The sequence below is a fragment of the Petromyzon marinus genome, unplaced genomic scaffold (assembly GCF_048934315.1).
Source record: "Petromyzon marinus isolate PM22_M1 ecotype Great Lakes invasive population unplaced genomic scaffold, UKy_Petmar_22M1.pri1.0 PM_G_Scaffold_2, whole genome shotgun sequence".
Classification (NCBI taxonomy): domain Eukaryota; kingdom Metazoa; phylum Chordata; class Hyperoartia; order Petromyzontiformes; family Petromyzontidae; genus Petromyzon; species Petromyzon marinus.
The window spans coordinates 6,022,611-6,165,799 of NW_027422761.1; the positions used below are offsets into that span (position 1 = coordinate 6,022,611).

At 48.2% G+C, this 143,189-nt stretch overlaps 3 protein-coding genes across 3 annotated transcripts; 1 reads left to right on the top strand and 2 right to left on the bottom strand.

Moving 5' to 3' along the window:
- Window positions 1-27,918: 27,918 nt before the first annotated feature.
- LOC142912373 (uncharacterized) lies at window positions 27,919-33,943 on the bottom strand. The gene is made up of 5 exons (XM_076060537.1): window positions 33,901-33,943; window positions 29,509-30,462; window positions 28,684-28,828; window positions 28,184-28,409; window positions 27,919-28,072 (listed from the first exon to the last, which is right to left on the bottom strand). The coding sequence occupies exons 2-5, from the start codon at window positions 30,439-30,441 to the stop codon at window positions 27,919-27,921; spliced, it is 1,458 nt and encodes a 485-aa protein (XP_075916652.1). The 5' UTR covers window positions 30,442-30,462; window positions 33,901-33,943.
- Window positions 32,548-47,136, bottom strand: LOC142912374 (3'-5' RNA helicase YTHDC2-like). The gene is made up of 8 exons (XM_076060538.1): window positions 47,048-47,136; window positions 41,522-41,671; window positions 40,597-40,799; window positions 40,223-40,389; window positions 38,242-38,347; window positions 37,117-37,273; window positions 36,366-36,601; window positions 32,548-32,562 (listed from the first exon to the last, which is right to left on the bottom strand). The coding sequence occupies exons 2-8, from the start codon at window positions 41,655-41,657 to the stop codon at window positions 32,548-32,550; spliced, it is 1,020 nt and encodes a 339-aa protein (XP_075916653.1). The 5' UTR covers window positions 41,658-41,671; window positions 47,048-47,136.
- Window positions 47,137-47,905: 769 nt separating this feature from the next.
- Window positions 47,906-95,475, top strand: LOC142912375 (TPR and ankyrin repeat-containing protein 1-like). The gene is made up of 21 exons (XM_076060539.1): window positions 47,906-48,145; window positions 64,040-64,188; window positions 66,468-66,582; window positions 67,697-67,853; window positions 68,659-68,783; window positions 69,254-69,355; window positions 72,084-72,219; window positions 72,883-75,515; window positions 77,510-77,756; window positions 78,448-78,647; window positions 79,867-80,004; window positions 80,270-80,431; window positions 82,882-83,044; window positions 83,617-83,705; window positions 84,469-84,572; window positions 85,631-85,760; window positions 86,645-86,712; window positions 87,817-89,668; window positions 91,072-92,221; window positions 94,433-94,522; window positions 94,949-95,475. Exons 1-21 carry the CDS (start codon window positions 48,101-48,103, stop codon window positions 95,080-95,082), a joined length of 7,989 nt encoding a protein of 2,662 aa, XP_075916654.1. The 5' UTR covers window positions 47,906-48,100; the 3' UTR covers window positions 95,083-95,475.
- Window positions 95,476-143,189: the final 47,714 nt, after the last annotated feature.

The window sequence follows — 143,189 nt, forward strand, 5'->3', positions numbered from 1 at the left end:
TGTAAGTGTCTTTATGTAAGAGTCTGTATGTAAGTGTCTGTATGTAAGTGTCTAAGTGTGTGTATGTAAGGGTCTGTATGTAAGTGTCTGCATGTAAGTATCTGTATGTAAGTGTCTGTACGTAAGTGTTTGTATGTAAGTGTCTGTATGTAAGTGTCTCAGTGTCTGTTTGTGTCAGTATGTAAGTGTCTGTATGTAAGTGTCTGTATGTAAGTGTCTGTATGTAAGTGTGTGTATGTACGTGTCTGTATGTAAGTGTCTGTATGTAAGTGTCTCACTATCTGTATGTAAATGTCTTTATGTAAGTGTCTGTATGTAAGTGTCTGTATGTAAGTGTCTGTATGTAAGTCTCAGTGTCTGTATGTCAGTGTGTGTTTGTAAGTGTCTGTATGTAAGTATCTGTATGTAAGTGTCTGTATTTAAGTGTCTCAGTGTCTGTAAGTAAGTGTCTAAGTGTCTGTATGTAAGTGTCTGTATGTAAGCTTCTGTATGTAAGTGTCTGTAAGTAATGTCTCTATGTAAGTGTCTCAGTGTCTATATGTAAGTGTCTGTATGTAAGTGTCTCAATGTAAGTGTCTGTATGTAAGTGTCTGTATGTCAGTGTCACAGTGTCTGTATGTAAGTGTCTGTATGTAAGTGTCTCAGTGTCTGTATGTAAGTGTCTGTATGTAAGCATCTGTATGTGTCTATGTAAGTGTCTCAGTGTCTGTATGTAAGTGTCTGTATGTAAGTGTCTGTATGTAAGTGTCTCAGTGTCTGTATGTAAGTGTCTGTATGTAAGTGTCTCAGTGTCTGTATGTAAGTGTATGTAAGCGTCTGTATGTAAGTGTCTATGTAAGTGTCTCAGTGTCTGTATGTAAGTGTCTGTATGTAAGTGTCTGTATGTAAGTGTCTCAGTGTCTGTATGTAAGTGTCTGTATGTAATTGTCTGTATGTAAGTGTCTTTATGTAAGAGTCTGTATGTAAGTGTCTGTATGTAAGTGTCTAAGTGTCTGTATGTAAGTGTCTCTATGTAAGAGTCTGTATGTAAGTGTCTGTATGTAAGTGTCTAAGTGTCTGTATGTAAGGGTCTGTATGTAAGTGTCTATATGTAAGTGTCTGTATGTAAGTGTCTGTATGTAAGTGTCTGTATGTAAGTGTTTGTATGTAAGTGTCTGTATGTAAGTGTCTCAGTGTCTGTTTGTAAGTGTCAGCATGTAAGTGTCTGTATGTAAGTGTCTATGTAAGTGTCTGTATGTAAGTGCCTGTATGTAAGTGTCTGTATGTAAGTGTCTGTATGTAAGTGTCTGTATGTAAGTGACTGTATGTAAGTGTGTGTATGTAAGTGTCTGTATGTAAGTGTCTGTATGTAAGTGTGTCAGTATCTGTATGTAAGTGTCTGTATGTAAGTGTCTGTATGTAAGTGTCTCTATGTAAGTCTCAGTGTCTGTATGTCAGTGTGTGTTTGTAAGTGTCTGTATGTAAGTGTCTGTATGTAAGTGTCTGTATTTAAGTGTCTCAGTGTCTGTAAGTAAGTGTCTAAGTAAGTGTCTGTATGTAAGTGTCTGTATGTAAGTGTCTGTATATAAGTGTCTGTATGTAAGTGTCTGTATGTAAGTGTCTAAGTGTGTGTATGTAAGGGTCTGTATGTAAGTGTCTGTATGTAAGTGTCTGTATGTAAGTGTCTGAATGTAAGTGTCTGTATGTAAGTATCTGTATGTAAGTGTCTGTATGTAAGTGTCTGTATGTACGTGTCTTAGTGTCTGTATGTAAGTGTCTGTATGTAAGTGTCTGTATGTAATTGTCTGTATGTAAGTGTCTCAGATCGGTATGTGTCTGTATGTAAGTGTCTGTATGTAAGTGTCTGTATGTAAGTGGCTGTATGTACGTGTCCGTATGTAAGTGTCTTTATGTAAGAGTCTGTATGTAAGTGTCTGTATGTGTCTGTATGTAAGTGTCTGTATGTAAGTGTCTGTATGTTAAGTGTCTGTATGTAAGTATCTCAGTGTCTGTATGTAAGTTTCTGTATGTAAGTGTCTGTATGTAAGTGTCTCAGTGTCTGTATGTAAGTGTCTGTGTGTAAGCTTCTGTATGTAAGTGTCTGTAAGTAATGTCTCTATGTAAGTGTCTCAGTGTCTGTATGTAAGTGTCTGTATGTAAGTGTCTCAATGTAAGTGTCTGTATGTAAGTGTCTGTATGTCAGTGTCACAGTGTCTGTATGTAAGTGTCTGTATGTAAGTGTCTCAGTGTCTGTATGTAAGTGTCTGTATGTAAGCATCTGTATGTGTCTATGTAAGTGTCTCAGTGTCTGTATATAAGTGTCTGTATGTAAGTGTCTGTATGTAAGTGTCTCAGTTTCTGTATGTAAGTGTATGTAAGTGTCTGTATGTAAGTGTCTCAGTGTCTGTATGTAAGTGTATGTAAGCGTCTGTATGTAAGTGTCTATGTAAGTGTCTCAGTGTCTGTATGTAAGTGTCTGTATGTAAGTGTCTGTATGTAAGTGTCTGTATGTAAGTGTCTCAGTGTCTGTATGTAAGTGTCTGTATGTAAGTGTCTGTATGTAAGTGTCTCAGATCTGTATGTGTCTGTATGTAAGTGTCTGTATGTAAGTGTCTGTATGTAAGTGGCTGTATGTACGTGTCCGTATGTAAGTGTCTTTATGTAAGAGTCTGTATGTAAGTGTCTGTATGTGTCTGTATGGAAGTGTCTGTATGTAAGTGTCTGTATGTTAAGTGTCTGTATGTAAGTATCTCAGTGTCTGTATGTAAGTTTCTGTATGTAAGTGTCTGTATGTAAGTGTCTCAGTGTCTGTATGTAAGTGTCTGTATGTAAGCTTCTGTATGTAAGTGTCTGTAAGTAATGTCTCTATGTAAGTGTCTCAGTGTCTGTATGTAAGTTTCTGTATGTAAGTGTCTCAATGTAAGTGTCTGTATGTAAGTGTCTGTATGTCAGTGTCACAGTGTCTGTATGTAAGTGTCTGTATGTAAGTGTCTCAGTGTCTGTATGTAAGTGTCTGTATGTAAGCATCTGTATGTGTCTATGTAAGTGTCTCAGTGTCTGTATATAAGTGTCTGTATGTAAGTGTCTGTATGTAAGTGTCTCAGTGTCTGTATGTAAGTGTATGTAAGTGTCTGTATGTAAGTGTCTGTATGTAAGTGTATGTAAGCGTCTGTATGTAAGTGTCTATGTAAGTGTCTCAGTGTCTGTATGTAAGTGTTTGTATGTAAGTGTCTGTATGTAAGTGTCTCAGTGTCTGTATGTAAGTGTCTGTATGTAATTGTCTGTATGTAAGTGTCTTTATGTAAGAGTCTGTATGTAAGTGTCTGTATGTAAGTGTCTAAGTGTCTGTATGTAAGTGTCTCTATGTAAGAGTCTGTATGTAAGTGTCTGTATGTAAGTGTCTAAGTGTCTGTATGTAAGGGTCTGTATGTAAGTGTCTATATGTAAGTGCCTGTATGTAAGTGTCTGTATGTAAGTGTCTGTATGTAAGTGTCTGTATGTAAGTGTGTGTATGTAAGTGTCTTATGTAAGTGTCTGTATGTAAGTGTCTCACTATCTGTATGTAAATGTCTTTATGTAAATGTCTGTATGTAAGTGTCTGTATGTAAGTGTCTGTATGTAAGTCTCAGTGTCTGTATGTCAGTGTGTGTTTGTAAGTGTCTGTATGTAAGTATCTGTATGTAAGTGTCTGTATTTAAGTGTCTCAGTGTCTGTAAGTAAGTGTCTAAGTAAGTGTCTGTATGTAAGTGCCTGTATGTAAGTGTCTGTATGTAAGTGTCTCAGTGTCTGTATGTAAGTGTCTGTATGTAAGTGTCTCAGTGTCTGTATGTAAGTGTCTGTATGTAAGCTTCTGTATGTAAGTGTCTGTAAGTAATGTCTCTATGTAAGTGTCTCAGTGTCTGTATGTAAGTGTCTGTATGTAAGTGTCTCAATGTAAGTGTATGTATGTAAGTGTCTGTATGTCAGTGTCTCAGTGTCTGTATGTAAGTTTCTGTATGTAAGTGTCTCAATGTAAGTGTCTGTATGTAAGTGTCTGTATGTCAGTGTCACAGTGTCTGTATGTAAGTGTCTGTATGTAAGTGTCTCAGTGTCTGTATGTAAGTGTCTGTATGTAAGCATCTGTATGTGTCTATGTAAGTGTCTCAGTGTCTGTATATAAGTGTCTGTATGTAAGTGTCTGTATGTAAGTGTCTCAGTGTCTGTATGTAAGTGTATGTAAGTGTCTGTATGTAAGTGTCTGTATGTAAGTGTATGTAAGAGTCTGTATGTAAGTGTCTATGTAAGTGTCTCAGTGTCTGTATGTAAGTGTTTGTATGTAAGTGTCTGTATGTAAGTGTCTCAGTGTCTGTATGTAAGTGTCTGTATGTAATTGTCTGTATGTAAGTGTCTTTATGTAAGAGTCTGTATGTAAGTGTCTGTATGTAAGTGTCTAAGTGTCTGTATGTAAGTGTCTCTATGTAAGAGTCTGTATGTAAGTGTCTGTATGTAAGTGTCTAAGTGTCTGTATGTAAGGGTCTGTATGTAAGTGTCTATATGTAAGTGCCTGTATGTAAGTGTCTGTATGTAAGTGTCTGTATGTAAGTGTCTGTATGTAAGTGTGTGTATGTAAGTGTCTTATGTAAGTGTCTGTATGTAAGTGTCTCACTATCTGTATGTAAATGTCTTTATGTAAATGTCTGTATGTAAGTGTCTGTATGTAAGTGTCTGTATGTAAGTCTCAGTGTCTGTATGTCAGTGTGTGTTTGTAAGTGTCTGTATGTAAGTATCTGTATGTAAGTGTCTGTATTTAAGTGTCTCAGTGTCTGTAAGTAAGTGTCTAAGTAAGTGTCTGTATGTAAGTGCCTGTATGTAAGTGTCTGTATGTAAGTGTCTCAGTGTCTGTATGTAAGTGTCTGTATGTAAGTGTCTCAGTGTCTGTATGTAAGTGTCTGTATGTAAGCTTCTGTATGTAAGTGTCTGTAAGTAATGTCTCTATGTAAGTGTCTCAGTGTCTGTATGTAAGTGTCTGTATGTAAGTGTCTCAATGTAAGTGTATGTATGTAAGTGTCTGTATGTCAGTGTCACAGTGTCTGTATGTAAGTGTCTGTATGTAAGTGTCACAGTGTCTGTATGTAAGTGTCTGTATGTAAGCATCTGTATGTGTCTATGTAAGTGTCTCAGTGTCTGTATGTAAGTGTCTGTATGTAAGTGTCTGTATGTAAGTGTCTCAGTGTCTGTATGTAAGTGTATGTAAGTGTCTGTATGTAAGTGTCTCAGTGTCTCTATGTAAGTGTATGTAAGCATCTGTATGTAAGTGTCTATGTAAGTGTCTCAGTGTCTGTATGTAAGTGTCTGTATGTAAGTGTCTGTATGTAAGTGTCTCAGTGTCTGTATGTAAGTGTCTGTATGTAATTGTCTGTATGTAAGTGTCTTTATGTAAGAGTCTGTATGTAAGTGTCTGTATGTAAGTGTCTAAGTGTCTGTATGAGGAGGCGAGGAATGGTGGTCGTGGTTACTTATGCCCCCACCGAAGATGAACATCCGTGGAGGGATGCAGGCAAAGCCGATGAGTCAGATGCCTTCTATGACCTCCTGTCACAGGTGCTGGCTAAAGTGGCCCCTCGGGATAGAGTCATCATGTTGGGTGACTTCAATGCCCGAGTTGGTCATGATACTGGCACCTGGTCTGGAGTGATTGGAGGGCATGGGCCAGATCAGCTCAATAACAACGGTAGGAGGCTGCTAGATTTTTGTGCAGCCCATGGGCTTGTAATTACCAACACGCTATTCCGGCATCGGCGCATCAACACAACATCATGGATGCATGCCGGGTCCAAGCAAGAACATCTGCTGGACTACATAGTGACGGACCAGCGAATGCGAGCTCATGTCCTTGACACCAGGACCTACCGTGGAGCTGATCTGCCCTCTGACCATCGACTAGTCATCTGTAAGATACGCCTGCCATTCTTCCACTCCGGTGGTGGGTGTACACCCAGGACCCCATTCCAACCTAAAGTGGCCTGGTCTCAGTTATCTTATGAAAGTTGCAAGCGAGAATTTCATCATCGCTTGCGGCTGGGATTGGCATCGTCCCCGACTCCTCCTGATGTCGAGGGTAAATGGGCGAGGTTTAGGACTGTGACTCATGCAGCTGCAATGGCTGCTTTGGGTACGCGGTCCAGACCTCCCCAGACACCCTGGATGACAGAGGAGTTGTTCAGGATGGTTGAGAAAAAGCGACAGGCCCACTGTCATCGGCTACAGAATCCCACGTCAGAGAATGAGGAGGCTTACCGCAGCCTTCGCTCGGAGGTTCGGAGAGCTGTGAGGCGCTGCAAGGATGGGTGGTGGTCGCGGGTTGCTGAGGAGATGGAGTCTGCCTCAGTGGCCCGTGATCACAAATCTCTATTTAACTCCATCAAAAAAGTAACCTGCAGCGCCACACCTATTACCATCATTAGGGGAAAAAACGGTGATCCAATTTCCGACCCCCAGGAACAGGTTCGCAGATTTGCTGAGCATTTCTGTGAGGTCCTGGGGGAGGGAAAATCCCTCAGCCAGGAAAACATCGTGGCACAAAGTGAGGATGACCCTGCTGAGGCTGCGGTGCCTCAAATATTGGATGAAGTCACCCCCTGTGAGTGGCTGGCTGAGGTGCCATCTGCTGAGGAAGTATTGAAGGCGATCCGGAGTCTGAGACCAGGAAAGGCAGTGGGCAGAGATGATCTCCCAAGCGATATGCTGAGGGAGGGTGGCGTTTGTGCACAGACTGCCCTATATGACATCATAACAACAGTCTGGACCACTGGACGGGTTCCGCAGGATTGGAAGGATGCCCTGGTGGTCCCCCTTTTTAAGAAGGGGGACCGCACAGACTGTAACAACTACAGGGGCATCTCACTCCTCAGTGTGCCGGGAAAGGTCCTGGCAAGGATTATTCAGCATCGCCTTGCCAGGCACGCTGAGGAGAGGCTTGCGGAGCCCCAATGCGGTTTCAGGAAAGGGCGGTCCTGCACAGATGCCATATTTTCTGTCCGTCTGCTACAGCAGAGGTGTAGGGAATTCCAACAAGACCTACATCTCTGCTTTATTGACCTGGTCAAGGCCTATGATACCATCAGTAGGCCTGGGCTCTGGGTCGTTCTTCGTGCTTTTGGAGTACCTGACCCTCTGCTCACGATCATTAAGGACCTTCATGATGGTGAGCGGGCCCGGGTAAAACTACGTGGCCGGGAGTCAGAGCCATTCCCTGTACACCTTGGGGTGCGACAGCGATGTCCTCTGGCTCCCACATTATTTAACATCTATTTTGACCACGTGGTTCGTGAAGCCTTCAATAGCTGTACCGGGGGAATCTCCATTTGGTACAGATATAATGGGAGGCTAATCGATGCCCGGGTGCGGTCAAGGGATGGCTCCCTATTGCTCAACCACGTTATGTATGCTGATGACTTGGTAATAGCTGCTCAGTCAGAGGAGGAGTTGGAGACGCTGCTGCTGAGACTGGAGCGTGCCACTAAGAGGTGGGGCCTTACCATCAGCCCCACCAAAACTAAGCACCTGCCTGGGTATTTTGTACCATCGGACACTCCACCCCCACAACTCCCAATCAGTGATGGGGCAGTTGTGGAGAGAGTGGAGAGTTTCCCATACCTGGGCAGTGTGCTTATGACTGGCTCCAGTTTAACAGCAGAGGTCTCACTCCGAATCAGTCGAGCGGCAATATCTTTTCATCGGTTGCGTAACGCTGTGTGGAAGCTACCTGGTCTGTCGCTCCGCACTAAGCTTCAGGTCTTCTCGGCCACGGTCATTCCCTCCCTTCTCTACGCTTGCGAAACGTGGACCCCCCTAATGGAACATCTTCGCCGGTTGGAAACATTTAGGCTGGCCTGCCTACGATCCATCCTGGGTTTAACCAGACTGGATTGTGTGAGGAGCTCACAAATCCTTGAAAGATCTGGGCAGGGTCCCATCGGTGAGCTCCTCCGGCAGGCAAGGCTGCGATGGCTGGGTCATGTAGCCCGCATGCCCAGCCACCGCATGCCGAAACAGCTTTTGTTTGGCCGGATTGAGGGGGCTAAGCGGGCGCGGCACGGGCTAGAGAGAGATGGAGTGATGTGGTACAGGAGGACGTGGAGCTGAGTGGACTTGCCGATGACTGGTACCAGCGGTGTCAAGATCGGCCTCTGTGGAGGAGGCTCGTGAAGGATGCTACTGGGCAGTTGGAGGCAGTCGCCCTCCAACAACAACGGAGGGCGGAGGAGCGACGCTCACAACAGCGAGCGGAGCGCCGGGTGGCTAAAGCACAGCAGGTTGGCACAGTAGGGGGCACAGGTGGTGCATCAGCCAGTCATCTCAGTCAGTCGACCCGTGGCACCTGGGTCTGCCCCGTGACCACCTGCCAGCGGGCGTTCGACACTTCACGTGGCCTCAGGGTGCACATAGCCTTGCACAAGCGTCGTGGTGACGTCACCGCCACTTAGTGGCGAAGGGCGGTTGTTGTTGTTGTTGTTGTTTGTAAGTGTCTGTATGTAAGTGTCTGTATGTAAGTGTCTGTATTTAAGTGTCTCAGTGTCTGTAAGTAAGTGTCTAAGTAAGTGTCTATGTAAGTGTCTCAGTGTCTGTATGTAAGTGTCTGTATGTAAGTGTCTTAGTGTCTGTATGTAAGTGTCTTAATGTAAGAGTCTGTATGTAAGTGTCTGTATGTAAGTGTCTAAGTGTTTGTATGTAAGTGTCTGTATGTAAGTGTTTGTATGTAAGTGTCTGTATGTAAGTGTCTCAGTGTCTGTTTGTAAGTGTCTGTATGTAAGTGTCTGTATGTAAGTGTCTTAGTGTCTGTATGTAAGTGTCTGTATGTAATTGTCTGTATGTAAGTGTATGTATGTAAGTGTCTGTATGTAAGTGTCTTCGTGTCTGTATGTAAGTGTCTGTATGTAAGTGTCTGTATGTAAGTGTCTTAATGTAAGAGTCTGTATGTAAGTGTCTGTATGTAAGTGTCTCAGTGTCTGTATGTATGTGTCTGTATGTAAGTGTCTGTATGTAAGTGTCTCAGTGTCTGTATGTAAGTGTCTGTATGTAAGTGTCTGTATGTAAGTGTCTCAGTGTCTGTATGTAAGTGTCTTATGTTAGTGTCTCAGTGTCTGTATGTAAGTGTCTGTATGTAAGTGTCTGTATGTAAGTGTCTGTATGTAAATGTCTCAGTGTCTGTATGTAAGTGTATGTAAGCGTCTGTATATAAGTGTCTATGTAAGTGTCTCAGTGTCTGTATGTAAGTGTCTTCGTGTCTGTATGTAAGTGTCTGTATGTAAGTGTCTGTATGTAAGTGTCTCAGCGTCTATATGTGTCTGTATGTAAGTGTCTGTATGTAAGTGTCTCAGTGTCTGTATGTAAGTGTCTGTATGTAAGCGTCTGTATGTAAGTGTCTATGTAAGTGTCTCAGCGTCTTTATGTAAGTGTCTGTATGTAAGTGTCTCAGTGTCTGTATGTAAGTGTCTCAGTGTCTGTATGTAAGTGTCTGTATGTAAGTGTCTCAGTGTCTGTATTTAAGTGTCTGTATGTAAGTTTCTGTATGTAAGTGTCTGTATGTAAGTGTCTCAGTGTCTGTATGGAAGTGTCTGTATGTAAGTGTCTCAGTGTCTGTATGTAAGTGTCTGTTTGTAAGTGTCTGTATGTAAGTGTCTGTATGTAAGTGTCTGTATGTAAGTGTATGTATGTAAGTGTCTCAGTGTCTCTATGTAAGTGTCTGTATGTAAGTGTCTGTATGTAAGTGTCTTAGTGTCTGTATGTAAGTGTCTGTATGTAATTGTCTGTATGTAAGTGTCTTTATGTAAGAGTCTTATGTAAGTGTCTGTATGTAAGTGTCTAAGTGTCTGTATGTCAGTGTCTGTATGTAAGTGTCTAAGTGTCTGTATGTAAGGGTCTGTATGTAAGTGACTGTATGTAAGTGTCTGTATGTAAGTGTCTGTATGTAAGTGTCTTAGTGTCTGTATGTAAGTGTCTGTATGTAATTGTCTGTATGTAAGTGTCTTTATGTAAGAGTCTGTACGTAAGTATCTGTATGTAAGTGTCTAAGTGTCTGTATGTAAGTGTCTTTATGTAAGAGTCTGTATGTAAGTGTCTGTATGTAAGTGTCTAAGTGTGTGTATGTAAGGGTCTGTATGTAAGTGTCTGTATGTAAGTGTCTGTATGTAAGTGTCTGTATGTAAGTGTTTGTATGTAAGTGTCTATGTAAGTGTCTCAGTGTCTTTATGTAAGTGTCTGTATGTAAGTGTCTCAGTGTCTGTATGTAAGTGTCTCAGTGTCTGTATGTAAGTGTCTGTATGTAAGTGTCTCAGTGTCTGTATGTAAGTGTCTGTATGTAAGTTTCTGTATGTAAGTGTCTGTATGTAAGTGTCTGTATGTAATTGTCTGTATGTAAGTGTCTTTATGTAAGAGTCTGTATGTAAGTATCTGTATGTAAGTGTCTAAGTGTCTGTATGTAAGTGTCTTTATGTAAGAGTCTGTATGTAAGTGTCTGTATGTAAGTGTCTAAGTGTGTGTATGTAAGGGTCTGTATGTAAGTGTCTGTATGTAAGTGTCTGTATGTAAATGTCTCAGTGTCTGTATGTAAGTGTATGTAAGCGTCTGTATATAAGTGTCTATGTAAGTGTCTCAGTGTCTGTATGTAAGTGTCTGATTGTAAGTGTCTGTATGTAAGTGTCTTAGTGTCTGTATGTAAGTGTCTGTATGTAATTGTCTGTATGTAAGTGTCTGTATGTAAGTGTCTGTATGTAAGTGTCTTCGTGTCTGTATGTAAGTGTCTGTATGTAAGTGTCTGTATGTAAGTGTCTCAGTGTCTGTATGTAAGTGTCTGTATGTAAGTGTCTGTATGTAAGTGTCTCAGTGTCTGTATGTAAGTGTCTGTATGTAAGTGTCTGTATGTAAGTGTCTGAATGTAAGTGTCTCAGTGTCTGTATGTAAGTGTCTTATGTTAGTGTCTCAGTGTCTGTGTGTAAGTGTCTGTATGTAAGTGTCTGTATGTAAGTGTCTGTATGTAAATGTCTCAGTGTCTGTATGTAAGTGTATGTAAGCATCTGTATATAAGTGTCTATGAAAGTGTCTCAGTGTCTGTATGTAAGTGTCTGTATGTAAGTGTCTTAGTGTCTGTATGTAAGTGTCTGTATGTAATTGTCTGTATGTAAGTGTCTGTATGTAAGTGTCTGTATGTAAGTGTCTTCGTGTCTGTATGTAAGTGTCTGTATGTAAGTGTCTGTATGTAAGTGTCTCAGCGTCTATATGTGTCTGTATGTAAGTGTCTGTATGTAAGTGTCTCAGTGTCTGTATGTAAGTGTCTGTATGTAAGCGTCTGTATGTAAGTGTCTATGTAAGTGTCTCAGTGTCTTTATGTAAGTGTCTGTATGTAAGTGTCTCAGTGTCTGTATGTAAGTGTCTCAGTGTCTGTATGTAAGTGTCTGTATGTAAGTGTCTCAGTGTCTGTATGTAAGTGTCTGTATGTAAGTTTCTGTATGTAAGTGTCTGTATGTAAGTGTCTCAGTGTCTGTATGGAAGTGTCTGTATGTAAGTGTTTCAGTGTCTGTATGTAAGTGTCTGTTTGTAAGTGTCTGTATGTAAGTGTCTGTATGTAAGTGTATGTATGTAAGTGTCTCAGTGTCTCTATGTAAGTGTCTGTATGTAAGTGTCTGTATGTAAGTGTCTTAGTGTCTGTATGTAAGTGTCTGTATGTAATTGTCTGTATGTAAGTGTCTTTATGTAAGAGTCTTATGTAAGTGTCTGTATGTAAGTGTCTAGGTGTCTGTATGTCAGTGTCTGTATGTAAGTGTCTAAGTGTCTGTATGTAAGGGTCTGTATGTAAGTGACTGTATGTAAGTGTCTGTATGTAAGTGTCTGTATGTAAGTGTCTTAGTGTCTGTATGTAAGTGTCTGTATGTAATTGTCTGTATGTAAGTGTCTTTATGTAAGAGTCTGTATGTAAGTATCTGTATGTAAGTGTCTAAGTGTCTGTATGTAAGTGTCTTTATGTAAGAGTCTGTATGTAAGTGTCTGTATGTAAGTGTCTAAGTGTGTGTATGTAAGGGTCTGTATGTAAGTGTCTGTATGTAAGTGTCTGTATGTAAGTGTCTGTATGTAAGTGTTTGTATGTAAGTGTCTATGTAAGTGTCTCAGTGTCTTTATGTAAGTGTCTGTATGTAAGTGTCTCAGTGTCTGTATGTAAGTGTCTCAGTGTCTGTATGTAAGTGTCTGTATGTAAGTGTCTCATTGTCTGTATGTAAGTGTCTGTATGTAAGTTTCTGTATGTAAGTGTCTGTATGTAAGTGTCTGTATGTAATTGTCTGTATGTAAGTGTCTTTATGTAAGAGTCTGTATGTAAGTATCTGTATGTAAGTGTCTAAGTGTCTGTATGTAAGTGTCTTTATGTAAGAGTCTGTATGTAAGTGTCTGTATGTAAGTGTCTAAGTGTGTGTATGTAAGGGTCTGTATGTAAGTGTCTGTATGTAAGTGTCTGTATGTAAATGTCTCAGTGTCTGTATGTAAGTGTATGTAAGCGTCTGTATATAAGTGTCTATGTAAGTGTCTCAGTGTCTGTATGTAAGTGTCTGTATGTAAGTGTCTGTATGTAAGTGTCTTAGTGTCTGTATGTAAGTGTCTGTATGTAATTGTCTGTATGTAAGTGTCTGTATGTAAGTGTCTGTATGTAAGTGTCTTCGTGTCTGTATGTAAGTGTCTGTATGTAAGTGTCTGTATGTAAGTGTCTCAGTGTCTGTATGTAAGTGTCTGTATGTAAGTGTCTGTATGTAAGTGTCTCAGTGTCTGTATGTAAGTGTCTGTATGTAAGTGTCTGTATGTAAACCCCAATTGGCGGAGCCAGGAGATTGAATACCTACCCTCGGGGCTACTCCAGAAACAACGAAAAGCCACTACGGTTGGCCACGTGGAATGTTCGAACGCTCACTGCAGAGGAGAGGCTGCCACTCCTCTGTCGGGAGCTGGACCGGTACCGCCTGGATCTATGCGGCATTCAGGAGGTCCGGTGGACCGGCTCTGGCTCCTGCCACCATGAGGGGTGGACAGTCCTCTACTCGGGGCAGCAGACTGCCAAACAACAGGGTGTGGGTCTTCTTTTGAACAAAAGAATGAAGGGGGCGTGGGAGCGTGGCGGTGAGGTGTGGGAAGCTGTAAGCCCCAGGCTACTTTGGGCTCGCCTTCCCATCAACCGGAGGCGAGGAATGGTGGTCGTGGTTACTTATGCCCCCACCGAAGATGAACATCCGTGGAGGGATGCAGGCAAAGCCGATGAGTCAGATGCCTTCTATGACCTCCTGTCACAGGTGCTGGCTAAAGTGGCCCCTCGGGATAGAGTCATCATGTTGGGTGACTTCAATGCCCGAGTTGGTCATGATACTGGCACCTGGTCTGGAGTGATTGGAGGGCATGGGCCAGATCAGCTCAATAACAACGGTAGGAGGCTGCTAGATTTTTGTGCAGCCCATGGGCTTGTAATTACCAACACGCTGTTCCGGCATCGGCGCATCCACACAACATCATGGATGCATGCCGGGTCCAAGCAAGAACATCTGCTGGACTACATAGTGACGGACCAGCGAATGCGAGCCCATGTCCTTGACACCAGGACCTACCGTGGAGCTGATCTGCCCTCTGACCATCGACTAGTCATCTGTAAGATGCGCCTGCCATTCTTCCACTCCGGTGGTGGGTGTACACCCAGGACCCCATTCCAACCTAAAGTGGCCTGGTCTCAGTTATCTGATGAAAGTTGCAAGCGAGAATTTCATCATCGCTTGCGGCTGGGATTGGCATCGTCCCCGACTCCTCTTGATGTCGAGGGTAAATGGGCAAGGTTTAGGACTGTGACTCATGCAGCTGCAATGGCTGCTTTGGGTACGCGGTCCAGACCTCCCCAGACACCCTGGATGACAGAGGAGTTGTTCACGATGGTTGAGAAAAAGCGACAGGCCCACTGTCATCGGCTACAGAATCCCACGTCAGAGAATGAGGAGGCTTACCGCAGCCTTCGCTCGGAGGTTCGGAGAGCCGTGAGGCGCTGCAAGGATGGGTGGTGGTCGCGGGTTGCTGAGGAGATGGAGTCTGCCTCAGTGGCCCGTGATCACAAATCTCTATTTAACTCCATCAAAAAAGTAACCTGCAGCGCCACACCTATTACCATCATTAGGGGAAAAAACGGTGATCCAATTTCCGACCCCCAGGAACAGGTTCGCAGATTTGCTGAGCATTTCTGTGAGGTCCTGGGTGAGGGAAAATCCCTCAGCCAGGAAAACATCGTGGCACAAAGCGAGGATGACCCTGCTGAGGCTGCGGTGCCTCAAATATTGGATGAAGTCACCCCCTGTGAGTGGCTGGCTGAGGTGCCATCTGCTGAGGAAGTATTGAAGGCGATCCGGAGTCTGAGACCAGGAAAGGCAGCGGGCAGAGATGATCTCCCAAGCGAAATGCTGAGGGAGGGTGGCGTTTGTGCACAGACTGCCCTATATGACATCATAACAACAGTCTGGACCACGGGACGGGTTCCGCAGGATTGGAAGGATGCCCTGGTGGTCCGCCTTTTTAAGAAGGGGGACCGCACAGACTGTAACAACTACAGGGGCATCTCACTCCTCAGTGTGCCGGGAAAGGTCCTGGCAAGGATTATTCAGCATCGCCTTGCCAGGCACGCTGAGGAGAGGCTTGCGGAGCCCCAATGTGGTTTCAGGAAAGGGCGGTCCTGCACAGATGCCATATTTTCTGTCCGTCTGCTACAGCAGAGGTGTAGGGAATTCCAACAAGACCTACATCTCTGCTTTATTGACCTGGTCAAGGCCTATGATACCATCAGTAGGCCTGGGCTCTGGGTCGTTCTTCGTGCTTTTGGAGTACCTGACCCTCTGCTCACGATCATTAAGGACCTTCATGATGGTGAGCGGGCCCGGGTAAAACTACGTGGCCGGGAGTCAGAGCCATTCCCTGTACACCTTGGGGTGCGACAGGGATGTCCTCTGGCTCCCACATTATTTAACATCTATTTTGACCACGTAGTTCGTGAAGCCTTCAATAGCTGTACCGGGGGAATCTCCATATGGTACAGATATAATGGGAGGCTAATCGATGCCCGGGTGCGGTCAAGGGATGGCTCCCTATTGCTCAACCACGTTATGTATGCTGATGACTTGGTAATAGCTGCTCAGTCAGAGGAGGAGTTGGAGACGCTGCTGCTGAGACTGGAGCGTGCCACTAAGAGGTGGGGCCTTACCATCAGCCCCACCAAAACTAAGCACCTGCCTGGGTATTTTGTACCATCGGACACTCCACCCCCACAACTCCCAATCGGTGATGGGGCAGTTGTGGAGAGAGTGGAGAGTTTCCCATACCTGGGCAGTGTGCTTATGACTGGCTCCAGTTTAACAGCAGAGGTCTCACTCCGAATCAGTCGAGCGGCAATATCTTTTCATCGGTTGCGTAACGCTGTGTGGAAGCTACCTGGTCTGTCGCTCCGCACTAAGCTTCAGGTCTTCTCGGCCACGGTCATTCCCTCCCTTCTCTACGCTTGCGAAACGTGGACCCCCCTAATGGAACATCTTCGCCGGTTAGAAACATTTAGGCTGGCCTGCCTACGATCCATCCTGGGTTTAACCAGACTGGATTGTGTGAGGAGCTCACAAATCCTTGAAAGATCTGGGCAGGGTCCCATCGGTGAGCTCCTTCGGCAGGCAAGGCTGCGATGGCTGGGTCATGTAGCCCGCATGCCCAGCCACCGCATGCCGAAACAGCTTTTGTTTGGCCGGATTGAGGGGGCTGGGCGGGCGCGGCACGGGCTAGAGAAGAGATGGAGTGATGTGGTACAGGAGGACGTGGAGCTGAGTGGACTTGCCGATGACTGGTACCAGCGGTGTCAAGATCGGCCTCTGTGGAGGAGGCTCGTGAAGGATGCTACTGGGCAGTTGGAGGCAGTCGCCCTCCAACAACAACGGAGGGCGGAGGAGCGACGCTCACAACAGCGAGCGGAGCGCCGGGTGGCTAAAGCACAGCAGGTTGGCACAGTAGGGGGCACAGGTGGTGCATCAGCCAGTCATCTCAGTCAGTCGACCCGTGGCACCTGGGTCTGCCCCGTGACCTCCTGCCAGCGGGCGTTCGACACTTCACGTGGCCTCAGGGTGCACATAGCCTGGCACAAGCGTCGTGGTGACGTCACCGCCACTTAGTGGCGAATGGCGGTTGTTGTTGTTGTATGTAAGTGTCTGTATGTAAGTGTCTCAGTGTCTGTATGTAAGTGTCTTATGTTAGTGTCTCAGTGTCTGTATGTAAGTGTCTGTATGTAAGTGTCTGTATGTAAGTGTCTGTATGTAAGTGTCTGTATGTAAATGTCTCAGTGTCTGTATGTAAGTGTATGTAAGCGTCTGTATATAAGTGTCTATGTAAGTGTCTCAGTGTCTGTATGTAAGTGTCTGTATGTAAGTGTCTGTATGTAAGTGTCTTAGTGTCTGTATGTAAGTGTCTGTATGTAATTGTCTGTATGTAAGTGTCTGTATGTAAGTGTCTGTATGTAAGTGTCTTCGTGTCTGTATGTAAGTGTCTGTATGTAAGTGTCTGTATGTAAGTGTCTCAGCGTCTATATGTGTCTGTATGTAAGTGTCTGTATGTAAGTGTCTCAGTGTCTGTATGTAAGTGTCTGTATGTAAGCGTCTGTATGTAAGTGTCTATGTAAGTGTCTCAGTGTCTTTATGTAAGTGTCTGTATGTAAGTGTCTCAGTGTCTGTATGTAAGTGTCTCAGTGTCTGTATGTAAGTGTCTGTATGTAAGTGTCTCAGTGTCTGTATGTAAGTGTCTGTATGTAAGTGTCTCAGTGTCTGTATGGAAGTGTCTGTATGTAAGTGTCTCAGTGTCTGTATGTAAGTGTCTGTTTGTAAGTGTCTGTATGTAAGTGTCTGTATGTAAGTGTATGTATGTAAGTGTCTCAGTGTCTCTATGTAAGTGTCTGTATGTAAGTGTCTGTATGTAAGTGTCTTAGTGTCTGTATGTAAGTGTCTGTATGTAATTGTCTGTATGTAAGTGTCTTTATGTAAGAGTCTTATGTAAGTGTCTGTATGTAAGTGTCTAAGTGTCTGTATGTCAGTGTCTGTATGTAAGTGTCTAAGTGTCTGTATGTAAGGGTCTGTATGTAAGTGACTGTATGTAAGTGTCTGTATGTAAGTGTCTGTATGTAAGTGTCTTAGTGTCTGTATGTAAGTGTCTGTATGTAATTGTCTGTATGTAAGTGTCTTTATGTAAGAGTCTATATGTAAGTATCTGTATGTAAGTGTCTAAGTGTCTGTATGTAAGTGTCTTTATGTAAGAGTCTGTATGTAAGTGTCTGTATGTAAGTGTCTAAGTGTCTGTATGTAAGTGTCTGTATGTAAGTGTCTGTATGTAAGTGTCTGTATGTAAGTGTTTGTATGTAAGTGTCTATGTAAGTGTCTCAGTGTCTTTATGTAAGTGTCTGTATGTAAGTGTCTCAGTGTCTGTAAGTGTCTCAGTGTCTGTATGTAAGTGTCTGTATGTAAGTGTCTTAGTGTCTGTATGTAAGTGTCTGTATGTAATTGTCTGTATGTAAGTGTCTTTATGTAAGAGTCTGTATGTAAGTATCTGTATGTAAGTGTCTAAGTGTCTGTATGTAAGTGTCTTTATGTAAGAGTCTGTATGTAAGTGTCTGTATGTAAGTGTCTAAGTGTGTGTATGTAAGGGTCTGTATGTAAGTGTCTGTATGTAAGTGTCTGTATGTAAATGTCTCAGTGTCTGTATGTAAGTGTATGTAAGCGTCTGTATATAAGTGTCTATGTAAGTGTCTCAGTGTCTGTATGTGTCTGTATGTAAGTGTCTGTATGTAAGTGTCTTAGTGTCTGTATGTAAGTGTCTGTATGTAAGTGTATGTATGTAAGTGTCTGTATGTAAGTGTCTTCGTGTGTGTAGGTAAGTGTCTGTATGTAAGTGTCTGTATGTAAGTGTCTCAGTGTCTGTATGTAAGTGTCTGTATGTAAGTGTCTGTATGTAAGTGTATCAGTGTCTGTATGTAAGTGTCTGTATGTAAGTGTCTGTATGTAAGTGTCTGTATGTAAGTGTCTCAGTGTCTGTATGTAAGTGTCTTATGTTAGTGTCTCAGTGTCTGTATGTAAGTGTCTGTATGTAAGTGTCTGTATATAAGTGTCTGTATGTAAATGTCTCAGTGTCTGTATGTAAGTGTATGTAAGCGTCTGTATATAAGTGTCTATGTAAGTGTCTCAGTGTCTGTATGTAAGTGTCTTCGTGTCTGTATGTAAGTGTCTGTATGTAAGTGTCTGTATGTAAGTGTCTCAGCGTCTATATGTGTCTGTATGTAAGTGTCTGTATGTAAGTGTCTCAGTGTCTGTATGTAAGTGTCTGTATGTAAGCGTCTGTATGTAAGTGTCTATGTAAGTGTCTCAGTGTCCTTATGTAAGTGTCTGTATGTAAGTGTCTCAGTGTCTGTATGTAAGTGTCTCAGTGTCTGTATGTAAGTGCCTGTATGTAAGTGTCTCAGTGTCTGTATGTAAGTGTCTGTATGTAAGTTTCTGTATGTAAGTGTCTGTATGTAAGTGTCTCAGTGTCTGTATGGAAGTGTCTGTATGTAAGTGTCTCAGTGTCTGTATGTAAGTGTCTGTTTGTAAGTGTATGTATGTAAGTGTCTGTATGTAAGTGTATGTATGTAAGTGTCTCAGTGTCTCTATGTAAGTGTCTGTATGTAAGTGTCTGTATGTAAGTGTCTTAGTGTCTGTATGTAAGTGTCTGTATGTAATTGTCTGTATGTAAGTGTCTTTATGTAAGAGTCTTATGTAAGTGTCTGTATGTAAGTGTCTTAGTGTCTGTATGTAAGTGTCTGTATGTAATTGTCTGTATGTAAGTGTCTTTATGTAAGAGTCTGTATGTAAGTATCTGTATGTAAGTGTCTAAGTGTCTGTATGTAAGTGTCTTTATGTAAGAGTCTGTATGTAAGTGTCTGTATGTAAGTGTCTAAGTGTGTGTATGTAAGGGTCTGTATGTAAGTGTCTGTATGTAAGTGTCTGTATGTAAATGTCTCAGTGTCTGTATGTAAGTGTATGTAAGCGTCTGTATATAAGTGTCTATGTAAGTGTCTCAGTGTCTGTATGTGTCTGTATGTAAGTGTCTGTATGTAAGTGTCTTAGTGTCTGTATGTAAGTGTCTGTATGTAAGTGTATGTATGTAAGTGTCTGTATGTAAGTGTCTTCGTGTGTGTAGGTAAGTGTCTGTATGTAAGTGTCTGTATGTAAGTGTCTCAGTGTCTGTATGTAAGTGTCTGTATGTAAGTGTCTGTATGTAAGTGTATCAGTGTCTGTATGTAAGTGTCTGTATGTAAGTGTCTGTATGTAAGTGTCTGTATGTAAGTGTCTCAGTGTCTGTATGTAAGTGTCTTATGTTAGTGTCTCAGTGTCTGTATGTAAGTGTCTGTATGTAAGTGTCTGTATATAAGTGTCTGTATGTAAATGTCTCAGTGTCTGTATGTAAGTGTATGTAAGCGTCTGTATATAAGTGTCTATGTAAGTGTCTCAGTGTCTGTATGTAAGTGTCTTCGTGTCTGTATGTAAGTGTCTGTATGTAAGTGTCTGTATGTAAGTGTCTCAGCGTCTATATGTGTCTGTATGTAAGTGTCTGTATGTAAGTGTCTCAGTGTCTGTATGTAAGTGTCTGTATGTAAGCGTCTGTATGTAAGTGTCTATGTAAGTGTCTCAGTGTCCTTATGTAAGTGTCTGTATGTAAGTGTCTCAGTGTCTGTATGTAAGTGTCTCAGTGTCTGTATGTAAGTGCCTGTATGTAAGTGTCTCAGTGTCTGTATGTAAGTGTCTGTATGTAAGTTTCTGTATGTAAGTGTCTGTATGTAAGTGTCTCAGTGTCTGTATGGAAGTGTCTGTATGTAAGTGTCTCAGTGTCTGTATGTAAGTGTCTGTTTGTAAGTGTATGTATGTAAGTGTCTGTATGTAAGTGTATGTATGTAAGTGTCTCAGTGTCTCTATGTAAGTGTCTGTATGTAAGTGTCTGTATGTAAGTGTCTTAGTGTCTGTATGTAAGTGTCTGTATGTAATTGTCTGTATGTAAGTGTCTTTATGTAAGAGTCTTATGTAAGTGTCTGTATGTAAGTGTCTAAGTGTCTGTATGTCAGTGTCTGTATGTAAGTGTCTAAGTGTCTGTATGTAAGGGTCTGTATGTAAGTGACTGTATGTAAGTGTCTGTATGTAAGTGTCTGTATGTAAGTGTCTTAGTGTCTGTATGTAAGTGTCTTATGTAATTGTCTGTATGTAAGTGTCTTTATGTAAGAGTCTGTATGTAAGTATCTGTATGTAAGTGTCTAAGTGTCTGTATGTAAGTGTCTTTATGTAAGAGTCTGTATGTAAGTGGCTGTATGTAAGTGTCTAAGTGTGTGTATGTAAGGGTCTGTATGTAAGTATCTGTATGTAAGTGTCTGTATGTAAGTGTCTGTATGTAAGTGTTTGTATGTAAGTGTCTATGTAAGTGTCTCAGTGTCTTTATGTAAGTGTCTGTATGTAAGTGTCTCAGTGTCTGTATGTAAGTGTCTCAGTGTCTGTATGTAAGTGTCTGTATGTAAGTGTCTCAGTGTTTGTATGTAAGTGTCTGTATGTAAGTTTCTGTATGTAAGTGTCTGTATGTAAGTGTCTGTATGTAATTGTCTGTATGTAAGTGTCTTTATGTAAGAGTCTGTATGTAAGTATCTGTATGTAAGTGTCTAAGTGTCTGTATGTAAGTGTCTTTATGTAAGAGTCTGTATGTAAGTGTCTGTATGTAAGTGTCTAAGTGTGTGTATGTAAGGGTCTGTATGTAAGTGTCTGTATGTAAGTGTCTGTATGTAAATGTCTCAGTGTCTGTATGTAAGTGTATGTAAGCGTCTGTATATAAGTGTCAATGTAAGTGTCTCAGTGTCTGTATGTAAGTGTCTGTATGTAAGTGTCTTATGTAAGTGTCTTAGTGTCTGTATGTAAGTGTCTGTATGTAATTGTCTGTATGTAAGTGTCTGTATGTAAGTGTCTGTATGTAAGTGTCTTCGTGTCTGTATGTAAGTGTCTGTATGTAAGTGTCTGTATGTAAGTGTCTCAGTGTCTGTATGTAAGTGTCTGTATGTAAGTGTCTGTATGTAAGTGTCTCAGTGTCTGTATGTAAGTGTCTGTATGTAAGTGTCTGTATGTAAGTGTCTCAGTGTCTGTATGTAAGTGTCTTATGTTAGTGTCTCAGTGTCTGTATGTAAGTGTCTGTATGTAAGTGTCTGTATGTAAGTGTCTGTATGTAAATGTCTCAGTGTCTGTATGTAAGTGTATGTAAGCGTCTGTATATAAGTGTCTATGTAAGTGTCTCAGTGTCTGTATGTAAGTGTCTGTATGTAAGTGTCTGTATGTAAGTGTCTTAGTGTCTGTATGTAAGTGTCTCTATGTAATTGTCTGTATGTAAGTGTCTGTATGTAAGTGTCTGTATGTAAGTGTCTTCGTGTCTGTATGTAAGTGTCTGTATGTAAGTGTCTGTATGTAAGTGTCTCAGCGTCTATATGTGTCTGTATGTAAGTGTCTGTATGTAAGTGTCTCAGTGTCTGTATGTAAGTGTCTGTATGTAAGCGTCTGTATGTAAGTGTCTATGTAAGTGTCTCAGTGTCTTTATGTAAGTGTCTGTATGTAAGTGTCTCAGTGTCTGTATGTAAGTGTCTCAGTGTCTGTATGTAAGTGTCTGTATGTAAGTGTCTCAGTGTCTGTATGTAAGTGTCTGTATGTAAGTTTCTGTATGTAAGTGTCTGTATGTAAGTGTCTCAGTGTCTGTATGGAAGTGTCTGTATGTAAGTGTCTCAGTGTCTGTATGTAAGTGTCTGTTTGTAAGTGTCTGTATGTAAGTGTCTGTATGTAAGTGTATGTATGTAAGTGTCTCAGTGTCTCTATGTAAGTGTCTGTATGTAAGTGTCTGTATGTAAGTGTCTTAGTGTCTGTATGTAAGTGTCTGTATGTAATTGTCTGTATGTAAGTGTCTTTATGTAAGAGTCTTATGTAAGTGTCTGTATGTAAGTGTCTAAGTGTCTGTATGTCAGTGTCTGTATGTAAGTGTCTAAGTGTCTGTATGTAAGGGTCTGTATGTAAGTGACTGTATGTAAGTGTCTGTATGTAAGTGTCTGTATGTAAGTGTCTTAGTGTCTGTATGTAAGTGTCTGTATGTAATTGTCTGTATGTAAGTGTCTTTATGTAAGAGTCTGTATGTAAGTATCTGTATGTAAGTGTCTAAGTGTCTGTATGCAAGTGTCTTTATGTAAGAGTCTGTATGTAAGTGTCTGTATGTAAGTGTCTAAGTGTGTGTATGTAAGGGTCTGTATGTAAGTGTCTGTATGTAAGTGTCTGTATGTAAGTGTCTGTATGTAAGTGTTTGTATGTAAGTGTCTATGTAAGTGTCTCAGCGTCTTTATGTAAGTGTCTGTATGTAAGTGTCTCAGTGTCTGTATGTAAGTGTCTCAGTGTCTGTATGTAAGTGTCTGTATGTAAGTGTCTCAGTGTCTGTATGTAAGTTTCTGTATGTAAGTGTCTGTATGTAAGTGTCTCAGTGTCTGTATGGAAGTGTCTATATGTAAGTGTCTCAGTGTCTGTATGTAAGTGTCTGTTTGTAAGTGTCTGTTTGTAAGTGTCTGTATGTAAGTGTCTGTATGTAAGTGTATGTATGTAAGTGTCTCAGTGTCTGTATGTAAGTGTATGTAAGCGTCTGTATGTAAGTGTCTATGTAAGTGTCTCAGTGTCTTTACGTAAGTGTCTGTATGTAAGTGTCTCAGTGTCTGTATGTAAGTGTCTCAGTGTCTGTATGTAAGTGTCTGTATGTAAGTGTCTCAGTGTCTGTATGTAAGTGTCTGTATGTAAGTTTCTGTATGTAAGTGTCTGTATGTAAGTGTCTCAGTGTCTGTATGGAAGTGTCTGTATGTAAGTGTCTCAGTGTCTGTATGTAAGTGTCTGTTTGTAAGTGTCTGTATGTAAGTGTCTGTATGATAGTGTATGTATGTAAGTGTCTCAGTGTCTGTATGTAAGTGTATGTAAGCATCTGTATGTAAGTGTCTATGTAAGTGTCTCAGTGTCTCTATGTAAGTGTCTGTATGTAAGTGTCTGTATGTAAGTGTCTTAGTGTCTGTATGTAAGTGTCTGTATGTAATTGTCTGCATGTAAGTGTCTTTATGTAAGAGTCTTATGTAAGTGTCTGTATGTAAGTGTCTAAGTGTCTGTATGTAAGTGTCTTTATGTAAGAGTCTGTATGTCAGTGTCTGTATGTAAGTGTCTAAGTGTCTGTATGTAAGGGTCTGTATGTAAGTGTCTGTATGTAAGTGTCTGTATGTAAGTGTCTGTATGTAAGTGTCTTAGTGTCTGTATGTAAGTGTCTGTATGTAATTGTCTGTATGTAAGTGTCTTTATGTAAGAGTCTGTATTTAAGTGTCTGTATGTAAGTGTCTGTATGTAAGTGTCTCAGTGTCTGTATGTAAGTGTCTGTATGTAAGTGTCTGTATGTAAGTGTCTGTATGTAAGTGTCTCAGTGTCTGAATGTAAGTGTCTGTATGTAAGTGTCTCAGTGTCTGTATGTAAGTGTTTGTATGTAAGTGTCTGTATGTAAGTGTCTGTATGTAAGTGTCTTAGTGTCTGTATGTAAGTGTCTGTATGTAAGTGTCTGTATGTAAGTGTCTGTATGTAAGTGTCTTCGTGTCTGTATGTAAGTGTCTGTATGTAAGTGTCTGTATGTAAGTGTCTCAGCGTCTATATGTGTCTGTATGTAAGTGTCTGTATGTAAGTGTCTCAGTGTCTGTATGTAAGTGTCTGTATGTAAGCATCTGTATGTAAGTGTCTATGTAAGTGTCTCAGTGTCTTTATGTAAGTGTCTGTATGTAAGTGTCTCAGTGTCTGTATGTAAGTGTCTCAGTGTCTGTATGTAAGTGTCTGTATGTAAGTGTCTCAGTGTCTGTATGTAAGTGTCTGTATGTAAGTTTCTGTATGTAAGTGTCTGTATGTAAGTGTCTCAGTGTCTGTATGGAAGTGTCTGTATGTAAGTTTCTGTATGTAAGTGTCTGTATGTAAGTGTCTCAGTGTCTGTATGGAAGTGTCTGTATGTAAGTGTCTCAGTGTCTGTATGTAAGTGTATGTAAGCGTCTGTATGTAAGTGTCTATGTAAGTGTCTCAGTGTCTGTATGTAAGTGTCTGTATGTAAGTGTCTGTATGTAAGTGTCTTAGTGTCTGTATGTAAGTGTCTGTATGTAATTGTCTGTATGTAAGTGTCTTTATGTAAGAGTCTTATGTAAGTCTGTATGTAAGTGTCTAAGTGTCTGTATGTAAGTGTCTTTATGTAAGAGTCTGTATGTCAGTGTTTGTATGTAAGTGTCTAAGTGTCTGTATGTAAGGGTCTGTATGTAAGTGTCTCTATGTAAGTGTCTGTATGTAAGTGTGTGTATGTAAGTGTTTGTATGTAAGTGTCTGTATGTAAGTGTCTCAGTGTCTGTTTGTGTCAGTATGTAAGTGTCTGTATGTAAGTGTCTATGTAAGTGTCTGTATGTAAGTGCCTGTATGTAAGTGTGTGTATGTAAGTGTGTGTATGTAAGTGTCTGTATGTAAGTGTCTGTATGTAAGTGTCTCAGTATCTGTATGTAAATGTCTTTATGTAAGTGTCTGTATGTAAGTGTCTCAGTATCTGTATGTAAATGTCTTTATGTAAGTGTCTGTATGTAAGTGTCTCAGTGTCTGTATGTAAATGTCTGTATGTAAGTGTCTCAGTGTCTGTATGTAAGTGTCTGTATGTAAGCTTCTGTATGTAAGTGTTTGTATTTACGTGTCTCAGTGTCTGTAAGTAAATGTCTAAGTGTCTGTATGTAAGTGTCTGTATGTAAGTGTCTGTATGTTAAGTGTTTGTATGTAAATGTCTGTATGTGAATATCTCAGTATCTGTATGTAAGTGTCTGTATGTAAGTGTCTGTATGTAAGTGTCTCAGTGTCTGTATGTAAGTGTCTGTATGTAAGTGTCTGTAGGAGCCATCCCTTGACCGCACCCGGGCATCGATCAGCCTCCCATTATATCTGTACCATATGGAGATTCCCCCAGTACAGCTATTGAAGGCTTCACGAACTACGTGGTCAAAATAGATGTTATATAATGTGGGAGCCAGAGGACATCCCTGTCGCACCCCAAGGTGTACAGGGAATGGCTCTGACTCCCGGCCACGTAGTTTTACCCGGGCCCGCTCACCATCATGAAGGTCCTTAATGATCGTGAGCAGACGGTCAGGTACTCCAAAAGCACGAAGAACAACCCAGAGCCCAGGCCTACTGATGGTATCATAGGCCTTGACCAGGTCAATAAAGCAGAGATGTAGGTCTTGTTGGAATTCCCTACACCTCTGCTGTAGCAGACGGACAGAAAATATGGCATCTGTGCAGGACCGCCCTTTCCTGAAACCGCATTGGGGCTCCACAAGCCTCTCCTCAGCATGCCTGGCAAGGCGATGCTGAATAATCCTTGCCAGGACCTTTCCCGGCACACTGAGGAGTGAGATGCCCCTGTAGTTGTTACAGTCTGTGCGGTCCCCCTTCTTAAAGAGGGGGACGACCAGGGCATCCTTCCAATCCTGTAGAACCCGTCCAGCGGCCCAGACCGTTGTTATGATGTCATATAGGGCAGTCTGTGCACAAACGCCACCCTCCCTCAGCATTTCGCTTGGGAGATCATCTCTGCCCGCTGCCTTTCCTGGTCTCAGACTTCGGATCGCCTTCAGTACTTCCTCAACAGATGGCACCTCAGCCAGCCACTCACGGGGGGTGACTTCTTCCAATATTTGAGGCACCACAGCCTCAGCAGGGTCATCCTCACTTTGTGCCACGATGTTTTCCTGGCTGAGGGATTTTCCCTTCCCCAGGACCTCACAGAAATGCTCAGCAAATCTGCAAACCTGTTCCTGGGGGTCGGAGATTGGATCACCGTTTTTTCCCCTAATGATGGCAATAGGTGTGGCGCTGCAGGTTACTTTTTTTATGGAGTTAAATAGAGATTTGTGATCACGGGCCACTGAGGCAGACTCCATCTCCTCAGCAACCCGCGACCACCACCCATCCTTGCAGCGCCTCACGGCTCTCCGAACCTCCGAGCGAAGGCTGCGGTAAGCCTCCTCATTCTCTGACGTGGGATTCTGTAGCCGATGACAGTGGGCCTGTCACTTTTTCTCAACCATCCTGAACACCTCCTCTGTCAGCCAGGGTCTCTGTGGAGGTCTGGACCGCGTACCCAAAGCAGCCATTGCAGCTGCATGAGTCACAGTCCTAAACCTCGCCCATTTACCCTCGACATCAGGAGGAGTCGGGGACGATGCCAATCCCAGCCGCAAGCGATGATGAAATTCTCGCTTGCAACTTTCATCAGATAACTGAGACCAGGCCACTTTAGGTCGGAATGGGGTCCTGGGTGTACACCCACCACCGGAGTGGAAGAATGGCAGGCGCATCTTACAGATGACTAGTCGATGGTCAGAGGGCAGATCAGCTCCACGGTAGGTCCTGGTGTCAAGGACATAGGCTCGCATCCGCTGGTCCGTCACTATGTAGTCCAGCAGATGTTCTTGCTTGGACCCGGCATGCATCCATGATGTTGTGTGGATGCGCCGATGCCGGAACAGCGTGTTGGTAATTACAAGCCCATGGGCTGCACAAAAATCTATCAGCCTCTTACCGTTGTTATTGAGCTGATCTGGCCCATGCCCTCCAATCACTTCAGACCAGGTGCTAGCATCATGACCAACTCGGGCATTGAAGTCACCCAACAAGATGACTCTATCCCGAGGGGCCACTTTAGCCAGTATCTTTGACAGGAGGTCATAGAAGCCATCTGACTCATCGGCCTTGCCTGCATCCTTCCAGATGTTCGTCTTCAGTGGGGGCATACATAACCACGACCACCACTCCTTGCCTCTGGTTGATGGGAAGGCGAGCCCAAAGTAGCCTGGGGATTACAGCATCCCACACCTGACCGCCACACTCCCACGCCCCCTTCATTCTTTTGTTCAGAAGAAGAGCCACTCCCTGTTGTTTGGCAGTCTCCTGCCCCGAGTAAAGGACTGTCCACCCCTCATGGTGGCAGGAGCCAGAGCCGGTCCCCTGGACCTCCTGAATACCATAGAGATGCAGGCGGTACCGGTCCAGCTCCCAACAAAAGAATGGAAGCCTCTCCTCCGCAATGAGCGTTCGAACATTCCACGTGGCCATCCGTAGAGGCTTTTTGTTGTTTCTGAAGAAGCCCCGAGGATAAAGATTCAATCTCCTCGCTCCGCCAAATGGGGTTTGGCCAGGAGACGTCATAGACGCCCGTACCCCTGGTGCCTCCGGCACAAACTTAATAAATGCATTACCTCGTATTTTAGTGGTATTTAATTGAAAGTGGAGGGGTTACCAGTCCCTCGCACCGGTCCAAAGCCCCCTTTTGGCCATTGTGGTGGTAACAAATGCCATGAAGGGAAAGGCCAATCTAAATTGGCCCTCCCCCCACGGCACTGCCCACCACAATTTTGCCGTCCGGCACCTCAAGGAGGTAGGGGGTTGTTTTTGCCGGACAATACACACACGGACATACATACACATACACATACATCCACACACGTGTACATACATACACATACATAAACAAAGACCCTCCATATAGCCTCAACAGACTGTAGGGGCAAGTGCTGTTAGCGAGCACCTATGAAGAGACCGGAACGGCACACGAGGGGGTTGGTGGCAAGCACAACGCCCGACCACCTTTGTCTGCTCAGTGGCGATGTTTACACACCACACCAGGTACTCAATTGAGGCTGAGTACACCTAGGGGAGGCCCAGGACCATTTCAGATAATCTTCACCGGTGTTGGCCACGAGCGGGAATTGAACCCGGGTCGCCGGGTTCGTAGCGCTAACCACTACTTTACCACTACCCATCTTGGTGTGGGGGTCACCTGAGTCTCGATGTTGTGCCCTTTGAGTGCCGAGCGGATGAAGTGCAGCACGCAGTCCACCAGCCCCTCGCACTGCCGCATGCTCAGCCGCCTGTCCGGGTCTGCCAAGCTCAACTCCCTGCAACGTCACCGCCGTGACGTGAACCCTGACGTCCCCGTCACGTCAACCACGACATTCCCGTCGCGTCCACCGCAACGTCCCCGTCACGTCTGTCTCGGCGCGCCTTACCGCAGGCACGCCAAGGCGTTGCAGAACGCCGCGGAAGGCGAGGCGGGCGAGCTGAGTGAGGAGGGTGAGACGGGCGAGCTAGGTGAGGACGGTGAGGAGGGTTTGTCTCCAACGTTGCTCCTCCAGCCGCTCTCTGGCACCAGCACGAGCTCCACCAGCGCCGGGAGGCAGAGCTCCACCAGCGCAGCCCTCAGAGGCTCGTGGCACGACAGGTTCCACAGCGTGCCTGGGGTGGCGAGGGTGGGTGGGTGGTGAGTGTGAGTGGTGAGTGTGGGTGGTGAGCATGGCGAGAGTGGTGAGCCTGGTGAGAGTGGTGAGCCTGGTGAGAGTAGTGAGCGTGGTGAGAGTGGTGAGCGTGACGAGCGTGGCGAGCATGGGTGGTGAGTGTGGGTGGTGAGTGTGGGTGGTGAGCGTGGGTGGTGAGTGTGGGTGGCGAGAGTGGGTGGTGAGTGGTGAGTGTGGGTGGCGAGAGTGGGTGGTGAGTGTGGGTGGGTTGCTACCGGTGATCTTCTCCAGGGTGTGAGGGTTGTGAGTGCGTCCCAGCAGGCTGGCGAAGGCCGCGATGCCTCCATTGTTGCAGAGGGCCAATGCGCCAACATGGTTGGAGCTGAGGACTTGCAACACCTCACATGCATATGCACGCACCTGTGGGGGCACGGGGAGATGAGGAGATGCACAAACAACAACCGCCATACGCCACCAAGTGGCGGTGATGTCACCACGACGCTTGTGCCAGGCTATGTGCACCTTGAGGCCACGTGAAGTGTCGAACGCCCGCTGGCAGAAGGTCAAGGGACAGACCCAGGTGCCACGGGTCGACTGAGATGACTGGCTGATGCACCGCCTGTGCCCCCTCCTGTGCCAACCTGCTGTGCTTTAGCCACCCGGCGCTCCGCTCGTTGTTCTGAGCGTCGCTCCTCCGCCCTCCGTTGTTGTTGGAGGGCGACTGCCTCCAACTGCCCAGTAGCGTCCTTCACGAGCCTCCTCCACAGAGGCCGATTTTTACACCGCTGGTACCAGTCATCGGGAAGTCGACTCAGCTCCACATCCTCTTGTACCACGTCACTCCATCTCTTCTCTAGCCCGTGCCGCGCACAGACAAAGATACCCCGTATAGCCTTAACAGACTGTAGGGGCAAGTGCTGTTAGCGAGCGCCTTTAAAGGCCGGCACAGCACACGAGGGGGTGGGTGGCCAGCACCATGCCCGGCCGCCTTTGTCTCCCTAGCGGCGATGTTTACACATCCCTCCAGGTACTCATTTGAGGCTGAGTCGACCTACACACACACAGACACATATCCTTGTGCGCCCCACCCGTGGTCTCACCTGGTCGTCGTCCTCACGGTCAGTGAGCAGCGTGAGGAGTGAGCGCGGCGTCCCAGCCGCCCTCACCACTGCCACCGCCCACTCCTCGGGTTGCTCGCAACCACCACTGCCACCACGGCCACCACCCCCACCAACACCACCACCACCGCCACCACCACCAACACCACCACCCCCACCACCACCAACACCACCACCGCCACCAACACCACCACCGACAACACCACCACCACCAACACCACCGCCACCAACACCACCACCAATAACACCACCACCAACACCACCACCGCCACCACCCCCACCAACACCACCAACACCACCAACACCACCGCCACCACCGCCACCAACACCACCACCCCCACCACCACCAACACCACCAACACCACAGCCAGCGGCGGTGGTGTTGGTGGTGGTGCAGCAGCAGCAGCAGCGTCTGAGAGCGCCCAGGAAGCCGAGCCACCAGCGGCACAGCGGGGAGCTAAGCGGCAGTGCGGCAGTAGCAGCAGGGACAGCAGCAGGAGCAGCAGCAGGGACAGCAGGGGCAGCGGCGGCAGGGGCAGCAGGGGCAGCGGCGGCAGGGGCAGCAGCAGCAGGGACAGCAGCAGCAGGGGCAGCAACAGCAGGGGCAGCAGCAGCAGGGACAGCAGCAGGGACAGCAGGGACAGCAGCAGCAGGGACAGCAACAGCAGGGACAGCGGGGGCAGCAGGGGCAGCAGCAGCAGGGACAGCAGCAGGGGCAGCAGGGACAGCAGGGACAGCAGCAGCAGGGGCAGCAGCAGCAGGGACAGCAGGGGCAGCAACAGGGGCAGCAGGGACAGCGGGGGCAGCAGGGACAGCAGGGGCAGCAGCAGCAGGGACAGCAGGGGCAGCAACAGCAGCAGGGACAGCAGAAGGGTCAGGGCGCAGAGCGTGAGACAGGAAGGCCGCGTTGGCCATGGTGGTGACAAAGTCCTCGTCCTGGGGGGGAGGGAGGGGGAGTGGGGGAGTGGTGAGTGTACTAGTGGTGAGTGTACTAGTGGTGAGTGGTGAGTGTACTAGTGGTGAGTAGTGGTGAGTGTACTAGTGGTGAGTGTACTAGTGGTGAGTGGTGAGTGTACTAGTGGTGAGTAGTGGTGAGTGGTGAGTGTACTAGTGGTCAGTGTACTAGTGGTGAGTGGTGGGTGTACTAGTGGTGAGTAGTGGTGAGTGGTGAGTGTACTAGTGGTGAGTGTACTAGTGGTGAGTGTGCTAGTGGTGAGTGGTGAGTGTACTAGTGGTGAGTGTACTAGTGGTGAGTGTACTAGTGGTAAGTGTACTAGTGGTGAGTAGTGGTGAGTGGTGAGAGTACTAGTGGTGAGTGTACTAGTGGTGAGTAGTGGTGAGTGGTGAGTGTACTAGTGGTGAGTGTACTAGTGGTGAGTGGTGAGTAGTGGTGAGTGGTGGGTGTACTAGTGGTGAGTGTACTAGTGGTGAGTAATGGTGAGTGGTGAGTGTACTAGTGGTGAGTAGTGGTGAGTGTACTAGTGGTGAGTGGTGAGTAGTGGTGAGTGTTGAGTAGTGGTGAGTGTACTAGTGGTGAGTGTACTAGTGGTGAGTAGTGGTGAGTGTACTAGTGGTGAGTAGTGGTGAGTGGTGAGTAGTGGTGAGTGGTGAGTAGTGGTGAGTGTACTAGTGGTGAGTGTACTAGTGGTGAGTGTACTAGTGGTGAGTAGTGGTGAATGTATTAGTGGTGAGTGTACTAGTGGTGAGTGGTGAGTAGTGGTGAGTAGTGGTGAGTGTACTAGTGGTGAGTGGTGAGTAGTGGTGAGTGTTGAGTGTACTAGTGGTGAGTGTACTAGTGGTGGGTAGTGGTGAGTGGAGAGTAGTGGTGAGTGTACTAGTGGTGAGTGTACTAGTGGTGAGTGGTGAGTAGTGGTGAGTGTACTAGTGGTGAGTAGTGGTGAGTGTACTAGTGGTGAGTGGTGAGTGTACTAGTGGTGAGTAGTGGTGAGTGTACTAGTGGTGAGTGGTGAGTGTACTAGTGGTGAGTGTACTAGTGGTGAGTGTACTAGTGGTGAGTGTACTAGTGGTGAGTAGTGGTGAGTGGTGAGTAGTGGTGAGTGGTGAGTGTACTAGTGGTGAGTGGTGAGTGTACTAGTGGTGAGTAGTGGTGAGTGTACTAGTGGTGAGTAGTGGTGAGTGTACTAGTGGTGAGTGTACTAGTGGTGAGTGTACTAGTGGTAAGTAGTGGTGAGTGTTGAGTGTAAACTCACCAGGCGATGCTGAACCCCCCAAACCCGGATCCAACTCCACACGACGAACCGGTTCCAAACACAAGTCGACAAGGTATTGATTCAGACTCTAAGTCGATTTCTCATGCAATTCAATGAGCAATCGAATTCTAATACAACTCTTCAATCCGATTCCCCGTGCAAGTCAATAGGAGTCGATTCTTAATGCGTTTAAAAAGGAGTCGACTCCTCACGAAACAATGTTGAGAATCAATTTATACGGTGGCGTCACGGAGGTAAAATAAAACAAAATAAACAATTAAATCACGACGTTTCGGAGGCAACACAAGTCTCCTTCTTCAGGTGGAACAGACACAGCGGTGTACTAGTGGTGAGTGGTGAGTAGTGGTGAGTAGTGGTGAGTAGTGGTGAGTGGTGAGTGTACTAGTGGTGAGTGTACTAGTGGTGAGTGTACTAGTGGTGAGTAGTGGTGAGTAGTGGTGAGTGGTGAGTAGTGGTGAGTGGTGAGTGTACTAGTGGTGAGTGTACTAGTGGTGAGTAGTGGTGAGTGGTGGGTGTACTAGTGGTGAGTGTACTAGTGGTGAGTGTACTAGTGGTGAGTGTACTAGTGGTAAGTAGTGGTGAGTGTTGAGTGTAAACTCACCAGGCGATGCTGAACCCCCCAAACCCGGATCCAACTCCACACGACGAACCGGTTCCAAACACAAGTCGACAAGGTATTGATTCAGACTCTAAGTCGATTTCTCATGCAATTCAATGAGCAATCGAATTCTAATACAACTCTTCAATCCGATTCCCCGTGCAAGTCAATAGGAGTCGATTCTTAATGCGTTCAAAAAGGAGTCGACTCCTCACGAAACAATGTTGAGAATCAATTTATACGGTGGCGTCACGGAGGTAAAATAAAACAAAATAAAATAAACAATTAAATCACGACGTTTCGGAGGCAACACAAGTCTCCTTCTTCAGGTGGAACAGACACAGCGGTGTACTAGTGGTGAGTGGTGAGTAGTGGTGAGTAGTGGTGAGTAGTGGTGAGTGGTGAGTGTACTAGTGGTGAGTGTACTAGTGGTGAGTGTACTAGTGGTGAGTAGTGGTGAGTAGTGGTGAGTGGTGAGTAGTGGTGAGTGGTGAGTGTACTAGTGGTGAGTAGTGGTGAGTGGTGGGTGTACTAGTGGTGAGTGTACTAGTGGTGAGTGTACTAGTGGTGAGTAGTGGTGAGTGTACTAGTGGTGAGTGTACTAGTGGTGAGTGGTGAGTAGTGGTGAGTGGTGAGTGTACTAGTGGTGAGTGTACTAGTGGTGAGTAGTGGTGAGTGGTGAGTAGTGGTGAGTGGTGAGTGTACTAGTGGTGAGTGTACTAGTGGTGAGTAGTGGTGAGTGGTGAGTAGTGGTGAGTGTACTAGTGGTGAGTGTACTAGTGGTGAGTAGTGGTGAGTGGTGAGTAGTGGTGAGTGGTGAGTGTACTAGTGGTGAGTGTACTAGTGGTGAGTGTACTAGTGGTGAGTAGTGGTGAGTAGTGAGTGTACTAGTGGTGAGTGGTGAGTGTACTAGTGGTGAGTGTACTAGTGGTGAGTAGTGGTGAGTGGTAGGTGTACTAGTGGTGAGTGTACTAGTGGTGAGTGTACTAGTGGTGAGTAGTGGTGAGTGTACTAGTGGTGGGTGTACTAGTGGTGAGTGTACTAGTGGTGAGTGTACTAGTGGTGAGTGTTGAGTAGTGGTGAGTAGTGGTGAGTGTACTAGTGGTGAGTGTACTAGTGGTGAGTGGTGAGTGTACTAGTGGTGAGTAGTGGTGAGTAGTGGTGAGTGTACTAGTGGCGAGTGGTGAGTAGTGGTGAGTGGTGAGTAGTGGTGAGTGTACTAGTGGTGAGTGTACTAGTGGTGAGTGGTGAGTGTACTAGTGGTGAGTGTACTAGTGGTGAGTAGTGGTGAGTGTACTAGTGGTGAGTGGTGGTGAGTAGTGGTGAGTGTGCTAGTGGTGAGTGTTGAGTAGTGGTGAGTGTACTAGTGGTGAGTGGTAAGTGTGCTAGGGGTGAGTGTACTAGTGGTGAGTGGTGAGTGTACTAGTGGTGAGTGTACTAGTGGTGAGTAGTGGTGAGTGGTGAGTGTACTAGTGGTGAGTGTACTAGTGGTGAGTGTACTAGTGGTGAGTGGTGAGTAGTGGTGAGTGTTGAGTGTAAACTCACCAGGCGATGCTGAACCCCCCAGACCCGGATCCAACTCCACACGACGAACCGGTTCCAAACACAAGTCGACAAGGTATTGATTCAGACGCTAAGTCGATTGCTCATGCAATTCAATGAGCAATCGATTTCTAATACAACTCTACAATCCGATTCCCCGTGCAAGTCAATGGGAGTCGATTCTTAATGCGATTAAAAAGGAGTCGACTCCTCACGAAAGAATGAGAATCAATTTGTACGGTGGAGTCACGGAGGTAAAATAAAATAAAACAAAAGAAAACAATTAAATCACGACGTTTCGGAGGCAACACAAGTCTCCTTCTTCAGGTGGAACAGACACAGCGGAACATCAGTGTCAAGTGGACAGCTCAGTGACACAGAATTAGTAAAGTTGGACTACATGTTTATTTCTCGAAAGCATTTTGGCTGTAGACCAGTGTAACAAGTCAAAAATGTAACTGGAGGCTTTATTTCTTCCAGCACAGGACGCATGATATGGTAGCTGCAGTAAGCCACCCACCGCCGACACACACACACCCACGTGTATTTGTGGATGCACTAAGCCGACACACACACACACCTGTACTTGTGGATGCACTAAGCCAACACACACACACCCACCTGTACTTGTGGATGCACTAAGTCCGACACACACACACACACCTGTACTTGTGAATGCACTAAGTCCGACACACACACACACACCTGTACTTGTGGATGCACTAAGCCGACACACACACACACCTGTACTTGTGGATGCACTAAGCCAACACACACACACCCACCTGTACTTGTGGATGCACTAAGTCCGACACACACACACACCTGTACTTGTGGATGCGTGAAGTCCGACACACACACACCGACCCATCTGTACTGGTGGATGCACTAAGTCCGACACACACACACACCGACCCACCTGTACTTGTGGATGCACTAAGTCCGACACACACACACACCTGTACTTGTGGATGCACTAAGTCTGTGACACACACACCTGTACTTGTGGATGCACAACACGGACGACAGTTTATAAAACAACAACACACAACAATAACTATAACATTCACAGTGTTAATAATAATAACAACAACACGGACGACAGTTTATAAAACAACACACAACAATAACGACAACATTCACAGTGTTAATAATAATAACAACAACACGGACGACAGTTTATAAAACAACAACAACACACAACAATAACGACAACATTCACAGTGTTAATAATAATAACAACAACACGGACGACAGTTTATAAAACAACAACACACAACAATAACGACAACATTCACAGTGTTAATAATAATAACAACACGGACGACAGTTTATAAAACAACAACACACAACAATAACGACAACATTCACAGTGTTAATAATAATAACAACAACACGGACGACAGTTTATAAAACAACAACAACATACTACAATAACGATAACATTCACAGTGTTAATAATAATAACAACAACACGGACGACAGTTTATAAAACAACAACACACAACAATAACGACAACATTCACAGTGTTAATAATAATAACAACACGGACGACAGTTTATAAAACAACAACACACAACAATAACGACAACATTCACAGTGTTAATAATAATAACGACACGGACGACAGTTTATAAAACAACAACAACACACAACAATAACGACAACATTCACAGTGTTAATAATAATAACGACACGGACGACAGTTTATACAACAACAACAACACACAACAATAACGACAACATTCACAGTGTTAATAATAATAATAACGACACGGACGACAGTTTATAAAACAACAACAACACACAACAATAACGACAACATTCACAGTGTTAATAATAACAACACGGCTACTGTGGCGATGCGATTGCACAATCATGATGAAGAAGAAGAGCGACGGAAGAGCCCAGTTGACATTGGCTGATTGGATTCCTCCAATATGAACAAACACATTCTCCTGCGGAGGGAGCCGGTAGGAACGTTGGGTTGCTTGGTCAACGACCAGGGTCAACGGCGGCTCCGTGGTGTATTCCGCAAATATGCCCGACTGTGAGGGCGGGCACAAGCCGGCGTGAGTAGGTTAAACGTTGAGTTTTATAAGGGCACCACGGGGTGACCAGCCCCTGCCCCCCCGGCCCCACCCCTCCCACCCCCACCCCCAGCCCCACCCTCCCCACCCAGCCCCTCCCCACCCTCCCCTCCCCACCCAGCCCCACCCTCCCCTCCCCACCCAGCCCCACCCTCCCCACCCTCCCCACCCTCCCCACCCTCCCCACCCAGCCCCTTCCTCCCCACCCAGCCCCTCCCCACCCTCCCCTCCCTACCCAGCCCCTCCCTCCCTACCCAGCCCCTCCCCACCCTCCCCTCTCCACCCAGCCCCACCTCTCCCATTTTTGGATGCACGACGGACGGACACAACAACAATAATCCCCGTGTGGGCTGGTGGTGTAACCAGGAGGTTCCTACCACTATCAATATTCTCCTGATTCCGATACAGTTGGAGATCGCCGCCTCAACACAATGGGAGGCTCTCTCAAGCAATGCGGGGGGCGGGTGGGTGGTGGGGGGGGGTGGTTTTTGCCGGCTGTACGTACGTTGATCTTTCTCCTTCTGGCGTCTCTCCATCTCCTTAGACTTGTAACCAGTGGTGGGCAGGATGTCCTCCAGAAAGAACCGCTTCACCTCGAAAAGCCTCCCAGGCACTGGCCCACGGACGAGAGGCAACACGGCGTGCACACCGCCACGTCCAACATCGCCGTTGCGTTTGGCCCGCCGCCGCCACCGCCGCCGCCGACGCACGGTTAGATCGAGTGAATATAAATGTTGTGTCGTTAAACCTGCCACCACCCGACGCAGCAGCCGGTTAGCGAGGTTTGTCAAGTAAACAAAACGTGGCCAACGAGTTGCTAATTCGGCACACACCGGTGTGCTGGAGGAGTAAACCCACAACATTTACCGTTCGGTAATTACAACCGGCAAATGTCGCACTCCAATGGTAAATGTTGTGGGTTTACTCCTCCAACACAACGGTGCGCCGTGCTAGTAACGATATTTTGTTTTACGTGACAAAATCTTACAAATTGGCCGTCGGGTTTAACAACACATTTACATTGACGCGATCAAACCCAAAAAAACCTCTAATACATTATCGATAATATTGGTCGCGAAAGCCTACCGCTACGTGTTCAACCGACGGATGGATTTAGCCGTCTCTCACGTCTGACGACGGGGCAGCCGCCGAAGTACTCTGAAAAGAGTGAGACGTTGAGGGGGGCGCTCATCAGCACGACGCGGAGGTTGCACTGCCGCTCCAGAATGTCGCGCAGCTTGATGAGCAGGATGTCGCAGAAGCGGTCGCGTTCATGGATCTCGTCCTAGTGGATACATCACCGCCAACGCTGCCATCATCATCATCATCGTCAATGTAACCACCACCACCACCGCCATCATCACCATTGCCAATTTCGCCACCACCAGTTAACAAAAATCTATCATGACCAACTGACAAGACAAAGATCCCCCGTATAGCCTTAACAGACTCGTTGGGGCAAGTGCTGTAAGCGAGTAGCTCCTATGAAGGCAGGCACGGTACACAAGGGGGTGGGTGGCAAGCACCACTCTTTAAGAACCACCACCAATACCACCACCAGAACCAACACCAGCACTACCACCATCATCATCACCACCCGTAATCACCACCACCACCACAATTATCACTACCATCATCACCACCCTTAACCATCACCACCACCAGCAGAACCATCAATAACCACCACCCTTAGCAGCAGCAACAACACTACCAGCATCACCACCATCATCACCTTTAACCAACCAGTAGCAACAGCATCAGCACCAGCTTCATAACAATAATTAAACTTCACCATGTACATACAGTCCGTTGTCAATCCAATGATTGAGACACTAAAACCGAACAAAAACTCAGAAACCGGAACTGGCCACATCTTGGGTTAGACCGAATAAAATAAAATAAATTAAAATCACGACGTTTCGAGCGAGCGCACACACAAGGGTCCGTCAGCAGGTGGGACAACCACATCTACAGGCCTCGATAGCCTCTTGTGACAGCAGCAGCAGCCCTTTTGCCCACTTCAGCAATTCTTTCTTGCTGTGGTTGTTCCACCTGCTGACTGACGCTTGCGTGTGCGCGCGCCCGAAACGCCGTGATTTAATTCATTTCATTTTCTACCTACCACGGTGACTTTACCGAGAGAACCCAGGGGCGTGGACCCCTGCAGTCACGAAAACTTCAAATCTAGATTAGACTGAAAAGAAAACTTTTGAGCACCGGTGTGTGGTGGATCGACTGTAGCTCGGCACGTACCACGATGATGTGCGTCACGACGGTAGACGTGGCGCTGTCTCCGGCCATGAGGGTCCTCAGCAGCACGTCGTTGGTGCAGAACGTGAGGAGCGTCTTTGGCGAGACCCTGCGCGCAACGCCGCGTGCGGAACGCGACGGTATGAGGGATACTCTTTGGTTCTATTGGGTAAAGTCACCACGTAGCAGGTTAAAAATAAAATAACAAAAATCACGACGTTTCGGCCACAACACAAGCGGCCTTCATCAGGTGAAGGGACGAGACTGTCTGGAGGACAGCGCTGGAGTGAGAGAAGCCACGCTGAGATCACGACCTTTAATGAGGGATACTCTTTGGTTCTATTGGGTAAAGTCACCACGTAGGTAAAAAATAAAATAACAAAAATCACGACGTTTCGGCCACAACACAAGCGGCCTTCATCAGGTGAAGGGACGAGACTGTCTGGTAGGACAGCGCTGGAGTGAAAAAAGCCACGCTCAGATCACGACCTTTAAGCTGTGTGAGAAGAAAAACACTAAGCGCCTTGACAAAGGAATTATCATATAATTTAGCATTGAAATGGCTCATTGAAATAGCTAAGTTAAAGTATACACATCTGCAGAGGCACCCCTTGACAAAGGAATTAGCATAGAATTTAGCATTGAAATGGCTCATTGAAATAGCTAAGTTAAAGTGTACACATCCGCAGAGGCACCCCTTGACAAAGGAATTAGCATAGAATTTAGCATTGAAATGGCTCATTGAAATAGCTAAGTTAAAGTATACACATCCGCAGAGGTACCCCTTGACAAAGGAATTAGCATATAATTTAGCATTGAAATGGCTCATTGAAATAGCTAAGTTAAAGTATACACATCCGCAGAGGCACCCCTTGACAAAGGAATTAGCATAGAATTTAGCATTGAAATGGCTCATTGAAATAGCTAAGTTAAAGTATACACATCCGCAGAGGCACCCCTTGACAAAGGAATTAGCATAGAATTTAGCATTGAAATGGCTCATTGAAATAGCTAAGTTAAAGTATACACATCCGCAGAGGCACCCCTTGACAAAGGAATTAGCATAGAATTTAGCATTGAAATAGCTGAGTGATAAGCTGAGGTATAAGGGATCTCAAATACATACATGGTGTTTTCCTGTTAACCTAACATCTAGGTTGTCAGTCAATATTACGATTCGTAAATTTAACGTAGGTATGCAAGTTGAACTTCTTTCGCACCACCGTACGTAGCCAACCGTGCTCAATGGTCCAACGTGTGTGAAGTCCTCCCCCCACCAGCCGACACAGCCAAACCAATTAAATTACCACATGGTGGTAAAAGTGTTTCACTGTGCGCCCAACAAGATTGTTTCAGCTCACCACCGACAGTTGAGTTGAAGAACAATTCCATCAACACAAATTCAGCAATCGTATACAATGCCTATAAAGCGATATGCTAAATTTCCTTGTGACAATTGTTCTGCACCCCCACCCATACCCATGGCAAATTGTTGTTTGGCTTGCATCGTGCAGAGGAAGGATTTCACGACAGCTGTTTTTGTCAAGATAATTTCTTCGTTGCCTAACCAAAAATAAATGTGCCGTAAATATTGTTGCACCGGCTCGGTTTTCGTAGAGTTGTGTCACTGCAGAGCTCAGACAGGACGGAGAAACGCAAACCGAACACAACCCTAAAAATCACACAACTCAACGAAAGGACACGGCGCAGGGCAGGGAGAAACACGACAGGACACAGCGGTAAAAGTACACAATAACAAACGTATGTGTGCATGTGCGCGTGTGTACGTTGAACGTCTTTCACACCGTACGCAGCCGACCGCGCTAATCGTGGGGGCGCGACTAGCACAGTTGGAATGAAACGACGAGAAAAATTACAATAGCACACGGCCCAGAGGGAAAACACAACAACAACAACAAAAACAACAGAACACACACACACGCGCACGCGCGCACAACGGAAGCGCCAACACGCGTACACGCACTTGCTCTCCAACCGGATCTGGTAGCCGACGGTCTGGCCGACGCCCTCCCCTCGCTCCTCCGCCACCCTCTCGGCCGCGGCGACGGCAGAGATTCGGCGCGGCTGCGCGCAAATCACGCGGCACGGCGACCCCAGGCGGCTGCCCTCGTCCAGGATGTACTGAGGGATCTGCCGGGGGGGTGGGGGACGACACGGGCGGCGGCGCGCGCCGAGTGTTAAGCGGTGATCGGAGGCAGTCCTCAAGATCGCAATTCGGGGGTAAAAAATAAAATAATAATCCACGTTCACCCCGCTCGTCGTGGTGGTGGTCCTGGGGAAATGAGCCCGACATGCTGAATGAAGGAGCGCCGAGTTCTAGGACTGTGCTGCGAGCACCTGCGTGGTTTTGCCGGAGCCGGTCTCGCCCAGCACCAGCAGGATGTTGGACTTGGCGATGGTGCCCAGCAACTGCTCCCGGAACGCGGCCACGGGGAGGGTCTGGCGGAACGCCTCCAGCTCCGATCGCCCCCGCGGTGGCGGGACCTGAGCGATCCCGTCGTTGAGCCGTCCGCTCGGCCTGCTCGCCTCGCGTCTCGCCCCTGTGAGTGACACGCGTCGAATTGCATCAGCGTCACGGGTGCCACGGTGGCTAGATGTTGACTCCCTCGCCTGGTGTACAGGAGGTCGTGGGTTCGATCCCAACCCCGACATATGCTGCTGTATATTTGGAGTCTGTGTCTCTCTCCCTCATCATCATCATGGTGGCTAGATGTTAACTCCCTCGCCTGGTATACAGGATGTCGTGGGTTCGATCCCAACCCCGACATCTGCTGTATATTTGGAGTCTGTGTCTCTCTCCCTCGTCATCATCATGGTGGCTAGATGTTAACTCCCTCACCTGGTATACAGGAGGTCGTGGGTTCGATCCCAACCCCGATATCTGCTGCTGTATATTTGGAGTCTGTGTCTCTCTCCCTCATCATCATCATGGTGGCTAGGAGATGTTAACTCCCTCGCCTGGTATACAGGAGGTCGTGGGTTCGATCCCAACCACGACATCTGCTGCTGTATATTTGGAGTTTGCGGTGTCTCTCTCGAATCGACGTGCGTTGAGCGTATTTGGCTGCTGCGAACGTCCACGTGATAAGCCACTTCATTCGAGCAATCATTTTGTGGCCAGGTCGCTGCTGATAAATGGCTACGCAGCTCAGCGCAGCCTTACCCGGTAAAATAATGCCTGAATAGATTAGTTGATAGAGGGCACCAATGGAGCACCACGGAAAAAAAAAACGTCGCCGGCAACTCCAAAGCGGGAACGAACCTGGGTCAGAGCCAGTGTCGGGGAAGCGCTGCAGAAGCACACGGGCGGCGTGGCGCGCCCGTTGCGACAGCGCAAATGACATCTCGGCGCCCGCCACCTCCGCTGTCTCCTTCTTGCGCACGGTGAGGCGCTGCATCGGCCCCCCCCTTGCTACCGAAACGCAGCGAGGAACGTGGGGGGCAGCGTTAATTTACCGGTGGGTGGGCGGGTTAGGTGGGTGGGTGGGTGGGTGTGTGGGCGTGTGGGTGTGTGGGTGGGTGGGTGGGTGGGCGAGCGGGTAGACGGATAGGTGTGCATGCAGGCGCACGGGTAGGCGTGTAGGTGGGCAAGTATATGAGTGGGTTTGCGAGTGCGTGACGAGGCAGGCAGGCAGGTAGGTAGGCATGTAGGTGGACATGCATGTGGGCAGGCAGGTGCACAGGTAGATATGGGGACCGGTACTGTAGCGGTTAGCACGCTGCTGCGCTACGAACCCGATTCCCGCTGACGGCCAACACCAGTGACAATTATCTGAACCGATCATATGCCTCTCCTAGGTCGACTCAGCCTCAAATGATTACCGAATGTAGTATGTAAACATCGCCACTCGGGAGACGAAGGCGATCAGGCGTGGTGCCGGCCACCCACCCGTGCCGGCCCTCATAGGTGCTCGCTAACGGCACCTCCTCCAACAGCCTGTTAAGACTACACGGGGGATCTTTGTCTTGTATAGGTTGGGTGGGTAGGTGAGCGGGTACGTAGGTTAGTGCATGCGAATCACAAGCTTAGTCCGTGCTCGCCAGTTGCCTGGGTGAAAGGTTGGGCTCCGTTTTGCCCTAACGCCTGGCCAGCTGGCTTCAAAAAAACGTAACCAATGAATGAGCCGATTTTCATCGCTCCCAACTCGGCAGTGGGATGGTCTCAGGCACGTTTTCTCCTCTTGGCTGGGCCGCTGTCCCGATTAGCACGGGTGGCTACGTGCAGTGCAAAAGAGGTTCTACTAGACGTGCCCACACACTTACATTCTCTGACACTGCCCTTGGCCGTGCCTTAGAACGCCAACGCCCCGCACAATCCCGCTCGCCTCTCTCTTGACAATGTGTCTCTTACCTTTTCGTACGTTCTCTAATCAATGTGCTTTCTCTATGCCGAAAACAAACTTCTTTGAAGCTGATTTTGCGTTGAAGTTCGTTGCCCTTCCCCCACGCCTCTGGTCAGCACGGTTTGGCTACGTACGGTGCGAAAGACGCTCAACATACACACGCTCCTGTCCCTGTCTCTTAGAGTTTAATTCAGAATTTGTTCCATTACAAAGACCCCCTCCCCGTGTAGCCTGTAACAGACTGTCGGGGCAAGTGCTGTTAGGGAAGCACCTATGAAGGCCGGCACAGCAAACAAGGGGGGTGGGTGGCCAACACCACGCCCGGCCACCCTTTGTCTCCTTCGTGGCAATGTTTCCGCATCGCACCAGGTACTCATTTGAGGCTGAGTCGACCTAGGGGAGGCCCGGGAGCAGTTCAGACAATCGTCACTGGTGTTGGCCGTGAGTGGGAATCGAACCCGGGTCGCCAGGTTTGTAGCTCGGCGCACTAACCGCTACACTAACCGCTCCCCACAGGCACTCCTTGGCATACGCGAAAAGCACGCCTATCTCAAAATCGTGTATGTCAAAAGCAATGTTCCCATAAGGGGCCGTCCATAAATGACGTCACACGAGTTTGGCCGATTTTTGACCCCCCCCCCCTGCCCCCCTCGTCACACAGCGTCACAAAGTCAGACGCCCCTGAAATATGACGTCACAAAGTTCTGCCCCCCACACCCCCCAAACCATATTTCCATTTTTAAAATGAAACACGCTTCAAATCGCTTTACACTATTGTCATTGTAGTGCGTATTTAATGTGGCGCTGCACTCTGATGTTGTAGGAGAAAACATTTGTAGAATTATAAAATATTAAAAGTAATTCTATTAAAAAAATACTTGAAACTTTGCAGTAGAACGAAGCAAAATGGAGAGTACAATAATATCAATTACATATTCATTCCACAGAATGAAAAGCCCTGGTAGAATCATTAAAATCAAAATGTTTAATAACAATCATTCAAAATGTTTTTTACTAAATGTATGCATCACCATTCTCCCACGGAGAAGCGAAATGCTCCTTCATGGAATAAATAAAAGGTGACCTTAGTAAATTTAAAACATCAAATAGTTAATAATGAAAATTATTCAAAATTAGTGCCGTTATAACAATTCTATTTAATTAAGTAGATATTTAAATTTTGATTTAAAGCTTTCGTGACTGCAGTAATTCATATTCTTAGCTCTTTCGGTAAAGTCACGTTGAAGGGAAACAATAAAATAACAATATATATAAAACAATAAAAATTCTCACGACGTTTCGACCATAACGCCTGATGACGACCGTTTGTGTTATGGTCGAAACGTCGTGAGAATTTTTATTGTTTTATATATTTTTATTATTTTATTGTTTCCCTTCAACGTGACTTTACCGAAAGAGCTAAGAATATAGATATTTAAAGTTGCGCATTTTGATGTGACGTCACATTTCTCAACCCCTCCTCCCCCCCTACGTCACACATCGTCACAAACGTCTGACGCCCTCCATAGGTGCGTGACGTCATTTATGGGCGGCCCCTAAGTGATAATGATACAGGATTCGTCTTCTTTGCTTCTCTCGGTAAAGTCACCACCACCACGTGAGAGAATGAGAATAAAATAATAAAATCACGCGATACAATTCCCACGACGTTTCACGAGATGAAGGGGGTTAGGGGATTTCACCGAGACTCGCAGAGATAGTCGCCTAAGTTATCCTTGCCCATATCAATACAACGGCACACAATATACAATAGAGGGCTTCAACAAAAATGTTAACACATTACGGGGCTGTCGCTTTTAATAGAAAAAAAAGAACGAATTTTGATTTAAAGCTTCCGTGACTGCAGGGATTCATATTCTTGGTTCTTTTGGTAAAGTCACCACCACGTTAGAAGGGAAACAATGAAATAATAAAAATATAACACAATAACAATAAAATCATCTGATGATGATTGCTTGTGTTGCGGTCGAAACGTCGTGAGAATTTTATTGTTTTATATTTTGTATTATTTTATTGGTTCCCTTCTACGTGCAGGTGACTTTACAAAAAGAACCAAGAATAATAATTTTATTGTTTTACAATAATTTTATTGTTTTATATTTTGTATTATGTTATTGGTTCCCTTCTACGTGCAGGTGACTTTACAAAAAGAACCAAGAATAATAATTGTATTGTTTTACAATAATTTTATTGTTTTATATTTTTTATTATTTTATTGTTTCCCTTCTACGTGGTGGTGACTTTACCGAAAGAACCAAGAATAATAATTTTGTTTTACAATAATTTTATTGTTTTATTATTTTTATTATTTTATTGTTTCCCTTCTACGTGGTGGTGACTTTACCGAAAGAACCAAGAATAATAATTTTATTGTTTTACAATAATTTTATTGTTTTATATTTTTATTATTTTATTGTTTCCCTTCTACGTGGTGGTGACTTTACCGAAAGAACCAAGAATAATAACTTTATTGTTTTACAATAATTTTATTGTTTTATATTTTTATTATTTTATTGTTTCCCTTCTACGTGCAGGTGACTTTACCGAATTACCAACAATATGAATCCCTGCAGTCACGAAAGCTTTAAATAAAAAATATATCAATATTCATTAATTATTTCCAAGCAAACTACATTCGTGTGTTTTTCTTAAATGCATTCCGTTTAAACTTGTAACAAATATTTTTTTACGTACTGACAAATTAAAGGTTTTAATTCCACTGTGCGGTGCAATTATTAAACATTCTAACAATAACGTGCCCAACATTGTGTATACATATATTTAAAATGTGATTCACAGCAAAAAAAAATTAAGTATGCTTTTTAATGAAATACTATCAACCCAAATAAATGAACGGTTAACACACTTGCAACATGATAACAAACGTGATGTTAATATCTTCACAAAGTCAAAAAGATTATCTCTCCTCCCCACTTGTCCGCCTTCGTTGGTCAGCGCGTGCCTCTGGAATCCTTCCCCAGAGCCACGTTTCTCGTTGAAAATTCTCACGAGTGTCAACATTTTCTTGTTACTTTACGTTAAAATGTAAACTCTTAATATGCTTAAATTTTGATTTAAAGCTTTCGTGACTGCAGTAATTCATATTCTTTTTATTGTTATATATTTTATTATTTTATTGTTTCCCTTCAACGTGGTGACTTTACCGAAAGAACTAAGAATATATCTTAATATGCTTCCCGTAAAATAAAATTAAGCAACACAGTTGAGGAATACAAAAGCGGTGAACACAAGCAAACCGGACACATGCACAATCACAACGAGACGAGCAAGGGCAAATAAGTGTTGTTGTTATTCTTGCCACGTGTGTGTGTACACGTGTGTGTACACGTGTGTGTGTACACGTGTGTGTGTACACGTGTGTGTGTACACTGTGTGTACACTGTGTGTGTGTACACGTGTGTGTATACACGTGTGTGTACACATGTGTGTGTGTACACTGTGTGTGTGTACACGTGTGTGTGTGTACACTGTGTGTGTACACGTGTGTGTGTACACTGTGTGTGTACACTGTGTGTGTGTACACGTGTGTGTACACGTGTGTGTGTACACGTGTGTGTGTGTGTACACTGTGTGTGTGTACACTGTGTGTGTACACGTGTGTGTGTGTGTACACCTGTGTGTGTGTGTACACTGTGTGTGTGTGTACACATGTGTGTGTGTACACGTGTGTGTACACGTGTGTGTGTGTGTACACTGTGTGTGTGTACACTGTGTGTGTACACGTGTGTACACTGTGTGTGTGTAGACGTGTGTGTACACGTGTGTGTGTACACGTGTGTGTGTGTACACGTGTGTGTGTACACGTGTGTGTGTGTACTGTGTGTGTGTACACGTGTGTGTGTACACGTGTGTGTGTGTACACGTGTGTGTGTACACGTGTGTGTGTGTACACGTGTGTGTACACTGTGTGTGTACACTGTGTGTATACACGTGTGTGTGTGTGTACACGTGTGTGTGTACACGTGTGTGTGTACTGTGTGTGTGTACACGTGTGTGTGTACACTGTGTGTGTGTGTACACTGTGTGTGTATACACGTGTTTATCTTTAGAATGTGAAAGGGGGTCACTAACACCACTTGCCCCCTACAGCCTGCTAAGGCTACACGGGGGATCTTTGTCTTTGTGTTCACGTGGCGTGTTGTTTCACGATGTCCACGCGAACGACGTTAAACACCACCACCACCACGAGTTCGATCGATCGATCATTCGATCGATTGAAGGGAAGAAATCGGCGAAAGGCCCCCAGACTTGCAGGCCCCGAAGCCGGCTTTTTTTTTAGTTTCGATCGCTTTTTAAAACGAGGGGTTAATCGATTAATCTCGGTCGGTACATTTTGTATTTTGTTTGTTTTAAATGTTTAAAAGTGCGGGTGGATTAAGATGGAAGTTTAAAAAAAAACTCACTCAGTCGCAAACTCCCTCAGCCGCAAACTCCCAAGGCCAGCCGAGATCTTACAAAGTGAAGTGGAACCAAAATCGTGACGCTGACGGGCGAAACCAAATTGGTGTCAAGCTGAGGGGGGGAGGGCGAAACCAAATTGGTGTCAAGCTGAGGGGTGTGGGCGAAACCAAATTGGTGTCAAGCTGAGGGGTGTGGGCGAAACCAAATTGGTTACAAGCTGGGGGGGAGGGCGAAACCAAATTGGTTACAAGTTGAGGGGTGTGGGCGAAACCAAATTGGTTACAAGCTGGGGGGGTGGGCGAAACCAAATTGGTTACAAGCTGGGGGGGTGGGCGAAACCAACTTGGTGACAAGTTGAGGGGTGTGGGCGAAACCAAATTGGTTACTAGCTGGGGGGGTGGGCGAAACCAAATTGGTTACTAGCTGAGGGGGTGTGCGAAACCAAATTGGTTACTAGCTGAGGGGGTGGACGAAACCAAATTGGTTACAAGCTGAGGGGGGGTGGGCGAAACCAAATTGGTTACAAGCTGAGGGGGTGGGCGAAACCAAATTGATTACAAGCTAAGGGGGTGGGCGAAACCAAATTGGTTACTAGCTAAGGGGGTGGGCGAAACCAAATTGGTTACTAGCTAAGGGGTGGGCGAAACCAAATTGGTTTCAAGCCGGGGGGGTGGGCGAAACCAAATTGGTTACAAGCTGGGGGGGAGGGCGAAACCAAATTGGTTATAAGCTGGGGGGGGTTTGTGGACGACTGTAACAGGGGGGCAGGTACAGTACTCTTGCGCGTGTTAAAGTACAGTGCGTATTAACAGGAGTCTACGGGGGGAGGGGCAGCGCTTATCAGTTCTACGGAATTCTAGCCTCGCTGTCACGTGGTCGCCTTATCCGCGCTACGTTTTCTAAACGTGCCCTGCTAAGGCCTCGCACGTGGTCGCAAACGAGCGTGGGGGTCGCGTCACCCCGGGCCCGGCGGCGCGAAACGTCGGACCTCCCCCTCCTATCAGCCCGCCGGCACCGCCACGCGAGGGAATAGTTTTTCGCGTGTAACCTCGCCAATGGCTGGCATCGGCGGAACCCGTCAGCAGGCAACGATGAGCCAGGTAGGAGGGCGCACACGGGGAGAGAGGAGAGGGGGTGGTGGTGGTGCACCACGTGGTTCACACGGTGGTGTGGTGTGTGGGTGATGTTGTTGTGTGGGTGATGTAGTGTAGGTGATGTTGTGTGTAGGTGATGTTGTTGTGTAGGTGATGTTGTTGTGTAGGTGATGTAGTGTAGGTGATGTTGTGTGTAGGTGATGTTGTTGTGTAGGTGATGTTGTTGTGTAGGTGATGTAGTGTAGGTGATGTAGTGTGTAGGTGATGTAGTGTGTAGGTGATGTAGTGTAGGTGATGTGTGTAGGTGATGTTGTTGTGTAGGTGATGTAGTGTAGGTGATGTAGTGTAGGTGATGTTGTGTGTAGGTGATGTTGTTGTGTAGGTGATGTTGTTGTGTAGGTGATGTAGTGTAGGTGATGTTGTGTGTAGGTGATGTTGTGTGTAGGTGATGTAGTGTGTAGGTGATGTAGTGTGCAGGTGATGTATTGTGTAGGTGATGTATTGTGCAGGTGATGTAGTGTGTAGGTGATGTAGTGTGTAGTTGATGTGTGTAGGTAATGTGTGTAGGTGATGTAGTGTGCAGGTGATGTGTGTAGGTGATGTGTGTAGGTGATGTAGTGTGCAGGTGATGTGTGCTGATGATGTTGTGTGCAGGTGATGTGTTGATGTTGTGTGCAGGTGATGTGTGTAGGTGATGTGTTGATGTTGTGTGCAGGTGTTGTGTGCAGGTGATGTGTGTAGGTGATGTAGTGTGTAGGTGATGTAGTGTGTAGGTGATGTGCTGATGTTGTTTGGTGTAGTGATGTAGTGTGTAGGTGATGTAGTGTGTAGGTGATGTTGTGTGCAGGTGATGTAGTGTGTAGGTGATGTTGTGTGCAGGTGATGTAGTGTGTAGGTGATGTAGTGTGCAGGTGATGTAGTGTGCAGGTGATGTAGTGTGTAGGTGATGTAGTGTGCAGGTGATGTTGTGTGCAGGTGATGTGTGTAGGTGATGTAGTGTGTAGGTGATGTAGTGTGCAGGTGATGTTGTGTGCAGGTGATGTAGTGTGTAGGTGATGTAGTGTGTAGGTGATGTATTGTGTAGGTGATGTAGTGTGTAGGTGATGTAGTGTGTAGGTGTAGTGTGTAGGTGATGTAGTGTGCAGGTGATGTTGTTGTGTGTAGGTGATGTAGTGTGTAGGTGATGTAGTGTGTAGGTGATGTTGTGTGTAGGTGATGTTGTGTGTAGGTGATGTTGTGTGTAGGCGATGTAGTGTGTAGGTGATGTAGTGTAGGTGATGTAGTGTGTAGGTGATGTAGTGTGTAGGTGATGTAGTGTGTAGGTGATGTAGTGTGTAGGTGATGTTGTGTGTAGGTGATGTTGTGTGTAGGTGATGTAGTGTGTAGGTGATGTAGTGTGTAGGTGATGTAGTGTGTAGGTGATGTTGTGTGTAGGTGATGTTGTGTGTAGGTGATGTTGTGTGTAGGCGATGTAGTGTGTAGGTGATGTAGTGTAGGTGATGTAGTGTGTAGGTGATGTAGTGTGTAGGTGATGTAGTGTGTAGGTGATGTAGTGTGTAGGTGATGTTGTGTGTAGGTGATGTAGTGTGTAGGTGATGTTGTTGTGTAGGTGATGTTGTGTGTAGGTGATGTTGTGTGTAGGTGATGTGTGTAGGTGATGTAGTGTGCAGGTGATGTGTGTAGGTGATGTAGTGTGTAGGTGATGTAGTGTGTAGGTGATGTTGTTATGTAGGTGATGTTGTGTGTAGGTGATGCACTGTGTAGGCGATGTAGTGTGTAGGTGATGTAGTGTGTAGGTGATGTAGTGTGTAGGTGATGTTGTGTGCAGGTGATGTGTGTAGGTGATGTAGTGTGTAGGTGATGTAGTGTGTAGGTGATGTTGTGTGTAGGTGATGTGTGTAGGTGATGTAGTGTGTAGGTGATGTAGTGTGCAGGTGATGTTGTTGTGTGTAGGTGATGTAGTGTGTAGGTGATGTAGTGTGTAGGTGATGTTGTTGTGTAGGTGATGTTGTGTGTAGGTGATGTAGTGTGTAGGCGATGTAGTGTGTAGGTGATGTAGTGTGTAGGTGATGTAGTGTGTAGGTGATGTTGTGTGTAGGTGATGTAGTGTGTAGGTGATGTTGTGTGCAGGTGATGTGTGTAGGTGATGTAGTGTGTAGGTGATGTAGTGTGTAGGTGATGTTGTGTGTAGGTGATGTAGTGTGTAGGTGATGTGTGTAGGTGATGTAGTGCAGGTGATGTGTGCTGATGATGTTGTGTGCAGGTGATGTGTTGATGTTGTGTGCAGGTGATGTGTGTAGGTGATGTGTGTAGGTGATGTGTTGATGTTGTGTGCAGGTGTTGTGTGCAGGTGATGTGTGTAGGTGATGTAGTGTGTAGGTGATGTAGTGTGTAGGTGATGTGCTGATGTTGTTGTGTGTAGTGATGTAGTGTGTAGGTGATGTAGTGTGTAGGTGATGTTGTGTGCAGGTGATGTAGTGTGTAGGTGATGTTGTGTGCAGGTGATGTAGTGTAGGTGATGTAGTGTGCAGGTGATGTAGTGTGCAGGTGATGTGTGTAGGTGATGTAGTGTGTAGGTGATGTAGTGTGTAGGTGATGTTGTTATGTAGGTGATGTTGTGTGTAGGTGATGTACTGTGTAGGCGATGTAGTGTGTAGGTGATGTAGTGTGTAGGTGATGTAGTGTGTAGGTGATGTTGTGTGCAGGTGATGTGTGTAGGTGATGTAGTGTGTAGGTGATGTAGTGTGTAGGTGATGTTGTGTGTAGGTGATGTGTGTAGGTGATGTAGTGTGTAGGTGATGTAGTGTGCAGGTGATGTTGTTGTGTGTAGGTGATGTAGTGTGTAGGTGATGTAGTGTGTAGGTGATGTTGTTGTGTAGGTGATGTTGTGTGTAGGTGATGTAGTGTGTAGGCGATGTAGTGTGTAGGTGATGTAGTGTGTAGGTGATGTAGTGTGTAGGTGATGTTGTGTGTAGGTGATGTAGTGTGTAGGTGATGTTGTGTGCAGGTGATGTGTGTAGGTGATGTAGTGTGTAGGTGATGTAGTGTGTAGGTGATGTTGTGTGTAGGTGATGTAGTGTGTAGGTGATGTGTGTAGGTGATGTAGTGCAGGTGATGTGTGCTGATGATGTTGTGTGCAGGTGATGTGTTGATGTTGTGTGCAGGTGATGTGTGTAGGTGATGTGTATAGGTGATGTGTTGATGTTGTGTGCAGGTGTTGTGTGCAGGTGATGTGTGTAGGTGATGTAGTGTGTAGGTGATGTAGTGTGTAGGTGATGTGCTGATGTTGTTGTGTGTAGTGATGTAGTGTGTAGGTGATGTAGTGTGTAGGTGATGTTGTGTGCAGGTGATGTAGTGTGTAGGTGATGTTGTGTGCAGGTGATGTAGTGTGTAGGTGATGTAGTGTGCAGGTGATGTAGTGTGCAGGTGATGTAGTGTGTAGGTGATGTAGTGTGCAGGTGATGTGTGCAGGTGATGTTGTGTGTAGGTGATGTAGTGTGTAGGTGATGTAGTGTGCAGGTGATGTTGTGTGCAGGTGATGTAGTGTGTAGGTGATGTAGTGTGTAGGTGATGTATTGTGTAGGTGATGTAGTGTGCAGGTGATGTAGTGTGTAGGTGATGTGTGTAGGTGATGTAGTGTGTAGGTGATGTAGTGTGTAGGTGATGTAGTGTGCAGGTGATGATGTGTGTAGGTGATGTAGTGTGTAGGTGATGTAGTGTAGGTGATGTTGTGTGTAGGTGATGTAGTGTGTAGGTGATGTGTGTAGGTGATGTTGTGTGTAGGTGATGTAGTGTGTAGGTGATGTTGTGTGCAGGTGATGTTGTGTGCAGGTGATGTAGTGTAGGTGATGTTGTGTGTAGGTGATGTTGTGTGTAGGTGATGTAGTGTGTAGGTGATGTAGTGTGTAGGTGATGTAGTGTGTAGGTGATGTAGTGTGCAGGTGATGTTGTGTGCAGGTGATGTAGTGTGCAGGTGATGTAGTGTGCAGGTGATTTGTGTAGGTGATGTGTGTAGGTGATGTGTGTAGTTGATGTGTGTAGGTGATGTAGTGTGCTGGTGTTGTTGTGTGCAGGTGATGTGTGCAGGTGATGTGTTGATGTTGTGTGCAGGTGATGTGCTGATGTGTGTAGGTGATGTGCTGATGTTGTTGTGTGCAAGTGATGTGCTGATGTTGTGTTGGGTGATGTGTGTAGGTGATGTGTTCAGGTGATGTTGTGTTGGGTGATGTGTGCAGGTGATGTGTGCAGGTGATGTAGTGTTTGGTGATGTGTGTAGGTGATGTACTGATGTGTGCAGGTGATGTGTGCAGGTGATGTGCTGATGTTGTGTGCAGGTGATGTGTGTAGGTGATGTACTGATGTGTGCGGATGATGTGTGTAGGTGATGTTGTGTGTAGGTGATGTAGTGTGTAGGTGATGTAGTGTGCAGGTGATGTATTGTGTAGGTGATGTATTGTGCAGGTGATGTAGTGTGTAGGTGATGTAGTGTGTAGTTGATGTGTGTAGGTAATGTGTGTAGGTGATGTAGTGTGCAGGTGATGTGTGTAGGTGATGTGTGTAGGTGATGTAGTGTGCAGGTGATGTGTGCTGATGATGTTGTGTGCAGGTGATGTGTTGATGTTGTGTGCAGGTGATGTGTGTAGGTGATGTGTTGATGTTGTGTGCAGGTGTTGTGTGCAGGTGATGTGTGTAGGTGATGTAGTGTGTAGGTGATGTAGTGTGTAGGTGATGTGCTGATGTTGTTTGGTGTAGTGATGTAGTGTGTAGGTGATGTAGTGTGTAGGTGATGTTGTGTGCAGGTGATGTAGTGTGTAGGTGATGTTGTGTGCAGGTGATGTAGTGTGTAGGTGATGTAGTGTGCAGGTGATGTAGTGTGCAGGTGATGTAGTGTGTAGGTGATGTAGTGTGCAGGTGATGTTGTGTGCAGGTGATGTGTGTAGGTGATGTAGTGTGTAGGTGATGTAGTGTGCAGGTGATGTTGTGTGCAGGTGATGTAGTGTGTAGGTGATGTAGTGTGTAGGTGATGTATTGTGTAGGTGATGTAGTGTGTAGGTGATGTAGTGTGTAGGTGTAGTGTGTAGGTGATGTAGTGTGCAGGTGATGTTGTTGTGTGTAGGTGATGTAGTGTGTAGGTGATGTAGTGTGTAGGTGATGTTGTGTGTAGGTGATGTTGTGTGTAGGTGATGTTGTGTGTAGGCGATGTAGTGTGTAGGTGATGTAGTGTAGGTGATGTAGTGTGTAGGTGATGTAGTGTGTAGGTGATGTAGTGTGTAGGTGATGTAGTGTGTAGGTGATGTTGTGTGTAGGTGATGTTGTGTGTAGGTGATGTAGTGTGTAGGTGATGTAGTGTGTAGGTGATGTAGTGTGTAGGTGATGTTGTGTGTAGGTGATGTTGTGTGTAGGTGATGTTGTGTGTAGGCGATGTAGTGTGTAGGTGATGTAGTGTAGGTGATGTAGTGTGTAGGTGATGTAGTGTGTAGGTGATGTAGTGTGTAGGTGATGTAGTGTGTAGGTGATGTTGTGTGTAGGTGATGTAGTGTGTAGGTGATGTTGTTGTGTAGGTGATGTTGTGTGTAGGTGATGTTGTGTGTAGGTGATGTGTGTAGGTGATGTAGTGTGCAGGTGATGTGTGTAGGTGATGTAGTGTGTAGGTGATGTAGTGTGTAGGTGATGTTGTTATGTAGGTGATGTTGTGTGTAGGTGATGCACTGTGTAGGCGATGTAGTGTGTAGGTGATGTAGTGTGTAGGTGATGTAGTGTGTAGGTGATGTTGTGTGCAGGTGATGTGTGTAGGTGATGTAGTGTGTAGGTGATGTAGTGTGTAGGTGATGTTGTGTGTAGGTGATGTGTGTAGGTGATGTAGTGTGTAGGTGATGTAGTGTGCAGGTGATGTTGTTGTGTGTAGGTGATGTAGTGTGTAGGTGATGTAGTGTGTAGGTGATGTTGTTGTGTAGGTGATGTTGTGTGTAGGTGATGTAGTGTGTAGGCGATGTAGTGTGTAGGTGATGTAGTGTGTAGGTGATGTAGTGTGTAGGTGATGTTGTGTGTAGGTGATGTAGTGTGTAGGTGATGTTGTGTGCAGGTGATGTGTGTAGGTGATGTAGTGTGTAGGTGATGTAGTGTGTAGGTGATGTTGTGTGTAGGTGATGTAGTGTGTAGGTGATGTGTGTAGGTGATGTAGTGCAGGTGATGTGTGCTGATGATGTTGTGTGCAGGTGATGTGTTGATGTTGTGTGCAGGTGATGTGTGTAGGTGATGTGTGTAGGTGATGTGTTGATGTTGTGTGCAGGTGTTGTGTGCAGGTGATGTGTGTAGGTGATGTAGTGTGTAGGTGATGTAGTGTGTAGGTGATGTGCTGATGTTGTTGTGTGTAGTGATGTAGTGTGTAGGTGATGTAGTGTGTAGGTGATGTTGTGTGCAGGTGATGTAGTGTGTAGGTGATGTTGTGTGCAGGTGATGTAGTGTAGGTGATGTAGTGTGCAGGTGATGTAGTGTGCAGGTGATGTGTGTAGGTGATGTAGTGTGTAGGTGATGTAGTGTGTAGGTGATGTTGTTATGTAGGTGATGTTGTGTGTAGGTGATGTACTGTGTAGGCGATGTAGTGTGTAGGTGATGTAGTGTGTAGGTGATGTAGTGTGTAGGTGATGTTGTGTGCAGGTGATGTGTGTAGGTGATGTAGTGTGTAGGTGATGTAGTGTGTAGGTGATGTTGTGTGTAGGTGATGTGTGTAGGTGATGTAGTGTGTAGGTGATGTAGTGTGCAGGTGATGTTGTTGTGTGTAGGTGATGTAGTGTGTAGGTGATGTAGTGTGTAGGTGATGTTGTTGTGTAGGTGATGTTGTGTGTAGGTGATGTAGTGTGTAGGCGATGTAGTGTGTAGGTGATGTAGTGTGTAGGTGATGTAGTGTGTAGGTGATGTTGTGTGTAGGTGATGTAGTGTGTAGGTGATGTTGTGTGCAGGTGATGTGTGTAGGTGATGTAGTGTGTAGGTGATGTAGTGTGTAGGTGATGTTGTGTGTAGGTGATGTAGTGTGTAGGTGATGTGTGTAGGTGATGTAGTGCAGGTGATGTGTGCTGATGATGTTGTGTGCAGGTGATGTGTTGATGTTGTGTGCAGGTGATGTGTGTAGGTGATGTGTATAGGTGATGTGTTGATGTTGTGTGCAGGTGTTGTGTGCAGGTGATGTGTGTAGGTGATGTAGTGTGTAGGTGATGTAGTGTGTAGGTGATGTGCTGATGTTGTTGTGTGTAGTGATGTAGTGTGTAGGTGATGTAGTGTGTAGGTGATGTTGTGTGCAGGTGATGTAGTGTGTAGGTGATGTTGTGTGCAGGTGATGTAGTGTGTAGGTGATGTAGTGTGCAGGTGATGTAGTGTGCAGGTGATGTAGTGTGTAGGTGATGTAGTGTGCAGGTGATGTGTGCAGGTGATGTTGTGTGTAGGTGATGTAGTGTGTAGGTGATGTAGTGTGCAGGTGATGTTGTGTGCAGGTGATGTAGTGTGTAGGTGATGTAGTGTGTAGGTGATGTATTGTGTAGGTGATGTAGTGTGCAGGTGATGTAGTGTGTAGGTGATGTGTGTAGGTGATGTAGTGTGTAGGTGATGTAGTGTGTAGGTGATGTAGTGTGCAGGTGATGATGTGTGTAGGTGATGTAGTGTGTAGGTGATGTAGTGTAGGTGATGTTGTGTGTAGGTGATGTAGTGTGTAGGTGATGTGTGTAGGTGATGTTGTGTGTAGGTGATGTAGTGTGTAGGTGATGTTGTGTGCAGGTGATGTTGTGTGCAGGTGATGTAGTGTAGGTGATGTTGTGTGTAGGTGATGTTGTGTGTAGGTGATGTAGTGTGTAGGTGATGTAGTGTGTAGGTGATGTAGTGTGTAGGTGATGTAGTGTGCAGGTGATGTTGTGTGCAGGTGATGTAGTGTGCAGGTGATGTAGTGTGCAGGTGATTTGTGTAGGTGATGTGTGTAGGTGATGTGTGTAGGTGATGTGTGTAGGTGATGTCGTGTGCTGGTGTTGTTGTGTGCAGGTGATGTGTGCAGGTGATGTGTTGATGTTGTGTGCAGGTGATGTGCTGATGTGTGTAGGTGATGTGCTGATGTTGTTGTGTGCAAGTGATGTGCTGATGTTGTGTTGGGTGATGTGTGTAGGTGATGTGTTCAGGTGATGTTGTGTTGGGTGATGTGTGCAGGTGATGTGTGCAGGTGATGTAGTGTTTGGTGATGTGTGTAGGTGATGTACTGATGTGTGCAGGTGATGTGTGCAGGTGATGTGCTGATGTTGTGTGCAGGTGATGTGTGTAGGTGATGTACTGATGTGTGCGGATGATGTGTGTAGGTGATGTGTTGATGTTGTGTGCAGGTGATGTGTGTAGGTGATGTGCTGATGTTGTGTGCAGGTGATGTGTGTAGGTGATGTACTGATGTAGTGTTGGGTGATGTGTGTAGGTGATGTACTGATGTTGTGTGCAGGTGATGTGTGTAGGTGATGTGTTGATGTTGTGTGCAGGTGATGTGTGTAGGTGATGTACTGATGTAGTGTTGGGTGATGTGTGCAGGTGATGTACTGATGTTGTGTGCAGGTGATGTGTGTAGGTGATGTGTTGATGTTGTGTTGGGTGATGTGTGTAGGTGATGTGCTTATGTTGTGTGCAGGTGATGTGTTGATGTTGTGTGCAGGTGATGTGTGTAGGTGATGTACTGATGTAGTGTTGGGTGATGTGTGCAGGTGATGTACTGATGTTGTGTGCAGGTGATGTGTGTAGGTGATGTGTTGATGTTGTGTTGGGTGATGTGTGTAGGTGATGTGCTGATGTTGTGTGCAGGTGATGTGTTGATGTTGTGTGCAGGTGATGTACTGATGTGTGCAGGTGATGTGTGCAGGTGATGTACTGATGTGTGCAGGTGATGTGTGTAGGTGATGTGTTGATGTTGTGTGCAGGTGATGTGCGGATGTAGTGTTGGGTGATGTGTGCAGGTGATGTACTGATGTTGTGTGCAGGTGATGTGTGTAGGTGATGTGTTGATGTTGTGTTGGGTGATGTTTGTCGGTGATGTGCTGATGTTGTGTGCAGGTGATGTGTGTAGGTGATGTAGTGTGTAGGTGATGTAGTGTGTAGGTGATGTTGTGTGTAGGTGATGTGTGTAGGTGATGTAGTGTGTAGGTGATGTAGTGTGCAGGTGATGTTGTTGTGTGTAGGTGATGTAGTGTGTAGGTGATGTAGTGTGTAGGTGATGTTGTTGTGTAGGTGATGTTGTGTGTAGGTGATGTAGTGTGTAGGCGATGTAGTGTGTAGGTGATGTAGTGTGTAGGTGATGTAGTGTGTAGGTGATGTTGTGTGTAGGTGATGTAGTGTGTAGGTGATGTTGTGTGCAGGTGATGTGTGTAGGTGATGTAGTGTGTAGGTGATGTAGTGTGTAGGTGATGTAGTGTGTAGGTGATGTAGTGTGTAGGTGATGTTGTGTGCAGGTGATGTGTGTAGGTGATGTAGTGTGTAGGTGATGTAGTGTGTAGGTGATGTTGTGTGTAGGTGATGTGTGTAGGTGATGTAGTGTGTAGGTGATGTAGTGTGCAGGTGATGTTGTTGTGTGTAGGTGATGTAGTGTGTAGGTGATGTAGTGTGTAGGTGATGTTGTTGTGTAGGTGATGTTATGTGTAGGTGATGTAGTGTGTAGGCGATGTAGTGTGTAGGTGATGTAGTGTGTAGGTGATGTAGTGTGTAGGTGATGTTGTGTGTAGGTGATGTAGTGTGTAGGTGATGTTGTGTGCAGGTGATGTGTGTAGGTGATGTAGTGTGTAGGTGATGTAGTGTGTAGGTGATGTTGTGTGTAGGTGATGTAGTGTGTAGGTGATGTGTGTAGGTGATGTAGTGCAGGTGATGTGTGCTGATGATGTTGTGTGCAGGTGATGTGTTGATGTTGTGTGCAGGTGATGTGTGTAGGTGATGTGTATAGGTGATGTGTTGATGTTGTGTGCAGGTGTTGTGTGCAGGTGATGTGTGTAGGTGATGTAGTGTGTAGGTGATGTAGTGTGTAGGTGATGTGCTGATGTTGTTGTGTGTAGTGATGTAGTGTGTAGGTGATGTAGTGTGTAGGTGATGTTGTGTGCAGGTGATGTAGTGTGTAGGTGATGTTGTGTGCAGGTGATGTAGTGTGTAGGTGATGTAGTGTGCAGGTGATGTAGTGTGCAGGTGATGTAGTGTGTAGGTGATGTAGTGTGCAGGTGATGTGTGCAGGTGATGTTGTGTGTAGGTGATGTAGTGTGTAGGTGATGTAGTGTGCAGGTGATGTTGTGTGCAGGTGATGTAGTGTGTAGGTGATGTAGTGTGTAGGTGATGTATTGTGTAGGTGATGTAGTGTGCAGGTGATGTAGTGTGTAGGTGATGTGTGTAGGTGATGTAGTGTGTAGGTGATGTAGTGTGTAGGTGATGTAGTGTGCAGGTGATGATGTGTGTAGGTGATGTAGTGTGTAGGTGATGTAGTGTAGGTGATGTTGTGTGTAGGTGATGTAGTGTGTAGGTGATGTGTGTAGGTGATGTTGTGTGTAGGTGATGTAGTGTGTAGGTGATGTTGTGTGCAGGTGATGTTGTGTGCAGGTGATGTAGTGTAGGTGATGTTGTGTGTAGGTGATGTTGTGTGTAGGTGATGTAGTGTGTAGGTGATGTAGTGTGTAGGTGATGTAGTGTGTAGGTGATGTAGTGTGCAGGTGATGTTGTGTGCAGGTGATGTAGTGTGCAGGTGATGTAGTGTGCAGGTGATTTGTGTAGGTGATGTGTGTAGGTGATGTGTGTAGTTGATGTGTGTAGGTGATGTAGTGTGCTGGTGTTGTTGTGTGCAGGTGATGTGTGCAGGTGATGTGTTGATGTTGTGTGCAGGTGATGTGCTGATGTGTGTAGGTGATGTGCTGATGTTGTTGTGTGCAAGTGATGTGCTGATGTTGTGTTGGGTGATGTGTGTAGGTGATGTGTTCAGGTGATGTTGTGTTGGGTGATGTGTGCAGGTGATGTGTGCAGGTGATGTAGTGTTTGGTGATGTGTGTAGGTGATGTACTGATGTGTGCAGGTGATGTGTGCAGGTGATGTGCTGATGTTGTGTGCAGGTGATGTGTGTAGGTGATGTACTGATGTGTGCGGATGATGTGTGTAGGTGATGTTGTGTGTAGGTGATGTAGTGTGTAGGTGATGTAGTGTGCAGGTGATGTATTGTGTAGGTGATGTATTGTGCAGGTGATGTAGTGTGTAGGTGATGTAGTGTGTAGTTGATGTGTGTAGGTAATGTGTGTAGGTGATGTAGTGTGCAGGTGATGTGTGTAGGTGATGTGTGTAGGTGATGTAGTGTGCAGGTGATGTGTGCTGATGATGTTGTGTGCAGGTGATGTGTTGATGTTGTGTGCAGGTGATGTGTGTAGGTGATGTGTTGATGTTGTGTGCAGGTGTTGTGTGCAGGTGATGTGTGTAGGTGATGTAGTGTGTAGGTGATGTAGTGTGTAGGTGATGTGCTGATGTTGTTTGGTGTAGTGATGTAGTGTGTAGGTGATGTAGTGTGTAGGTGATGTTGTGTGCAGGTGATGTAGTGTGTAGGTGATGTTGTGTGCAGGTGATGTAGTGTGTAGGTGATGTAGTGTGCAGGTGATGTAGTGTGCAGGTGATGTAGTGTGTAGGTGATGTAGTGTGCAGGTGATGTTGTGTGCAGGTGATGTGTGTAGGTGATGTAGTGTGTAGGTGATGTAGTGTGCAGGTGATGTTGTGTGCAGGTGATGTAGTGTGTAGGTGATGTAGTGTGTAGGTGATGTATTGTGTAGGTGATGTAGTGTGTAGGTGATGTAGTGTGTAGGTGTAGTGTGTAGGTGATGTAGTGTGCAGGTGATGTTGTTGTGTGTAGGTGATGTAGTGTGTAGGTGATGTAGTGTGTAGGTGATGTTGTGTGTAGGTGATGTTGTGTGTAGGTGATGTTGTGTGTAGGCGATGTAGTGTGTAGGTGATGTAGTGTAGGTGATGTAGTGTGTAGGTGATGTAGTGTGTAGGTGATGTAGTGTGTAGGTGATGTAGTGTGTAGGTGATGTTGTGTGTAGGTGATGTTGTGTGTAGGTGATGTAGTGTGTAGGTGATGTAGTGTGTAGGTGATGTAGTGTGTAGGTGATGTTGTGTGTAGGTGATGTTGTGTGTAGGTGATGTTGTGTGTAGGCGATGTAGTGTGTAGGTGATGTAGTGTAGGTGATGTAGTGTGTAGGTGATGTAGTGTGTAGGTGATGTAGTGTGTAGGTGATGTAGTGTGTAGGTGATGTTGTGTGTAGGTGATGTAGTGTGTAGGTGATGTTGTTGTGTAGGTGATGTTGTGTGTAGGTGATGTTGTGTGTAGGTGATGTGTGTAGGTGATGTAGTGTGCAGGTGATGTGTGTAGGTGATGTAGTGTGTAGGTGATGTAGTGTGTAGGTGATGTTGTTATGTAGGTGATGTTGTGTGTAGGTGATGCACTGTGTAGGCGATGTAGTGTGTAGGTGATGTAGTGTGTAGGTGATGTAGTGTGTAGGTGATGTTGTGTGCAGGTGATGTGTGTAGGTGATGTAGTGTGTAGGTGATGTAGTGTGTAGGTGATGTTGTGTGTAGGTGATGTGTGTAGGTGATGTAGTGTGTAGGTGATGTAGTGTGCAGGTGATGTTGTTGTGTGTAGGTGATGTAGTGTGTAGGTGATGTAGTGTGTAGGTGATGTTGTTGTGTAGGTGATGTTGTGTGTAGGTGATGTAGTGTGTAGGCGATGTAGTGTGTAGGTGATGTAGTGTGTAGGTGATGTAGTGTGTAGGTGATGTTGTGTGTAGGTGATGTAGTGTGTAGGTGATGTTGTGTGCAGGTGATGTGTGTAGGTGATGTAGTGTGTAGGTGATGTAGTGTGTAGGTGATGTTGTGTGTAGGTGATGTAGTGTGTAGGTGATGTGTGTAGGTGATGTAGTGCAGGTGATGTGTGCTGATGATGTTGTGTGCAGGTGATGTGTTGATGTTGTGTGCAGGTGATGTGTGTAGGTGATGTGTGTAGGTGATGTGTTGATGTTGTGTGCAGGTGTTGTGTGCAGGTGATGTGTGTAGGTGATGTAGTGTGTAGGTGATGTAGTGTGTAGGTGATGTGCTGATGTTGTTGTGTGTAGTGATGTAGTGTGTAGGTGATGTAGTGTGTAGGTGATGTTGTGTGCAGGTGATGTAGTGTGTAGGTGATGTTGTGTGCAGGTGATGTAGTGTAGGTGATGTAGTGTGCAGGTGATGTAGTGTGCAGGTGATGTGTGTAGGTGATGTAGTGTGTAGGTGATGTAGTGTGTAGGTGATGTTGTTATGTAGGTGATGTTGTGTGTAGGTGATGTACTGTGTAGGCGATGTAGTGTGTAGGTGATGTAGTGTGTAGGTGATGTAGTGTGTAGGTGATGTTGTGTGCAGGTGATGTGTGTAGGTGATGTAGTGTGTAGGTGATGTAGTGTGTAGGTGATGTTGTGTGTAGGTGATGTGTGTAGGTGATGTAGTGTGTAGGTGATGTAGTGTGCAGGTGATGTTGTTGTGTGTAGGTGATGTAGTGTGTAGGTGATGTAGTGTGTAGGTGATGTTGTTGTGTAGGTGATGTTGTGTGTAGGTGATGTAGTGTGTAGGCGATGTAGTGTGTAGGTGATGTAGTGTGTAGGTGATGTAGTGTGTAGGTGATGTTGTGTGTAGGTGATGTAGTGTGTAGGTGATGTTGTGTGCAGGTGATGTGTGTAGGTGATGTAGTGTGTAGGTGATGTAGTGTGTAGGTGATGTTGTGTGTAGGTGATGTAGTGTGTAGGTGATGTGTGTAGGTGATGTAGTGCAGGTGATGTGTGCTGATGATGTTGTGTGCAGGTGATGTGTTGATGTTGTGTGCAGGTGATGTGTGTAGGTGATGTGTATAGGTGATGTGTTGATGTTGTGTGCAGGTGTTGTGTGCAGGTGATGTGTGTAGGTGATGTAGTGTGTAGGTGATGTAGTGTGTAGGTGATGTGCTGATGTTGTTGTGTGTAGTGATGTAGTGTGTAGGTGATGTAGTGTGTAGGTGATGTTGTGTGCAGGTGATGTAGTGTGTAGGTGATGTTGTGTGCAGGTGATGTAGTGTGTAGGTGATGTAGTGTGCAGGTGATGTAGTGTGCAGGTGATGTAGTGTGTAGGTGATGTAGTGTGCAGGTGATGTGTGCAGGTGATGTTGTGTGTAGGTGATGTAGTGTGTAGGTGATGTAGTGTGCAGGTGATGTTGTGTGCAGGTGATGTAGTGTGTAGGTGATGTAGTGTGTAGGTGATGTATTGTGTAGGTGATGTAGTGTGCAGGTGATGTAGTGTGTAGGTGATGTGTGTAGGTGATGTAGTGTGTAGGTGATGTAGTGTGTAGGTGATGTAGTGTGCAGGTGATGATGTGTGTAGGTGATGTAGTGTGTAGGTGATGTAGTGTAGGTGATGTTGTGTGTAGGTGATGTAGTGTGTAGGTGATGTGTGTAGGTGATGTTGTGTGTAGGTGATGTAGTGTGTAGGTGATGTTGTGTGCAGGTGATGTTGTGTGCAGGTGATGTAGTGTAGGTGATGTTGTGTGTAGGTGATGTTGTGTGTAGGTGATGTAGTGTGTAGGTGATGTAGTGTGTAGGTGATGTAGTGTGTAGGTGATGTAGTGTGCAGGTGATGTTGTGTGCAGGTGATGTAGTGTGCAGGTGATGTAGTGTGCAGGTGATTTGTGTAGGTGATGTGTGTAGGTGATGTGTGTAGGTGATGTGTGTAGGTGATGTAGTGTGCTGGTGTTGTTGTGTGCAGGTGATGTGTGCAGGTGATGTGTTGATGTTGTGTGCAGGTGATGTGCTGATGTGTGTAGGTGATGTGCTGATGTTGTTGTGTGCAAGTGATGTGCTGATGTTGTGTTGGGTGATGTGTGTAGGTGATGTGTTCAGGTGATGTTGTGTTGGGTGATGTGTGCAGGTGATGTGTGCAGGTGATGTAGTGTTTGGTGATGTGTGTAGGTGATGTACTGATGTGTGCAGGTGATGTGTGCAGGTGATGTGCTGATGTTGTGTGCAGGTGATGTGTGTAGGTGATGTACTGATGTGTGCGGATGATGTGTGTAGGTGATGTGTTGATGTTGTGTGCAGGTGATGTGTGTAGGTGATGTGCTGATGTTGTGTGCAGGTGATGTGTGTAGGTGATGTACTGATGTAGTGTTGGGTGATGTGTGTAGGTGATGTACTGATGTTGTGTGCAGGTGATGTGTGTAGGTGATGTGTTGATGTTGTGTGCAGGTGATGTGTGTAGGTGATGTACTGATGTAGTGTTGGGTGATGTGTGCAGGTGATGTACTGATGTTGTGTGCAGGTGATGTGTGTAGGTGATGTGTTGATGTTGTGTTGGGTGATGTGTGTAGGTGATGTGCTTATGTTGTGTGCAGGTGATGTGTTGATGTTGTGTGCAGGTGATGTGTGTAGGTGATGTACTGATGTAGTGTTGGGTGATGTGTGCAGGTGATGTACTGATGTTGTGTGCAGGTGATGTGTGTAGGTGATGTGTTGATGTTGTGTTGGGTGATGTGTGTAGGTGATGTGCTGATGTTGTGTGCAGGTGATGTGTTGATGTTGTGTGCAGGTGATGTACTGATGTGTGCAGGTGATGTGTGCAGGTGATGTACTGATGTGTGCAGGTGATGTGTGTAGGTGATGTGTTGATGTTGTGTGCAGGTGATGTGCGGATGTAGTGTTGGGTGATGTGTGCAGGTGATGTACTGATGTTGTGTGCAGGTGATGTGTGTAGGTGATGTGTTGATGTTGTGTTGGGTGATGTTTGTCGGTGATGTGCTGATGTTGTGTGCAGGTGATGTGTTGATGTAGTGTTGGGTGATGTGTGCAGGTGATGTGTTGATGTTGTGTTGGGTGATGTGTGCAGGCTGAATTTGTAGAAGAAGTGGATGCGCTCTCCATCGTAATGAATCGGATGGGGAAGGATTTATTTCACATGGGCTACTACCTTGAAGCCCTCAAAATCTACGAGGAGGCTCTGTCCCTGCAACTCTGCCACTCCGCCTCTGTCGGCAGGTATCGTCAAATGCAGACGCATATCGTGACATCTAACGGGCAGGTTCCAAATGGAATTTGTGACATCTCAGCTTGGTCACACGCGTACGTCGTCACGGGATTGCCCCGGCGTTGACAATAATAATAATCAACGTGGTTAAATTTCGATTTGAAGCTTTCGTGACTGCAAGGATTCATCTTCTTTGGTTCTTTCGGTAAAGTCACCACCACCACCACGTAGAATGAGAATAAAATAATAAATTGATAAAATAAAATAACACAATAATAATATTCTCACTACAGCGCTGTCCTACCAGACACAGTCTCGTCCCCTTCGCCTGATGAAGGCCGCTTGTGTTGTGGCCGAAACGTCGTGTTAGAATATTATTATTGTGTTATTTTATTTTATCAATTTATTATTTCATTCTCATTCTACGTGGTGACGGTGGTGACTTTACCGAAAGAACCAAAGAAGAATAATCAATGTGGTGGCGCTGATCGGCTGGAGGTCACAACGTGAGATTGTTACAGGGTCAAGGAACGCGGTCGCGAGGTAGCAGCTGCTGTGCGTTGTGCGATGGAGACTCGGCGCTTGTTGCGCAACCATCCCGAGTCGGGATTTTATTTGAACTTTGATTTGCTGACTCCTCACCCCCCCCTTCCCTCAACCGCCTGGGATAAGAAGGCTCAACTAATCGAGTCTCTCACCTTTCTGAAGAGATGCCGCGACTCTAAGCTGTCTCTCTCCCCCTCCTCTGTTCCGACCATGGATGAACTCGTCCGTCTGAACGGGGCCCGTAGCTATCCGTGGTGCTAAAGTTGAGGGCGCTTTGTTTCCTCTCACACAGCTTAAAAGTCGTGATCTGAACGTGGCTCTTTCACTCCAGCGCTGTCCTACCAGACAGTCTCATCCCTTCACCTGATGAAGGCCGCTTGTGTTGTGGCCGAAACGTCGTGAGAATTTTATTGTGTTATTTTATTTTATCAATTTATTATTTTATTCTCATTCTACGTGACTTTACCGAAAGAACCAAAGAAGACGCCTGCTTCACGTTTCAGGGCAAGTGCTCCTTTGATCGCTATCAAAGGGGTAACTTATCCCAGCCCCTCCCTTAACCTGTGTATATATAATCCAGGTCGTCTCTAAACTGTGCTCCCGACACAGATATTCTGCGTTGACTTTTACACCCGAAGACGGAAGCTCGTGTTGCCTCCGAAACGTCCGTGATTTAATTGTTTTGTCTTATTTCGTTTTATCTACGCGACTTTACCGAATGAAACCAAAAGAGTTATGAATCCTTGCAGTCACGAAAGCTTCAAATCTAGAATTTGATTTGAAGCTTTCCGTGACTGCAAGGATTCGTGCTCTTTGTTTTTTTGCGGTAAAGTCCCACGTTAGGTAAAAAAATAAAATAATGAAAACGACTAAAAATGAAATCGCGACGTTTCGGAGGCAACACAAGCTTCCGTCTTGTTTATGAATACCACGAAACATTTTAATAGTAATTGTTTTAACAGAAAGTAGTCACTTTTGACTGTTTATTTACCATGCATTAGGCTAGGCCTAGACTTGTACCGATCATTCTTGGCTGAGACCAAAAACAATCAAAGTGTAATTGCATTAAATAAAGTACCCACAGTAAATAACTCGTGAAATTAACTTAAAGTGAAGAGAACTACCAATAGAGACAGGCACCGAGGGTAGACAAAGGAATACAGAGATACAGGAGAGACAGCAAGACAAAATACAAAGGCAAAGATCCCCCGTGTAGCCTTAGCAGACTGTAGTGGCAAGTGCTGTTAGCGAGCACCTACGAAGCCGGCACCGCACAAGAGGGGGTGGGTGGCCAGCACCACGCCCGACCGCCTTTGTCTCCCCAGTGGCGATGTTTACTACACACCACACCAGGTACTCATTTGAGGCTGAGTCGACCTAGGAGAGGCCCAGGACCGGTTCAGATAATCGTCACTGGTGGTGGCCGTGACTGGGAATCGAACCCGGGTAACTGAGTTCATGGCACAGTGCCACCAACCACTACACATAGAGACAGGCATCAGCTGGGTCCGAGATGTAATAACGGGTGATAATGCTTCCCCTTGTAGGCCAGGCCTATGCCAGGAGGTGTTTGTGCTTTCGTGGGATGAACTGTTGCATTGGCAGTAAATGCCCTTTAAAAAAAAAAACTAGAGACCTTTGCTGTAAATCATGACATTCATTCATTAATCGCTGCGAGTGGATTTCAGTGAAACAAACCCCGAGTCGTGGCATTAAGCGACAGCTGACGTGTGACTCCTGGCAGAGTTGTTTCCCTGCTCTTCTGCAACATGGCCATGACTTACGTCAAGTTGGGGAGATTCGAAGATGCTGTGACCATGTCGTGCAAGTCCATCGACGCTGACCGGCAATGGTGCAAGGTATTCATTGCAGGCGGCAAGCCACACCTTTGCACGAGTCATCATCATAGTCAACAACGCGAATTGTCGTCTGTGTAAATATGTACGCTGGTCAGATGCTACGTTAATTCATATTTGGTATAATCCTTTTGGCATTGCCAACTGCTTTTCAAATGCATTTGGAAGTTGTGCCATCATGTGCCCCCCCCCAACGGAATTTGTTTTACAGCCCCCAGGGAGAGATAGGCCCACTCAACAGCAATGTGGGATGTCACGCAGACGGGGAGTTGAGGGAAACACAGCCACACACACACACACAGAGAGAGAGAGACGGGAGGGACACACAGAGACAGACAAAAATCTAGACACGTATCAAATATTTCCTAGATAACCTGCATATGCTGTTGGTGCACGTGCTCCGACCAAGCACCTTCTCTAAGGCTGGCACAGCCCCGGCGAAGGCGATCGTGTTACGTGTGGAGTAAGCGTCTCAGCGGTTTAGCGCGTTGCTCTTAACGACCCCACCACCTGTGTTCAACGTCCACCCACAGTTAAAACTGTCGTGAGAGATATCCACACTTGTCCTGGGCCCTTGCCCCGGTGTACAGGGTAGTCCCCGACTCACGACGGAGATGCGTTACGACGACCCCCCCATCGTAAGTCGAAAAATGGCCTAGCCCTACCCAAGAGTCTCAAGAAATGGTGATAATTTAGCATAACAGAGCAATTTACAGTACCGTACTGTATAAACTATATAGTGTATGTATTTATTAATTACTATACTGTGTTGCACAGTAAAATTAAAAGTAAAAAACAAGGTAAATTCTTTGCCTACCCACATGAACTGCAATTTCATAGAAAGTTTTTTTCAGGAAACAATCCCACACTCATTGCCAACACCAGTGACCATTATCCGAACCGTTCCTGGGCTTCCGCCGAGTTCGATTCGACCTCAAATGAGTACCTGGTGCATTGTGTAAATAATCGCAACTTAGGGAGACACGGGCAGCCCAGCATGGTGCTGGCCACCCACCCCCTCGTGTGCCACGCTGGTCTTCATAGGTGGTTTGCAAAACAGCACTTTCCCCAAAAGTCTGTTGAGGCTCCAAGGGGGGATCTTTGTCTTTGTGTGCAGGGTTACTATCAGCTGGGCACGGCGCTCGCTGGGCTGGGCGAGGCAAAGGAAGCAGTCGCTGCGCTGCAACATGGCCTGGCTGTCCTGCTTGTCTCCTCTGGCCACACCGTCAACCTCACCGTTGAATTCCTCATGGAAATGTTCAAGGCCATGAACCGTTAGTATGCCTTGGGATCATTAGGCGCAATGTCATACGGTTTGTGGGCACACTTACCGCAACACAGGCACGTGTGGTTTTAGATACAGAGGTCACCTCCTAGATGATGTGGATTTGTGTAGCGTGCATCTAAATGTGATTTGATCTCTTAGGCACGTGTGGTTTTATATACAGAGGTCACCTTCTAGATAATGTGGATCTGTGTAGCGTGCATCTAAATGTGATTTGATCTCTTAGGCACGTGTGGTTTTAGACACAGAGAGGTCACCTCCTAGATAATGTGGATCTGTGTAGCGTGCATCTAAATGTGATTTGATCTCTTAGGCACGTGTGGTTTTAGATACAGAGGTCACCTCCTAAATAATGTGGATCTCTGTAGCGTGCATCTAAATGTGATTTGATCTCTTAGGCACGTGTGGTTTTAGACACAGAGGTCACCTCCTAGATAATGTGGATCTGTGTAGCGTGCATCTAAATGTGATTTCATCTCAAGGTTCTGTAAGTGGACGGTGCGCGTTGTTATTTTGTACACATTGGGAACGCACACACACGAACACCGCATTCCTCACTCGAAGCTGACACACACATGGACGTATGATCAACACGCACACGAACGCCACTTTTCTCACCAGCAGCTGATGCACGTTTACACACGCGCACACACGCGCACACACAAATGGTAAGTTTTTTTCACGTAAATGTTCCCTTCGTTTTTACACCCTACGGTGTGACATTGCTACGTTTTTGTCTTTTACGTATGCTCCCACGCTTGACTTGGTGGCCTTTCTGTCTGTGTTGGCCGCAGGCAAGACCGACAACAAGAGCCTGTTCGTAGGGGTTCTCCGCATGCTTCAAGAAGAACCGCTGCTGCACACGGAGAAAGTGTGGCAACAGCTGCTGCGCGAGATGGCAGAGCAGGGCCTCTGGAAGGCACGTGCGGCCGACCGCGAGTCGCGCACGCCAGTCGTGTCTGATGCCCCTACGGGCGCGGCGGCATCTCCCGCTCGGCCTCGTGGGATCGTGTCACGCGTCTGCTGAGAGCAAGGCGACGTTTGCGGGCACCCTGGAGCATCGTACGGCACAACGACGGGGGTTTTACGGCGCTCCGTTCTGCCGTCAGCTTGGCGCGTGTGAATTGGCACGCGCAGCGTTCGCGCCGTCTTGGACGCGCGCGAATGCTCAACGAGCGGCGTTTTAATGTTGCGCGATCCGTTCGATGCACGCGCAGTTCCCGTAGTGATCGTGCCCTGTTCGAATTAACGGCGGTGTTTTCCAACGACTCGTGCTGGTTTTAACCTGGCTGACGTTAATGCTTGGGGGGGGGGGGGGGATAGCCCTCATGTCGTGGAACGTGTGTGGGTGATGTTGGTTTTTATTTGTGTCCGGTGTGCAAATAACAGGAGATGTACATAGTGGCGTGTACGCCCGATGACCTCCGACCCCTAAATTCTGTGGTGGGAGTGGAGCCGGCGTCATTAGTGAGTCTCTACTCCCTCTTTCAGGTGGGTCGATGAGTTTGCGATGTGGCCGTAGAATGTTTCTGGTCATACCCCTGTCATTACCTCCCGTAGCCACCAGTCCCTTCACACTCATAACTGATACCCCTGTCATTATCTCCTGTAGCCACCAGTCCCTTCACACTCATAACTGATACCCCTGTCATTATCTCCTGTAGCCACCAGTCCTTTCACACTCACAACTGATACCACTGTCGTTACCTCCTGTAGCCACCAGTCCCTTCACACTCACAACTGATACCCCTGTCGTTACCTCCCGTAGCCACCAGTCCCTTCACACTCACAACGGATACCCCTGTCATTACCTCCCGTAGCCACCAGTCCCTTCACACTCACAGCTGACTCCCCCTGTCGTTACCTCCCGTAGCCACCAGTCCCTTCACACTCACAACTGATACCCCTGTCGTTACCTCCCGTAGCCACCAGTCCCTTCACACTCACAACTGATACCCCTGTCATTATCTCCCGTAGCCACCAGTCCCTTCACACTCATAACTGATACCCCTGTCATTATCTCCTGTAGCCACCAGTCCCTTCACACTCACAACTGATACCACTGTCGTTACCTCCTGTAGCCACCAGTCCCTTCACACTCACAACTGATACCCCTGTCGTTACCTCCCGTAGCCACCAGTCCCTTCACACTCACAACGGATACCCCTGTCATTACCTCCCGTAGCCACCAGTCCCTTCACACTCACAGCTGACTCCCCCTGTCGTTACCTCCCGTAGCCACCAGTCCCTTCACACTCACAACTGATACCCCTGTCGTTACCTCCCGTAGCCACCAGTCCCTTCACACTCATAACTGATACCCCTGTCATTATCTCCTGTAGCCACCAGTCCCTTCACACTCACAACTGATACTACTGTCGTTACCTCCCGTAGCCACCAGTCCCTTCACACTCACAACTGATACCCCTGTCATTACCTCCCGTAGCCACCAGTCCCTTCACACTCATAACTGATACCCCTGTCATTATCTCCTGTAGCCACCAGTCCCTTCACACTCACAACTGATACCACTGTCCTTACCTCCTGTAGCCACCAGTCCCTTCACACTCACAACTGATACCCCTGCCATTACCTCCCGTAGCCACCAGTCCCTTCACACTCACAACTGATACCCCTGTCATTACCTCCCGTAGCCACCAGTCCCTTCACACTCACAACTGATACCCCTGTCATTACCTCCTGTAGCCACCAGTCCCTTCACACTCACAACTGATACCCCTGTCATTACCTCCCGTAGCCACCAGTCCCTTCACACTCACAACTGATACCCCTGTCATTACCTCCTGTAGCCACCAGTCCCTTCACACTCATAACTGATACCCTTGTCATTACCTTCCGTGGCCACTAGTGCATTCGCACTGTAGGCTGACTCAACCTGTCGGTGATTGTTCATAAGGTCATGCAAAATAGTCAAAACCTTTTTTACCCTGAGCTGCATTGCCATGTAGTCGTATGTCCTCGTCAAAGTTAAGTTTAATACCATGATCAAGAATATTCATATGCGGTGGCTGTCATTATCAACGTTTCGACTCCAATCACCAGGATGTATTCTAAATTAATGTTCAGATACTGAGTGTGGCCAGTTCCCTGTCTTGGGCACAGTTCAAACAGCAGGGTATGGCCTCTCTGGTGATGCCTGTGCTCGAGGAAGGAGTTTCCCAGGTTCACGTGAACTTGTTATCATTCCAAGCCACCAAGCCTGTTCGATTTCCAACTACTGTGCTAATTTATTTTTTTCTGCATCTGTTTTTTTTAACTCTTGGAACTCAAAGATAACACACAAATGTCTACAAGGGACAGACAAGATCGCATTTTTTAAATTCTTTTTTGGAAAAGTCAAATATACAGCAGCCTCTAACGCGTGATTATTCTCTAATCGACGTTGTTCCCTCTCCCTGTCTCTCGGTGCATTCCAACGGATGTCTCGCCGTGATTTTTTGCGTAATTTCCAGCTTTTATTTTCCGGTGTTTTCCCAGCGGCTCTCTGCGTTTCTCATCCGTGTCTTATTAGGCGGTGATTGTGATCTAAGCAACCTGCCGGGTGGCTCAGTGGCAGAGCAAACGGCTCCCAGTTAGAGGGCTGTGAGTTCTAATCCTGGTTGGGAGTTCACTTCACCCATCATCATCATCACTCCTCAACCGTTTGATAACAAAGCAATCATCATCAGCTGTGAAAACCACAGCAAGAAAATTTGAAAAAAAAAATTCTTGCTGTGGTTTTCACACCTGATGATGATTGCTTCTTGTGTTGCAGTCGAAACGTCGTGAGAATTTTATTTCGATTTAAAGCTTTCGTGACTGCAATGATTCATCTTCTTTGGTTCTTTCGGTAAAGTCACGTATTTTATTGTTTCCCTTCTACGTGGTGGTGACTTTACCGAAAGAACCAAGAATATGAATCTCTCTCTGCAGTCACGAAAGCTTTAAATCAAAACTTTAAAATGAGCAACCACTTTGTGAGGATGTCAGCGGCAGTTGGCGTGTGGATCGACTCGCCCTCCCACCGTAGAAACGCAGAGTTTACACCGCTGGCTAGGGCCGTGAAACAGCAGATGAGCACCGCTTCAACTAATTTGGGGTAGGCAAATCACTTTTGACTTAACCTAAGCGAGAACGGTTTCAAGGGAGGAGACCCGTGGTGAACTGGCGTGTGGAGGGCCCTCCTGTGTACTTTTTGACCAGTGTCATCTTGCCACAGCTGCTGGCCCCGGGTCAAGAGAAGTGGATCGCCGTTATGGTCACGTGGCTCCTCAGCCACGGCGCGAAGCCCGCCTCCATCGGCGCCAACCCCTTGCACGCCGCGATGATCCTCATCCTTCACAAGGGCATTGATGGTAAGTAGCAAGAAGTGCGCGGTGATTCTTCGAGGTGCGCAAGTGGGAAACGCGTAAGAGTGTGTGTTAACCCAGGGGTGCTATTGTATTGCACGTATGTTTAATTAATTTTGCGCCGTTATGTGTGGTGGGTTCTGGAGACACTTTGGATAGGCAACTTCTTTATTACAGTACATAGTTCATAGTTAGTTCATAGTTCATTTATTTGGTATAGCCCTGTGAGCCATTCGGCTCTTGAATCGGGTGCAACCGCAACAAACAAAAAACATGAACAAGAAAACATCTTAAAGTGACTTTGTGTTGACTGTGCAAACAGAAAATTCAGGAACAAAAATATCAAAATATTCCTGAAATAGCACCGTACACCAACGCTGTGTGCAAAAATCCCAGTGGGATGCAAGTCAAATAACAACAACAACAACCACAAGACAACTAAGATTAAGGCCATCAGTCTAACTCCGCCACGTGGCGGTGAGCGGCCGTCTACGGGCAAACTGGCCGGCACGTCGGTTCGCCACCCGGGCCACGTCGCGGGCTCGGCGCCTGCTTAGCTCGCGAGAACCGACAGGGTCGGGAGGCGCGCCTCCGGGCGATTGGCGCAGAGAGCCGCGTTTCTCTGGAGCTGCTTATCGCTTTGCGCCGTGTTTTTTTATCTGTCGCCAGACGAAGAGGGGCTGCGCGTCCTGAAGCTGCTCTTGGAGAAAGCCCCGAACGTCAACGCGAGGGACGCGGGCGGCAACTCCCTGCTGCACCTCGTCTTCTCTTCGCCGCCCTCGAAGCGCCACGACGAGATACTGCGCCTGCTCGCCGCGTGCCGCGTCGACGGCGCGTGCCGCAACAAGGCGGGGAGGCGCGCGTTCTGGGGCGTCGGGCCGAAAGACCCCCGCGTGCGGACGTGGAACAGCCTCGCCCGCGAGCAGAAAGGCGGCGGCGGCGGCGGCGGCGGGAGCGGACGCGACGGCGGGAGACGCAGGCGCCCGCCGGAGCGCAGGAGGGCGGCCGGGCCCGAGGCGCTCGCCTCCGATCCCGTGGGCGAAACGGTCGAGGAGGCGGGGGAGGACGACGACGGCGACGACGGCGACATGGAAAAAGTGGACGCCGCGAAGGAGGATGCGGTCAGTTTGGCCCGAGACGCCTTGGCCCGAGAAATCGAAGGGCTCATCGAGGAGTACGACCCCGCGGAGACGCGGGCGGCGAGATCCGCGGAGCCGGCGTCTCCCGCGCCGACGGCCGCCGAGCCGCCCCCGAGCGTCGCCGAACGCCAAGCCGGCGGCGGCGGCGGCGGCGGCCCTCCGGACGCGCCCGACGAAGCGGACGGTTTGTCCGACGGCGAAGACGCCCGCGACGAGGACGGTGTCGGGGACGGCGACGACGACGGTGACGACGGCACGGCGGGCCCTGACTTTGAATCGCTGACCTGGGAAATCGAGTGCACTCGCGACGCCCTCAGAACCCTCAACGACAAGAGCCTCCCGCGCGCCGCGAGGAGGAATATCGTGAGGGTGATTTACTCGCTGGGCAACGGTGACTGGCACCTTCACCGCATCAAGAAAGTGAAAGGCGTCGCCGAGTCCAGCGAGATCAGGCTGTTTGAGGCCAGGGTAGACAGGGCCGCCAGGCTGCTTTGGGAATTGGCGATCGACTTTTCGCCACGTTGCAGTGCCAAGCCCGAGAAAATCACCGGCTCCGAAGAGTCTGCTTCGGGAGGAGAGACGACTGGAGAAGTCTACAGCGAGATCATCCGCATTTGGGACATTGTCCTTGATCACAAGCAACTCGACCACAGAATAAAGAGGATCATTTCCTCCTGCGACCGTGGGACGTCCTGCTCGCTCCGCCGCAAGCTGAAGGGCATCGAGCGAGCATCGTTCCCCTCGCAGCAGAACGTGCGGCGGAGGTACCCGCTGCTCTTCGTCAAGGCGGGCGGCTCCGCCGGTGCCCGGCCCGTGTCGGCGGAAGCCCGGGATTACTTTCCTCCGGCGAGCACGACGGAGAACGAGTACAACATCGAGAAGTTCCACACCTTCGGCACGACCGTGGCGCTCAACGTCCTGCGCTGCCCCGAGCAGACGATCGAATACCCGTTCCGCGTGGGAGAGCTGGAGCACGCGGTCATCAACCTGAACCCCATGCCCTCAGAAGCCATCATCCTCGTTGGCCGCTCGGGCACCGGCAAGACCACGTGCCTGATGTACCGGCTGTGGAACACGTTCGACAGGTATTGGCAGACGACCGCGCTCCGGGGAGAGCCGTGGATCCCGAAGGCCGCGCTTCCGCCGCCTCCGTTGCCGGACGACGCGGGAGTCGGGGAGGACGTTGCGTTTGACTGCCCCGTGAAGAACGGCTGTGTGGGTGATACCGGCCGAAAGGGAACGCGCGAGCCGGAACGAGAAGCTTGCCTCCATGCTTCAGAGCTTTTCGACGTCGACCGAGGAAATGATTTCTTGGAACCTGCGGCCGAGCTCGGTGCCGCACGGCTCGCAAGTCACCAGCCCGAGGGAGGCGCCGCTCCAATTTGTGAACATCTTCATCAGCTGTTTGTCACCAAGAACCACGTGCTGTCTCGAGAGGCGCAAAGGAACTTTGTGGAACTGTCCAAATCTACCGCCGGCACCCGGCACTACTCGCCCGTTGACATCAGCGGCGTGTACAGGCTCCAGGACGTCAAAGACGAGAACTTTCCGCTCTTCTTGAACTCGCGACAACTCCTCCTGCTGCTCGACGCGTCGCTCGCGAACCCATTCTTTGCCAGGAACGGAGACGGGAGCTTAAAGGAAGCCGTCCGCGGGTGGTCCATGGACGACGACATTTTGGGCCTCGGCGACACAGAAGACGCGATGGAAGAGGATCCTGACGACGAGGAAGACCACCGGGCGGACATCGGCAAACTTCACGAATCCAAAAAAGAGGACCCCAGGAAGTTCGTGACGTACGAAGTGTTCACGAGCGACATCTGGCCCGCCATGGTGAAGGGGAAGAGCCCGTATAACCCTGCCACGGTGTGGATGGAGATCAAGTCTTTCGTAAAGGGCTCCGTGGAGGCCCTCCAGAGCCCCAACGGGGTCCTCGGTTTGGAGCACTACGAGGAGCTGGGCCGGAAGCGGGCGCCAAACTTCACCGGGGACCGTGGCGAGGTGCATCGGCTGTTCCGCGCCTACCAGCACGTCAAGTCCCAGAGGTGCTTCTTTGACGAGGAGGACCTGGTGTTCCACATCTACTCTCGCCTCTGCCGGCTCGAGGTCACGCCTTGGTCAATACATGAGCTCTACGGGGACGAGATCCAGGACTTCACGCAGGTGCAAAATCAACCGTGCCGGTGCACGCGTTAAGTCGTCGGAATCGGAACGTTTATTTGCATTGGAGGAATCCGATGAGCTATGAAGCTAAATTTTGATTTAAAGCTTTCGTGACTGCAGGGATTCATATTCTTGGTTCTTTCGATAAAGTCACCACGTTGAAGGGAAACGATAAAATAATAAAAATAAAACCATCACAACGTTTCGACTGCAACACAAGCAATCATCATCAGGTGTGAAAACCACAGCAAGAAAATTTGAAAAAAGTGGCGTTTTTTTCTTAACGTCAGCACCACGCAGAGCGATTTGACAAGTTTGTTCAGATGGACGAGTCCATCTATGTTTGGAAAAGAGGAGGGGGGAGACGAAAATAATGGATGCGGTCTGAAAGCCACCGTAAGCGTGAACAATCAATTAAGACCCGAAATGAAAGGACTTTACCGAAAGAACCAAGAATATGAACTATAAAGCTCTTTTTTTTACAGATCTCCAGATCTCAGGGCACATTTGGAGATGTGTTCCTGATTTTTGGATGCATCTGAAAAATTATGAAAATTGGTACCTAGATAAGAATTTCGGACGAGATCAGAATTTACATCATTAGACCTCCTTTGCCAGTACCAAAATAAAATAATAGGGTTTTCCCCTTTTTTTTCTGGCAACAAAACTGAAACCTTTTTACAAGGATTAATGTTACTGCATTAACCACAATACCTGCAGTCAAAATGCAAACAAAAAACACACACTATGATAATATATGTGGCATTGTCCTTGAAACTGATTGGTCCACACCAAGGGACGAGCTTGATGATTCGCTACTGCCTTAGTGCTGCGTGGTTAGCGAATCATCAAATAACACGTTATTTAAATGCGTGCCTACAAAGAGCAGCGTACTTCAATAGGGATTGCCATTGGTAGGGCTATTTTAATAAACAATGAATAATAAAGAGGAAGGACAAGTTCAAAGGCCTCGCATAATGCACATGCATAATGTACGTTGCCTCAGTAATCCCCCCCCCCCCCCCCCGTCAATTGTGCAAGAGCCCAGCTGCATGGTCAACACATCTATGCCTCTATATAAGGAACGGAACAGTAAGACTTTTCCACATATCTGGCTGTTGCCTGATGAAGCTAATTGTAATTACTGGCGAAACGTCACGGTACTCAGACTGTAAATGTTGTGGCTTGGCTCTCCAACGCACAACCGGTGTGCTGTACTAGTACACAACACTATACACTACACTACTATACACTACACTATACACTACACTATACACTACTATACACTACACTATACACTACATTATACACTACACTACTATACATGACACTACACACTAGTGCTGTACTAGTGATGAATTGGCCACGTTCTGTTTACGTGACAATCCTTACTAGTTGGCTGTTTTGACGACACATTTATATATTTACGCGATTTAACCCAAAAACCTCTATTACGGATGATATTGGTTGCGAAAGCCTACGTGACGTGTTAAACTGCATTGCGCACGTGTGGATTCTTGTATTTCACCACGGTGACCCACAGAGCATTAACCGGGTCCATAACTAAATAGCAAGGTTAGGGAGGTGTACAGCACGCCATTGGTGAAAATAACCAGGAGCGACGGGCCAAAGTGTGAAGCAACACTTGGGAATCAAAAAGAGCAGAACAAACGTCTCCCACAAAATAAAAACGCTGAGATAGACCCTGGGCCGGGACATCCGGCTAGGACGTCGGGGGACTGACGGGCGAGACTAACGGCGGAGTAGAGGTTCCAAGGAAGGAGAAAGCGGTGTAGACAGACGACGCGATTCGGAGAAGCGACGGCGAAGAGCCGCCGACACCGCCGGGAGGCGTTTGCCCAGCAGCGGGAGGACGTTGACGGTGGAGAGACGACGGCAAAGTAGGTGCCGACTGACCGAGCGCCGTCACCTGCGACCGCCGCCCCCCCTTTGCCCCCTCCACCCACCACCACTCCACCGTGTCCCGTGCGCAGGCCGAGCTGGCGTTGCTCATGCGCTGCTGCGCCGACCCCAACGCCATGTTCCTCACGGGGGACACGGCCCAGAGCATCGTGCGCGGCGTGGCGTTCCGTTTCAGCGAGCTGCGTTCGCTCTTCCACTTCGCCAGCCTCCCGCCAAGCGGCGGCGGCGGCGGCGGCGGCGCGGCGCGTCGCTCGCGCATCGACGTGCGCAAGCCCAAGCGTCTGTACGAGCTCTGCCAGAACTACCGCTCGCACTCGGGTGAGCGCCCGCGAACACGTACAGGCCTGCGCCTGGGCGGGGGGGGGGGGGGGGCAGGCGGGTGGCACGCCGAGCCGCCGTCGCTGCCACCGAGGTCCGGGTCTGCGGATGTCCCCGGCGCGAGGTACGCGCCCTTGGGGGGGGCATCCGCCCGTGTTCGGTGACTCTCCTTGGCTCCGTGTGGCAGAGTCGGCTTGAGCGAGCTGGTTGGACTCGGGCTCTGAACCGGCATCTAATGAATCCGCTGTGGTTATTGGGGAAGGGCCCTTTTTTGCCGTACACCGCCGCCCTTCCGTGAATGCAGCCGGGAGCAAAACTAGTCGGGCTCATTGAACGGTGAAGCCTGCAGCAGATAGTTTAACATGGAGGCTTTTCGCAACCATTATTAGATTGCGTAAATGTGAAAATGCGTCATTAAACCCACCACCACCCAACACAGCAAATTGGTAAGGTTTGTCACGTAATCAAAACGTGCCAATTAGTTACTGCTGCTGAGTATCGCCGGTTCTCGTAATGCTATTAAAAACGCGACAACCTCGGCGCAAAGTCAAGCCGCGCCTTCTTCTCAGGTCGGGACCACGAGTTTAAACACTTGGTCCGTTAACACGCGGCCTCCGCACGATCCCCCCCCCCCACGTAACCACCGCCGGTCCTTCCTCTCCCACGTGCCCCCTGCGTCCCTTCGCGCCAGGCATCCTGGCGTTCGCCTCCAGCGTCGTGGACCTGCTCCAGCACTTCTTCCCCGAGTCGCTGGACTGGCTGCCACGGGACCAGGGGCTGTTCGCGGGGCCGCTGCCCGTCCTGCTCGACTCGTGCAGCTCCGAGGACCTGGCCATCCTGCTGCGAGGCCACCAGCGCCGCGCCCAGCCCATAGAGTTCGGGGCGCACCAGGTTTGTTTGCCATTGGGCGGCGGAGGTCGGCTTTGTTTTTTTTGTCATCTGTAATCCGTGTACAACCTGGTGGAAACCGGTATGAAACCGGTATAAAGCGGTCTGAACCGGTTTTCGGCACGTGTAGATATCTGCAGCAGTAAACGTAACCTTTTAAACTCGGGAACGAAGGGAGCTGCCTGCCGCGGTGGGTGTCATAGGCAGCACGCTGGACTTGCAATCCAGCGGTCGTTGATTCCGGGGCACAGCAGCTGCAACAATGGAGCAGGTTTTTCAAATCCCTCCCCTCCCCCACTATCCACTCTGCAATACACACGGGCACACCGCAGTCGACTGGCAGGTTACGCGTGGTGGGATCAAGTGAGGGTACACCTCCTCCTTCCAAGACGTTAGCTTAGGAGACAATGCCAGATACCCTCTATTGGAAGCCCTTCTTCCGGAAGTGGCATGAGCAATAAATCAATTGCAGGGCTTGCCCCTCTATCTCTTTTCGACCCAGTAACTAGGACAAATGTAACCGAGGGGTGATCTAGGCCGCCGTGAGGTTTGTACGTCCGCGTGTGCGCCAATCGGTGCATTCGTTACTTAAAAGTTCCACTGGAATCGGTTGCCGTTTCCTAAACTTTCATAACCGGTAATCGTTGCTCAAGCCGGTTATCGGATCAGTTACCAGTTAGCAACAGCGGTTTGTACGTGTCTTAGCTTTCCACTCGCGTACGAAGCGCATGGCACCCTCGTTTGAGAAATGGGCCCGAACGATTTGTTACCGAGATACCTCTGGATGTAACGTACGTTGAACTTCTTTCGCCTCCGTACGTAACCAACCGTGCAAGTGTTCAGATGTAGCCTCGCAGTTCCAAGCCGAGCCCGTACTCGAGCGTAAGGAGTGCTCGGTGCAGGTTAGGGCTCGTCTACACGTAGCGCATTGTTATCGCCTGCTTGTGAGTGTGCACGTATGCCCCCTTACACGCGAGTCATTACACAGGTAAACACGCATGGTGTAGTGGATATCAGCCGGAAACCTGGGTTCCATTACTGGTCGATTCAGCCTTAAAGGACCATCTTGTGCAGCGTGTAAACTTCAGCGCTTGGGAAACAAAGGCGGCCGGGCGTGGTGCTGGCCACCACCACCACCCCCTCGTGCTCAGCAGAGCCACTCGCCCCAATAGTCTTGCGTGGTGCCGCTACAGGGGGTACCTTTGCCTCTTGCGCGCGACAGGTGATCCTGGTTTGTAATGAGAAAGCCAAGGAGCAGCTCCCAGAGGAGCTGAGCCTGGGCCTGGTGCTCACCGTCTACGAGGCCAAGGGGCTGGAGTTTGACGACGTTCTCCTCTACAACTTCTTCTCCGACTCGGAGGCGAGCTTCCCCCCCCCCCCCACGGCCTCCGCTTGGTGCCCGTTGCACGTGTCCCCGATATTGCCACCTTTCCCTCCTTGTCAGGGGACTCCTCGGTGCGGCCATCATGCCCTGGCGGCACGTCTTCGCCCTCCTTCTGGTCACGCCGGCTCAACTCTTTCCGCTCGTCTCGTTCTCTCGCTCGTGCGTCTGGCGTGCGCGCGTCCCCGCCGACCCTCCTCGCTCCGGCCGCGTTCTTTACGCCCGCGGGGGGGGCCGTGCGCAGGCAACCAAGGAGTGGCGGGTGGTGAACTCGTACGAGGCGCCTGCCCGCAGCGACGACGCCGGCACCGTGCCCTCGCCGCGGCCGCTGGAGGAGACGTTGCTGGAGGAGGAGGTGCTGCTGCCCGGCTCCCGCCCTCTCAACTTTGACCCCATTGCCCACAAGGTCGGCTCCTCGCTAACGGTCGCTCGCTTGTCTGGCCAGCTATCGCTGCACAACACAAAGCAAGCGGACGATACCTCTCCTTCGTTGATATTTTAAAGATGTTTTTTTTACATAATTAAAAATAAGAAAAGGTTTTAACCCTTTCTGGGAAATTAAACAGGAGGTTTAAAAATAGAAACATTTTGCAAGGCATCAAGTCTGCATTAACCACCACACACAGTACTTGTGGCAAATCATGCCAGGCAAGGCCCACTGAGCTACACAGCTCTTTTTCAGAAGCGGCCTGGCCACAAATCATAGCTCAGTGAATTAGCTTATGATGTGGATTTCATTTTTCCTCAGCCAAATACTCCAAATGCATGTTTCTAAATGTGGAAACGGAGAGAAATCCACGTGCCCACGGGGGAGAAACAGGCAAACTCCAAATACACAGGTGCCAGGCTTGGGGATGGAACCAGTGACCTTCTCTGTACCACGCGAGATAGTTAACATCTCGCCACTGTGGCACCCGCACATCCCTGTCCTCCACGTGAAAGCACTTCTCACATTCCCCGTCACGCAACGCTTCTCAGATCGCGCATTCCCAGAGTGCCTTGCGGTAGACAGGAAGTTTTTAAAAGCGACTTTATTTTTCACACGGCGGCAACAGATCTGGTTGAACGGGACGCGTCGTCCGGTTATTGACGTCGTTGCCGCCGCACACAAAGCCGGCTCCACCGACACCGCTGACCGTGCCGAGCGTTCGCCCCCCCACAGGGCCTCTCCACCTGACGTTCACAAACCCGAGTCGACTTCGGAGCAGCGCTTGAACCCCGTGCGCACATTCGGCCGTCTCGTCACTCCGCTGCTGGATGAGGGCCTCCCCATTGGCCAGGCGGGCTGTGGTGGGGGGGGGGGTGATTTGACCATACTTCACCACGCCGGTCAACGTCAGTTGACGAAGTCGGGGAGCTTAGACGTGTGAGCATGGAAGCGCAGTATAACAATTTGATGTTGCTACACCTCTCCCACTGCTGCTCATCACGGAGCTCTGCGGCCTCCAGCACGTGTTATGCATGGCGGTCACGCGTGGAAGCACTAGCCAGGCCCAAATACCAGCTTAGCTTCTTAGAACTGATGAGCATATTGAGCAAATATTCCAGGCGATTACTCAGTGGCGATTACACGTGGCAGTAATCATCGCCCGCGACTGGCAGACTCATGCCTGTTGGCGGGTCAAGTGCCGAGTCACCTTGTGAATTGGCGCTTGACCTCATCTGAGATTAGATGTAAGATTTTTTATTTAAAGCTTTCGTGACTGCAGGGATTCATATTATTGGTTCTTTCGGTAAAGTCACCACGTAGAAGGGAAACAATAAAAAAAATAAAACAATAAATTTCTCACGACGTTTCGACTGCAACACAAGCAATCACCATCAGGTGTGAAAACCACAGCAAGAAAATTTGAAACAAGTGGCGGTTATTTTTAACGTTAGCACCACTTTTTTTCAAATTTTCTCGCTGTGGTTTTCACACCTGATGATGATTGCTTGTGCTGCAGTCGAAACGTCATGAGAATTTTATTTTAATTATTTTTTTATAATTTTATTGTTTCCCTTCTACGTGGTGGTGACTTTACCGAAAGAACCAAGAATATAGATAGATGTAAGGTGTACAGCACTCTGGGACGACCCAGCGTACAGGAGGGAGGTGGCACTCTGTCAAACGCAAACCGTTGCCGTCATCGACATTGTTCGATGAAAAGGCATTTGAAGAATCCCCCGGGGTGAAAATTGGCGCGGGGGTTTCATTTTTTTGTACCCTCGTGAAAATTGGCAAGCTGGAACGGTTTGTGTCAAAACCATCGCTGATCTCGTCACCGAGCGCAAACCATCGCCGCAAACTCCGCCCCACTCTTGCAGCGGCCTTTGGCTGGCCCGTTGAACAAAGACGGCCGCCGCATCGCGCGCCTTCAGGGTGCGCTTTCACAGCTCTCTGAAACGCCCCTCCTTCTTCAGGACCGCTTCTCGCGTTGTTCAGTTTCGTTGTTCTTCATCCCACGCGCCTCCTACGAAGGTCGGTTGGCTACGTACGGCGTGAAAGACGTTCGACACTACGCGCCGGGCGCCTCCGCACGCTCGGCACGTCTCTCGCACACACACACACACACAGACACACAGACACACACACACACACAGACACACACACAGACACACAGACACACACACACAGACACACACACACAGACACACAGACACACACACACAGACACACAGACACACACAGACACACGCACAGACACACACACAGACACACACACACACAGACACACATACACAGACACGCACACACACGCTGCGGAGGGCGGCGGCTACACCGAGCGGCAGGGTTTCCACTTGCCAAGGGGGTTTTACCGAGGCCACGCGGCGACGCCGGCGCGCCGGCTCACCGCGCCGTATCCATTCCCCCAGGTGCTTGTCGGCGAGCTCAAGCGCCTGTACACGGCGGTGACGCGCGCCCGGGTCAACCTGTGGGTGTTCGATGACCACGAGGAGAAGCGCACGCCCATGTTCCGCTACCTCGTCGGGAGGAACCTCGTCACGCTCGTCCGTGCCACCCCGGGCGAAGAGGAGGGTGGGTGGCGGAGTCGCGTCGCCGCTTCGGCGATAACGCTCCGCCGGCTCCCGAGCCGATCGGCCGTCCAACTTGCGCTCGCACGATCCTGCTTGTCCCAAGAGCCTCCATTCAGCCACTGACTAGCACTCGTCTCACTCCACGGCACTCTCCATTCTCCTGCCTCTCCCCTCTCATCTCACCATACTCACCTCCATGTCCTCTCCTGCCTCTCCCCTCTCATCTCACCATACTCACCTCCATGTCCTCTCCTGCCTCTCATCTTACCATACTCACCTCCATGTCCTCTCCTGCCTCTCCCCTCTCATCTCACCATACTCACCTCCATGTCCTCTCTTGCCTCTCCCTCTCATCTCACCATACTCACCTCCATGTCCTCTCCTGCCTCTCCCTCTCATCTCACCATACTCACCTCCATGTCCTCTCCCGCCTCTCCCCTCTCATCTCACCCCACCGCCCTCCACGCTCTCTCCTGCCTCTCTCCTCTCATTGTAAGATTTAGCTCGCTTAACAGCACTTTCCCCAACAGTCTGTTAAGGCTATACGGGAGACCTTTGTCTTATGCCCTGCAGGCCTGGATGATGGTGTCTTTGTGCGCTCTTCCACGCCGGAGGAGTGGAACGCTCAGGGAGATTTCTTTTTCAAGCATCGTCGCTGGAAGGTGAGTGCCAAGACAGCTCGGTCTGGACACCTGGGCCTCAGCGTGGCAGTCCAGCCGTCGCTTGCCAATGCTTGTTATTGAATTCACGGTTACCAATTTCACTAAACTGAGCTTTTTTATTTGACCAGGCAAGGCCCACTGAGTTGTAGAGCTCTTTTTCGGAAGCAACCTGGCCACAAATCAAAGCTCAATGCGCTGGCTAATCTAGCAGCCAAATCCTGTTAACGCACATTGATCAACGTGGAGGGAAAAATCGGAGTGCCCGGAGAAAACTCCATGCGTCCACGAATAGAGAGAGAGAGATAGAGGGAGGGAGACATGCAAACTCCAGGCATCAGGGTCGCGATTGAACCCACAACCTCCTGTATCCCAGGCGAGGTATTTAACATCTTGTAACCCAAGGCCTTTGGCAGAGGTGGCCCACTCAGAACATAGCAGAGCTAAAACATTTCCACGGCGACCCTTTTGCCAGTTTTGAGATGATAAAAAACAAGGTTTTACCCTTGCTGGCATTATACCGGAGGCGTTCATATTTTGCAACGCAAAATAAGACGCGAGGAATCGCACGCACACACACACACGCACGCGCACGTGTGATGACGCAGGCAAACAAACAGAAGCGCTTGCTTCCACGCAAGGAAGTTTCCTCCAGGATAAGGAAACGGCGGCGCGATGGCAACCGGCCTCTCGTGCGCCGTGCCGGAGCTTCGTAGCGCGCTCGCAACCAGCGCTCGCCCCGACAGATTTTTGTCTTTGTGTCCAGGTGGCAGCCAAGTGCTACCGCAAGGGTGGGGTTGCGGCGAAGGAGAAGCTGGCGCTGGCTCACGACGCGGCGCTGCGCACGCAGAGCAGCGGATGGAGCCCCGGGTACGGCCGCACCTGCGCCGCTCCCTCGCGGAGGGCCAGGCGGGGGGTCGGCGCTCGGTAGCGAGGAAGCCGGCGTCGGCGGCGCCTGGGGGGGAAGAGCGCCCGGGGAAGCCGGTTCCGTGCCACCCGCGAGTCGGTTCCACGCTTCCCAATCCTCCAAATGTTTTTTGTTACGAAAGGCGCAAAGAAGTGTGCAGAGGTGCATGGGGGTGGGGGGTGGGGGAATTACACTGAGAGACTAAAAGGTAAAACGCATGGATCAGAGAAGAGACAGAAATCAGAGACGTCAAGTTGACCGGAAAAGAGTAAATTGTCCCGGGTAGAACGCAACGCCGGTGAAGGGCGACCGCCGTGGGAGACGGAGCCACGATTACCGGCTTTTTGTGCTAGAAGCTGATTTAATTGCTGAATTGTTAGACAATGAGGAATGGCGGCGGCTCGGGGAGGCCTTCATTTAACGGTTGATAGAACACAGCCGGCGATGATATTTAGTTTTGTTTAAACAATGGGACGCACATTAACACTGTAACTCTAACTCACGAGCCTTTGTCACTGCCCATGACTTTAAAGCAGGGCGTGGGCAAATTTTTTGACTCGCGGGCCACGATGGTTTCTAAAATTTGGCAGAGGGGCCGGGCCAGGAACAGATGGATGGAGTGTCTGTGTGAACTGAATAAAAATTACGTGTTAAAAATCATTACGTGAAAGGATTTGGCCTTTAACAGGTAGCAAAGCATTTATTTGCAAGGCAGTTTAGCAAATTGCACGAACATAGGGCCTATACACCACACTCCCGGTCAAAGTGCGCCATCTAATGGGGAAACTGGGGGCATTACAGGAGAAAGGTAAAATTTAATTTAATAATAATATTTGGACAAGTTCGGCGGGCCAGATTAAAAAGCCCAACGGGCCGTATAGGGCCCGGGGGCCGTACTTTTCCCACGTCTGCTTTAAAGGATACCGAGCCAGGCTTGAGCACCACAGAACGTCGCCGCTTCTCGGTATGCAACGACGCTCCCCCTCTGCTGCTGTTGCTGCTGCCCGCGTGTTGCGAGCAGCAAGGCCCAGGACTACCTTGCCCTGGCCAAAACGTACCTCGAGTGTGGCCTGCCCCACATGGCGCTCAAGTGCCTGCAGAACGCAAAGAGCTACCCCCTCTGCGGCAGGCTGTGCGAGCGTCTCGGCAAGGTGAGCCTCCGGCATCATCACCACCACCACCCCCCCCCCCCCTTACCATCTTTCATCCCACGCCTGTAAACGTTATTCATCATATTCTTGGTTCTTTTGGTAAAGTCACCACGTAGAAGGGAAACAATAAAATGATAAAAATATAAAACAATAAAATTCTCACGACGTTTCGACTGCAACGCAAGCAATCGTCATCAGGTGTGAAAACCACAGCAAGAAAATTTTGAAAAAAATTATTGCTGTGGTTTTCACACCTGATGATGATTGCTTGTGTTGCAGTCGAAACGTCGTGAGAATTTTATTGTTTTATATTTTTACTATTTTATTTTTTCCCTTCTACGTGGTGACTTTACCGAAAGAACCAAGAATATGAATCCCTGCAGTCATGAAAGCTTTAAATCAAAAGTTATTCATCATCTTAAGTACGTCGCCCGTTATTATAAGCCACGACATTGGATCCTGCCCCATTATTGATATCGCGACAATTGCCAAGCGACGCAGGAGGCACGTCCTGAAGGACGGCGTGGCTTTGTGTCACGTGCTCACCGAGTGTTGCCTATCCCGAGCTGCCTGGCACGAGTTGGAGCCTCGTTAATGATACAGGGCTAGGGGCCAAGTGGCCGCGTGGCTCAAAGAGTTCCCAAACACTGCGATGGCCACCCCTGAGAAGAACCGGATTCGAATCCGGGCTGCAGCCACCTGTGAATAATGCGGGTTCTCAAGTGTTAGCGAGCCGATGGGTCGCCCAGTGACCGCACGATGACGTCGCGATGCGAGGACAGCAGCAGCAGCAGCAGCGCTGTCGGACTGCCTCGTGTTGACCCGGCGTTGACCTCGTGTTGACCTCGTGTTGACCTCGCGTGCTGCACGTGGTGTGCGAGTAGGTGCGAGAGGCAGTCGGGTGGTACATGAAGAGCTCGTGCTACGACGAGGCCGCGAGGCTCATTGAACGGTTTGTACTCCGCCCGTGCCCCGGGTTGCATTTCAATCGCGTGACTTTCATCCGCTCAACCAGGTTGCCCTCTTCGCATGTTAAAGTCGTACGACAACCCACCGTCGTCGTCGTCCTTCTTGTGTCGCTGCGCAATCTGGTACGCTTCGATTTTGGCGCTGCATCAGTTGTTGTAACGGTTAGACAGTTCGTGAAGTTTCTGAGAGATTGTTTGGCGTGTTTTTACAGCTGGATGATTGAGAAACCACGGTTTGCGCATTATCGCCAAACAATCAGCGTCGTTATTTTTCACTCTTCTCTAAAAACTCACGAATATCCCCTTGCTTACCCTCAACTCCCCTTCCCCATCCATTCCCCATCTTTTACACGATCTCTCTTCCCAACTTCCCTACCCATTCATCACACTCATTCATCATCAACTACTGATTGTCACTTTCATCATCGTTTATTGCACTCATCATATTCACGGGCTACTCATCGCACCGTTCGATTTCCAACACGTAGGCTTTCACGACCAATATCGTTCATAATACAGGGGTTTTTTGGGGTTAAATCGCGTAAATATAAATGTGTCGTTAAACAGAACACGCCAATTCGTTACTAGTACAGCACACCGGTGGTGTGTTGGAGAGTAAATCCACATTTACAATCCAAATTACGTTTCGCCATTAATTACAACTAGCATCATCAGGCGAAACAGCAGGATTTTTCCATAAATCTGGCTGTCGCCTGATGATGCTAGTTGTAATTGCTGGCGAAACATCGTAGTCAGATTGTAAATGAATGTTGTTTTGGATTTACTCTCCCAACACACCGGTGTGCTGTACTAGTAACCAATTGCCACGTTCCGTTCACGTGCCAAACATTACCAATTGGCTGTGTCAGGTGGTGGCCGGCTTAACGTGGACACGTTTATAATTAAGCGACCTAACCCAAAAAAACACTTGTATGTATCATTGCCAATTCTCCATTGGGCACCTTAGCGAAGGGGCTGTATGGAATCAAAACGTGATCGGCCATACGTTTAAAAGTGTTGAACGGCGTGGTGCCACCGTCACTCTGGACCCCCCCCCCCCCCCCCGTGCCACGGTGCGGTGCGCCCAGGTGTGAGGCCGAGCAGAGCCCCGACGGAGGCCTCGCCCCCGTGGACTTCCCGTGGAAGTGGCGCGAGCTCCGCTTCGTGGCCGCCAGGCGTCACGTGGAGCGGGGCGACGAGGGCGCGATGATGAGCTCGCTGTCCCGCGTCGCCTTCGAGGAGCAGCTCGCCTTCCTCAGGATGAACGACTTTTTGGCCCAGGCCGTCGCCCTCCTCGAGCAGAGGGGCAGGGTCGAAGAAGCCGGGAAGATGCTTCGAGAACACGGGATGATTACCGACGCGTTGCGGCTCGCCAGGCCCGGGAGCCAATTCGCTGGCGAGTGCCTCCTGGCGAAGGCCCGTGCCGCGTTGCGGGCGTTGCGGGCACGCGCCAGCCGACGAGACGAGGCGGAGGAGGAGGAAGCTTTGCGCGAAATAAAAGCAGAACTCCAGAGCGTGAGGGAAACGTGCGAGAATAACAACTTTGTGAGCGGGAAGGCCGAAGCCTGCTACATGCTTGGGAAGTTGGAAAGCGACGAAGACCTCCTGCGTGAAGCAATCACGCTCTTCCTCGAGGCCGACGTGGTCGTGGGCGCTGCCGAAGCGACCGCGGCTTTGCTGGACGTCGAGGGCGGGGGGTCGCCGCACGTCGTCCCCATCGTACTCGAGGTGCTGCAGCCCCTGCTGCGGCTCGTGGCGAGCTTCCTCGGCGGCGGCGGCGCGAGATCAGGGGAGGCCGCGGCTCATCGGGAGCAGTGGCTGGCGCAGAGCTGCGAGTTTTACGGCTTGAGCCGGAGCGAGGGGTCCTGCAGGGTGTTGACGCAGGAGGGCTCCAGGTTCCTCGACGTGCCCGGCGGCCCGAGGCACGGCGACGGAGAGCCGCCGCGCGTGCCCACGCCCGAGGCGGACCGCGTCCTCGCGCGGCACCTGCTGGGTCGCTGCGAGCGCCTCGCCCGGGCGGCGGAGTCCCGCGCGCGCCAGACGCCGGGGGTCTGCGGGCGCCACCCGACGGGAGGGGCGTGCCCGCTCCGAGATTGCCGCGGCGCGCACGGCGGCGCGGCCGGCGGGGCGGAATTGAAAAAGTTGGTGGCGAGCAAAGTTCACCTGGTGACGCTGTCCGGAATTCTCCTGGAAGCGATACCGCAACTGGAGTCCCGGAGCCCCGAAGCGGCAAAATTTGTGGAGGCGCTCCTTCCCAAGCCAGAGCTGGCTGACTGCGAGGACCTCCTCGCCCTGCTGTTCCCCAGCCGTTTCCACCCGCGAGGGCTGTCGGAGAGCCCGGCGTCCTGCGGGGACATCCTGGCGCCGATACGGAGCAACCCTCACGTCGGCTCCGCGATGCGCGAGCTCGTGGCGCGGGAAGTCGCCTCCCGCGGCGAGGAGAGCCGGAGGGAATCGACCGACCTTTGGCTCGAGGCGTACCGCGCGGCGCGCGCCGTCAATTCTCCGACGGAGCCCGGCAGGCTCCTGCGCGCCGAAGAAGAAGAAGAAGAAGAAGCGTTTCGCCGGCGCGTCGAGCGGAAGAGGTCGGGGCCGGGCGGCGCCACCGGCATGCTCGTCCTGCCCAATGGACGCTACGCCAGCTTTTTCAACCTCTTCGCGGAATCGGCGGAGAAGGCGTTCGCGCGGGGAGACGTGCTGGGCTCGATCCACGCCTTCTGCCGCTTCCGCAAGCTGATCGGGACGCGGCGGCAGCGTCGCGGCGGCGGCGGCGGCCTCGCGCCCAGCGTGGCCAACGCGGCGGCGATGGCGGAGCTGCAGTTGGTGCTGGTCTGCGCGGTCCACGCGAGCGCGCGCCCCGACGTGAACACGGTCTGCCTGCCGCAGGGCTACCTCGCCACGCTGAACCTGTGGAGCTGGATGCATCCGCCCAACCCGCGGGTGGGTGCGCCACGCGCGGACCGGGGGGGGCGCCTCGCGGATATTTACCTCCCGGACGTTTTTCCGTGAGGCTTTTCCAACGGAGAGTGAAAGTTAGTCATGCGTCAACTCTGTCCGGCCGTCCGTCCGTCCGTCTCTCTGTAACGCGGGGGTTGCGGTGGCTCTCTCCTGCTGAGAATGATCCGACACGAACGGAATTTGATCGTGAGAAAACCGTCCCCGTTGATCGAAAAGTTTAAGCGCCCACGATGTGGCTATAACAGCCGGCACCAAGCAGATAGGCGCGTGTGTGTGTATGTGTGTACGTGTGTGTACGTGTGTGTGTGTATGTGTGTGTGTGTATGTGTGTGTGTGTGGACGGAGTCTTGGCGTGTATTGAATCGTAATCGATTGTTGATCTGGCCAACTGCGTGTCATTAGAAACACCGCACCCGCCGCACACGGCCAAACAAATTGAACGTCGGGCGCGGCACGCAAACTTTTAAAGTTGCGGCTCACCGGTAAGCTGACGGACAATCCGCAACAACCAAATTCAGCAACCGCCTCCGAGCCCAAAACTCAACGAGGAGATTGGCCACGGCAACTCAGGCGCAGAGTTGGCGACGCGTTTTGGTGCGATTGTATCATCGTACGGCTCTCGCAACGTGACACACGCTGACGGAGCACGTGAGCGCGATGCTCCGGACGCTCGCTCTCTCACGCCGTTTAATTGTCACTCTGTGGCTCTTTCGGTAAAGTCCACGTGGTGGTTAGAAAATAAAATAAATTAAATCACGACGTTTCGTGCGCAACAACAACAGGCGTCCGTCAGCAGGTGGGACAACCACAGCAAGAAATAATTGCTGAAGTGGGCGAGAGGCCTGCCGTGACAAGAGGTTATATAGGTAAGAGAGGGGGGAGGAGTAAGGGGGGAGAGAGAGGGGGGGGTGAGTGGGCGGGGTTGGGAGTGGGAGGCTGGCGAAGCTGGAGATGCGGATATGAAGGCAACAACCATAAAGCAGTTAAGGTTTGGATACAAATTGAGCAATCATTGGAAGGATGTTATTAACCAGGTAAAAAACTTAACTGCTTCATGGTTGTTGCCTTCATATCCGCATCTCCAGCTTCCCCAGCCTCCCACTCCCAGCCCTGCCCACTTCCCCCCCGGTCTCAGGTCCTCTCTTCCCCTAGCGCTTCTCTCTCCTCCCCCCTCTCTTACCTATATGACCTCTTGTCACGGAAGACCTCTCGCCCACTTCAGCAATTCTTTCTTGCTGTGGTTGTCCCACCTGTTGTCGCGATTCGTTTTATTTCGTCTTATTTTCTACCTACCACGTGGGCTTTTACCGAAAGAATCAAGGAGTGTGGATTCCTGCAGCCACGAAAGCTTAAAATCAAGATTGTTTCATCGTTCCCCCCTTCAGGCGAAACATCACCGTGACGTCTTCGAGGCTATTAATGAGTTCGGCAGAGGCCAGCAGCAACCTTCCGGCCACGACAGAGTGCTGAGGCACGTCGACCACTTGGCCCTCATGGTGTGCGGCGAGCGCAACGAGTTCCTACTCGACGCCTGCGGCGATGACCCCTGCGTGGAGTCGGGGGCAGCGGAGCGCCTGGTCGTGCTGTGCCTGGTCATGCTCGTTAACGTCCACATTCTGAGGAGGGCGAAGCTCCAGTCCCGCATCCGCGCGGCCGTCAGGAACGCCGGCGAGGGCCTCCCGCCCGAGAGGCGGGACAGGCTGCCGCCGCGTCTCCTGCGCTGCCTGGAAGCGGCCGACGCGGCCAAAGGACCCGGCGACGTGGCGGCTGCCCTGGACGCGCTTCTGCGGCAGAGGGATGGCGATCGTCTCTACGACTGCGTGTGGAGCTCGCGGAGGCGCGGCTTCTTCCTCCACCGCGGGTCGTCGGCCTCCCGATTCCCCGAGCGATTTGAGCGCGACCCGGGGGAGCCGGGGATTTCCGCTTCGAGCCCGGGGCGGTTCCCGAACGGCGACGGCGGCGAGGAGAGGGGGGAGGAGGAGGAGGAGGAGGACGAGGACGAGGAGCGGAGCGAGCTGCTCTTGCTGCGTCATCTGGCTGCGCGGCGGGAGACGGAGGAGCGGACGCGGCTGAAGGCTCGGCGCAGGTGGAGAGCGGCACGGCGGGCCCTGCAGTTTGCCGTGGCCCTGAGCGCCGGGCTGAGGGAGGAAGCCACGGGACAGACGGTCCTCAGACCCGCGCGGCTGACCCAGGGGCGCTGCGGCGTGTGCGGCGTGAGCTTCGCCGAGGAGCGGGACGCCGACGCCGACGCCGCCGCCGCCGCCGCCGGCGCGTCCGGCGTCTCGGCGAGCGGCCACTACGGGTCCCGGGGCCACGCGTCCGGGACGGAGCGGTATCACGCCTACGTCGTCGAGTTCCGTCGCCTGGTAGATCCGGCGACGCGGAAGGCGGCGGCGGGGCTCCGGCGGTCTGAAGGGCCGCGCCGCCGGGGGCGCGCCGGCGCGCGGTTGGAGATGCGTCGGGAGGAGCTGAGGGAGGCGATGAAGCGCGTGGAGCTGCTGGAGCGCGAGCAGCGCACCGGCGTGCTTTGGGATGGTAAGGGTCGCTGCTCCTCCTCGTCGCGTGCACGGCTATCGGGGGTTTAAATATCCGCTCGCCTTGATTTGTTTTACCAAGATGTCCTCCTCGGTTTCCTGCTCGCCGCGTCCGATCGGAATCTTAATTTAGACTGCAAGGAGGAATCCGGTGAGCTGTGAAGCTCTTTCCCGCGGATGTCCAGAATGGGGGGGGGGGGGGGCTGGGTCAGCCAGTTACAACAGCAATCAATGCAATAAAAACCGATAGGAGTGCAACACTGAGAAGATGGTTAAGCAATTCACTAAATATAAATAAGTGATCATTTGTATTATTGGTTCTTTCGGTAAAGTCACCACATAGAAGGGAAACAATAAAAATATTTTTTTTAAAAATTCTCCCGACGTTTCGACTGCAACACAAGAAGCAATCATCATCAGGTGTGAAAACCACAGCAATAATTTTTTTTTTCAAATGTTCTTGCTGTGGTTTTCACACCTGACGATGATTGCTTGTGTTGCAGTTGAAACGTCGTGAGAATATTTTTTTTATATTTTTATTATTTTATTGTTTCCCTTCTACGTGGTGACTTTACCGAAAGAACCAAGAATATGAATTCCTGCAATCACGAAAGCTTTAAATCAAAAGTGATGATTTGTATTCGTATTTATCAAAGCTTGGGCAAAGTATTAAAAAAACACCAGCAAAAGACATCCAAAGTGCTGCTGCTAGGAGAAGCGAGCTTGGGGGGCTTGGGCAGGACGCGTCGTCAACGGACCGGGAGGAACGACGGTTACCCGATGGTCGACGCCGATAACGGAGCAAGCGGCGAAGGGACATTGCGTCCGAGAGAGAGAGAGAGAGGTCGCGTCCACCGGAGCGACGAGATCGAGATTGTTGCACCGCGGGATTGCGCGGGCGGTGGCAGTGGCCCCGGGAGGCCTTCACTCGGCGGTGGATTGATCACGGCGATCTTTTATTTTCCATTCGTACGGCTGCCGATATGGATGCAGAGCAACGTGCACAATTTGACGTGCATGGGGGGTCAAGCCGGACAATCGCGTCAGGAACACCGGGTGTATCGCTGTAACGATGTCTTCTGCGTATTTGTTGGATGATCGGGAATTGCGTCGTTACGTGTCCACAGTCGCATCCAGGAGAGTTTTTAATATTCCATTTCTGCATCAGGTATCTGCTTCTGCCCCCGCTCTGTGCGGATGCGGTTTATTAATTAATCGCATCCGCTGATGATGGATCTTGGAGAAGCGTCGCTTTGTAATCAAAACTGTATCCTGTCAGAGTGAAGGCTCCTAACTCCTTTTTAAAGAGATTACTTTGAACACCGTTTACTTGATTAACTCCCTTAACATAAATGCGATTTGCGGTCCCATCTTGTGGCAGATGGAACCTTACAGAGCAAATTAATCCGTGTGGTCGTCAATCCGAAGATGGTGAGAGCACCGCATCTTCACATCGGATCACGGACTCCTTGGTGCCGGGTCTCCAGTACCGCATCAGGGCAACACCAAACCCGCGATGCCACTCAGACCCGGTCGCGGTGCCTCGTGATGGGGCGCCTCGGTGGCTTTGAGATGTGAACTACCTCGCCCGGCATACAGGAGGTCGCGGGTTACATCCCGACCCTGACGCCTCTCGGCAATCCCCTCCGCTTATGCGAACGCAACCTTAGAGGCCTCGGATTGACCGAGCGGGCCATCGCGCGCGGCTCTGCCTCCGCGGAGGAGGCTTGCAATGATGAGGCCTTAGAGGTCGGCGCAAGCACCTTGAGGTGGCGGTTCACGCGGGGAGAGGAGAGGAAGCGCCAACCAGGATTTGAACTCGCAGCCATCGCGAGCCTCCCCCCCCTCTCTCCAACACTGAGCCACACGGCCGGTTTGCCACGGTGCGCAGCAGGGTGACGTGCAATTGTTAACGCGACCTCTACCGGCGCTTTCTCAGCGCTGTGAAGGAGGGCCGTTGCCTGAAACGTCGCGTTACGTAGATACGTTTTGAGGCCGTGACTAACGCGAGGTTTTTCTTTGTTAGGCTGTGCTCTGCGCAGCATCGCCAAATAATTCGTCTCGTTCCGGTGCATTGGTGGTTTGTCGCGATGGGAAAACGGCGTTCCGGGCTTCCAGGCTCCGCGGAGGACGATTCCACGAGCATCCCTGATGATCCCCCGCCTGGGCGTGTTTGCGTGTTGGCGTGCGTGTCGGGAATTTCACCATGCAGTCGGCGAGAAGCTGCAATCGGCGGTGGAGCATTTGGACAGGTGCACCACGGAGCTGGAGTCGATCGTGGCCCGCGGAGCGGCCGACGCAGGTTTGTCGCTCGATTTTACCCCGAGGTCGTTTTTTAATCATCCGGTCGGAGTGACGAGCTCACGGCGGTCAACTCTCTCTCTCTCTGTCTGCTGCTGGAGTCGGCCAAGTGAGCTCGCGTGAACCAGTTTTGCCGTACGGGGGGGGGTTTCTCCTTTCACCCGTACCCCTCATGGACAAAGATGGCCAACGCGCGACCGTGTACGACCCATTGAGTCCACATTCCTCGCTCCGCCGTCTCGTGTTCGGCCGCCCCGCGGGGGCGTCCGCGTCGGATTTTGAGTGCGCGGCGGAGGCGGCCGGTGGAGGAGTGGGGCCCCCCGTGCTCGGCGGCGCGTCGATCGGCGGGCCCTGCGTTGTTGGCGGGACGCGCTCTGTGGTTTTGCCCGTTGCGGGCGGTTGACCGGGCCCTGGTGGTGTTCATCAGACGAGGTGCATGAGGATGAAGGAGAGCCAGAGGGGGCGGCGACCTTCAAGGAGCTCGACCCGCTGCACAAGACGGAGCGCAGGCCGGGGCCACGGCGACGCCGAGGAGTCCCGGCTCCGGCACTCGGGCTTTGAACGGGGACTCCGCCCCTGCTACACACACACACACACACCACCAGATCTACACACATTCACTAACCCCAGCTATACACACACACACACACACCACCAGATCTACACACATTCACTAGCCCCAGCTACACACACACACACACCACCAGATCTACACACATTCACTAGCCCCAGCTACACACACACACACACCACCAGATCTACACACATTCACTAACCCCTGCTACACACACACCACCAGATCTACACACATTCACTAACCCCTGCTACACACACACACACACCATCCCCAGATCTACACACATTCACTAACCCCAGCTACACACACACACACCACCAGATCTACACACATTCACTAACCCCAGCTACACACACACACACACCACCAGATCTACACACATTCACTAACCCCTGCTACACACACACCATCCCCAGATCTACACACATTCACTAACCCCAGCTACACACACACACACCACCAGATCTACACACATTCACTAACCCCTGCTACACACACACAACATCCCCAGATCTACACACATTCACTAACCCCAGCTACACACACACACACCATTCCCAGATCTACACACATTCACTAACCCCAGCTACACACACACCATCCCCAGATCTACACACATTCACTATCCCCAAGCTCCGGCACTCAGGCTTTGAACGGGGACTCCGCCCCTGCTACACACACACACACACCACCAGATCTACACACATTCACTAACCCCAGCTACACACACACACACACCACCCCCAGATCTACACACATTCACTAGCCCCAGCTACACACACACACCATCCCCAGATCTACACACATTCACTAACCCCAGCTACACACACACACACCATCCCCAGATCTACACACATTCACTAACCCCTGCTACACACACACACACACACCATCCCCAGATCTACACACATTCACTAACTCCTGCTACACACACACACACACACCATCCCCAGATCTACACACATTCACTAACCCCAGCTACACACACACACACACACCATCCCCAGATCTACACACATTCACTATCCCCAGCTACACACACACACACACACCATCCCCAGATCTACACACATTCACTAACCCCAGCTACACACACACACACACCACCCACAGATCTACACACATTCACTAGCCCCAGCTACACACACACACACACCATCCCCAGATCTACACACATTCACTAACCCCAGCTACACACACACACACACCATCCCCAGATCTACACACATTCACTAACCCCTGCTACACACACACACCATCCCCAGATCTACACACATTCACTAACCCCAGCTACACACACACCATCCCCAGATCTACACACATTCACTAATCCCAGCTACACACACACACCATCCCCAGATCTACACACATTCACTAACCCCAGCTACACACACACACACCATCCCCAGATCTACACACATTCACTAGCCCCAGCTACACACACACAAACACCATCCCCAGATCTACACACATTCACTATCCCCAGCTACACACACACACACACCATCCCCAGATCTACACACATTCACTATCCCCAGCTACACACACACACACACACCATCCCCAGATCTACACACATTCACTAACCCCAGCTACACACACACACAATCCCCAGATCTACACACATTCACTATCCCCTGCTACACACACACACCATCCCCAGATCTACACACATTCACTATCCCCAGCTACACACACACACACACCATCCCCAGATCTACACACATTCACTAACCCCAGCTACACACACACACCATCCCCAGATCTACACACATTCACTATCCCCAGCTACACACACACACCATCCCCAGCGCAACACACACACACACCATCTTCCGGACCAGGCAATGTGCGTGGATTCCACGTGCCTGCAACATTTCACATTTGAATACAAATTAGTTTGTGTTAGTACGTTTTGAAGGGTTTGTCTGTTACCTTAATATTTACCAACAGGCAACTAGTTCCTATGCCAATTTAAAGCTGTTCTTTATAACATTTTGCATTTCAAGGCCACGGTTGGTACGGACCAATGCGTTTGGCTTTTGTTATTCAGGCTAACGGAGAAAAACGTGCACGGTGCATCTCCTTCGTGTCGCGGTGCAGTGATCAACGAGCGCTCCACTCTCCTCCACGGCGACACCATCACGCTCCACTCTCTACAGTGACACCCTCACGCTCCACTCTCTACAGCGACACCATCACGCTCCACTCTCCTCCATGGCGACACCATCACGCTCCACTCTCTACAGTGACACCATCACGCTCCACTCTCTACAGTGACACCCTCACGCTCCACTCTCTACAGCGACACCACCACGCTCCACTCTCTACAGCGACACCATCACGCTCCACTCTCTACAGCGACACCATCACGCTCCACTCTCTACAGCGACACCATCACGCTCCACTCTCTACAGTGACACCATCACGCTCCACTCTCTACAGCGACACCATCACGCTCCACTCTCTACAGTGACACCATCACGCTCCACTCTCTACAGCGACACCCTCACGCTCCACTCTCTACAGCGACACCATCACGCTCCACTCTCTACAGTGACACCATCACTCTCCACTCTCTACAGTGACACCATCACGCTCCACTCCCTACAGCGACACCATCACGCTCCACTCTCTACAGCGACACCATCACGCTCCACTCTCTACAGTGACACCATCACACTCCACTCTCTACAGTGACACCATCACGCTCCACTCTCTACAGTGACACCCTCACGCTCCACTCTCTACAGTGACACCATCACGCTCCACTCTCTACAGTGACACCATCACGCTCCACTCTCTACAGTGACACCCTCACGCTCCACTCTCTACAGCGACACCATCACGCTCCACTCTCCTCCACGGCGACACCATCACGCTCCACTCTCTACAGTGACACCCTCACGCTCCACTCTCTACAGTGACACCATCACGCTCCACTCTCTACAGCGACACCATCACGCTCCACTCTCTACAGTGACACCATCACGCTCCACTCTCTACAGCGACACCCTCACGCTCCACTCTCTACAGCGACACCATCACGCTCCACTCTCTACAGTGACACCATCACTCTCCACTCTCTACAGTGACACCATCACGCTCCACTCCCTACAGCGACACCATCACGCTCCACTCTCTACAGCGACACCATCACGCTCCACTCTCTACAGTGACACCATCACGCTCCACTCTCTACAGTGACACCATCACGCTCCACTCTCTACAGTGACACCCTCACGCTCCACTCTCTACAGTGACACCATCACGCTCCACTCTCTACAGTGACACCATCACGCTCCACTCTCTACAGTGACACCCTCACGCTCCACTCTCTACAGCGACACCATCACGCTCCACTCTCCTCCACGGCGACACCATCACGCTCCACTCTCTACAGTGACACCATCACGAGCCGAGCTCGCAGTGCCGGAGAGACCGCCGCGTGACATGCACAACTTCGTTTTTTCACGCAGCTACCCAGAATGCCGAGCAGGCCGCGTCCCGCACGTGCTTCTCTTGCCGCTAAACTGAATCGTAGTTTTGTGGACCGTGCCTGGGCCTGTGTCCAGGTCATCATTGACCAAAAGTCGGCGTGATGGACGTGAATGTAGTTTGTTTGTAATAGTTTACGTGGGGTTTAACTAGTTTTGTGTAACCACCGAACGCGTTCATTTTACGTAGCAGGCGCTTCCTGCGATTGACAGAATGACAGCAACGAAAGAACACGGTAGATCATTTAGAAATTCATCTTCACGCATGGGATTCGCATCCCAGATTTCTTCCGCTGTACACGTTAATTTACTTCTCTAACATCTTAAATGGATTTTGTTAGCTGTCAACGCGACGAATATAAATTCGGCATTCCGTTTTGGTAACACTTTTTTGCATCTTGTCTGTATTGTTCTGAAACAAGATGAGTAGCCTTTTATTTACAATAGCAATGTAGACACGTGAATGATGTCATGCCAAAATTGTAATTGTTTTACATTAAAAAGATAATCAGACGATTAAAAGGTCCAATTCATTTTCGATTGTGGTCAACATTCCACCACTTTGTACAGGAATGACGGCCGCATTTGCAATTGAACATCGAACCACTCTGTCTCTAAACTCTTTGGTTCTATTGGGTAAAGTCACGTAGGTAAAAAATAAAATAACAAAAATCACGACGTTTCGGCCACAACACAAGCGGCCTTCATCAGGTGAAGGGACGAGACTGCTTGTGTTGTGGCCGAAACGTCGTGATTTTTGTTATTTTATTTTTGTTACCTACGTGACTTTACCCAATAGAACCAAAGAGTGTGGGTCCTTGCAGTCACGAAAGCTTTAAATCTAGAACACTCCAGTGTCTCTACTCACTCCCGCAGACTGAGGGTGGCCCACAGCGGCCGGGGTGAAAGGGCGCAGTGCTACGGTGCCCCTGGGCACTGAGGAGTTGCTCCCGTGCAGTCTTGTCGTGGTGGTGGTGGTTCACGCTGTCAGGTGGGGGTGGGGGTGCCAGGGACATTTTTTTAATCATCAGAAAACTTCGGAGCAACAAAAAAAATCGCGTTGCTCAAATCGGTACAGACGGGTTGACAGAAGAGGCCGCAGTCGCACGTGAAATACGGCGACTGATAAATGATCGCGATGATTGCGATCACGATCTTTGCGTTGGCCGCTGCTGCTGTTTGATGATGATGACGACGATGGTGAGATAGAAATAAAGCGTCGGCTTGATTTAAACAAAGTTTACTCGCCACTTCTTTGTTCCGCCTTTGTTAGTGTAGGGGGTGAAGTGCTCCTGTTACTGCCGCCGCCTCGCTGATGGATTGAGCAGCAAGGCGATTTGTGCCTGAGAACATTTCACGAGGACATGCAGCGAGCACTGACCGCGATCATCCGCGGGGTTCGCTCGAGAATGCCGCTGACCCCATAACATTGATTAGCCCAGCGACCTTTTTTACGGGCCACGTCCTGCAGTTGAGAATCCGAAAATCTAAATTGGTCCAAAGTTTGCTGCTGAAAAAACATCGGTTCACAAAGCCCTTCGGCCATTGCACCTACAAGGCGTCTACTTGATTTACATTGTCAAATAGAGCCTTTAAATTTTGATTTAAAGCTTTCGTGACTGAAGGGATTCATATTCTTGGTCTTTTGGTAAAGTCTCGTAGAAGTTTCCCTTATACGTGACTTTACCGAAAGAACCAAGAATATAAATAGATCCTTGTTTATTATGTGATGAAAAGCTTTGAGTTGTGATTGGAGGGATCTCTGATCAATTCCTGGAGAAACGATGGAGGGCCTGGATTTCGTTTTTTTTTCTATCTGCGAGGGGCCACTGATTGACACAACAGACACTGCTTTAGAGTTGCTCCAGATCTGCCACCAAATGAATTGCTGTCTCTGCAACACGTGTTCATTTCACTGATTGACGTTGGAGAAACTGTCTCCTTTATCTCCCCTTTGCATACAGCAGAGTAAAACCTTGGATTGCGAGTAACTTGGTCTGCAAGACGAGCAAAAATTTTAAGTAAATAATTTGATAAACGAGCGAGGTCTTGCAATACGAGCAGTACGTACAGTACACGCTTTGTCTGCGGAGCGTCACGTGATCACAACTGATATACGAGTGCTTTGATATACGAGTATATGTATATTTTATTGATGGATTACAAACACGTTTCCGGAACGAATTATGCTCGCAATCCAAGGTTTTACTGCATGTATATTTTATTGGTGTAAATTTAGATGTCAACCAAGCACAGGGTGAGCAAGTGGGTTTAGGAAAGGTTTCTCTACAATCCACCACGTGCATACAAACAACCAATCAGATCCTGTAAAAAAACTAATACCAATACAATTATACCTGGCCGTTCTAAACTTATGAAAATGCAGTTGACTTGGCAGGAAACTGACAGCATATACGCTCTAAAGAAACCAAGCCCTGCATATATAATAAGTTTACAGAGATTGCGCGTAAAGAGTTAAATAGATGTTGGAATGCGAGCGTCAACCGAGAAGACCCGTAGCGTTATCCGTGGGTACAAAGCGGTCACCCCAGATTCCAGCCACGCCACGGTCGCACGGCCCCGGACCAAGCGCTCGGCCGGCGCGCCTCTCCGCGTGGGGGTTCCGTGGCATCCCCTCCGTGTTTCGCGGGCTGTAGTTGCTACCCGATTTGGTGTCGAGTTACCCCGACAGTCGGTATCCCGTGGACGGAACGGCACTCATTTAACACGCAAAGCGCTTTGCCACGAATTAGCCGCAGTAACCTCGCTGGTCTCGTCAAAGAGCAAAAAACCACCGTCACGCAAACTCCGGTGGTCATCCTCACATCAGCGGCTTCTGGCGGGCCCTTGCGGCCGTCTGGAACGCTCTGACTTCCGATAAGCCACCGGAATTATGCACTTTTAAAAATAATTGCCCAACATGCATTACTTTTACACCTGGCGCACATTATAACATTGCAAATACATCCATCATGTAAACACAATACCTAACAAACCTTTGCCTGTGCTCGCAGAAGGTATCCACTGGTCTTTTTAAACAATTCTAGTTAAAGATAAGCGGGGAATTTACAGGCAAGCGGTAGATGCGGCCCGATTTGGTGTCGAGGTACCCCAACAGTCGGTGTCCTGTGGACGGAACGGCACTCATTGACACACAAAAAGCGATTGCCACAGCGCCGCTGCCATGAGCCCATCTCTCATGAAACAAGAACCGGAAGAAAATAACAACTTCGCTACGTGGCCCGGAGTGATGGTGGAGTGTGAAGAGGAGATAACGGTGGAGCGTGAAGGTCAGGGTTCGACTCCAGGTGGCGACCTCCTGGTGGATGTAGTCGCCGTAAAGCAGGAGGATGAGAACTGAGACTGTCGCTTGTGATCGCCCGGTCAACTTCTGAAAAAGCGGTCATTTAGCTCGGTCGGCATTACCGGGAAAAATTAAAGATTTGTTCGTCTAGTAAACTGGAAAGGGAATTTGGCCACATTCTATGGATCCGTTTGGGCCGCCGTTTTTTTATGGGGGGTGGGGGGAAGTTATTGATCACGTAAATATATTCCCTTAATTTAGAGGCATCCATATAGTTAATTTGTTCTGAAAGGCGGCCTTAGAAAAGTAAACATTGAACAAAATAGTATCATTGCACGCGTCTCCATAACGAGCGTGTAATGACTCTTGATTTTAAGCTTTCGTGACTGCAGGAATCCATGCCGTCTGGTTCTTTCGGCAACGTCGTCGCACAGCAGGTAAGAACAAGACGCTTGCTCGTGTTGCGATGGAAACGTCACGTGATCTATTATTGTGTTTCTACCCACCGTGCGACTTCACCGTGAGAACCACGGCGTGGAGCTGGTGCTGAAAGCGCCAACAACGCCGGCGAACGTGTCGCTGTATTTTCAATACTGAGAGCAAGTAACGCAATTATTATTATTATTACTGTAACCAGTTCTAACGTGTAAAATGCACGCGTAGAATTGCGCCAGTGGGAATTGAAATGCGCGCAAATGTTACGCCGATACATTTTGCGTACTTGGGCAAAATGTAATTCAATGCAGACAATGCAAATGCGACATAGATTATTGCATTGTCAAAATTCCAGGGAGTTGGGGTTTGGTAAGGGTGAAACTCTGCAACATCGTTTTTACCGGTAATTTTCCCCACTGTAAAAACCTTTGGCGGTTGCACAATTAATTGTATAGATTTACACTTTGCAACAAATGGGGCACGTTTAAATTCAAGGAGCTACGTTCACACAATTAACTAGACCAACCTCATCCACATTGCTCCTCACAAAAGTGTCATATATACATGAACCAGAAGCCATATATACATGAACCAGAAGCCATATATACAAGAACATAGTACTGAACTGCCACCGTACATCGTCAGCGTACTTACCAGACATACGTGAGCAATGTTTTTAATCAAGTGATATCTCCTTCCTACGACGATATATTAATATTTTTTTTTTAAATAAATACACATCATGTACAAACATGCCAATGGCCTGTAACTTTGTTGGCGCCAACATGCTTTTTCTCGTTGCCCCACTAGCAGCGCGAGTAGCCCAAATGTTGTTGTGGGTGAGTCCAGCCACGGTGTTCACCACGGGCCAGCTTCGTGCAAGCGGCAAAACAGCGGCACGTTTCAGACGACGGGATTAGAGCGCTACCCAATTGAGTTTGGGGGGCTTCCTCCGATGTTGGAAAGTCAAGTTCAGGGGCCGTCCATAAATGACGTCACGCACCTATGGGGGGGGGGGGGGAGGTCAGACATTTGTGACGATGTGTGACGAGGTGGAGGGAGGAGGGGGGTTTGAGAAATGTGACGTCACGTAAAAATGCGCAACTTTAAATAAACGTAATTAAATAGAATTGTCACAGCTACTTTTGATTCATTATTCACTATTTGATTATTTAAATTGACTAAGGCCATCTTTTATTTCTTCCACGAAGGAGCATTTTGCTTCTCCATGGGAGAATGGGTGAGTGGGTCGTTGAGTGAGTGGGTGGTTGAGTGGGTGGGTGAGTGGATGGGTGAGTGGGTGAGTGGTTGAGTGAGTGGATGGGTGAGTGGGTGGTTTAGTGGATGGGTGAGTGAGTGGTTGAGTGGGTGGTTGAGTGAGTGGGTGGGTGAGTGGGTGGGTGAGTGAGTGAATGGGTGAGTGGGTGGGTGGTTGAGTGAGTGGGTGGTTGAGTGAGTGGGTGGTTGAGTGGGTGGGTGGATGAGTGGGTGGATGAGTGGGTGGGTGAGTGGGTGAGTGAGTAGTGGGTGGGTGGGGTAAGTGAGTGGGTGAGGTGAGTGGGTGGGTGAGTGAGTGGGTGAGTGAGTGGGTGGGTGAGTGAGTGAGTAGTGGGTGGGTGGGGTAAGTGGGTGTGTGAGGTGAGTGAGTGAGTGGGTGAGTAGTGGGTGGGTGAGGTGAGTGGGTAGGTGAGTGAGTGGGTGGGTGAGTGAGTGGGTGGTTGAGTGAGTGAGTTGCTTCTCTATGGGAGAATGTTGAAGCAAACAATCTCGAGTTGAAGCGTTCGTGACTACAGGAATCCACACTCTTTGGTTCTGTCGGTAAAGTCGTCTCGTTGGTAGGCAGACCATAAAATAATTAAATACGCACTACAATGACAATAGTTTAAAGTGATTTGCCGCGTGTTTTATTTTCAAAATGGAAATATGGTTTAGGGGGGGAGGGGCAGAGCTTTGTGACGTCATATTTGAAAGGGGGGTCTGACTTTTTGTGACGCCGTGTGACGAGGAGGAGGGGGGGGTCAAAAATCGGCCAAATCGTGTGACGTCATTTATGGACGTGCCCCCCTTTATATCCCTCCGTACCGGTGTCATCGCTGCTCACGACTCTGTGTGGCGAGCAGATAACGTCGGGGCAAGAGGACGGTAACGTTGTTCAAACTACACGCCACGGGCCCGGCACCATGCGGTGTGACATGCCCCCATGTCACGACACAATTATTTAACGTTCTTACAATAACACGTCCGGCATTGTGTATGCATGTATTTACTTCAATTGTGATTCGCAGCCGACAAAAAATTTCCCCAAAAAGTTTTCCTTTTTTAATGAAATACTATTAATCAAAATAAGCAATAGGTCGATTAATTAACAAAAAAAATCTGTTTGTCAAGAAATGTCAACATGCAAATTCGTACAAATTCGTACTGAGGTTTTACATTTGCCAGAAATTGTTAAAAGCTCAGTACGTCAAGCTCACCATACTCACGTCTTCAGCATCATAATTGGTGACCTATGGTGCGTGGTAGTCCGTGACCTTTAGATTACAAACGCAAATATTCCTCACCTGGGTCCTTACAAAACTCGGTAGACACCTACCCGCGGAGATCATCGATAGAGCATCAGGTTTTTCAAAATCTTTATAAATATTCTCCACACGTAGACGGAAGAATGTGCATTTACACGTCAATATTCCCCACATGCGGGGGTTTGCGTTTTAGCAACTGCATAAAAAGTGTTGTGCTGCACTATGCTCCTGCGTCTATGCTCCCTGCCTTCACCAACATTCGCTGAACAGCGTTGAAGTAAAGTGAAATAAGCCCCCACGACCCTGAATGCCATGAGGAGACCCTCATCCATCACTAGATTGAAACAAGGGCGGAACAAGCGCATGCTGAGCCTGCCCACGTGCGTAATCCACGTTTCAGGTCTACGGACAAATAGATGACGATATTGTTTTAGGCTGGGAACTTCGCATACTGTATATTATATTTTCTAAGTGATTTTAAGTCCATTCCAATCAGGCCAAGCGATTCTAAAATGTTTTTTTTCACAGTAGCCAAACCCCGGTGTAGTTAATAAGAGTTAAAGCGAACTCCATGGACAATTGGCATTCAGTGGACCATGTAAGCCCCACCTGATGTGTGCACTCTGGACAACGTGGATCGATACTCTTTGGTTCTATTGGTAAAGTCACGTAGGTAAAAAATAAAATAACAAAAATCACGACGTTTCGGCCACAACACAAGCGGCCTTCATCAGGTGAAGGGACGAGACTGTCTGGAGGACAGCGCTGGAGTGAAAAAAGCCACGCTCAGATCACGACCTTTAAGCTGTGTGAGAAGAAACAAAGTGCCTTGACAAAAGAATTAGCATAGAATTTAGCATTGAAATGGCTCATTGAAATAGCTAAGTTAAAGCATACACATCCGCAGAGGCACCCCTTGACAAAGGAATTAGCATAGAATTTAGCATTGAAATAGCTGAGTGATTAGCTTGTAATTGGTCACAGAAATAGCTATGTTAAAGTCAGAGCATATACATTCACCGAGGCACCTAGTACAAATCAAACAGGAGAATTTAGCGAAACACAACCACGCTCAGACCGCGGACCTTTAAACTGTGTGCGAGCAAACAAGGTGTCCTGACAAAGAAATTAGCATAAAAATTAGCATTTGATTGGCCGATTTTAGAAAAGAGGTGGTGTACGTGCCGGTGGACTTGCCGTTTGGCGCGGGGGGGGGGGGGGAGTTTACCTATTGATGGTGTGAAAAGGGAATTTATAAGAGCTGCGAAAGTTTGGGGTACCACTACTTGAAAAATATACTGTACCATTGAAATTAGTTTAATGTGGGTGGACGTAACGTGGATCGACTTAGCGTACACTGCGTGCAAGCTTTCCATTTCCCCCTCCCTCCACGATAGACTTTGCATCTTGTGTTGCCAGAAAAGAAGTGGAAAACCTCTTCTCATACCTAATACTAAACTTTACAACGAAATGAAACTGAAGTGAAGGCTCTTGAATGTTTTTTTTCTTGAACTACTTAGGACCAACTTGGTGTTGTTGTCTCTGTTTCCGCATCAATGTGGAAGATTGAGTTGAGCAGACTGTTTTGTCTAATCCATGCAACGTTCAACCAACATTTTGCAAGTCACAACACAACTATGTCGGCTTCTTCCTTCACACTGGTCAGCATTCAAATTCCTTCCCATCATCACTTTTCCCCAAGCACTCAGGGAGTGTTTTATCAAATGCCTTGGGACATTTGTCCAATTTTTTTTTTACTTAGTTTCGTTGCTTATGAGAAACAAAACCATTACACAGAGACTACCATTGCAATACACAGAGGGTTGATACTCAAACATCTGTATAGATAGTAGGTCTCCCAACCTACTTAATGTACTTCCATTAACTCGGTGTCTCCATAGCCCAACAAACGGGGTGTTTGACATGCAGGGCGATGTCTAATCTACTAGCCCTGCATTATTAAGAGTGTCCTTAATATACGATTAATATTCACGTTCTTGGTTCTTTGGGTAAAGTCACGTAGAAGGGAAACAATAAAATGAAAATTTTCCCGCTGTGGTTTTTCACGCTTGATGATGATTGCTTGTGGTTGCAGTCGAAACGTCGTGAGAATTTTGTTGTTTTATATTTTTTTATTGTTTCCCTTCTACGTGGTGACTTTACCGAAAGAACCAACAATATGAATCCCTGCAGTTACGAAAGCTTTAAATAAAAAAATATATTAATATTCATTATTACCAAGCAAACTACATTCGTGTTTTTTTTCTTAAATGCTTTCCGTTTTAACTTGTAACAAATATTTTTTTTTTATGTATTGACAAATTATAGGTTTGCATTCCACTGTGTGGTGCAATTATTAAACATTCTAACAATAACATACCCAGCATTGTGTATACATATATTTAAAATGTGATTCACAGCAAAAAAAAAATAGTATGCTTTTTAATGAAATACTATTAACCCAAATAAGCAATAGGTCGATTAATTTTAAAAAAAAATCTGTTTGTAAAGAAATGTCAACATGCTAAATAAGTAAATGAAATAAGCATAGGAGTAAATGCTTATCTTAACATACTTATTACACACGTTCATTTGAAATGTTATGCAGGAGATAAAATCACCAAAGTTGACCAACACAGCAGAGCAATCCGTTCAGACTGGTAGTGAGTGGCAAGTCTACACAACGATGGTTTTTTTTATGGTAAATCGTCCAAAGAAATGTAACTGAAACCAACACACCAGCATAACACAATGCCCCCAAATCATTTTTCTTGACGATTGGCGATTCCCTGGGCATGCAGCCAGTGGTCTGGGCTGAGTTCATTTAATAGTTAGTTCATTTATTAGGTATAGCCCTGTGAGCCATTCGGCTCTTGAATCGGGTGCAACCGCAACAAACAAAATACATGAACAAGAAAACATCTTAAAGTGATTATGTGACTGTGCAAACAGAAAATACAGGGAAAAAATATCAAAATATTCCTGAAATAGCACCGTACACCAACGCTGTGCGCAAAAAATCCCAGTGGGATGCAAGTCAAATAACAACAACAACAACCACAAGACAACTAAGATTAAAGCCATCAGTCTAACTCCGTACTACAATAAACAAAAACATGGCCAAAACAAAAAAAAACTTTTCGAAATCACCAAAATAAAATCCAAAAATCCAATGTAACAGTGATCATAGGGACTGTGACCGAATTTTTAACAATAAACTACGTAAATAAATTATAGCACCAAAATCTAGAGCCATATTTTAGGCCACTGAATAGCAGTGGCAGCTAGGGTTTGATTACAGCACCGAGGCTCACCTGTGGTGCAACTTCGCCCTGCTAGGTGCGTGGCAGGACCAAGTCTGGATCGTGACTCTGGCTCGACTCGTTGTTTAGCCGTGGCTTGGGGCGAGGAAGGAGATGGTATAGTTATCTCTTGAACGGGGGTCACACCCCTCAAAACTGTACCACCAACAGCCTCATCCCACGCGCACGTGCAGCCACGGGCCACCAATCGCTTCTGCGAACCATTTACTAAAAACCACATGGGATAAAAACCACGTGCTTCATACAGTACACAAGGCAGTGACATATTACCGTGTTAGAGTACTCGAAGGCACCAAATTCGTTATGCGCCGTTTCTGCATGATCCAGAAGCCATATATACATGAACCAGAAGCCATATATACATGAACCAGAAGCCATATATACATGAACCAGAAGCCAAATATACATGAACCAGAAGCCATATATACATGAACCAGAAGCCTTATATACATGAACCAGAAGCCATAAATACATGAACCAGAAGCCATATATACGTGATCCAGAAGCCATATATACATGAACCAGAAGCCATATAAACATGAACCAGAAGCCATCTAGACATGAACCAGAAGCCATATATACATGAACCAGAAGCCATATATACATGAACCAGAAGCCATATAGACATGAACCAGAAGCCATATAGACATGAACCAGAAGCCATATAAACATGAACCAGAAGCCATATACACATGAACCAGAAGCCATATATACATGAACCAGAAGCCATATATACATGAACCAGAAGCCATATAGACATGAACCAGAAGCCATATAGACATGAACCAGAAGCCATATAGACATGAACCAGAAGCCATATATACATGAACCAGAAGCCATATATACATGAACCAGAAGCCATATATACATGAACCAGAAGCCATATATACATGAACCAGAAGCCATATATATACATGAACCAGAAGCCATATATATACATGAACCAGAAGCCATATATACATGAACCAGAAGCCATATATACATGATCCAGAAGCCATATATACATGAACCAGAAGCCATATATACATGAACCAGAAGCCATATATACATGAACCAGAAGCCATATATACATGAACCAGAAGCCATATATACATGAACCAGAAGCCATATATACAAGAACATAGTACTGAACTGCCACCGTACATCGTCAGCGTACTTACCAGACATACGTGAGCAATGTTTTTAATCAAGTGATATCTCCTTCCTACGACGATATATTAATATTTTTTTTAAAAATAAATACACATCATGTACAAACATGCCAATGGCCTGTAACTTTGTTGGCGCCAACATGCTTTTTCTCGTTGCCCCACTAGCAGCGCGAGTAGCCCAAATGTTGTTGTGGGTGAGTCCAGCCACGGTGTTCACCACGGGCCAGCTTCGTGCAAGCGGCAAAACAGCGGCACGTTTCAGACGACGGGATTAGAGCGCTACCCAATTGAGTTTGGGGGGCTTCCTCCGATGTTGGAAAGTCAAGTTCAGGGGCCGTCCATAAATGACGTCACGCACCTATGGGGGGGGGGGAGGGGGGTCAGACATTTGTGACGATGTGTGACGAGGTGGCGGGAGGAGGGGGGTTTGAGAAATGTGACGTCACGTAAAAATGCGCAACTTTAAATAAACGTAATTAAATATAATTGTCACAGGGGCGGTGCCGAGGGGTGCCGGGGGGTAGGTCCAGGGGCGGTGCCGAGGGGTGCCGAGGGGTGGGTCCAGGGGCGGTGCCGAGGGGTGCCGAGGGGTGGGTCCAGGGGCGGTGCCGAGGGGTGCCGAGGGGTGGGTCCAGGGGCGGTGTCGAGGGGTGCCGAGGGGTGGGTCCAGGGGTGGTGCCGAGGGGTGCCGAGGGGTGGATCCAGGGGCGGTGCCGAGAGGTGCCGAGGGGTGGGTCCAGGGGCGGTGCCGAGGGGTGCCGAGGGGTGGGTCCAGGGGCGGTGCCGAGGGGTGCCGAGGGGTGGGTCCAGGGGCGGTGCCGAGGGGTGCCAAGGGCTGGGTCCAGGGGCGGTGCCGATAGGTGCCGAGGGGTGCCGAGGGGTGGGTCCAGGGGCACTGCCGAGGGGTGCCGAGGGGTGGGTCCAGGGGCGGTGCCGAGGGGTGCCGAGGAGTGGGTCCAGGGACGGTGCCGAGGGGTGCCGAGGGGTGGGTCCAGGGGCAGTGCCGAGGGGTGCCAAGGGGTGGGTCCAGGGGCGGTGCCGAGGGGTGCCGAGGGGTGGGTCCAGGGGCGGTGCCGAGGGGTGCCGAGGGGTGGGTCCAGGGGCGGTGCCGAGGGGTGGGTCCAGGGGCGGTGCCGAGGGGTGCCGAGGGGTGGGTCCAGGGGCGGTGCCGAGGGGTGCCGAGGGGTGGGTCCAGGGGCGGTGCCGAGGGGTGCCGAGGAGTGGGTCCAGGGACGGTGCCGAGGGGTGCCGAGGGGTGGGTCCAGGGGCAGTGCCAAGGGGTGGGTCCAGGGGCGGTGCCGAGGGGTGCCGAGGGGTGGGTCCAGGGGCGGTGTCGAGGGGTGCCGAGGGGTGGGTCCAGGGGCGGTGCCGAGGGGTGGGTCCAGGGGCGGTGCCGAGGGGTGCCGAGGGGCGGGTCCAGCGGCGGTGCCGAGGGGTGCCGAGGAGTGGGTCCAGGGACGGTGCCGAGGGGTGCCGAGGGGTGGGTCCAGGGGCAGTGCCGAGGGGTGCCAAGGGGTGGGTCCAGGGGCGGTGCCGAGGGGTGCCGAGGGGTGGGTCCAGGGGCGGTGCCGAGGGGTGCCGAGGGGTGGGTCCAGGGGCGGTGCCGAGGGGTGGGTCCAGGGGCGGTGCCGAGGGGTGCCGAGGGGTGGGTCCAGGGGCGGTGCCGAGGGGTGCCGAGGGGTGGGTCCAGGGGCGGTGCCGAGGGGTGCCGAGGAGTGGGTCCAGGGACGGTGCCGAGGGGTGCCGAGGGGTGGGTCCAGGGGCAGTGCCAAGGGGTGGGTCCAGGGGCGGTGCCGAGGGGTGCCGAGGGGTGGGTCCAGGGGCGGTGTCGAGGGGTGCCGAGGGGTGGGTCCAGGGGCGGTGCCGAGGGGTGGGTCCAGGGGCGGTGCCGAGGGGTGCCGAGGGGCGGGTCCAGCGGCGGTGCCGAGGGGTGCCGAGCGGTGCCGAGGGGCGGGTCCAGGGGCGGTGCCGACGGGTGCCGAGGGGCCGGTCCAGGGGCGGTGCCGAGGGGTGCCGAGGGGCGGGTCCAGGGCCGGTGCCGAGGGGTGCCGAGGGGCGGGTCCAGGGGCGATGCCGAGGGGTGCCGAGGGGCAGGTCCAGGGCCGGTGCCGAGGGGTGCCGAGGGGCGGGTCCAGGGGCGGTGCCGAGGGGTGCCGAGGGGCGGGTCCAAGGGCGGTTCCGAGGGGTGCCGAGGGGCGGGTCCAGCGGCGGTGTCGAGGGGTGCCGAGGGGGAGGTCCAGGGGCGGTGCCGAGGGGTGCCGAGGGGCGGGTCCAGGGGCGGTGCCGAAGGGTGCCGAGGGGCGGGTCCAGGGGCGGTGCCGAGGGGTGCCGAGGGGCGGGTCCAGCGGCGGTGCCGAGGGGTGCCGAGCGGTGCCGAGGGGCGGGTCCAGGGGCGGTGCCGAGGGGTGCCGAGGGGCGGGTCCAGGGGCGGTGCCGAGGGGTGCCGAGGGGCGGGTCCAGGGACGGTGCCGAGGGGTGGGTCCAGGGGCGGTGTCGTGGAGTGGGTCCAGAGGCGCTGCCGAGGGGTGCCGAGGGATGGGTCCAGGGGCGGTGCCAAGGGGTGCCGAGGGGTGGCTCCAGGGGCGGTGCCGAGGGGTGGGTCTAGGGGTGGTGCCGAGGGGTGGGTCCAGGGGCGGTTCCGAGGGGTGCTGAGGGGTGGGTCCAGGGGTGGGTCCAGGGGCGGTGCCGAGGGGTGCCAAGGGGTGGGTCCAGGGGCGGTGCCGAGGGGTGCCGAGGGGTGGGTCCAGGGGCGGTGCCGAGGGGTGCCAAGGGGTGGGTCCAGGAGCAGTGCATAGGGGTGCCGAGGGGTGGGTCCAGGGGCGGTGCCGAGGGGTGCCGAGGGGTGGGTCCAGGGGCGGTGCCGAGGGGTGGGTCCAGGGGCGGTGCCGAGGGGTTCCAAGGGGTGGGTCCAGGGGCGGTGCCGAGGGGTTCCGAGGGGTGGGTCCAGGGGCGGTGCCGAGGGGTTCCGAAGGGTGGGTCCAGGGGCGGTGCCGAGGGGTGCCGAGGGGTGGGTCCAGGGGCGGTGCCGAGGGGTGCCGGGGGGTAGGTCCAGGGGCGGTGCCGAGGGGTGCCGAGGGGTGGGTCCAGGGGCGGTGCCGAGGGGTGCCGAGGGGTGGGTCCAGGGGCGGTGCCGAGGGGTGCCGAGGGGTGGGTCCAGGGGCGGTGCCGAGGGGTGCCGAGGGGCGGGTCCAGGGCGGGTCCAGAGGTGGGTCCAGGGGCGGTGCCGAGGGGTGCCAAGGGGTGGGTCCAGGAGCAGTGCATAGGGGTGCCGAGGGGTGGGTCCAGGGGCGGTGCCGAGGGGTGCCGAGGGGTGGGTCCAGGGGCGGTGCCGAGGGGTGGGTCCAGGGGCGGTGCCGAGGGGTTCCAAGGGGTGGGTCCAGGGGCGGTGCCGAGGGGTTCCGAGGGGTGGGTCCAGGGGCGGTGCCGAGGGGTTCCGAAGGGTGGGTCCAGGGGCGGTGCCGAGGGGTGCCGAGGGGTGGGTCCAGGGGCGGTGCCGAGGGGTGCCGGGGGGTAGGTCCAGGGGCGGTGCCGAGGGGTGCCGAGGGGTGGGTCCAGGGGCGGTGCCGAGGGGTTCCGAGGGGTGGGTCCAGGGGCGGTGCCGAGGGGTGCCGAGGGGCGGGTCCAGGGGCGGTGCCGAGGGGTGCCGAGGGGCGGGTCCAGGGGCCGTGCCGAGGGATGCCGAGGGGCGGGTCCAGGGGCGGTGCCGAGGGGTGCCGAGGGGTGCCGAGGTAGTTAACATCTTTCAGAGACATGATCTAACCCACGACCTCCTGTATACCAGGCGAGGTAGTTAACATCTCTCAGAGACATGATCTAACCCACGAGGGTCCTCCTCTACCGGAGCAGATAGTTTTTCCCGTATTTGCTCAACTAAATGTTGGTCACCTAATATACAAACCTATAGCCCATATTTTCAACCTGTCCATCAAATAAGCATCAGTTCCTCTAGAATGGAAAGATTCCTATGTCCGTCCACTTTACAAAGGGGGCCCTAAAGATGATCCCAATAACTACCGACCTATCTCAATTTTGTCCCCATTGATGAAAATTTTTGAAAAATTATTGAACTACCAAATTATCAGTTTCCTGTCCACCAACAATCTACTACATCTAAAACAATCCATGTTCCTAAAAAAAATACAGCACCACATCTGCTGCATTAGACTCTTTGAATAAAATTCACAACAGCCTTGATAATAAGCAGTACTGTGCCTGTCTTTTTCTTGACCTGTCCAAAGCTTTTGATACAGTAGACCACAACACCCTGCTTAGTAAACTAAGTTGCCTCGGTTTTTCCGAGAACACAGTACAATGGTTAAAAAATTACCTCTTTTCTCGCACACAAACTGTATTCACAGATGGTTGGAGGTCAAACAGTGTTAAGATAACAAAAGGGGTTTCACAGGGTTCCATCCTCGGCCCCCTCTTGTTCTCTCTTTATGTCAATGTCTTGGGCACTGACCTGGATCATTCCAGGGTAAATCTTTTTGCAGATCACACGATACTGATTATTGCTGGCCGCTCTCCAGATGACGTGATTGCTAAGTTCCAGGGTGATTTCAACAAACTACAACATCAGCTAGTTTCTCTTAAACTAGTCTTGAATACCTCCAAAACCAAGGTGCTATGCTTTTCACCGGAACTAAAGCAGGAAGTTATTTTTCCCCAATTACATTCCTTGAATAATTATCCAATAGAGCAAGTTAAGATCTATAAGTATCTTGGGGTCATCCTGGATTCAAAACTTAATTTTGAAGATCACATTGATTATATTGGTAAAAAGACAAAAAATGTTTTTCTGTATTGACACAAGCATTGCTTCCCCCCAATGTTCCGTTTGGAATTGATAAAAGCTACCATACTGCCTCTACTTGACTACTGTGACATCGTGTATAAATCAGCCCCAAGTACTGTACTGAAGAAGCTTGATTCCATCTATCACTCGGCCTTAAGATTTGCATTGAACTGCCCATATAGGACTCACCACTATGATCTCTACATTGGGTCAAACTTAACATATCTTAATGTTCGACGGCTTGTGCACCAGATCTTATTTATTCACGATGTACTTACAAAACATTCCGCAGACTACCTACTGGATCTCCTCTCTGTTTCAAAGAACAAATTTGACCTCAGGTCTTCGCTCATTTACCAGCTTCACATTCCCTATTGCCGTACAAAAACTGGATGAAGGGCCTTTGCTATTGATGCCCCCAGGGTCTGGAATGCTATTGCCAATAAACTGCAACTTGAATCACTACCTATGAGATCTTCACTCAAAACTGCTCTAGAGGAGTTGTACAACCCTAACTGCCACTGCTATTCAGTGGCCTAAAATATGGCTCTAGATTTTGGTGTTATAATTTATTTATGTAGTTTATTGTTAAAAATTCGGTCACAGTCCCTATGATCACTGTTACATATGATCACTGTTACATTGGATTTATGGCTTTTATTTTGGTGATTTCGAAAAGTTTTTTTGTTTGTTTTGGCCATGTTAATGTTTATTGTAGTACGGAGTTAGACTGATGGCCTTAATCTTAGTTGTCTTGTGGTTGTTGTTGTTATTTGGCTTGCATCCCACTGGGATTTTTGCACACAGCGTTGGTGTACGGTGCTATTTCAGGAATATTTTGATATTTTTTTCCTGTATTTTCTGTTTGCACAGTCACACAAAGTCACTTTAAGATGTTTTCTTGTTCATGTTTTTTGTTTGTTGCGGTTGCACCCAATTCAAGAGCCGAATGGCTCACAGGGCTATACCAAATAAATGAACTATGAACTATGAGTGTTGAGTCTATGGTGCAGTGTTGAGTCTATGGGCAGTGTTGAGTCTATGGGCAGTGTTGAGTCTATGGTGCAGCGTTGAGGCTATGGGCAGTGTTGAGTCTATGGGCAGTGCTTATCAGTTCTACGGAATTTTAGCCTCGCTGTCACGTGGTCGCCTATCCGCGCTACGTTTTATAAACGCGCCCTGCTAAAGCCACACGTGGTCGCGACAGCGGACAAGTCACCCGCCCGTGTTAGCGGCACGAAACGTCGGACCTCCTTCACCACCACACGAGGGAATAGTTTCGTGTGTAACCTCGCCACGACGTGGTAAAGAGTTGAAGACCCCCCCCCCCACCCCCACAGACATCTACGGAGCGTTGTGCCGGTAAGTGAGGCCTGGTCCTGGTGAGTGTCTCCGGCCTGGGCTAGATGGCCCGGCCTGCCGGGGCTGGGCTGGGCTGGGCTGGTACCACCCCCCCCTCCCTCCCACCATTCCCCTGTCGTCTTTGTGGAATAGCTGAGGGGGTCTAAACTGTGTTTGTTAATCCGCCCGTGGATTTTTAACATTCGTGTAAATATCTCAATAGAGATCATTTACATTTTGATTTCAAGCTTTCGTGGCTGGTCTGCGTGCACAGCTTCCTAGGGGACACTGGGAGACAGCGGAGAGAGATTAAACGGACAGTGGTCAGTATTGTAAACACAGGCAAAGCGATGATTGCATCGATGTTCAAAATACCTTTTGGTAAACGTTAGAATTTTCTTTGTTATGGTTTCCCGATTCAAGAGCCGAATGGCTCACAGGGCTATACCAAATAAATAAACTATGAAACTATGAAAACCTAATTCCTACCCCAAACCTAGCTCAGTCGATTCACCACGAAGCAATTTAATTGATTGCTGCGACGATCATTGATTCATGCCAGCCATCCTGTCGTTCATTGGCTTCCTCATCAATAATGGATAGTTATTACCAGGACCATAGTTCTAATAAATGTCATATCTTGATACCTCTGCAAATGTCAAGGACTCAATTAGCTAGGTTGACCGTTACATACATGTTATGTATATCGTTTATTGTTACATTTGAATCGCAGTTACTTTGATTGCTGTTGTTAGATTGTATTTTACATCTTTATTTTGGTGATTTTGAAAACATGGTTAAGCCATGTTTCTTGCGGAAGTGCGGAGTTGGGCCTGATAACTTGAATCTAAATTGTCTTATGGTTGTTATTGTTTGACTTGCATCACACTGGGAATTTTACACACAGCGTTGTAATACGGTGGGGTTTTTTTCTGTAAGATTTGCGGGTTTATCCAGGTTGCTTCTGTTGCACGTCGTCACTTTAAGATGTTTCTCTGTTCATATTTTGTGCGCGTGTAAAGTATTTGTATCTGCCACGGTTGGTTGGGCGGGGGGGGGCAGTGCAGTTGTGCAACCTCGTGTGGTTCATAAACATGTCACAAAGGTTTTTGGGGTCAGAGCGCATTAAGTATAAATGTTGTGTCATAACCCTCCACCAGCCGACACAGCCAGTAAGGTTTGTCACGTAAACAACGCGCCAAGTAGTTACGAGTATAGTAGTGTAGCGTATAGTGTAATGTATAGTGTATAGTAGTGTATATAGTAGTGTAGTGTATAGTAGTGTATAGTATAGTGTATAGTGTGTAGTGTAGTGTATAGTGTAGTGTATAGTAGTGTATAGTGTAGTGTATAGTAGTGTAGCGTATAGTAGTGTAGAGTATAGTGTAGTGTATAGTGTAATGTATAGTGTATAGTAGTGTATATAGTAGTGTAGTGTATAGTAGTGTATAGTGTAGTGTATAGTGTGTAGTGTATAGTATTGTAGTGTATAGTGGCGTGTATAGTAGTGTAGAGTATAGTGTAGTGTATAGTAGTGTAGTGTATAGTAGTGTAGTATATAGTGTAGTGTATAGTAGTGTAGAGTATAGTGTAGTGGATAGTAGTCTAGTGTATAGTGGTGTGTATAGTAGTGTAGAGTATAGTAGTGTAGTGTATAGTGTAGTGTATAGTGGCATGTATAGTAGTGTAGAGTGTAGTGTAGTGTATAGTAGTGTAGTGTATAGTGTAGTGGATAGTAGTGTAGTGTATAGTGGTGTGTATAGTAGTGTATAGTGTGTAGTGTATAGTAGTGTAGTGGATAGTAGTGTAGTGTATAGTGTAGTGTATAGTAGTGTAGTATATAGTAGTGTAGTGTATAGTAGTGTAGTGTATAGTGTGTAGTGTAGTGTATAGTGTAGTGTATAGTAGTGTAGTAAATAGTAGTGTAGTGTATAGTAGTGTAGTGTATAGTGTGTAGTGTATAGTGTAGTGTATAGTAGTGTAGTAAATAGTAGTGTAGTGTATAGTAGTGTAGTGTATAGTGTGTAGTGTAGTGTATAGTGTAGTGTATAGTAGTGTAGTGTATAGTGTAGTGTATAGTGTAGTGTATAGTAGTGTAGTGTATAGTAGTGTATAGTGTGTAGTGTAGTGTATAGTGTGTAGTGTATAGTGTAGTGTAGTAGTGTATAGTATAGTAGTGTAGTGTATAGTGTAGTGTATAGTAGTGTAGTATATAGTAGTGTAGTGTATAGTAGTGTAGTGTATAGTGTAGTGCATAGTGTAGTGTATAGTGTAGTGTATAGTAGTGTATAGTGTAGTGTATAGTAGTGTAGTGTATATTGTGTAGTAGTGTAGTGTAGTTTATAGTGTAGTGTAGAGTAGTGTAGTGTATAGTAGTGTAGTATATAGTAGTGTAGTGTATAGTGTATAATGTAGTGTGTAGTGTATAGTGTAGTGTATAGTGTAGTGTATAGTGTATAGTCGTGTAGTGTATAGTGTGTAGTGTATAGTGTATCGTACTGTACAGTTGTCCCTCACTATAACGCGGTTCACCTTTCACGGCCTCGCTGTTTCGCGGATTTTTTTTAGTGTAATTTTGCATGCTTTCTTTTCCTGCATACAGTATGAACGCGCATTGTGTTCGGCGTCCTGATTGGCTAAGGGAGAACCGCACATGTGTTCTGCGTCCTGATTAGCTAAGGGAGTACAGAATGCGTTCGGCTAGCCAGATTTACAAAAATGTTTGGGCTTGAAAACAGGTTTTGATCTTTGGTTTCATTTACTAATATTGTACTTATTTTTTTAAATCTGCAAAAGTTTGAACTTTGAGAGTGTTTAAATAAGAGAGAAATGTGAGAAAATGTTAATGCCTGTCTGAGAAAAGGGGTACCTCTGCGGATGTGTATACTTTAACTTAGCTATTTCAATGAGCCATTTCAATGCTAAATTATATGCTAATTCCTTTGTCAAGGCACGTGGTCTTTTTCTTCTCACATAGCTTAAAGGTCGTGATCTAAGCGTGGCTTCTTCCACTCCAGCGCTGTCCTTCAGACAGTCTCGTCCCTTCACCTGATGAAGGCTGCTTGTGTTGTGGCCGAAACGTCGTGATTTTTTGTTATTTTATTTTCACCTACGTGACTTTACCCAATAGAACCAAAGAGTATGAATCCTAGCAGTCACGAAAGCTTTAAATCTAGAGCTTGAGACAGGTTCAACCTGCAGAGTAAGAGCGAGCGGCCAGTCTTTGTGGACCTGTGGGTTGGGGAGATCTCTGACCAGGAGCGAGAGCCAATACGCCCCCAAGCATTCACTATGTTATCATGATAATTGCTTTTACACGGTGCTTGATAAATCGCCTCAGCAACTCGGAGTTTTGTATCTCGTCTGAGACGCTCGAAGAGCATCCCCAAGTAGCAGCTGCCCCTGTGTGGCACAAGGTGGTGGCCCTGCATGAAATAAAATAAAGATTCATCTGTTTGTGCGAAGTGGCAAAAACTCTCGAACGCTGACACTCCGACATCATTAAATTTCTTCTTTGGTTCTTTCGGTAAAGTCACCGCGTAGAATGATAATAAATTAATAAATTAATAAAATAACGCAATAAAATTCTCACGACGTTTCGGCCACAACACAAGTGGCCCTCTTCAGGTCGGACGACAGGTCTGTTCCTTTCACCTGAAGAGGGCCACTTGTGTTGTGGCCGAAACGTCGTGAGAATTTTATTGTTATTTTTTTATTATTTTATTCTCATTCTACGTGGTGACTTTACCGAAAGAACCAAAGAAGATGAATCCTTGCAGTCACGAAAGCTTTAAATCGTCATGAAATTTGCACAGCTTACGCCGTCTGGAATTTCTAAGGGAACGCGACAATTTTCAGCTCGCCACGTCATTCCCCTTCCGAGTTGCCTGGTTAAGGTTCAATTTCCTTGAGTGAAAGACATAATTGATTTGTTTCGGATGTTTTTCCTTCTTGCAGGCATCAATGTTTTTTCAGGGTTTTCCACTGAAATAAAAGGGAATATTAAATTAATCCAAGACGATAATCCAAGTCCCCGGCGAAGCCGGGTAGTAAAGCTCGTTCATAATAAAGGCTGTCACAAGTCCTACCTGCCTCATGTGGATTTACAATTCCATTTACGTACGAATAAGGTGCGCAGAGGTTGATCAAATACAACTGTAAAAGCGAGGTATTGTTGTATAAGCTGAGCAGGATTAACTTCGTATTGTCTTACTCGGGGCCAAGAGGTTGATCAAATACAAATGTAAAAGCGAGGTGTTGTTGTATAGCTGAGCGGTATTAACTGCGTATAGTCTTACTCGGGGTCAAGAGGTTGATCAAACACAACTGTAAAAGCGAGGTGTTGTTGTATAAGCTGAGCCGTATTAACTGCGTATAGTCTTACTCGGGGTCAAGAGGTTGATCAAATGCAACTGTAAAAGCGAGGCTATTGTTGTTTAAGCTGAGCGGGATTAACTGTGTATAGTCTTACTCGGGGTCAAGAGGTTGATCAAATGCAACTGTAAAAGCGAGGTGTTGTTGTTTAAGCTGAGCAAGATTAACTGTGTATAGTCTTACTCGGGGTCAAGAGGTTGATCAAATACAACTGTAAAATCGAGGTGTTGTTATACAAGCTGAGCGGTATTAACTGCGTATAGTCTTACTCGGGGTCAAGAGGTTGATCAAACACAACTGTAAAAGCGAGGCTATTGTTGTATAAGCTGAGCGGTATTAACTGTGTATAGCCTTCCTCGGGGTCAAGAGGTTGAACATTCAAATGAAAGTCGAAGGTCGACTTAGGCCATAATCCGTCAGAGGCGATAACAAAAAAACCGAGCACCACAAAGGCCCTTCTCTCTTAAAACACACATCCCGAGTAGGCGTGTGTATTAATATATAACGCGAGACTACGGTCGTGCACACATCAAACTCTCCCGTACCGCAGCCTGAGCTGCCAATGCGTCCAGTCGCCGCTGTCCACATCTTCAGTTGCATTGTCGTCGTAAGACGCTGTTTGTAATCGTGGTCGTCTTTCGCGTCGCAGCAATGAGGGATCTTCACGACGAGCTCGCAGCTGCCGATCTGGGAAGGGTGGCGGCAATGCTTGGGTGAGCAGCAGCAGAAGAAGAAGAGACGCTTTGAAATGGGTTCCATTGGCAAAGAAGTCAGCGGCTCTCGTCTGGTACGGCCACCGAGGGAGGAGGAAGTGGGGCAAGCCCCCCCAAGTTTCGGGTTTGCTCCGACAAGCCCACAGCTGCGAGCCACAGCGGTCTCCACCGCTGGCAGCAAACTCTGAGTCTGAACCGACGACGTTCCACAAATACGCAGCCCCCTACGCGCCAACACCGCCGTCGCATCGAACAAACATCCACTGAATTAATCTTTGTTTTTTTCGGTAAAGTTACGTAGAAATAAGAAAAAATATAATTACATAATATACGACTTTTCGATTGCAACACAAGCAATCATCATTAGGTAGAGGACACACGTAACCGCAGATATATACAGCCCTTAAGGAGAAGGAATTAACACAGATATACCAGGGGATATAGAGAGACGGAGCATCACACTAAATCAAACAGGGTTTAGCAAAATTTGGAAACTTTGTAAAGCAACACAGACGGTCAGTTAAAACACAACGCATGGTCTAGTTGAATACGCTATTTCAAAGATTGTTAAACTGTAAGTTGAGTGTGAAATTTACGAGTGATAGAATACATACCATAGAGAGACCTATGGGGGGAGACACGCACACAGTTAAGAGGTGAAGCAGCTCTGTACCGAGCCCTTAAATAGCCAGAGATGGAGGGACTGGGTTTCAGAGACAATGGGACACAAATTAGCATGTACCGAGGCGCAAACCGTTTAGCTATTGCGAATCGTGTGTTGTGTTTCACATCGATATTCTCGGTTCTTTCGGTAAAGTCACGTAGACGTAGACGGCAAATGAGGAATATTTTAATTCCTGCAGCCGCGAAAGTTTTCGGTGAAAATTTCGTCTTTCAATAACGCGTGGGGTGGAGCGGTTGTTGCCGCGGTGAGCGCGGTGCGCGATGAACTCCACCGCCCGAGTTTGATTCTCCGTCACGGCTAACTGTCAAGTGGCAGAGTGACACCTGAGCCAGACCTGGACACTGCCTCATTCAGTCAACCTGCACACTGTGTGTACAGTGAGGGAATGTATGTATGTACAGTGAGGGAAAAAAGTATTTGATCCCCTGCTGATTTTGTACGTTTTCCCGCAGACAAAGAAATGATCAGTCTAGGATTTTAATGGTAGGTTTATTTGAACAGTGAGAGACAGAATGACAACAAAAAAATCCGGAAAAACGCATGTTAAAAATGTTATAAATTGATTTGCATTTTAATGAGGGAAATAAGTATTTGACCCCTCTGTAATTTGTCGGTAATGTTTAGAATTCGCCAGCGTGCAATGGCCTACTCGTTTTGAATGACACTACAATAGTATGTTTTACATCCACTGTTAAGCAGATGCTGCATATTTTTTTAAAGAGCTTCTTAATCAGATGTTATCTGATGCAGTATATTTCACTGCAGTAATTAAATTTTGTTAAAATGCCTGTCAATTATTTCGATTAAACACTTGTCTGATTTTGTGTGTACATGCATCATTTTATTTATAAGGGTCAAACATTGAATAAGTGATGTTAGGACAAAGTGTGTGTGTGTTTGGAAGTAACCTGTACAGAGAACTCAGGTGAGACCCGTTGTTCTTGTGATACAGGTCAAAGGGTACTTTTGTGTTTCACGAAGCGTCTGCCTCTGGAGCAACTCATTGTCTTTGAAATAGGGAGCACGCTCGGATCATTCATCAGTTACAAGGCATACCACTTGAAAGTTACACGTACAGGAGATACATACACACAGTGTACACACAGTGTACACACACACAGTGTACACAGTGTACACACACACACAGTGTACACACACAGTGTGCACACACACAGTGTACACACACACAGTGTATACACAGTGTATGTCCACAGTGTATATACGTACACACAGTGTACACACACACACAGTGTATATACACAGTGTACACACACACACAGTGTACACACACACAGTGTATACACAATAATGTCCACGTTGTTGTAGCTGAGCCCACGCACCCAAGGGAGGTAGCAATGTAAAATGAATCTAAATCAACTTAAACTCCAATCCCGCTGTGTGACGTCACCACTCAGCATTACTTCATCGGCGTGAAAGGCCAGGGGGAGGTGTACCTCGCTAGTGACGTCATGTCACCAAGGTATTCATCCGTCCATCGCGCTCTTGAACGTGACGTCACCTCCGCTTGGGTCACTGCCGATATCGGTCCAGTGCCAATCCTTATTTGGGCAAAGCTACGCCCAGTGACTGGCGGCTCATTAACATAATGTATCCGTTAAAGCCGTCGCGAGTTTATTGCGACGGGTTCAGCACCCACGACATAACGGGAGGTACATTAACATAATTTATTTACCCTATAATTTATTTATTTACGGAGCAGCTCATGGGAGGAGCGCGTCTCGTGACCCGGAAGTGACGTCACGTCACCTGCTACCGCGTGACGTCACGAGGTAACAGGAAGCTATCGCTTCCTGCACTGAAATCTGAGGTGAGAAATTCTCATTGCGATTGTGGTTGTTGTGGTGGTGGTTGTTGTGGTTGTGGTGGTTGTTGTTGTTTACCAAGGTAGAGCTTCGCTCTCTCTCTCAGGGATGTCAGTTGAGTAGCAGCGAGCATGGGAATCGATGTCCAGGTTGGAACTTTACAACGCGGGGCCTAGCCACGCGGGGCCTTGCCTCCTGCCCTCGCCTGATTGCATTCACTTTAATTATCTCGCTTAAGTTTAATTTGTATTCACCCGGCTCGCCACTTTGTAACTTTGTTTTATTGTAAATATTCACGCAGTTTTTATTTTCGTTCTTTTGTTAGCAGGCCAATCCCGCTTGAGCTGCTATACCGCTCTTGTTATCAGAAGCGACCTGCCCACAACAACACAAGGTGAGGCTTTGTCAACGTGTGTGAATGTTTTGACTTAAAACTTTCGTGACTGCATGAAGTGCCAGCGGGAGGTGTAACTCGCTAATTAATATTCATGGTTTATTCGGTAAAGCCACGTAGATAGAAAATAAAATAATACAAATAAATGAAAAATATTTTTTTTAAAATAAAGCAATAAACCCACGACGTTTTGATCGCAACACAAGTGGTCTTTATTTATTAAATTTGATCTGTTATCTTTATTTTCTATCTACGTGACTTTACTGAAAGAACCAACAATACGTGCGTCAATGTCTATCGGTCAAAGACGCTAAGCGCGTGCCGCTGTTGACTCTGAATGTGTGGAGGGGAACACCTTCACCACGGGGAGAGAGAGACAGAGACACGGATAGCCTCGGCTATGTTGATTGATCCTCGATTCATTACTTGGTGGAGTGAGGAAGAATTAATGCTGAGCAGATGAAGGTGGCCAGGCATGGTTCTGGTCACACCGCCACCTGTTTACCCATGGCAGTGTGTGACAGTGTCAAGTTTGTGTTTGCAGTAAAGTCTATTAACTCTGTTGAACACGGAGGTTATATCAAAACAATAGTTTATTTTTGTTTTCCTCTGGAACTCTTTATAAGAATGGAAACAGGAGGTGAACACAGCACACACATTCAGCTGAAGTCGGAACTGTTCATCCCCAGCATTCAAGGACATCTGAGCCTGGATTCACACCTCTAAGTTGCGATTGAACGTTAATTTATGCATTTCTGCATAACACAAATAGTATTGTTTTCAACACCATTTGCTATGTCAGCTGAATTTAGCTTTTATAAATATTCATTTTGTAGTCAGACAGCCGAAATTGTGTGCTTAGAGTTTTGGGTTAACATTCATCTTGAAGATATGAAGGCTTCCAGGCATATTCATGACATTTTCCCTCTCACTGTGTCCCATAACAGCCCGTGGAAAGAAACCCTTCAGGTGCACTCTGTGTGGGAAGGCGTTTGCACGTTCATCAAATCTGATGAATTTGGGAAACTTTTTCACTACATCATGAATATATTAATAAGTATAAACGTGTAAGTCACGTGTGCATTCCTCTGTGCCTGACGTGTAGATGGTGTGGATATTCTTTTTTTCTGTCTGCAGCTGACGCTTCCTCTGCAGATTTGGTCTGATGGAGCAAAGGCAGTCAGCGCAGCTCGGTACGACAAGTCAACAATGCGACCAGCGTGCATACAGCACAGACCGGACTGGAAATTTGACACGGCACCAGAGAACTCATACAGGAGAGAAACCCTTCAAATGTACTGTGTGTAACAAGGCATTTGCATTGCCATCAGTTTTTCAGAACCACCAGAGAACACACACAGGAGAGAAACCCTTCAGGTGCACGATGTGCGGGATGGCGTTTACACAGTCATGTAATCTTGTAACACACCAGAGAACACACACGGGAGAGAAACCCTTCAAGTGCAGTGTGTGCGTGAAGGCATTTGCACAGTCATCTGATCTTGTAAAACACCAGAGAACACACACGGGAGAGAAACCCTTCAAGTGCAGTGTGTGTGGGAAGGCATTTTCAGATTTATCTACTCTTAAAAAACACCAGAGAACACACACAGGAGAGAAACCCTTCAAGTGCAGTGTGTGCGTGAAGGCATTTGCACAGTCATCTGATCTTGTAAAACACCAGAGAACACACACGGGAGAGAAACCCTTCAAGTGCAGTGTTTGTGGGAAGACATTTTCATGGTCATCTGCTCTTAAAAAACACCAGAGAACACACACGGGAGAGAAACCCTTCTTGTGCAGTGTGTGTGGGAAGACATTTTCTGATTCATCTGCTCTTAAAAAACACCAGAGAACACACACGGGAGAGAAACCCTTCAAGTGCAGTGTTTGTGGGAAGGCATTTTCACGGTCATCTGCTCTTAAAAAACACCAGAGAACACACACGGGAGAGAAACCTTTCACGTGCACTCTGTGCGGGAAGGCGTTTGCACGTTCATCAAATCTTGAAGTACACCAGAGAACACACACGGGAGAGAAACCCTTCAAGTGCAGTGTGTGTGGGAAGGCGTTTGCAGATTCATCAAATCTTCAAGTACACCAGAGAACACACACAGGAGAGAAACCCTTCAGGTGCACTCCGTGCGGGAAGGCGTTTGCACAGCAACAACAACTTAAAGTACACCAGAGAACACAGAAGCATCAGAAGATCCACAAGGAGCGGAGTCTGAAATCAGCTTGTGAAAGTCAATGTGCCGCAATGAGCCCATCCCTCATGAAACACGAACCGGAAGAAAATCCCAGCTTGGACACTTTTAAAGGTATCGAGGTGAAATATGAAGAAGTGATGGTGAAGAGGGAAGATGTGAAGATGAAGAGGGAAGAAGTGACGGTGAAGAGTGAAGAAGTGAAGGTGAAATATGAAGAGGTGATGGTGAAATGTGAAGAAGTGAAGGTGAAATGTGAAGAAGTGAAGGTGAAATGTGAAGAAGTGATGGTGAAGAGGGAAGAAGTGAAGGTGAAATGTGAAGATGAATATTCAACTCCAAAATGGGACCTTCACATCGATGGAGGCAACGTGAAGCAGGAGGAGAATTCTGACTGTGAGGCAGAGCGAGGCAACTCCCAGCAGTTTGTGGAAGTGGAGGTGTGGGTGGACTTCCTCCGAGACAATACAAAGTCAAGTGGAGACCCGGTAGATGTGTAAGCTTGAGATGATGTCGCTACAATGGATGCACCTTTGTCACAGGCCTTTAATGACAAGAACGTGAAGTTGGACACTCAGTTGCTAGGTTCAACCTGCAGAATAAGGGCGGCCAGTCTTTGTGGACCTGTGGGTTGGGTAGATCTTTAACCAGGAGCGAGAGACAATAAGCCCCCAAGCATTAACTATGTTATAATAATTGCATTTACACGGTACTTGCTTAACCGCCTCAGCAACTCGGAGTTTAGTGTCTCGTCTGAAACACTCGAAGAGCAACCCCAAGTAGCAGCTGCCCCTGTGTGGCACAAGGTGGTGGCCCTGCACCAGCTTGCATGTGGACAAGAGCCTGTCAGTAGGGGGCGATGATTGATGCGTTATCTCAGTTGTGTAGTTTGTAGGTAATGTTTAGAATTTGCTACATTTTCACTCAGATGCCAGCATGCAATGGCCTACTCGTTTTGAATGACACAATAATGGTTTACATACACTGAAGCAGACTGTGCAACTTTTTTTTAAAAGCTTCTTGTTAATACGATGTAACGTGATGCAGTATATTTAACTGCAGTAATCAAATTTTGTTAATATGCCTGTCAATAATTTAGAATGAATACTTATTTGATTTTGTGCATACTTGTAACATTTGATCTGTAAGGGTCAAACATTGAATAAGTGATGTTAGGACAAAGTGTGCGTGTGTTTGAAAGTAACCTGTACAGAGAACTCAGGTGAGACCCGTTGTTCTTGTGATACAGGTCAAACGGTGTTTTTGTGTTCCACGAAGCATCTGGAGCAACGCATTGTCTTTGAAATAGGGAGCACGCTCGGATCATTCATCAATTACAAGGCATACCACTTGAAAGTTACACGTATAGGAGGAGGTACATTCTCTACAACACGAATTATAGTTTTGTCTTACGTGTTGAGGCCACGTGATATGTCGAAGGCTCTCTGCCAGCTCACAGGACAGACCCAAGTTGCCATGTGCTCAATAAGATGACTGACAGGCACCACTGCACCGACTTGGTGTGGTAGACGCTCCGCTCGTCGTGAGCGTCGCTCATCCGCCCTCCGTTGTTACTGGAGGGCGACTGCCTCCAACTGCCCAGCAGCGTGCTTCACGAGCCTCCTCCACAGAGGCCTATCTTAACACCACTGGTACCGGTCATCGGCAAGTCCACTCAGCTCCACATCTTTATGTACAGCATAAGTCCATACATCTTTAAGAGGGTTATCGAAATGCCATGCAACAGACAGATGGGCAGATATGAACGAACAGAGCTAATGCATGAACATCTCAACCTTGGTTGGAAAGCGTTAAAAAGGAATGTCTTATTTGACCTGAACTGCATATTGTTTGATTTGAGTTAAGGACAATAAAAAAACTAATACAGAGATCGTGCACTCACATCAGTCTGGGTTAGCGCGTGAGAGGACCTGTAATACTATGATCTTACCAGATACGGAGACAAATTGGCATTAATGCAGATTTGAGGCTATGCGGATGGTTTTGAACCCAATGCACCCTTCAATGGTAATGCACATAATAGAGACATGCTTTGTTCTCTTTCCTAAACCCATGCTTTTAAAACATTCTCAAGCAATTTTCTCTGCCAGTCATGTTGCCTGATCTTTTTGCACTCACACAAAGACAAAGATCCCCCATATAGCCTTAACAGACAGTAGGAGCAAGTGCTGTTAGCGAGCACCTATGAAGGCCAGAACGGTACACGAGGTGGTGGGTGGCCAGCACCACGCCCGACCGCCTTTTCTCCCTAGTGGCAATGTTTACACTGTACCAGGTACTCACACACACACACAAAGAGCCCCCGTACAGCCTTCAACAGACTGCTGGGGCAAGTGCTGTTGGTGAGCTCCTATAAACGCCGGCACGCACGGCACTCGAGGGGGAGGGTGGCCAACACCGCACCGGGCCGCCTTTGTCTCCCCTGATATTTACACAGCACACTAGGAAGTCATTCAAGACTACATCGATGTAGGGAAAACCCAGGACTGGTTTAAATATCTGCCACTGTTGTGTGTCATGAGCAGGAATCCAATTTGGGTCACCGAGTTTCGGAGTGCAGTGCGATAGCCACTAAATTACCGCTCCCCACTCGTACACAACGACAAGAACAAAGATCCCCGGTAGAGCATTAGCAGACTCTAGGGGCAAGTGCTGTTAGCGAGCACCTATGAAGGATGGCACGGCACACGTGGGGGGTGGGTAGCCAGCACCGCGCCCGGCCGCCTTTGTATCCCGAGTGGCGATGCTCACATCACACGAAGTACTCATTTTTAGGCTGAGACGACCTAGGGAAGGCCCAGGACCGGTTCAGATAATCGTCACTGGCGGTGTTGGCCGTGAGCGGGAAACGAACCCGGGTCTCCGGGTTCGTAGCGCAGCGTAGCGCTAACCGCTGCCCTACTGCTCGTACAAAGATACGTTTAAACACGCGCACGCAAATACACATTCTGTTTGACTAACACTTCTTTCAAACCTTACGTAGCCAAACATTTCCGTTGTAGAGTTTCTGGATAATGTCTGGAATTAACCACAATTTTGACTGTGACACCAGCATGCAATGACCTGTGCGTTGTGAGTGACACAATACTCTGTTTTACATCCGCCGTGAAGCAGAACAGCGCATATTGTGGTGAATGTTACAGGGGTAGCCAGGTGTGCCTGTCGGATTTGAACTTTGAACCTCTGCAACAAATAGAGAATGCGCTACCATATTCCTGGTTCTTTCGGTAGAGCCACGTAAAGAGAATACAAAAAATAAACAATAAAAGATTAAAAAGATGCAAATAAATAAAAATAATACATTTTAAAAAATAAATTGATGAGAAGATGCCATGGGTCGACTGACTGAGATGACTGGCCAATGCTCCGCCTTTGCCCTCCACTACACACACACAGTGTGTACGTACACACACTGTGTGTGTGTGTACATACACTGTGTGTGTATGTACACACTGTGAGTGTGTACGTATACACAATAATGTCCAGGTTGCTGAGATCACACACCCAAGGGAGGGGGCAATGGAAAATGAATCTAAATCAACTTAAACTCCATCCCCGCTCTGTGACGTCACCACTCAGCATGACCTCATCGCCATGAAGTGTTAGCGGGAGGTGTACCTCGCTAGTGACGTCATGTCACCAAGGTATTCACACTACCCCCAACCCCGTCCACAGCGCTCTTGAGCGTGACGTCACCTCCGCTTGGGTCACTGCCGATATCAATCCAGTGGCAATCCTTATTTGGCCAAAGGTACGCCCAGTGACTGGCGGTCATTAACATAATGTATTCGTTGAAACCGTCGAGTGTTCATTGCGACGGGTTCAGCAGCCACGCCCCATCCCATGGACATATGGCCCGAACTCATTAACATAATTTATTCTGTTACAGAGCCGCTCCTTATGGGAGGGGCGTGTCTCTTAACCCGGAAGTGACGTCATGTTACCTGATTTACGCGCGTGACGTCGCGAGGTAACAGGAGGCTGCCGATCCGCGCTTGCACTGAAATCCGAGGTGAGAAATTCTCATGGTGGTGGTGGTAGTGGTGGTTGTTGTTTACCAAGGTAGAGCCTCTCTCTCGTAGGGATGTCAGTTGAGTAGCAGCGAGCATGGGAATCGATGTCCAGGTTGGAACTTTACAACGCGGGGCCTAGCCACATGGGGCCTTGCCTCTTGCCCTCGCCTGATTGCGTTTACTTTAATTATCTCGCTTAAGTTTAATTTGTCTTCACCCGGCTCGCCACTTTGTAACTTTGTTTTATTGTCAATATTCACGCAGTTTTTATTTCTTTCACCAGGCCAAGCCCGCTTGAGCTGCTATACCGCTCTTGTTATCAGAAGCGACCTGCCCACAACAACACAAGGTGAGGCTGTGTGTGTGAATGTTTTGACTTAAAATTTTGGTGACTGCAGGAATTAATATTCTTGGTTCTTTCGGTAAAGTCACGTAGATAGAAAATTAAATGAAAATAACAATAAAATAAATGAATAATTCCAAATAAAGCAAAAAAACGTCGTTTTGATCGCAACACAAATGGTCTTTATTTAATGTAATTGTATTATCAGTTATTGTTATTTTCTATCTACGTAACTTTACCGAAAGAAACAAGAATACGTGTGTCAATGTCTATCGGTCAAAGACGCTAAACGGAGAAACGCGCAAACTCCAAATATACAGCAGGCGTCAGGGTCGGGATCGAACCCACAACTTCCTGTATACCAGGTGAGGTAGTTAACATCTCACCACGGAGAGAGATACGCAAACTCCAGTTAGCCTCGGCTATGTTCGTTGATCCTCAATTAATTACTTGGTGTAGTGAGGAAGCATTCATGCCAAGCAGATGAAGGTGGCCAGGCATGATTCTAGACACGCCACCGCCAGTGTGTGACAGTGACAAAGTTTGTATTTGCAGTAAAGTCTATCAACTCTATTGAACACGGAGGTTATATCAAAACAATAGTTTATTTTAGTTTTCCTATGGAACTCTTTATATGAATGGAAACAGGAGGTGAACACAGCACACACATTCAGCTGAAGTCGGAACAGTTCATCCCCAGCATTCAAGGACATCTGAGCCTGGATTCACACCTCTAAGTTGCGATTGAACATTAATTTATGCATTTCTGCATAACACAAATAGTTTTGTTTTCAACACCCTTTGCTATGTCAGCTGAATTTAGCTCTCATAAATATTCCTTTTGTAGCCAGACAGCCGAAATTGTGTGCTTAGAGTTTTGGGTGAACATTCATTTTGAGGATACGAGGACTTCCAGGCATATTTATGACATTTGCCCTCTCATTGTGTGCCATAACAACCCTGTGATGAATTTATGAATATATGAATAAGTATAGACGTGTAAGTCACATGTGACTGTATATATGCATTCCTCTGTGCCTCGATACTGACGTGTAGATGATGTGGATATTATTTTTTTCTCTCTGCAGCTGATGCTTCCTCTGACGCTTCCTCTGCAGAATTGGTCTGATGGAGCAAATGCACTCAGCGCAGCTCGGTACGACAAGTCAACATTGCGACCAGCGTGCATACAGCACGGATCGGACTGGAAATTTGACACAGCACCAGAGAACACACACAGGAGAGAAACCCTTCAAGTGCAGTGTGTGTAACAAGGCATTTGCACGGTCATTTGCTCTTAAAATACACCATAGAACACACACGGGAGAGAAACCCTTCAAGTGCACTGTGTGTGGGAAGGTGTTTGCACGTTCATCTACTCTTGTAATACACCAGAGAACACACACGGGAGAGAAACCCTTCAAGTGCAGTGTGTGTGGGAAGGCGTTTCCACATTAATCTACTCTTGTAGAACACCAGAGAACACACACGGGAGAGAAACCCTTCAAGTGCAGTGTGTGCGTGAAGGCGTTTGCACTTTCATCACATCTTCAAGTATACCAGAGAACACACACGGGAGAGAAACCCTTCAAGTGCAGTGTGTGTGGGAAGGCGTTTGCACAGTCATCTGCTCTTAAAATACACCAGAGAACTCACACAGGAGAGAAACCCTTCAAGTGCAGTGTGTGTGGGAAGGCGTTTGCACAGTCATCTCCTCTTGTAACACACCGGAGAACACACACGGGAGAGAAACCCTTCAGGTGCACTCCGTGCGGGATAGCATTTGCACAGCAACAACAACTTCAAGTACACCAGAGAACACAAAAGCATCAGAAGATCCACAAGGAGTGGAGTCTGAAATCAGCTTGTGAAAGTCAAAGTGCCACCATGAGCCCATCCCTCATGAAACAAGAATCGGAAGAAAATCCCAGCTTGGACACTTTTAAAGGTATCGGGGTGAAATATGAAGAGGTGATGGTGAAGAGGGAAGAAGTGATGGTGAAGAGCGAAGAAGTGAAGGTGAAATGTGAAGAAGTGATGGTGAATAGCGAAGAAGTGAAGGTGAAATGTGAAGATGAAGATTCAACTCCAAAATCGGACCTTCACATCGATGGAGGCAACGTGAAGCAGGAGGAGAATTCTGACTGTGAGGCAGAGCGAGACAACTCCCAGCAGTTTGTGGAAGTGGGGGTGTGGGTGGACTTCCTAGACAATACAAAGTGAAGTGGAGAACCGGTAGATGTGTAAGCCAGAGACGATGTCGCTACAATAGATGCACCTTTGTCACAGGCCTTTAATGACAAGAATGTGAAGTTGAACACTCAGTTCTTAGGTTCAACCTGCAGAGTAAGAGCGGCCAGTCTTTGTGGACCTGTGGGTTGGGTCAATCTCTCACCAGGAGCGAGAGCCAATAAGCTCCCAAGCATTCACGATGTTCTCATGATAATTGCTTTTACGCTTTGCTCGCTTAATCGCCTCGGCAACTCGGAGTTTTGTGTCGTATCTCGTCTGAGACACTCGAAGAGCATCCCAAAGTAGCAGCTGCTCCTGTGTGACACAAGGTGGTGGCCCTGCACCAGCTTGCATGTGGACAAGAGCCTGTCAGTAGGGGGCGATGATTGATGCGTCATCTCGGTTGTGTAGTTTGTAGGCAATCTTGATTCGAAGCTTTTGTGACTGCAGGAATCCACACTGTCTAGTTATTTCGGTAAAGTCATCACGTGGGTAGAAACATAACAGACCACGGCGTTTAGATCACAACACAAGCAATCGTCATCAGGTGGGACAACCACAGCAAGAAGAAGATGCTGAAGTAGGCGCCTACTCCAGCAGTTTTGTCTTCTTGCTGCTGTGGTTGTCCCACCTGATGTCGATTGCTTGTGTTGCGATCTAAACTCCGTGATCTATTATTTGTAGCTAATGTTTAGAATTTGCTACATTTTGACCAGGACGCCAGCATGCAATGGCCTACTCCTTTTGAATGACACTACAATAGTACGTTGTACATACACTGTTAAGCAGGCGGTGCGTATTTTAAAAATAGCTTCTTGTTAATACGATGTAACCTGATGCAGTATATTTCACTGCAGTAATTTTTGTTAATATGCCTGTCAATAATTCCGAATGAATACTTGTCTGTGCGTATTTTAAATGTTATTCTTTTATAAGGTGATGTTGATATGGAAAACTGACACATAACCGGCATGCCATAAATAGGAAATTAACTCTGCTTATTCGAATCAATGTATTCATATATGTTGATAAACTGTTTTCAAGCAGATTTTGTCTCTAACGGCGACTACAGGGACCACGTGATTGTTCAAAAATGTATTTGATTATAACTATAATTGCCTACAATTCGTCATGTGTAGCTTATTTAGACTAATTTATTCACTACCCAAACTGTATTGACTTGAAAACATAGAGCTGATATTTGTAAGCAATGTCTTTTTTATTTTTACGTTTGGAAAAAAATATTTGCACAAATTTAACTTGTTCAGATACAAGGTGAATTCACAAGGCTTTGTAAAAAATCCAATATTTTAGAATTTTGCCTTAACGGAGAATATTTTTTTTAATGTTGGTAAAAATAAAGATTCAGAAATATATATTGTGCCGTGTCTACAATTTTATTGTAAAGTGGAATTGGTAAAAAAAAATGATGGTTCAATGAGCCACTCTGTCTACGGGAAAGCTACCCATATGGATGCTTAGCTGAAACCGGATTCCCACCACCATCCATCCCAGAATTCCCTCATCAAGACTCTAAACCATAGAGCCCAATACATATCCGACCAGGAACACATAGCCAGTGAACTCAAGCACGTACACCAAGCTCTTAAGGCTAATGGTTACTCCGACTACAATCCACAAAGCTATCACTCCAACCATGAAGGACCCTCTTGAGGAGCCTTTCAAAACCATCACTTTGCCCTACATTGCGGGGATCACAAAAAAGATCTCCAAAATCTTGAATAAACACAAGATCCAGGTCCGATTCAACACATTACATAAACTCCGTGATCTGGTTCCGTCTGTAAAAGATGTGATTCCGGACATACAGTACCCTGGTGTCTACAAACTAAGTTGCCTCTGTGGTAGTAGTTACATTGGAGAAACCAAACGCCATGTCTCGGACCGCATTCGTGAACACAAAGCAGACCTGAAACACTGTAGAACCAACACCCCGGCCGTGGCAGATTATTGTTATAATTCAGTAGGCTTACATGACATTGACTTCTCCAAGACAGAGGTTGTTTGTAAGCCATCTGGCTACCATGAGAGATTCGTTCATGAGGCTATCCACATATACAGAGACAATTTCAGCTGGGAAGATGGATTCTGGCTTAGCAATCATTGGAAAGATTTGATAAACCATTTCAGGTCTTAATTGATTGTTCACGCTTATGGTGGCTTTCAGACACCATCCATTATTTTCGTCTCCCCCCTCCTCTATTCCGAACTTAGATGGACTCGTCCATCTGAACAAACTGTCAAATCGCTCTCCGTGGTGCTAACGTTAAAAAAAACCCGCCAATTTTTTCAAAATTTCTTGCTGTGGTTTTCACACCTGATGACGATTGCTCGTGTTGCAGTCGAAACGTCGTGAGAATTTTATTGTTTTATATTTTTATTATTTTATTGTTTCCCTTCTACGTGGTGGTGACTTTACCGAAAAAACCAAGAACATTAATTCCTCGCAGTCACGAAAGCTTTAAATCAAAATTGATTATTACTTCGTTAACACCTTTCACTTTCGCACGCCGCTAATTTTTTGCGACAAGAGGTTTCATTACCATAGGTGACACGTGCAGTGGGTCCAAGACGAGGCGAGACGGTTCGCTAGAGGAAACACGTTTATTCAACAAGGGAACCACAGCACAGAGGGGTGATGACCCCTCACAGCCGATAACCTCAGGAGGCAGTCCCTCCACACTACGGTGCCCTTACTCTGGTTCGAGCGCTAACCCTACACTGGTTATGTCTGAACTCGACCCTAGCCAGGGTCACTGGGCTCTTCGCTTCAGGGTCTTCAGGGTCTTCAGGGTAGCGCTCAGAGTCTTCTTCAGAGCTTCAGGTGGACGAGGACCACCAAACCCGTTCAGGGGTCCGGCTTTTATCCCTGTTCCAGGGTCTCTCCGCCCCTGGCCAAGCCTTCTGGAACTCTCTAGGGGGCCCAGGAACATCCCCCAGCCCCGCCCCCCCCCCCCCCCCCCCCCACGGTCTTGGGGTCTGGGGGCCCTGTTAGTCCCACCTGGTCTGTATACCACCCCGTTGACGCATGTCCGCTATTACAGGTCAGCTCCCGTGGTAATACGCATACAGCCCAACAATGGCACTACATCATCCCCCCCCCCCCCTTGTAGCATCCAGGCGTCTGCTACGTTCACAGGAAGCCCTAGACGCATGCACGAATATGCTCAAGGTGCCATGTCATACGTTCGAGCGTAGGGATGTCCCCGACTTATTTATTACCTTTACATGTAATCCAACTTGGCCTCAGATAAAACAAAAAAGTAATAACTTTCATTCGGCCAGACACCCAGCCGTCGATACGACTTCACAGCCAGGGTGTTCAGACGAAAGCAAGTCAAATTCATCGAGAGCATTCACTGAGAGTCGTGTTTTTTGGAGAAACAAGATGCTGGATGTACTCAACTGAGTGGCAGAAACGAGGACTTACACATCATAGGGGTTTCCCCATTTTTTCTGGCCACAAAACTGAAACCTTTTGGCGTCCTCTGCTCGAGCACCAATTGGGTCGAGGCTCTCAAGAAAGCCGTCCCTTGGTGTGGACCAATCGGTTTCAAGGACAATGCCACATATTATCATAGTGCGTGTGTTTTGTTTGCATTTTGACTGCAGGTATTGTGGTTAATGCAGTAACATGAATCCTTGTAAAAAGGTTTCAGTTTTGTTGCCAGAAAAAAGGGGAAAAACCCCTATTATTATATTTTGGTACCGCCAAAGGTGGTCTAATGATGTAGATGACTTCCCCACGCTCATATTTTAATCTGGCTGAAAGAATAAAATCATCCAATCCAAATCGATGTTATATCTGCCGAGTTTCCAAATCCAGAGGAAGACCCAAAATCTGTTTGCAGTAGTGACCGCAAATATGATTCATGGACCATGCGGAAACCTTAATGTCAATGCAGCAGCATGTATGAAGGACATAGAGAGCAGCAAGAAATATCCGAGACAATTTATTAAAGACACACAAACTGGAGATGATGGATATCCTCGCTATAGAAGGTGAGCTCCAGCAGACGGTGGATACACAGCAAGACTGAAGATTAGAGGCAACACGGAAATCGAAATGGACAACAGGTGGGTTGTTCCGTATTCTCCGCTTCTTACTAAAATGTTTCAGGCGTAGATGTGTTGACCACGCTCCACCTCCTCCAGTCAGTGTGTGTATCATGGTGTGTGTGTCAGTGTGTGTGTCAGTGTGTGTAGGTGCTCGCTAACAGCACTTGCCCCTACAGTCTGTTAAGGCTATACGGGGGATCTTTGTTTTTTGCTTTGTCAGTGTGTGTCAGTGTGTGTGTCAGTGTGTGTGTGTCAGTGTGTCAGTGTGTGTCTGAGTGACTGATTGTCTGAGTGAGTGACTGAGTGACTGTCTGAGTGAGTGACTGAGTGTCTGAGTACGTGTCTGAGTGACTGAGTGTCTGAGTGAGTGACTGAGTGACTGAGTGAGTGACTGAGTGTCTGAGTACGTGTCTGAGTGAGTGACTGAGTGAGTGACTGAGTGTCTGAGTGAGTGACTGAGTGAGTGACTGAGTGAGTGTCTAAGTAAGTGTCTGAGTGAGTGAGTGACTGAGTGAGTGTCTGAGTGAGTGTCTGAGTGAGTGACTGAGTGAGTGACTGAGTGTCTGAGTGAGTGACTGAATGTCTGAGTGAGTGACTGAGTGTCAGAGTATGTGTCTGAGTGACTGAGTATCTGAGTGAGTGTCTGAGTGACTGAGTGAGTGACTGTCTGAGTAAGTGTCTGAGTGAGTGACTGAGTGAGTGACTGAGTGTCTGAGTGAGTGTCTGAGTGAGTGACTAAGTGAGTGACTGAGTGTCTGAGTGAGTGACTGAGTGTCTGAGTGAGTGACTGAGTGAGTGACTGAGTGTCTGAGTGAGTGACTGAGTGAGTGACTGTCTGAGTGAGTGTCTAAGTAAGTGTCTGAGTGAGTGACTGAGTGAGTGACTGAGTAAGTGTATGAGTGAGTGACTGAGTGAGTGACTGAGTGAGTGACTGAGTGTTCGAGTGAGCGAGTGAGTGACTGAGTGAGTGTCTAAGTGAGTGACTGAGTGAGCGAGTGAGTGTCTGAGTGAGTGACTGAGTGAGTGACTGAGTGAGTGACTGAGTGAGCGACTGAGTGTCTGAGTGAGTGTCTGAGTGAGTGACTGAGTGAGTGACTGAGTGAGTGTCTGAGTGAGTGACTGAGTGAGTGAGTGACTGAGTGAGCCACTCCCAACGCCCTCACCCGCTGCCCGGTAGTCTCCTCACCCTCCTCCTCTCCACCCTACACCTCACCACCCAGCCCCTCCTCACCACCCTACACCTCACCACCCAGCCCCTCCTCACCACCCTACACCTCATCTCCTCCTCCTCACCCTGCATCTCCCCTCCAGCTGGGGTATCTCAGCCATGATGTCGTCTATCTGCTTGAGAATCCGGCACTCCTCCACCCTCTTGAGACTCGCCACCCTCTCCTCCTCCTCCTCCTTCTCCTCCACCTCGTCGCCCGACTTGTAGTCGCCATCATCGACTGCACTGCGTGATCTCCGTAGTCCCCTCCTCCTCCTCCTCCTCGTCCTCTTCTTCTTCTTCTTCCTCCTCCTCGTCTTCCTCTCCTCCTCCTCGTTCTCCTCCTCCTCGTTGTCCGCCGCCTCCTCCTCGTCTCGTGCTCTGTTGACGCTCGGCTGCAGGCGGCTGGCGCGAAACTTCAGCAGCAGCCTGCGGACGCCCCCCGTAGACTCCACCACCTCCTCCTTCTCGCCCCTCCGCTCCTTCACCTCGTTACCCTCCACCACCTCCTCCTCGCCCCTCCGCTCCTTCGCCTCGTCACCCTCCACCACCTCCTCCGGCGATGAAGACGATGACGACGATGCGTCCGAGAACGACCAACAGCTGGACGACGATGACAACGCTCTCTGCTGCCGGTATTGTTGCTGAATTTGTCTCCGTCGCTGCCGCTGCTTCTCCAGAGCGCAACCCCGGCGCCTCCCGGTGGGCGGTGGTGGCGGCTCAGCCAGCGGCCGCGGCATCAGCGAGCAGAAGTGGAACGTCGCCCCACGCGGGGCCGTCTCCTCCGTCTCCTCCGCCGCCAGCGGCGGCGGAGGAGACGGAGGAGACGGAGGAGCGCGGCAGGTAGAGGAGCCCGGGCAGGGATCGGGATTCGGTCCCGCCGGGCAATCCGCCGCCGCCGCCTCCCGCCGCTTGCTTAGCGGCGACCGCCCGGCCAAAACCTCCTCCTCCTCTTCCTCCTCCGCCTTCATCGCCGCCTCGGCCTCCTCTTCCCCTCCTCCTCCTCTCGCTCCTCCTCCTCCTCCGCCCCTCCTGCTGCTCCCCCTCCTGCCCATGCCCTGCCACCAAAAGTCGAAGTGTCTCTTCCGCACCGCACGCGGTCCAACCGCGGCCTCCCTGCGTCTCTCCGCCTCCTCCGCATCCGCCTCCGCCGCGCCCGCCGCCTCGTCGGCGCCGAGCGCCGGCCCCGACTCTCCGCCGCCGTCTCCACGCTCCGGGGCGACCTTCGGGCCGATTCCCGGCGGCGGCGTCGGCCGGGCGCCGCCGCCGCTGCCGCGGGAGCTCTCCTGGGGGGGCGCCGTCGCCGGAGTCTCCCGGCGACACCGCCCCCCCCCCTCGAGAGCCCGGAACGTCACGGGGCGACGAAGACGACGGCCGCGGCGGGGAGGCCCCGGCGCGAGCCCCGGCCCCCCGGCGTCGTCATCGCCGCCGCCGCCGGCGTTGAGCGGGCGAGCGACCTTGGAGGGCGCCGCGTGGGACTCGGCTCCTTCTCCTCCGGCGTCCGCGGAGCAAGCCCTCGAGGAGGGGGCGGCCGTGGCCGTGGTCGTGGTCGGGGTCGGGGCCCGGGTTGGGGGAGGCCGTCTGGGAGGCCGCTGGTGAGGGGGGAGGGCCGGAGGAGAGGGAGGAGACGCGGGATCAGATTCCAGCATTCAGCACGCAAACGTCACGGTAGTGGTATTGGTGGTAGCGGTGGTGGTAGTGATTGTAGTGATGTTGGTAATGGTGGTGGTAGTGATGGTAGTGTATAGTAGTAGTGGTGGTGGTGGTAGTGATGGCAGTGTATGGTAGTGGTGGTAATGGTGGTGGTGATGGTGCTAGTGGTGGTGGTAGTAGTGGTGGTGTAATGGTGGTGGTAGTGGTGGTAATGGTGGTGGTGGTGGTGGTAGTGTTGGTAGTGTATGGTAGTGGTGGTAATGGTGGAAGTGGTGGTGGTGGTGATGATGCTAGTGGTGGTGGTAGTGTTGGTGGTAGTAGTGGTGGTAATGGTGGTGGTGTCCGGCAAAACAACCCCCTACCTCCTTGTGGTGCCGGACGGGCAACGCTGTACAATAAAATAGAAAAACTAGTTTATAGTTTAAGAAGAGAGATGAGTTAGATCTGTCACGTGGGTTATTAAAAAAAAAGGTTATTCGTTTCATCAGGTCATGTGCACAGATTACAATAACATTTGGAGGGGAAAAAAACATGCTGGCCGTTATGTGACTTCACCGAAAAAGCCAAAGAGTACGTTATGGTCACATTCACTGCATTGTCTTGGTGAATGCGAGGCATCGCGTGGTCATAACCCACCGGGATATTTTCCCCTTACGCGTCAAGAGATTGACATTCTCATGGAAATCATTTCAGGTATTCACTGAAAGTGTCAGAGATGAATGTTCAGGATAAAACTGAACATTCGTGCTAAAGATTGGTGCCATATTGTACGATTATAATTGTGCAAAATGCAACCAGAACACAATTAGCACGATTAGCTACGTACCGCTACAGTCTACATTATAGACTGTCAGTACACTCACTCAGCTTAATAACCAGGCTACAGTCTACATTATAGACTGCCAGTACACTCACCATACTTAATAACCATTACTACAGTCTACATTATAGACTGTCAGTACACTCACTCAGCTTAATAACCATTACTACAGTCTACATTATAGACTGTCAGTACACTCACCATACTTAATAACCATTACTACAGTCTACATTATAGACTGTCAGTACACTCACTCAGCTTAATAACCATTACTACAGTCTACATTATAGACTGTCAGTACACTCACCATACTTAATAACCAGGCTACAGTCTACATTATAGACTGTCAGTACACTCACCATACTTAATAACCATTACTAGTCTACATTATAGACTGTCAGTACACTCACCATACTTAATAACCAGGCTACAGTCTACATTATAGACTGCCAGTAAACTCACCATACTTAATAACCATTACTACAGTCTACATTATAGACTGTCAGTACACTCGCCATACTAAATAATCATTACTACAGTCTACATTATAGACTGTCAGTACACTCACCATACTTAATAACCAGGCTACAGTCTACATTATAGACTGTCAGTACACTCACCATACTTAATAACCATTACTACAGTCTACATTATAGACTGTCAGTACACTCACCATACTTAACCATTACTACAGTCTACATTATAGACTGTCAGTACACTCACCATACTTAATAATCATTACTACAGTCTACATTATAGACTGTCAGTACACTCACCATACTTAATAACCAGGCTACAGTCTACATTATAGACTGTCAGTACACTCACCATACTTAATAACCAGGCTACAGTCTACATTATAGACTGTCAGTACACTCACTATACTTAATAACCATTACTACAGTCTACATTATAGACTGTCAGTACACTCACCATACTTAATAACCAGGCTACAGTCTACATTATAGACTGTCAGTACACTCACCATACTTAATAACCAGGCTACAGTCTACATTATAGACTGTCAGCACACTCACCATACTTAACCATTACTACAGTCTACATTATAGACTGTCAGTACACTCACCATACTTAATAACCATTACTACAGTCTACATTATAGACTGTCAGTACACTCACCATACTTAATAACCATTACTACAGTCTACATTATAGACTGTCAGTACACTCACCATACTTAATAACCATTACTACAGTCTACATTATAGACTGTCAGTACACTCACTCAGCTTAATAACCAGGCTACAGTCTACATTATAGAATGTCAGTACACTCACCATATTTAATAACCAGGCTACAGTCTACATTATAGACTGTCAGTACACTCACCAAACTTAATAACCAGGCTACAGTCTACATTATAGACTGTCAGTACACTCACCATACTTAATAACCATTACTACAGTCTACATTATAGACTGTCAGTACACTCACCATACTTAATAACCATTACTACAGTCTACATTATAGACTGTCAGTACACTCACCATACTTAATAACCAGGCTACAGTCTACATTATAGACTGCCAGTAAACTCACCATACTTAATAACCATTACTACAGTCTACATTATAGACTGTCAGTACACTCGCCATACTAAATAATCATTACTACAGTCTACATTATAGACTGTCAGTACACTCACCATACTTAACCATTACTACAGTCTACATTATAGACTGTCAGTACACTCACCATACTTAATAACCATTACTACAGTCTACATTATAGACTGTCAGTACACTCACTCAGCTTAATAACCAGGCTACAGTCTACATTATAGACTGTCAGTACACTCACCATACTTAATAACCAGGCTACAGTCTACATTATAGACTGTCAGTACACTCACTATACTTAATAACCATTACTACAGTCTACATTATAGACTGTCAGTACACTCACCATACTTAATAACCAGGCTACAGTCTACATTATAGACTGTCAGTACACTCACCATACTTAATAACCAGGCTACAGTCTACATTATAGACTGTCAGCACACTCACCATACTTAACCATTACTACAGTCTACATTATAGACTGTCAGTACACTCACCATACTTAATAACCATTACTACAGTCTACATTATAGACTGTCAGTACACTCACCATACTTAATAACCATTACTACAGTCTACATTATAGACTGTCAGTACACTCACCATACTTAATAACCATTACTACAGTCTACATTATAGACTGTCAGTACACTCACTCAGCTTAATAACCAGGCTACAGTCTACATTATAGAATGTCAGTACACTCACCATATTTAATAACCAGGCTACAGTCTACATTATAGACTGTCAGTACACTCACCAAACTTAATAACCAGGCTACAGTCTACATTATAGACTGTCAGTACACTCACCATACTTAATAACCATTACTACAGTCTACATTATAGACTGTCAGTACACTCACCATACTTAATAACCATTACTACAGTCTACATTATAGACTGTCAGTACACTCACCATACTTAATAACCAGGCTACAGTCTACATTATAGACTGCCAGTAAACTCACCATACTTAATAACCATTACTACAGTCTACATTATAGACTGTCAGTACACTCGCCATACTAAATAATCATTACTACAGTCTACATTATAGACTGTCAGTACACTCACCATACTTAACCATTACTACAGTCTACATTATAGACTGTCAGTACACTCACCATACTTAATAACCATTACTACAGTCTACATTATAGACTGTCAGTACACTCACTCAGCTTAATAACCAGGCTACAGTCTACATTATAGACTGTCAGTACACTCACCATACTTAATAACCATTACTACAGTCTACATTATAGACTGTCAGTACACTCACCATACTTAACCATTACTACAGTCTACATTATAGACTGTCAGTACACTCACCATACTTAATAACCATTACTACAGTCTACATTATAGACTGTCAGTACACTCACCATACTTAATAACCATTACTACAGTCTACATTATAGACTGTCAGTACACTCACCATACTTAATAACCATTACTACAGTCTACATTATAGACTGTCAGTACACTCACTCAGCTTAATAACCAGGCTACAGTCTACATTATAGACTGTCAGTACACTCACCATATTTAATAACCAGGCTACAGTCTACAT

Bases quoted from the DNA above. Each gene is read 5' to 3' on its own strand.
- LOC142912374 (XM_076060538.1), bottom strand. From the start codon at position 41,657: ATGCAGCGCCTCACCGTGCGCAAGAAGGAGACAGCGGAGGTGGCGGGC. The intron at 40,390-40,596 runs GTGCTCGCAGCA...CCCCCCCGGCAG, and splicing joins GCTCCGGCAAAACCACGCAG to ATCCCTCAGTACATCCTGGA. The intron at 37,274-38,241 runs GTACGTGCCGAG...TGTATCCACTAG, and splicing joins TCGTGACGCACATCATCGTG to GACGAGATCCATGAACGCGA.
- LOC142912373 (XM_076060537.1), bottom strand. From the start codon at position 30,441: ATGGCCAACGCGGCCTTCCTGTCTCACGCTCTGCGCCCTGACCCTTCT. The intron at 28,829-29,508 runs GTGAGACCACGG...GTGCCCCCACAG, and splicing joins ACCGTGAGGACGACGACCAG to GTGCGTGCATATGCATGTGA. The intron at 28,410-28,683 runs GTAGCAACCCAC...TCGCCACCCCAG, and splicing joins CACCCTGGAGAAGATCACCG to GCACGCTGTGGAACCTGTCG.
- LOC142912375 (XM_076060539.1), top strand. From the start codon at position 48,101: ATGGCTGGCATCGGCGGAACCCGTCAGCAGGCAACGATGAGCCAG. The intron at 86,713-87,816 runs GTTTGTACTCCG...CGGTGCGCCCAG, and splicing joins GCCGCGAGGCTCATTGAACG to GTGTGAGGCCGAGCAGAGCC. The intron at 94,523-94,948 runs GTTTGTCGCTCG...GGTGTTCATCAG, and splicing joins CCGCGGAGCGGCCGACGCAG to ACGAGGTGCATGAGGATGAA.